General features: G+C 42.5%; 2 protein-coding genes and 2 long non-coding RNA genes across 13 annotated transcripts; 1 reads left to right on the forward strand and 3 right to left on the reverse strand.

Moving 5' to 3' along the window:
* Positions 1-20,965: 20,965 nt before the first annotated feature.
* Positions 20,966-69,541, reverse strand: LOC113895227. Of its 2 annotated transcripts, XR_003511794.1 has the most exons (5): positions 69,412-69,541; positions 68,838-68,996; positions 58,024-58,167; positions 26,916-27,073; positions 20,966-22,459 (listed from the first exon to the last, which is right to left on the reverse strand). It is a non-coding gene; the product is annotated as an uncharacterized LOC113895227 (long non-coding RNA). The 2 variants fall into 2 exon arrangements; XR_003511795.1 differs by lacking the exons at positions 20,966-22,459; positions 26,916-27,073 and adding an exon at positions 53,569-53,965 and having other exon boundaries at positions 69,412-69,535.
* On the forward strand, positions 69,537-80,886 carry GNPDA1 (glucosamine-6-phosphate deaminase 1). The gene is made up of 7 exons (XM_027546145.1): positions 69,537-69,621; positions 70,493-70,622; positions 73,957-74,058; positions 75,558-75,740; positions 76,724-76,908; positions 78,584-78,758; positions 79,430-80,886. Exons 2-7 carry the CDS (start codon positions 70,499-70,501, stop codon positions 79,528-79,530), a joined length of 870 nt encoding a protein of 289 aa, XP_027401946.1. The 5' UTR covers positions 69,537-69,621; positions 70,493-70,498; the 3' UTR covers positions 79,531-80,886.
* Positions 77,010-87,544, reverse strand: LOC113895228. Its single transcript, XR_003511796.1, has 3 exons — positions 87,450-87,544; positions 80,986-81,087; positions 77,010-78,721 (listed from the first exon to the last, which is right to left on the reverse strand). It is a non-coding gene; the product is annotated as an uncharacterized LOC113895228 (long non-coding RNA).
* Positions 87,545-93,175: 5,631 nt separating this feature from the next.
* On the reverse strand, positions 93,176-111,705 carry RNF14 (ring finger protein 14). Of its 9 annotated transcripts, none has more exons than XM_027546137.1 (9): positions 111,598-111,705; positions 109,214-109,389; positions 106,794-106,963; positions 105,616-105,767; positions 102,409-102,936; positions 100,848-101,076; positions 97,320-97,492; positions 96,249-96,379; positions 93,176-94,621 (listed from the first exon to the last, which is right to left on the reverse strand). In XM_027546137.1, exons 3-9 carry the CDS (start codon positions 106,945-106,947, stop codon positions 94,564-94,566), a joined length of 1,425 nt encoding a protein of 474 aa, XP_027401938.1. In that variant the 5' UTR covers positions 106,948-106,963; positions 109,214-109,389; positions 111,598-111,705; the 3' UTR covers positions 93,176-94,563. The 9 variants fall into 9 exon arrangements, with proteins under 9 accessions (XP_027401938.1, XP_027401936.1, XP_027401937.1 ...); XM_027546135.1 differs by having other exon boundaries at positions 111,531-111,705; XM_027546136.1 differs by lacking the exon at positions 111,598-111,705 and adding an exon at positions 111,291-111,532.
* Between the last annotated feature and the right edge of the window lie 13,485 nt (positions 111,706-125,190).

The following is a 125,190-nucleotide window of genomic DNA, read 5'->3' on the forward strand; positions in this document are numbered from 1 at the left end:
ATCGATGTTTTTCTGGAACTCTCTTGCTTTTTCCATGATCCAGCGGATGTTGGCAATTTGATCTCTGCTTCCTCTGCCTTTTCTAAAACCAACTTGAACATCAGGAAGTTCACGGTTCACGTATTGCTGAAGCCTGGCTTGGAGAATTTTGAGCATTACTTTACTAGCATGTGAGATGAGTGCAATTGTGCGGTAGTTTGAGCGCTCTTTGGCATTGCCTTTCTTTGGGATTGGAATGAAAACGGACTTTTCCAGTCCTGTGGCCACTGCTGAGTTTTCCAAATTTGCTGGCATATTGAGTGCAGCACTTTCACAGCATCATCTTCCGGGATTTGAAATAGCTCACCTGGAATTCCATCACCTCCACTAGCTTTGTTCGTAGTGACGCTTTCTAAGGCCCACTTGACTTCACATTCCAGGATGTCTGGCTCTAGGTCAGTGATCACACCATGGCGATTATCAGGGTCGTGAAGATCTTTTTTGTACAGTTCTTCTGTGTATTCTTGCCACCTCTTCTTAATATCTTCTGCTTCTGTTAGGTCCATAACCCTCAGCAAATGAAGAGATTTAAGAAATGTACATCACTTGCTCAGCTAAGGTGTTGTGGAACCAAAATGCAAACTGAGGTCTGTCTGACAACTAAACTTGAGCACTGCTCTGTGTGTGGAGGGAAATACAGGACCCAGAAGAACCTTGGAGTCTTCACAATGAGATAGAGAGGGTAGGAAACACATATTCAAGACATATTTTTAAATATAAAAATCTCAAGTTGTGTTGGCCTATATTAAACAATGCCAAGAGTTGGGGAAGAGAAGTGTGTAACCAGGTGTGATAATAAGGTAAGGATTGAGGAGAAAGGTTTTGGAATGAGAATAAGGAATGAGAATAAGGATTAGTCATGATGGGAAGAGGGAAAGGCATAGCAAGTCATGAATATGCTAATACAAAAGCTTAGGAACAGGAGTACACAAAATAATAGTAATATGGGCTAATAAATATTTGGGGCTTTGTGACAAGTTTTCTGTCACAGCTACTCCACTTTGCCATTGTATCATGAACACAGTCATAGACAATACTGGACAAATTGGTGTGGCTACATTCCAATAAAGCTTTGTTGACGGACATCGAAATTTGAATTTCTTATTATTTTCACATGAAATACAAGATATTCTTCTTTTGCTTTTTTTTCAACTATTTAAAAATGTAAAACCTATTCTTAATGCAAGTCATATAAAAGCAGGTGGTGGACTGGATTTAACAATCAGGCAGTTGTCCAATCCCTAGCTTACAGTAGAACAAAAAAAAGTTTCTGTGCTAAGAACTTGAGTAGGAAGTTTAAAATCACAGAGTAATGCAGAAGACCTAATGGGGAAGAAAGGGAAAGAGTGAAGAGGATGGGAATTCATAAAAAGCTTTTAAAAAGTAAATGTCTTATGCAAAAAAGTAAGTCAGAAGAAAAGGGTTAGTCAAGTAGGAATCTAACATGAGATATACTCCTGATTCCTTAGTTTACCTTCCGGCCACTAGAATGCAACTGGTTGATTCATTCAACAAATATTAATTTAGCACTAATATGGGCAACTACTGAGGCTTTCTGCCTAGAACTTGAAACTATAAAAGAATAGTTTTTAATTTATTCTCTAAAATGATATTAAGAAATGCTGCTGCTGCTGCTTCTAAGTCGTTTCAATCGTGTCCTACTCTGCGCGACCCCACAGACAGCAGCCCACTAGACTCCTCTGTCCCTGGGATTCTCCAGACAAGAATACCTAAGTGGGTTGCCATTTCCTTCTCCAATACCTGAAAGTGAAAAGTGAAAGTGAAGGTGCTCAGTCGTGTCCAACTCTTAGCAACCCCATGGACCCGTAGCCTACCAGGCTTCTCCATCCCTGGGATTCTCCAGGCAAGAATACTGGCATGGGTTGCCATTTCCTTTTCCATAAGAAATGCTAAGAGTGGTTATTTACTTATTTTAGTTAACAGCTAATAAGTTTTGGTATGTTCTGGCTTTATTTTCGTTCATCTCTAAGGATTTTCTAATTTCTCTTGTGATTTCTTGGACTCATTGGTTACTTAGAAATGTGTGGTTTAATTCCTTATAATTGTTCATTTCCCAAATTTCTTTCTGTTATTGATTGCTGATTTCACTCCACTGTAGTTGAAGAATATACTTTACCTTATTTCTGTCCTTTTAAATGTATTGAGATTTGCTTAATGCTGTGGCACATGGTCTATCCTGGAGAATGTTCCATGTTTATTTGAATGTATATTCTGCTGGTGGTGGGGGGAGTGTTCTACAGGTGTCAGGTCTAGTTGGCTTACAGTTAATTCAGACCCTCTATTTCCATGTTAATCTTCTGCCTAGTTGTTCTAGCTATTATTAGAAGTGGATTACTGAAGTTTTCAAATATTATTGCTGAATTGTCTCTCTTTTCAGTTGTGTCAGTTTTGCTTCGTATATTTTAGTGCCTTATTGTTAGGTACATAAATATTTACAGTATTCACTTATTTTTTACAGTCTTGATCTAAAAAGGATTTAAGTGGTTATGGTATAGCAAGAACTCATAGATTAGAGTAGATGAGAAAGAAAAAGCAAGACAAGAGTAGCAACATGAAATAGAATTTGCCTTCTTGTTCTCTGATGTCTCTGTGTGAACAGAGCCTGATGCATAGTAGGCCCTTGTAGGATTGAAATAACATCAAGAACGAGGATGTCCCAAAAATGAAGTAATACACATTTTATAGGTGAACCATTAATTTGGCATCCAATTATAGTGAAGATTTCATTGGTTATACAATTGATAGTAAACCTGAGATAAACAAACAAAAGATATTGAAACCAATGGAAAAATTCTCCCAAGAGCCTTCACTAATATTTAATTACAAAGATGCTAAACTGGTCTACCCCTCTGTCCTGAACAGAATATATGCTTTAAGTTTGGGGAATCCTCCCTGCTATGAATGATGCTACAGCTGGTCCATGTATTTACTGTCATACTCGACTGTGCAAATTGTGCACTGCCCCACTTCAGGAATGGCCATCCCATTGTATTCTATGCAATTGACACCCTCACCCTGCATTTGGGCAATATACAGTCTGTGCAACCATAGGAGGTGACCCCACAAAATCTTTGAGTGATCCCTCCCCTGGCAAATGGCTCACAATTTATTTAGGGGCATTGTGGGTGGCAAAGGAATGAGGAACAGCAAAGCGTCCACAAGGAAATCAAGTGACTGATCCTCATCTTACAATGTACCAATGAATTGCATGAACTAGTTCCTTGAAGAAGAGAATAAGGTGATTAGGGAAATGCTTAAATCTCTAACCCTCAGGCTGATTGGGAGGGTAAGAAAAGGGCTTCTCACATTTCCCAGGCTAGTTGTTTCCTTACTGTGTTTAGGGAGTATCATAAGAAACACCATTACACAAGGGGAATACTAAAGCTCATATTTATGCCTGTGGTGTGTCAGGGGAGAAACAGTGTGTGCTAATTATGACAAAAAAGAGAAGCGACCTGCGGCGGCGGGGGAGAGGGGGTGGCCCTCTGGAAGACACTGATGTTGGTTTAAACTCAGCAGCAGCTTGTGGGCGTGCATGCTGGTTCCTATAGGTCTTGAGGAAACTTCCCAGGCAATTTAGAGCAGGCCTCAGGCAAAGTACAAGAGGGAATCTCTAGTTCTAAATTAGATTACGTACAGACCTGGGAATAATACCTTGGTTTTTAAGCAGTGTTGACATCCTGGCCAAATTATTCAGGAACTCCTCTCTAACATTATTCCTGTGTGGCTCTCGCCCACACCACCACATCTTCAGTAACAAAAGCCTGTAGATAGAACAAAGACAAGCCACCTTGTATGCCAAATTCCTTGCCTTGTGTCAGCAGTGCTCCAATAGGATGGTGGTACTAGGTGGGAAGATACGCTGGGAATACAGCCTTTCCGGAATTGATGATGACAAAATAGGTCACAAAACCTCAGATTTTGATTTTAAATGGTCTAACTGGCTGTCTACAGGTGGTGGAACAGAAGCTGTGCTGTTGACTCTCGAAACACCAAATATTCTCTTACCTAGTCTTTGCTTTACTTGTTAAGCCAGTGTCATTCCACTGGCAAATATGTTCAGTATACTCATCTGTAGGCCATCCAAAATACTAGCTTAAGTTCCCACTGCTGTTTGTCACCATAAAAAGTCTTCAGGCACACTTTTTATTGTCCACTGGGCTAACAAAACTCCCTGTGACGTCACTGTTCACATGAACATTGCTTTAATAACATTTATTGAGTATTGATTTTATGCTAGGGAGTATGTCAAGCATTTACATTTATTATCTTTTTTTTCCCTTCCTGACCTTCAACGTGGGATAGCTCCTCTAGGCCCTCTTGTGCCCGCGCAGCCACCGCTCCTTGGACATGGGGTTGGTCCTCCCGGCCTCCGCCCCTGGCCTTGGGTGTGGGGTTAGTTCTCCCAGCCGCTGCCCCTGGCCTCGGGCGTGGGGGCGTTGAGGGTCAGGAAGGGCAGCAGTGAGGAGATACCCCTCGTCCAAGGTAAGAGAAACCCAAGTAAGATGGTAGGTGTTGCAAGAGAGCATCAGAGGGCAGACACATTGAAACCATACTCACAGAAAACTAGTCAATCTAATCACACTAAGACCACAGCCTTGTCTAACTCAATGAAACTAAGCCATGCCCATGGGGCAACCCAGGACAGGCGGGTCATGGTGGAGAGATCTGACAGAATGTGGTCCACTGGAGAAGGGAATGGCAAACCACTTCAGTATTCTTGCCTTGAGAACCCCATGAACAGTATGAAAAGGCAAAATGATAGGATACTGAAAGAGGAACTCCCCAGGTCAGTAGGTGCCCAATATGCTACCGGAAATCAGTGGAGAAATAACTCCAGAAAGAAAGAAGGGATGGAGCCAAAGCAAAAACAATACCCAGCTGTGGATGTGACTGGTGATAGAAGCAAGGTCTGATGCTGTAAAGAGCAATATTGCATAGGAACCTGGAATGTCAGGTCCATGAATCAAGGCAAATTGGAAGTGGTCAAACAAGAGATGGCAAGAGTGAATGTCGACATTCTAGGAATCAGCGAACTCAAATGGCCTGGAATGGGTGGACTTAACTCAGATGACCATTATATCTACTACTGCGGGCAGGAATCCCTCAGAAGAAATGGAGTAGTCATCATGGTCAACAAAAGAGTCCGAAATGCAGTACTTGGATGCAATCTCAAAAACGACAGAATGATCTCTGTTCGTCTCCAAGGCAAACCATTCAATATTACAGTAATCCAAGTCTATGCCCCAACCAGTAATGCTGAAGAAGCTGAAGTTGAGCGGTTCTATGAAGACCTACAAGATCTTTTAGAACTAACACCCAAAAAAGATGTCCTTTTCATTTTAGGGAACTGGAATGCAAAAGTAGGAAGTCAAGAAACACCTGGAGTAACAGGCAAATTTGGCCTTGGAATACGGAATGAAGCAGGGCAAAGACTAATAGAGTTTTGCCAAGACAATGTACTGGTCATAGCAAACACCCTCTTCCAATAACACAAGAGAAGACTCTACACATGGACATCACCAGATGGTCAACACTGAAATCAGATTGATTATATTCTTTGCAGCCAAAGATGGAAAAGCTCTATACAGTCAACAAAAACAAGACTGGGAGCTGACTGTGGCTCAGATCATGAACTCCTTATTGCCAAATTCAGACTGAAATTGAAAAAAGTAGGGAAAACCACTAGACCATTCAGGTATGACCTAAATCAAATCCCTTATGATTATACAGTGGAAGTGAAAAATAGATTTAAGGGCCTAGATCTGATAGATAGAGTGCCTGATGAACTATGGACTGAGGTTCGTGACATTGTATAGGAGACAGGGATCAAGACCATCCCCATGGAAAAGAAATGCAAAAAAGCAAAATGGCTGTCTGGGGAGGCCTTACAAATAGCTGTGAAAAGAAGAGAAGCGAAAAGCAAAGGAGAAAAGGAAAGATATAAGCATCTGAATGCAGAGTTCCAAAGAATAGCAAGAAGAGATAAGAAAGCCTTCCTCAGCGATCAAGGCAAAGAAACAAAGGAAAACAACAGAATGGGAAAGACGAGAGATCTGTTCAAGAAAATTAGAGATACCAAGGGAACATTTCAGGCAAAGATGGGCTCGATAAAGGACAGAAATGGTATGGACCTAACAGAAGCAGAAGATATTAAGAAGAGGTGGCAAGAATACACAGAAGAACTGTACAAAAAAGATCTTCATGACCCAGATAATCACGATAGTGTGATCACTGACCTAGAGCCAGACATCCTGGAATGTGAAGTTAATGCCTTAGATGCCTTAGAAAGCATCACTACGAACAAAGCTAGTGGAGGTGATGGAATTCCAGGTGAGCTATTTCAAATCCTGAAAGATGATGCTGTGAAAGTGCTGCACTCAATATGCCAACAAATTTGGAAAACTCAGCAGTGGCCACAGGACTGGAAAAGGTCAGTTCATTCCAATCCCAAAGAAAGGCAATGCCAAAGAATGCTCAAACTGCCACACAATTGCATTCATCTCACATGCTAGTAAAGTAATGCTCAAAATTCTCCAAGCCAGGCTTCAGCAATATGTGAACCGTGAACTTCCTGATGTTCAAGCTGGTTTTAGAAAAGGCAGAGGAACCAGAGATCAAATTGCCAACATCCGCTGGATCATGGAAAAAGCAAGAGAGTTCCAGAAAAACATCTATTTCTACTTTATTGACTATGCCAAAGCCTTTGACTGTGTGGATCACAATAAACTGTGGAAAATTCTGAAAGAGATGAGAATAGCAGACCACCTGACCTGCCTCTTGAGAAATCTGTATGCAGGTCAGGAAGCAACAGTTAGAACTGGACATGGAACAACAGACTGGTTCCAAATAGGAAAAGGAGTACGTCAAGGCTATATATTGTCACCCTGTTTATTTAACTTATATGCAGAGTACATCATGAGAAACGCTGGACTGGAAGAAACACAAGCTGGAATCAAGATTGCTGGGAGAAATATCAATAACCTCAGATATGCAGATGACAGCACCCTTATGGCAGAAAGTGAAGAGGAACTCAAAAGCCTCTTGATGAAAGTGAAAGTGGAGAGTGAAAAAGTTGGCTTAAAGCTCAACATTCAGAAAACTAAGATCATGGCATCTGGTCCCATCACTTCATGGGAAATAGATGGGGAAACAGTGGAAACAGGGTCAGACTTTATTTTTTTGGGCTCCAAAATCACTGCAGATGGTGATTGCAGCCATGAAATTAAAAGATGCTTACTCCTTGGAAGGAAAGTTATGACCAACCTAGATAGCATATTCAAAAGCAGAGACATTACTTTGCCAACAAAGGTCCGTCTAGTCAAGGCTATGGTTTTTCCTGTGGTCATGTATGGATGTGAGAGTTGGACTGTGAAGAAGGCTGAACACCGAAGAATTGATGCTTTTGAACTGTGGTGTTGGAGAAGACTCTTGAGAGTCCCTTGGACTGCAAGGAGATCCAACCAGTCCATTCTGAAGATCAGCCCTGGGATTTCTTTGGAAGGAATGATGCTAAAGCTGAAACTCCAGTACTTTGGCCACCTCATGTGAAGAGCTGACTCATTGGAAAAGACTCTGATGCTGGGAGGGATTGTGGGCAGGAGGAGAAGGGGTCGACAGAGGATGAGATGGCTGGATGGCATCACCGACTGGATGGATGTGAGTCTGGGTGAATTCCGGGAGTTGGTGATGGACAGGGAGGCCTGGTGTGCTGCGATTCATGGGGTCGCTAAGGGTCAGACACGACTGAGCGACTGAACTGAACTGAACTGAACTGATTTTTTTTTCCACCTACAGTAAATACATGAGGTAGAGTCTATATCCATCTTTTCTATGGATGAGGGAACAAGTTGCCTGAAAATTATCTTGCCTGTGTGTGTGTCATAGAAGACTGGGGCTAAAAGGACTTTAGAAATCATTTGACTTGATGCTTCACTTTACAGATGAGGAAAGTGAGTTCAGAGAGGTTAAGTCCTATGCCCATAATCACATAGCCTGGAAGTGGCAGAGCTGATACCCGATACAAGATTCCTTCCATGTTGGAACTATACTATCTACCATTTGGGGTTAATACACATCACCTTGGCCTCTCTGTGAGTCTGAAGCCCAGTCTTTTGTGATTTGAGAATTTGTGCCATCTCCAAGTGTGCTGTCATCATGCAACCAAATATGATTCAAAACAAGGCTGGGGGCGGGTGGGGGTGGGGGGCGTTTTGTTCTCTCTGTGCATCAGATTGATGATGAAGTCAAACTTCATGACTCAGAATACGCAGAAGCTCTCCAGCCCTTAACAACTTTCCCCACAGGAAAACTGCCAGGTGCTTGGTTACCTTTTGAGTTCTTTGTGGGTGGCAGAGAACGCCTCTAAAAAATAGATTCGTCCTCAACTCTCCCAGAAGAGGCTTGCAGCCTAAAAATGTCACTCCCTTTTCCCTTCCAAACACAGACATCACTACCCCAGGTATAGCCCTTCCTTACTAACCCAGCAGCTGCCTAAACAGAAGCCTGCCTCCCACCTGGAGTCTAGATTTCCCTTATTGGGGAAGGGACAAAAATGTCTTGAAAGCAGGAGGAAACAATCTTTCACATGAATTTTGGCAAAAACTGCTCTTCTAAAACAGACAGATTTCAAGGAAAAAGGTGTGGGTCTCTGGCTTAGTCTTTTACCTCCTGAAGATCAACTAAAAGGGAAAATGTATGTAAAAGTGCTTTGTGAAGGCAATGGCACCCCACTCCAGTACTCTTGCCTGGAAAATGCCATGGATGGGGGAGCCTGGTGGGCTGTAGTCCATGGGGTCGCTAAGATTTCAGGCACGACTGAGTGACTTCACTTTCACTTTTCACTTTCATGCATTGGAGAAGGAAATGGCAACCCACTCCAGTGTTCTTGCCTGGAGAATCCCAGGGACAGAGGAGCCTAGTGGGCTGCCGTCTATGGGGTTGCACAGAGTCAGACACGACTGAAGCGACTTAGCAGCAGCAGCAGTAGCAGCAACCTGCAAATACCAGGGACTATCATGGGCCCCTGCCTGTGTTCCCCGCAACTTCAGATCTGCAGTGAGTGGAAGAAATGACTTCTCTAGCGATACCTCTGGTGAGACAGATTTTCCAGCCACAGAGACCCAGGGAGTTTCCCTGGCCTGTGCTTTCGATGGCTAACTCCTTGTGTGCTGAGATGAGATTAAGACCAATCATTGCAAAAAAGCAGTCCTGAGGCTGGCTGATGCCAGCTAAAACAGGGTGCAGGCGGCCGGAAGGAGTAAGAATGAATTTCAACCAACCAGCAGAACTGAGGAGACAGGGAGAGAGCCTTGCTCAGCTGTGGGCAGACCTCCCAACTGAGTCTCTGCTGCTGCGTTAACCTGGAACTGGTCTTAATACAAAGACGTGTTTGCTAGCTTCTTGCCAGAAGCATGTGATGCTTGAGCTCCATGGAACACCTTGTCATGTTAGAGCTGTTTTTGGTTCTTTTATTTTATTCATGTATTCATTTATTCAGTAAATAGGTTGTTAATTCTTACTTCATGGGCAGCTTTCTCTGTTTCAACAAACCCTTTCATTTCCTGCCCACATACAAAGCCCACATGCAGTGGGTATAGTTGAAGGTAAACAGGTTTTGTTTAAATAAAAAAGTAAAGATGTGCTCTGACCAGCACACCCAGTCCATGCCACCTTCCTGGCCCCCACACCATACACTAGAGGTCACTTGGGGGTATTTTCTGTGTTTGGGAACCACTCAGCTCCTGGAAAGCACAGGTTTCAGAATGCCATCATACTCTATTTTTTTTTTTACAGCATCATTACAGTATTTGTTGGGCACTCTTGTACATAGCTCCGTGGGAGATTCTGCAGGAATATAAAAGCAATAACAACAGCAGCAACACAAAGATATATCACCAAGAACAAGAAGTGTAGGGATTTCCCTGGCAGTCTAGTGGTTAAGACTTCGTCTTCCAATGCAAGGGGCATGGATTTGATCCCTGGTCAGGGAGCTAAGATCCCACATGCCTTGCGACCAAAAACCGAAACATAAAACAGAAGCAGTATGGTAGCAAAAGTCAAAACTTAAAAAAAACAAGAAGTTTAAGATATGGCTCCCTGAGCTTTAGGTACTTAGAATGGGATACTCAAAGGTAGACGAAATGCAGTGACTCATGCCACCATCTGCAGGCCCAGACAGTTAGTGACAATCAATTCCATCACTCCCACCAAGGTCAACACAACTCAGAATCCTCAACACAGTGCTCTGAAGATACAACCCATCCACCTCCTTTTTCCACCCCTGTGTTTCTGATCAAGTTCAACAAGAGTTCAGGAGAGGAAGAAATGATGGTATGTGCTAGAATGGTTGGGAAAGATACCACAGGGGAGGGAAATTTTAGCTGTACCCTGAAGGACTGATCCAATTTGAACAGACTGAGTAAAAGAAAAGAGAGAGGAAGGCTATATGCTGTATTGAAGTTCTTTGCATTTTTTAAAAATGTAGTCAAATCTGTGTCTCCTTAAAAAAAAAAAAACTTCTTGCTTTAATTTAGGAAGATCTTTCTCACCCCCAAGATCATGAATACACTCACCTATATTTTCTTCCAGTACCTTCATGGTTTTCTTTTTAACATAGACCTATCTGATCTAGTTTAATTTACCTGGGAACAAGGAATACGGTAGAAATTCAGTTATTGTTGTTGGTGGTGATTTTTAAATGGCAAGCTAAATCTCATACCATTTTTTTGAATAATCATTTAAAAATTCTCCTTGAGACTTCCCTGGCAGTTCAATGGTTAAGACTTCCAACTCAGGGGGCACAGGTACCATCCCTGGTCAGGGAACTAGATCCCAGGTGTTCTATGGTGTGGCCAAAAAATAAATAAAATTTGGAAAAAAAATGTTTTAAAACATCTCCTTTATACAAAATCCCATTATATACATACACTTATTTCTGAACCCCTGGTTCTTTTTTCAGTCATCTATTCAAATGCTTATTGTTAATCCTGCATTTCAGAAAACTCAGTTCACAAACTCAGCACACAAATTAGATAAACTAAGGAGATAGGATTCTTCAAGCTATAGATAGCAAGCTACCGTAATTATCCCTGAAATGATTCAATTTTTCAAAAGCTTAAATGTATACATCCCTTTTAAATGTAACAGCTTTATTAACATCCAACGCGCATACCATACACTTCATCCATTTAATATGTACAATTCAATGATTCTAAGGATATTTGCAGCATGAAACAATTTTACAACATTCTCAGATCTCTAGTCCTGTGCAACCATTATCTATTTGCTGTCTCTACGGATTTGCCTATTCTGGATATTTCATTACAAATGTAACCATACAAATGGAATCATACAGTAAAAGGCCCTTTATGTCTGGCATCTTTCACTTAGCATGTTTTCAAAGTTTATCCATATTTTAGCATATATTTCTACTTAGGTTTTTTAAATTGATATATTTATATAACATGAAGTTAACTTTTTAAAATGTACATTTCGTACCCTCACTATGTTCTGCAACCATCACAACTATCTAGTTCCAGAACATTTTCACCACCCCAAAAGGAAACCCTGTACTTAGTAAGCAGTCACTCCTCACTTCTCCCCCACCCCTCACAGCCTCCAGCAAACACTGATCAACTTTCCATCTCTATGGATCTGCCTAGTCTGGACATTTCATATAAATAGATCATAAATGTGACCTTTTGTGACTGGCTTCTTTCACTTAGCATGTTTTCAAAGTTCACTCATATCATAGCATGTGTATCCTTACTTCATCTCTTACTGTTAGTGAATATTCCATGGCATGGACATAACACAGTTGGTTTATCCATTCATCTGTTGATAGACATTTTGATCATCTTCACTTTTTGGCTATTAGGAATAATGTTGCTAAGGGATTCCCTGGTAGCTCAAAGGGTAAAGAGTCTGCCTGCAAGGCGGAAGGCCCAGATTCGATCCCTGGGTTAGGAAGATGACCTGGAGAAGGAAATGGCAACCCACTCCAATATTCTTGACTGGAAAATCCCATGGATGGAGGAGCCTGGCAGGTTACATACAGTCCATGGGGTCACAAAGAGTCGGACACGACTAAGTGACTTCACTTTCATTTTTTGTGTGTGAACTCTGCACTTCTTTTAAAAGGGGCATTATCTTCTGTATAAAGTCCTATTAAAGTGAAAGTGAAAGTCGCTCAGTCATGTTTGACTCCTTGTGACCCCATGGACTACACAATCCATGGAATTCTCCAGGCCAGAATCCTGGAGTGGGTAACCTTTCCCTTCTCAGGGAGATCTTCCCAACCCAGGGATCAAACCCAGGTCTCCTGCATTGCAGGCAAATTCTTTACCAGCTGAGCCACCGGGGAAGCCCAAGAATACTGGAGTGGGGAGCCTATCCTTTCTCCAGCAGATCTTCCCCACCCAGGAATCAAACTAGGATCTCCTGCATTGCAGGCAGACTCTTTACCAACTGAGCTATCAGGGAAGCCATATAAAGCCCTATACTTTCTTGTCATACTAATCCCATGCACCATCTTTTCAGGATATCAAAAAATTTATTTCCCCTGAGCCTTGTTTCTTTCCTTTGGCTTTCAGGTTCCCTGACTAGGGATCAAACCCAGGCACACTGCATGGAGGTGCAGAGGCCTAACCACTAAACCACCAGGGAATTCCCTAGCCTCATTTCTTTAAAGCCAAATATAATTTCATTAGCAGAGGCCTTGATCTTGTCAGTCTATGCTAATCTGAACCACCACTAAGCAAAGGAGATTTAAGAAAGTAATTAAGAAAACTGCAGTCTGGTGAAGGACATGGCTAGGTGGATTCAAAAGGATATGGTGATAAAGATGGGGATGATGCTGAAGTACAGTGTACAGACTTACTAACACTACTGCTTTTAAGTTCTTTTCTTTGCAGGAACAGGACCCAGGTACCTTCATTCACTTATTTATGTACTAGAGATTCAAATTTTAAACTAGCTTAAACATTCAATAGGTTTTGCCCATTAAACCTGCTACGAGCAGGATTGCCATAGAAAGTTTCGGGGAAAGAAATCAAACAAGCAAAACAAAGGTAGACACAGTTTATTAACAGAACCACTCTTCCGTTAGACTCTTAAGTGCGTAAAAACAAGGGCTGCATCTTTGTGGTGGGAGCACTATAAATGTACTATATTTGTTAAGAGATAAATGTACTATATTTGTTAAGAGATAAATGTACATTTATGAGCACCATAAATGTACTATATTTATTAAGAGAAAGAATGAGAGAAGGTGCATCTAGAAATAAGATTTCTAGCCTTTGTCCCATTCACTTACTCCCATCATGCTGTTTATGCTCCCCTGGAGACCCTGGCTTCACCCAACTCTAAGGGACAAATCATGGTCTCTCCAAGGCAGGCGAGATGCAGGATTATCTCTAGCATTTTCGGGAAGGGATGGGGCACCCATAGTAGAAAATCAAGCAACCCTGCTGACTCATATCTTTCAACTGCCAATTTTGAAAGGAGAGGGATTTTGTTGTTGTTGTTATCCTTTGCTGTTAGTACTGAGAAACAAAAATAAAAGCAAACAAGAGTTTAAATACTAAATCAAATCGACTTGACAAAATCCCAAAGGTGCCTCTGGAGGTGAACAGACCTAGCCTTGTAAGCTCCCAAACCTCCTCCCAGGGCTGCCTGACCCCTCGGTGCTGGCTAATTGTAGCTCTGGGAGAAGCAGGATAAACAGACCACTCAGTGCTGCTATATTAAGCAGCACTAAGTCCAGTTAGTCAGTGCTGGCAGCAGGCAGCGCAAGAAGCACCTTCATGGTCCAGACAGCCATGTACTCCACCAGACACACTGAAGAAAAGCTGCAGCAAAGTCCAAAAAGTCCCTTTCAGGAAATGCCTCTTTGCCCTTAGTGAAACCTTGGCAGTCTTGCCAGGCCAGAGGTGACATGTTGACCTGGAAGTGCCTGAAAAATCCCACAGTACCTCAAGTTGAAGCAGCAGTCACGCTGCATCAGTGGCTGGCTCCCTTGCATTACTGGCAATCAGTTCAGATGTCACCTCTTCAGAGGGGGCTACTCTGGTGCCTCACACATACCTGGAGACCCTAGAGATGAAATCGCTGGCTCAGCTCACACAGCACTCTAGTTGGATCTCCTTCCTGATCAAAGAAGCTCACTAAAGATGAGGGGTATGGCAGGGCCACTATCTGAAAGGGGGGTGTTGGCCCTTTTGATTAGTTGGTATTCAGGTTTTCTCTGGCTTTAGCTCCTATTGGCGTGAAACAATGGTGATTTTCACCCTGTCCTAAAACAAACAGAGCTGTGACTTATGTTTCCCAGTGTTCACTACTAATTTTATGCACCATCGGGTTTCGTGTTCTCTCATGTTTCCATTAAATCTAGATTCTCCCCCTGGGATGTTGGCACATTGTGCGGGGCACATTGTGGTGAGCACATCGTGATGGGCTGGCATGCTGGGTGTTGGGAAGAGGCTAGAACTAACTTCAGGAGAACTTGTCCCTCAGCGACATCCACCCATGAAATCTGCCCTCCTGACTCCCACCCTCACCCCCAGGGCAGCCATGGCTCACCAATCACAGCCAAGCCGGACACAGCCTCTAAGTTCTCCCCCATAAGATTAGGGCAGCCACCACCACTGAACTTAACTGGCACTTTTTGGCTGTCCTGCCTGATTTATTACAATAATTGGAAAAGAAATAAATAAATCTGTTCCCCAAACTGCATTCAGTTACACTGCTTCTCAGATTGTGTTCATTTGGATTGTTTTATGAATTTTCCCATTCTTTTAATCAAAGTGTTAGTCCCTCAGTCATGTCCGACTCTTTGTGACCCCATGGATTGTAGCCCATCAGGCTCCTCTGTCCATGAGATTCTCCAGGCAAGAATACTGGAGTGGGTTGCCATGCCCTCCTCCAGGGGCTTTTTCCAACCCAGGGATCAAACCCAGGTCTCCCAAATTGCAGGCAGATTCTTTACCGTCTGAGCGACCAGGGAAGGAGGAAGGACATCTGTCTGGAGAGATTTTTTAAAAATAAGTTTGAATATTTTTTAAGCATGGACAAGTGCAGAGGAGAAAACATTTAATGACCCCTATTCTCACTGTCTAGATCACTCCTGTTGATATTAGCTAATTATTATAATATTAGACTAGTAATACATGTATAAGGTTCAAGATTATAAATATTAAAGTATAAAATAATACAAAAGTATGAAAATATAAAATATAGAATAACAAGTGATAACTTCTGTTCAGCTTTTCTAATGGTAACAACTATTCAGTTCAGTTCAGTCGCTCAGTCATGTCCAACTCTTTGCAACCCCATGAATCCCAACACGCCAGGCCTCCCTGTCCATCACCAACTCCCAGAGTTCACTCAGACTCACGTCCATCGAGTCAGTGATGCCATCCAGCCATCTCATCCTCTGTCGTCCCCTTCTCCTCCTGCCCTCAATCCCTCCCAGCATCAGAGTCTTTTCCATTGAGTCAACTCTTCGCATGAGGTGGCCAAAGTATTGGAGTTTCAGCTTAGTATCATTCCTTCCAAAGAAATCCCAGGGCTGATCTCCTTCAGAATGGACTGGTTGGATCTCCTTGCAGTCCAAGGGACTCTCAAGAGTCTTCTCCAACACCACAGTTCAAAAGCATCAATTCTTCGGCGCTCAGCCTTCTTCACAGTCCAAAGCATCATTACAAACAAAGCTAGTGGTAACAACTATTAGCTATTAATAATTTTTATGAGTCCTTTCAGAAAAAGTATCTGTATGTATACACACATTTTTTTTAATTTACCAAAAAAAGGGAGAGAAATAATGCTCTATGTTATGTTCTGCACCTTTTTTTTTTTCCCTTCTTACTAAATAATACATCTTGGCATTCTTTCCTGATTCACCTCATTCGTTTTGCATATGGTTTTCCAACATATGGACATGTCATAATTTAATCAGTACCCTATTAATGGCAAAACATCTTTTAATGACTTCAGTGGGCCTCTTGGCAGTTGATAAAGCTATTCAGCAAAAAGAAAGGAGGGACGCTTATTTCATTCATTCACTCAAACTATAGATCCAAAGATTATTTCAGCCTGGTCCAAAACATCTGGCAGATACAACTACAAAGCAAAGCATCAGCAGAACTGGGGGTGGGGGAATGGTATGAAAAAAACCATCTGTAATGCACCAGAGTGAAGATGACTTGCAAAGATCACAAGCAGGAAACGGTGACAATCCTAGAAGACTCAGCCACCTGACGGGGCCAGGTGGGGTCACTCTGGGTGACATCAATGCAGCACTGCTTCACACAGACTTCTGACTAACATGTCTCAGAAGTCTCTGGCACTGAAAATGCTTTATTTTATTCATAATGAGTTATTCATGACAACTGCTGAGTCTACCGAGCCAGCTGTGCTTTCCTATCACCAAGGTGCCTTGATAGTATGGCAATCTATCTATTATCTATCTATCTACAGTTTTTAAATTCTCCAGGCAAAGAGACTTTTGCTTTGTCCAATTCTAATTCTGCCAGGGAGGTATTTGGGATTCTGCCAGTGATTTGGGGTGGTTGGTTCAGGTAAAACTGAAACTAACCTTATTTTACCACTTGCTAACTGTGTGTCCTGGGGCATGTCACCTAACTATCCTAAGCCTATGAAATGGAGATAATAATACCCAACCCATCAGTTCAGTTCAGTTCAGTTACTCAGTCGTGTCCGACTCTTTGCAACCCCGTGGACTGCAGCACACCAGGCTTCCCTGTCCATCACCAACTCCCGGAGCTTTCTCAAACTTATATCCATCGAATCAGTGATGCCATCCAACCATCCCATCCTCTGTTGTCCTCTTCTCCTCCTGCCTTCAGTCTTTCCCAGCATCAGGGTCTTTTCCAATGAGCTAGTTCTTCACATCAGGTGGCCAAAGTATTGGAGCTTCAGCTTCAGTCCTTCCAATGAATATTCAGGACTGATTTCCTTTAGGATGGACTGGTTTGATCTCCTTGCAGTCCAAGGGACTCTCAAGAGTCTTCTCCAACACCACAGTTCAAAAGAATCAATTCTTCGGCACTCAGCATTCTTTATGGTCCAACTCTCACATCCTCACATGACTACTAGAAAAACCATAGCTTTGACTAGAGGTTGTTGGAATGATCAACTGGGATGATTTATATCTATAGGAAAACACATGGTCTGCTCCCACTCATGTATTTAAACACACATCTAATATGTGAATCTGCAAAGAGAGATGTCTGGGAAGATGTTTACCAAAATGCTAATCTTGGTTTCTTCTGGGGTTGAGATTTCTTTTTCTTTCTTTTTAACATTTATTTATTTGGTTGCACCAGATTTTAGCTGCGGCATGTGGGATCTTTAGTAGCAGCATGTGAGATCTAGTTCCCTGACCAGAGATCAAACCCCAGCACCCTACATTGGGAGTGTGGAGTCTTAGCCACTTGACCAACAGGGAAGTCCTGGGATGGGATTTCTTAAGATTTTTTTCCCCTTATTTTTCTCCATACTGCTTGGGCCGCTTTGTTTTGGGGATTTAAGGGGCTTTTTTGGTGTGTGTTACTTTGTTTTTTACAACGATTAAGAATATTTATTAAAAAACATATCTCATAAAATGAGATAATGCATTTAAAAATCACATACAGTAAGTGCTTCTGCTGCTCCTGCTAAGTCACTTTAGTCGTGTCTGACTCTGTGTGACCCCATAGACGGCAACGCACCAGGCTCCCCTGTCTCTGGGATTCTCCAGGCAAGAACACTGGAGTGGGTTGCCATTTCCTTCTCCAATGCGTGAAAGTGAAGTCACTCAGTCATGTCCGACTCTTCGAGACCCCATGGACTGCAGCCTACCAGGCTCCTCCGTCCATGGGATTCTCCAGGCGAGAGTACTGGAGTGGGGTGCCGTCGCCTTCTCTGACAGTAAGTGCTTAATCAATGATAAATGTTTTACTGTGAAAATCTATCTTGAAAAGATAGCTTTTTCAATTCCAGAAAAATCACAATTTAACTATATTTAAATCTCAGAAAGCCTAATTTTTAGGAAATTAGGAATTAGTCAGTGCTGGGTTTAAATCTTAGTTCTATGTCTGTTTTTCCTCCTTTCAATCTTTTTAGATGATATATCTTAAGCAAAACACTTTGCCACTTATAACCTTGGTTTCTCCATCTGTGAAATAAAATGCTTTTCCCCTAATCCAATCACCCAAAATTCTACACAAACTTCAGAACATTTTGTGTTTCCATTTACCTTGAACACACAGAATACCTAGAGTAAGTGTGACTGTCACTCTTCAGAGCCTATAATAATAGAACCTTGCCATGCCAACACAGCTAATTCACTACATAATATCTACTTCCCTTTCTGTTTACCAACAGAACTTGGATTTTATCCAGGGCAGCAATGCGCCCAGTTAAAAATGCTCACCTCAGACTTCACTGGTGGTCTAGTGGTTGAGATTCCATCTGCCAATGCAAGGGACATGGGTTCAATCCCTGGTCCAGGAATATTCCACATGCTGTGGGAACTACGGCAAAGCACCACTACTACTGAAACCCGTGTGCCCTAGAGCCCGTGCTCTGCAACAAGAGAAGCGACCTCAATGAGAAGCCCATGCATGGCAACTAGAGAGTAGCCCCCACTCATTGAAACCAGAGAAAGCCTGTGCACAGCAATGAAGACCCAGCACAGCCAAAAAAACTCACTTCTCAGATTTCCTTGCAGTTAGGGGTAGCCATGTGACCCAGTTTGACCGAAGAGATATAAGCAGTACTCTTATGTTTCTTGTATATTACAAGGAACTTCTAAGAAAATTTGCATATACCTGATCAAAAGGGAGATACTCATCTGATATACATTCTCTGCCCTTGAATATTCCCTCTGTTCCCACCTAAAGCATGGAAATGACATTTAGAGGAGCAGTAGCCATCTTTCCAGCTACAAGAGCCACACATTAAGAATGACAGAGCCAGAAAGCAGAAAAAACCAGATCCTTGCTGACTTCATAGAGATGCTGTCCTAACCCTGGACCTCATACTCTAAATTTCATGTTGCATTAGAAAAACAAATCTTTAGTGGGTTAGGCCACCATTGTTGGGATTTAGGTATATGCAACCAAATGTAGTCTCAAGTAAATATACTATCTTATGGGGTTACTATGAGAAGTCAGACAAGATACTGTTTGTCAAGTACTCAGCCCAGTGCCTGAAACATGGGCATAACTTAATATTATTTGACAAGTTCCAATCTTCTTCCTAAAGAGAGGGAACTGGAAATCTTTCAGAGAGCATGAATTCATAACAGAAAGCTAAGAACTTTATTTGTTCATCTGTAAAGTTCTTAGTGGGCTTCCCTGGTGGCTCAGTGGTAAAGAATCCACCTGCCAAGCAGGAGATGAAAGTTCAGTCTCTGGGTTGGGAATATCCCCTGGAGAAGGAAATGGCAACCGACTCCCATCTTCTTGTCTGAGAAATCCCATGGAGAGAGGAGCCTGGCGTCGCAAAAGAGACAGACATGTTAGCGACTAAAACAAAGCTCTTAGAATGATGCCTGGCACGTAAGAAGCACTTTATAAATATTTGATCAAAAAATACAATCCTAAAAAATGAATACTGAACGCCTGCAATGTACCAGGCACTGTTCTAGACACTTGGAAATACAGACATGAAGACAACGTTCCTGCTGTTAAGGTATCTTCATTTTAGAAGGAGCAGCAGGAGAGGAACAATATAGAAGAAATGGTCATGAAAATAAAGAGGATGATGCGCTAGAGTTACCAGATCTCCTCAGGTGGCGTATACAGGGAAGGCCTCTTGCAGGTGGTGACCTTGGAAGTAAAATCTGATGTGTAAGGAGCCAACTCTTTGGAGATCTGGGAGGGGTGGGATGGGAAACATTGCTGATAGAGGGAGGTTTATCAAAAGAAAGCTCTGAGGTAGTTAGTTATGAGTCTGGCACTATGGAGAAAAAGTCAAATGAACTTATCTATGAAACAGATTCAGGCTCACATAGAGAACAGACAAGTGGCTGCGAAGGAGAGAGGGAGGGATGGAGCTGAAGACTGGTTATTAGCAGATACAAACGATTATACATAGAATGGGTAGACAACAAGATCTTACTGTATGGTACAGGGAATTATATTCAATATCCTGGGATAAACCATAACAGAAAAATAACATTAAGAAAAAAATGTACATATGTATAACTGACCCACTCTGCTGTAGAGCAGTAATTAACATAACACTGTAAATCAACTACATTGCAATAAAAAACAATAAAATTAAATTTTAAGAAAAAGTAGATTGAAGTATAACTTATTCAGATTCTTTTGGTAGTCAGAAGCCTACTGAGTTAGAAGGAGTGAAAAAAGTTGACATTTATGCTAAGAATCCAGGATGACAGGACCCAAGGATGAACATCCAGCTGGACCAAATCTGTACTGCATCCAGAGACTTAAACACTAGTAGGACTCCCCATGCTTCATCTACCTCTCTAACATGGACATGTGTTTCATTCTTATCTTCCTCCTGGAAGATCAGCTCCATCTGCTCTTCTGAACCATAGGGCAGAAAACCATGACCACTCATGTTAGATGGTATAGCTCCAATCACGAGCTCCTAGTCCAGCTTCCCAGGGAAGCTCACTGATTGACAGACTTGAGTCAGGTCCAGAAACAGCACCAGGGCTTCTAGGAGGCCACTGAACTGAGGTCAAGACAAAGGTAGTCACTTGGAAAAAGGGGAATCACTGTGAGCCAGGGACAAACCCAAGAGGCGTCTGCCTAACCTGTAGAGCAGCAGTGCCCAAGACAAATACAGTATCAGACACAAAGGTAAACCACACAGGCTATGTAACATTTTCTAGCAGACACATTAAAGAAGTACAAAGAAGCGGATGAGATTAATTTAAATAATATAATGACTTAATCCAACACACCCCAAATATGATTACTTTAACATACATAATACAAAGATATTTACATTCTTTTTAACATACTAAGTCTTTGAATCCAGGGCCTATTTTACAATTGAGGCACGTCTCAATTCACATCAGCCACAAGTGCTAAACAGCCACACCTGGCTGGTGGCTAGCACAGTGGACATGCAGGTCCAGATTTCTTGGCTGAGATCTGGTGGATGCTGCTACCCATGTCCATCCGGCAGGCCCAAGGCTATAATGATCAAGCACAATCTTCTCTTGCCTTCTGCGGTTGTCATGATTGCGTGTCTGCTCTTGAACTCAGATAAATGTGCAGGATTAATCATCACTGGCTTTTAGAGTGCACACAGCACAAGCACATTTTGCTGCCAAGTTGCAATTACAGAGTTCTTTCTCTGATGGATTCAGAGTTAATGTCTTTGCACTTCCTTTATTCCAGAAATGAAATTAAAGCCACTCAAACACACACACACAAAAGGCCCACAGCAACCTGCAGCTCCATCAGCAAATTGTTCAGCCTTGGTAGGAAGGTCATTAGATGGGTTTTAGATAGAACCCATAAAGCATTAGGAAAACAGATAAATGTCAAAATACTGGTTGCTCAGCTATACTTCAGCTCAGCCTACCCAAAGATAATAAATGTATCTCTCCAAAGGGGGTCTGCTTTCTCTTCGCTTTGCTGTATCTAGGTACTATAATAACCCTTTTTCATTACATACATGTCTCCCCCAAGTGTTAGGCAACACATATGTAAATAGGTCAGGTCTGTTTCATGTCACTTTGATAGGTTGGTTTCTCTTCTATCTGTAGATTTTTCAGGTGCATTTTGTTGAAAAGACCGGATGTGACTGATTTAGAAGTCTTTTATTTCTCTGTCTGGAGGCAATTTGTAATGGTGGCCTCATAATTTGGTAGCTACTACACATCAAGCTGACATGAACTTGGGCAAACTTCGGGAGATGGTGAGGGACAGGAAGGCCTGGTATGGTGCAGTCCACGGTGTTGCAAAGAGCTGGACATGACTGAGCAACTGAGAAACAACAATACATCGAGCACTTATCATACACCAGGCAACATGCTAAATGCTTACACGCACGATGTCGTTTAATTTTTGCAATGTCACCATACCTATGTAATATTATTAACACACCCCCACTTTCCAGCGAAGGAAAGTGAGGTTTGTGAAAGGCTAAGCATGTTATTTGAAGTGATATGGGTACAAAGTAACACAGCCAAGATTTGAACCCAAGTTACCTGACTCCAAGGCTGTAGCTGTTGATGTCTGAGCGTGAATTTGGCATGGTTTTTGAGATAAAAGTCCATCAGGTCTTGCTTTCAATGGCAAGCACTTTTTACCAAAAGGCATCTTTGAAGCAGGGTATTCAAGAAGAGAGGACAATTGGAATGGGGTCACCAGTGGACAGGGCTTGAAGGTAGTAAAAGGAAACTCCTCTCCTGTGGGAAAAATAAAGACAGATGTGCCAATGCCTTTGAGTGCATTGGGAGAGTGCAGTTCACCAATTCTGGCAAAGAAGAATTGAACTCCAAGCCTCCTCCAGGTTAAACCAGCTCTGACCTTACTCCCTACAGCCTCAAGCAAAGCCACGTGGCTCCCAGAGATGTAAAGATAATGGCTCTGCCAGGCCTCCCAGAAGACCAATTTGGATTAACTAGTTAATGGTTATACACTAGTTTGAATAGGTGAAGGGCCCAATAAAATCTCTACTCAGGCCTTTTTAGCACAGTACTGAGCCCCTGTTGATGACAAATATTAAAGTCAGATTAAGCTCTCTTTAGTTTATGGCTTAAATTGAACCATTTGGAAGTACTAGGCCAGACAAGCAAAACACAGTTGGCTGTTTAATGCCCACATTAAACAGCCAACTCAACTCTGAGAGACAACACCAGTAATGTTCTCAGATTCTGAATTTTTTTTAATTTATTTATTTATGGCTGTGCTGGGTCTTGTTGCTGCTCAGAATTCTCAAGTTGCAGCAAGTTGGCGGCTGCTCTTTGTTGTGGTACACAGGCGTCTCGTTGAGGTGGTTTCTCTTGTTGCAGATCATGGGCTTTAAGGCGTGTGGGCTTCAGTAGTTGCAGTTCCCAGGCTCTAGAGCACAGGCTCAATAATTGTGGTGAGTGGGCTTAGTTGTTCTTTGGCATGAGGGATCTTCCAGGTTCAACGATCTCTTGCATTGGCAGGCATATTCTTCACCACTGAGCCACCAGGGAAGCTCAGATCCTGAATTTAATGTTGGTAATTTTCAGTGGAGGGCAGGCAGCAGATCAACATCTGTCTGATAACTAAATACAAAGATTTGATGTTTATTCAAGCACCGACAATGTACCACACAATGGATTACATCTCTCTGATCAATATTTTGCCTGGACACTGGGAATGCTGCCACATCAGTCTGAACATGGATTTCTCCAACAGTATGTGCAAAACGAGCAGTAAAGCAAACCAGCAAACTATCAATCTTGCTTGAGAGCGAACTATCAATTTCATAGAGCAAAAGAGAAACCGAAAATCCAACAATTGCTCTCTTGAAAGGATGACCCTGGAAGATGGAAATCTTCATTTGCCAAACATAGGGTAAGTAACAGAATTTTTAAGAGCTATTTTGATAACAAATATAAATTGAAAAAATACAGAATATTTTCATTCTTTAAAAGGACCACATCTACTCAGATTTCCACAAGGCAAGAATAATAACTTCCAGTTAGAGATGGAAGTCACATGTCAATAACCTCTCCCTCCCACAAGTTTTTTTTTTTTAAGTGAAGGCAAGTTTATCTAGAGAGAGAAACATTTCATAGGCCAAATGTGGTCCATCTCAGAAGACAGGCGTGGCCCTCCAACTCTTACCTACAAAAATGTGAAATGTGCAAGTTTCTGTACAAATAACCAGGCAATTGTCCAGCTGGTCTCAAAAGCGGCTAGACCTTGTTAATCATCTAACACCTTACCTCATGTGAGATAAACACAAGAGAAGTCAATGTCAGGCTACAGTATTGTCTCAAACCATGTTTTATTCATTCATTTATTCTTTTACTCATTTAACTAAAATATATTGAGGGTCTACTGTATGCCAGTACTGTTCTAGACATCAGTGAAGAATGAACAAAACAAAGATCACTTGTCTTCCTGGAATTTACATTTTAGCAACTTCTTTCAGTTCACCAACAGAACCCAAGGACACTTCAGTTTGTAGTTTAACAAAATGAAATAGCCCTTTAGGTAGTATTCAGATTTTTTTACATTGATATGTCCTTTCAGCAAATATTTACTAGGTTACTGGGCTACTCTGGAGCAATACAAATGTGAATGAAGGTAGCACTCTCTGTCTAGATGGGAATGTCAGCATTTATAGAAAAAAAATTAAGGAATGAAACACCATGAACTAAGCAGAAAGAATGCTGTGGTAAAATCAGAGAAGAATATTCAGCTTCATGGAGGCGGTAACTAGGTGGCATTTGAATTAGGATTTAAAGGATGAGTATGATTTGCACATGTAAAATGAGAGGAGAGGTCAGCATATTAGGATGAAGGGCAGTCTGTAATTGACCAAAAGTAACTGACCTTATTTCCTAATATACATTGTGGTAAAACAAAGTCCAAAAGCTGCTACAAACTGAATGTTTCTGTCCCCCAAATTCATATGTTGAAGCTCTAATCCCCAATGAGATGGGGGCTCTGGGAAGTAATGAGGTCCCGTGAGTGGAGACCTCATGATGGGATCAGTGCCCTTATAGGAAGAATCCTGAAAGGTATTATTCTCTGCTGTATGAGAAGACAGCAAGAAGGCACCATCTATAAGCCAAGACGAGAGCCCTCACCAGAACCAAATCATGCTGGAACTCTGGTCTCAGACTTACAGCCTCCAGAACTGAGAAATCTTTGTTGTTTAAGCCACCCAGCCTATGGCCTCTTGTTCAGTTTGACTAAGCAGCTATATAGCAGTCTAAACTGACTAAGACAAAACCAAAGATTTCAAAGAAGTTTTAAACTTCTTTATCCAAATGAAGTTTTAGAGCATCTGGTACCCTCAATTCAACTAAACACTCAAGGTCTACCTACAATGAAGTCAAAGAGTGGAAAATTGATTTCGTCTCATATGCCCACTGTGAAACTGGCTGCTAGAAGTGTTATGTTATAAATAATCCTAAGGCTTTATTAAGGTTCAGCAGGAAAGGTCCTGTGATTGATTAGTGATGTCTGCCTCAGGCACAGGATTCAGACATGGCTGTTGACTTGCTTGCCATCCCCGGGTTCAGGTCACACACCTGAATTACCCAGTGAGGAAAGCTCTTGATAGAGGTTTTGAAGCTGTTTTAGCATCAGAACTCTTTGTGAAGATGAAATCTTACTCAATGTTCCAATTTTTTTAATCGTTTTTTTTTTTTTGACTGCACCTCACAGCATGTGAAATCTTAGTTCCCCAGCCAGGGGTCAAACCTGTGCCCCGTGAAAACAAGAAGTCTTAACCACTTAACCAGCCTTAACTACCACCAGCCAGCGAAGTCTCGACATTCCAATATTTTGGAGTGGGGCTGCCCTCCCTGAAACAGGGAAGGGAGTAGTCTAGAGCCCCACCCACTTGCCCTCCTCGTCACTCATCAGAGAGGTACTAGGAGCACAGCCTGAACCATCACCACTTTATGAGACTGTGGCTTTCTGTGTTACCAGAGAGCATTTAGCAATTTGTTCATATTAAATTCCACAAGAGGGATGATCATCACCATTTTATAGATGCTGAGATTCAAAGAGGTGAAGGGCTAAGCCCCAGGATCCTCCCTCTTATTTAGGCTGGGGTCTCAAATGTCTCTCACTCTGCGGCTCCATTAGAGCTTGTCTTCTGAAGAAGAGAGCTGAGTTGAACCGAAATAAATGTAAGGAAAAGGGGGGATGATCCTGCCCCTCTGTGTCAAATTCTGTCTCACTCTACCTTCACCTGTGTATCAATTCCACAAGCCCCTTCATCAGTGACACATTAGAGGTTTGCAATCCGGAGCCACTCGGGCTCTAGCATGACTCACATTTCCTCCTCACTGCAAGAGCTGAGGCAACTCGCACAACCTTCCTCCCCTCTCCTTGGCTATTCAAGAGAACCTGTCATCTCTACCCAGAGGAGAGCGTGGGGTGGAGCTGCAAAGGGCTGACACGGTGGTCAAGGTGAGTCCCCGAGTAAGGCGTTGACAAATGACAGCTCGTTTGTTATCTCACCATGCTCACGCATCATCCCCACAACACTTCCAGCCTGGGCCTCAGCGGGACCTTCCCTCCCACCTCTTCTCCCCTCCTACCTCTTCTCCCCTCACCCACGCTGGCCTCTCTGTAACCCCTTCCATTTTCTGCACTGCAAGCTGAGATCTTTTAATAACATATGTCTGACTGGGTCACTCCTTTGCTCAAAACCCTTTAACAGCTTCCTGTTGTCCTTGGTACCTGATGGAAAGAGTACTTACTTGTGAGAGTGTGTGGAAGTGTGCGTGTGTGAGTGTATACACACACACTCCTGCAAGGGAAGATGGTTTATGGTACTTAAACTGAGACATTACAACAGTATAGGCTCCATTTGATGCACAGCAGGGTATACGTCTTGTTCATGTATATTAATGTAGGTCCTGACTCACTCCACCAAGGGACTGGAATGGCTGGGTGTTCAGTGTGCTTCCTGGGCAGGCAACAATGGGAAGCATTCTCAGCTATGCTTTGAAAACATCAATCCTGTTATAGAAACCAACTACAATGCAAAATAATAATAAATGAGTATTTTATTATCCCAAAAACTTGGACAGTAAACTAAGAAATGACCTGCCTGAAGAGGTGCTCTGTCACAACCTCCAGAAGATTTCTGGATCAATGAAAGAGTATTCTGAGGAGCACTGGGAGAAATTGAGTCATTACCTAAAGCAGTCACGTTCCTGCTCCAGCCCTCCTCTTCACGTTACTCAGGGACACTTGTTTATTTTTAGAGATCTTCATCATTTTCAATTACACAGGAACTATACCACTGGGGAGCGGGAAATTTCTCCTTCTACCCCTCTTGAATTCTTGTGGCTGGACTAAAAATAAAATTCACAAGAGAGATTATGGGAGAAGAAGAAACAAATTTCAATTCATGCACATGGAGGTCCCATAGAATTGGGACCTAAGAAGTGGCCAAAGCAGGCAGCTTTTATAGGTTTTAGACAAACAATAATGTGCAAGGAACTGACAGGACAAAGAAAGTAGGTTTGGGGTGATCAATTAGTGAAGAATCTAAAAAGCCAGTTTGGACTTGGGGCAGTAAAGGAGTCACAGGTTTGTATATACAGGCTTCTTAGCCTGACCTTCTATCTTTGGTGATAAGGGTGTCCTTCTACCTCCAGATGCAGGGAGGGCACCTTTCACGTGAGATGGATTTCCTGCTTCCAGGGAGACAAAACAGGAAAGTTAGGGTGTCCCTCTTGCATTGAAAATGAAAGTCGCTCAGTTGTGTCTGACTCTTGGTGACCCCATGAACTATACAGTCCATGGAATTCTCCAGGCCAGAATACTGGAGTGGGTAGCCTTTTCCTTCTCCAGGGGATCTTCCCAACCCAGGGATCAAACCCAGGTCTCCTGCATTGCAGGCAAATTCTTTACCAGCTGAGCCACAAGGGAAGCCCAAGAATACTAGAGTGGGTAGCCTATCCGTTCTCTAGTAGATCTTCCTGACCCAGGAATTGAACCAGGGTCTCCTGCATTGCGGGTGGATTCTTTACCAACTAAGCTATCATGGAAGCCCCTCTTGCACAGACTGCTTCTAAAGTAATTTTAATTCAAAAGAATCAATATGCCATAGAGGTACATTTGGGGGTGACCTTCTCTGGATTGCAACAACATGAATATATTTTTTGCTAAAAAAAATGTTAAACAATATCCACTCTCTACTCAGAAGTACCCACAGTAGCCAGTTTGGTATTTTGTGTCTTTTGTTTTATGGGGAAGTTGTTTTTGCTGTTTTCCTACAGGGGATGTATTCTCGGTACTCTACAACCTGCTTTTCTCATTTGACATTTTTGTTTTGGCCTATTTCCCTTTCCAGGTATGCAGATCTACATTGTTCTCTGTAATCACCACATTCTGATTCCACTGAATGGGTGTACTGTACTTTATGAATGGGTTTTCCTCTGAATGAACATTTAGGCTGTTTCTGATTTTTTGTTATTACACCCAATGCTGTATGTGAAAACTATGCACAGGTAAAGACAAATTCTCTAAAACAGAGAAGAGGAATTTTTGAGGTAAAGCATATATATACACATTTAAAATTTTAGGAGATACTCCCAAATTACCCTCCAAAAAGAAAGTTCAGGGATCTCCACTAGGCAGTGACATGGTTATACAGGACTGCTGTGTTCATACTCTTGGAGATTGTGTGGCCTAAAACTGATATAATGTTCACAAGCAAAAAGAGGCAAGCAAATTCATAGACTAATACAAACTCTAAAAAATAAAGCACCATTTTCACTGTCATTAGGGATTGGGGGCAGAGAATGGGGAGCATAAAGGATTTGTCAGAAGAACAATCCCTTCCTCACCTTTTCCTCCACCAGGCTCTGCTCCTCTTCCTTCCCATTACCTGGTTGAATAAACCAATATGAAGGGAGAGGGAGAGGGGGGCTTCAGACAGGGCAATTGAGAGCAAAAATTGGTATGTGCTGTAACACTGACTTTGGGGCTTCCCTGGTGGCTCAGTGGTAAAGATTCTGCTTGCCAATGCAGGAGAAGCAGGTTTGACCCCTGGGTCAGGAAGATTTCCTGGAGAAGGAAAAGACAATCTACTCCCATATTCTTGCTTGGAGAGTTCCATGGACAGAGGAGCCTGGCATGTTGCAGTCCATAGCGTCACAAAGAGTTGGACATGACTGAACAACTATACAACTAACACTGCTTTCAAGAGGCTGCCATCACCAGACTCTGTGAGCAAACTGCCAGTGGCTGATTGTACTGACCCAGATGGAAGTTTGCATGCCTTGAGCATCTCTCTGGAGACGCTCTGCTCCTCAGCTTGTGATGTAATAAAATCATGAGTATCCTGATTTCCCCAAGTCTTCTAGCCTTCAGACATTATCTCTTCCTTCAATAACCAATAAAAATGGCTGCTTTCCCCATTTCACATCCTGTGGCAAAGACACCTCCCTTCTCAGGATCTCTATGAGTTCCAGGGTTGCTTATGTGTCCCTGGTTACTTCCTGTCCCTGTCCTGTTCCTGAATCTGCTCCTGGCCTCTCAGCTCTCATACCTCTCTCCATGCTCATCACTGCTGCTATTCCTTCTTTAGTTTTCCCAAATACCAAGTTCTTCTGCAGTTTGTGGGTAAAGGAGAAGGGTCACAACACAATGTCAAACAGAAAACATTACAACAAAGACCACCAGGCACCACTCTTCTGAACAACTCCTTGACCACTGTTCCCTGGGGGAGCTGCTGACTGAACTTCTCAGGCCCTGGCCTCATGCCAACTTGCCAGGTCACCTCCTCTCTCCGAAGGCCCTCTGCCATGTCCCCAGATTTCTTTCAATTTCACCATCCAGCTGTTGAGAACAGCTTCTCAACTCCTACTGCTTTCTTATTCAGCCGCATAGTTGACCTCTCCTGGTCTTGTGGAGTGCTTGACAGGCCCTATCTGCTCACATCCAGGCTCTGCTACCTCTGCCTATTTGGCCCTCGGCACGGTACTCAGCCTCTCTCAGCTCCAGTATGTGACAGGGATTGCACCAAAATGTATTTGAAACGCTTAGCACAGTCCCTGGATGTGCATCTGGGCATCCATCATGACACCATCTCTCATGCTGGGAAATGATGCATTGAGGCCTTTACCTCTCAGAAGAGCTGTTACTGCCCTGAGTTCTGTCACCACCCTGGGACATGTGCTGTGCTGTGCTTAGTCACTCAGTTGTGTCTGACTCTTTGTGACCCCATGGACTGTAGCCTGCCGAGCTCCTCTGTCCATGGGGACTCTCCAGGCAAGAATACTGGAGTGGGTTGCCATGCCCTCCTCCAGGGGAACTTCCCAACCCAGGGATCAACTAGCAGCTGGCTTTTTAAATATTACTTTCTTTCCTATTAGTTGTAGAAAAGCTTCCTTCAGTTTAACTTCTTAAAGATCTTACTTGCGAAATGTACTAGTTCTCAGGGGTTTCATGAAGAATGGTAAAAGAGGTACTTGAGCAACTTAAATGCTCTTCTTTCAGGCCACAAGGCAGAGATTCAGTACAACCTTCCCCCTCTTTGCCCTCTGCTATCCACCCCTTCACAGATGGCACCTGCACCCAGCCAGGAGTTCAAGGCAGATACCTGGGAAGTCCATCCGTGAGTTCACCTTTCCCTTATCTCCTCTCCCCACCCCCACCAAATCCCCAGCAAGCCCTGTTGGGGCTTCTCTATACATACCCCTCCCCCAGGCCAGCCCCATGCACTGAGGCCACTGCAGCCAATCCTTGCTGGACCCCTGGCTTCTGCTCTTGCCTTCCTGCATTCCATTGTCTAGCAGGCTAGCAAAGCCATTTGAAAATCTAAGTCAGATCACTTCCCTCTCTTACTTAAAACCCATCAGAGCTTCCTGTTGCCTTCAGAGTACAATCCAGGCTCTGGGGAAAGGCTGTGATCCCGCAGCTGCCTCTCAAGCTCCATCCCCCGCTGCTCTCACAACTCACTTCCTTTCTCCTCCTCTAAAACCCTGGAACATTCCTCATACCCTGTGACAACTCCACGTATCTTTCTCAGCTTGACAATTTCTGCTTAGAAAGACCTTCCCTGACCACCCACTCTAGCTCAGCTGACCCCCTCCAACTGCTCTGTATCATCTTGCCCGTTTACCACCTTCCAAGCCTCTCTGTACTCATTTGTTACTGTCTTCCCCCTAGAAAACTGTGAGCTCCCTGAGGGCAGGTGCTATGTCTTGTTCACTGTTTTGCCCCCTTCCCCTGGCACAGTAGGTACAAAATATATATTTATTGAATGAATGAACAAACATGGATGGATGGATCAACCAGGAAAATGAGGAGGAAATTTCCAGGAGAATGTGTGGTCTATGGACACACTCCAAGGGTGGGGTCCCCAGGGAGCTCTCTCTCCACACGGGAGCCTGGTTCCTCCCTGTGAGACAGGTGTAGATGGGAGCCAGGAGTGACAGCCCTGAAGTCTTGGGGGCCTCCGGCGGCTTCCGGAGAAGGCAGAGGGAACGGCTCCCCATCACTCAGAAACGCCTCGACTGCCTCAGGGAAAGGGCAGAGCTGCTGTCTCCAGTGCTGATTACCACACATCGGCTGCCTTCCTCCACCCACCAGAGAGCCCACTGAGTTGCCATAGCAACAGAGGACTGTGCCAGAGTCCAAACAGGGATGTCTGCGTCTCCCAGCATGTCTTCTAAGGAGGGCGAGAAGGCGGGGCCGGGGGTGGCGGTGGGGTTGGACCACAGTCGTGCCCTGGTTCTGCCTCTGGTCTGTCCTGGTCTCTAAGCAAATCACCTCCTCTGCCCCTTACCCCCACCTCCCCTCAGAGCCTCCTCCTCTGTGTGTTCTCTCTTCTGCAGGGGAAGGAGAAGGGAGGGATGGCCTCATCTTTGTATCCCATCCAGGCCCACATATTGGCCAGAAGAACAAAGGACAAAGGCTCTGTGAGGGCTCACGGCTCTCAAGACTGCTTTAAAAACGTTTTCTTTTTAAACACCACTTTGTTGGTCTAACTGGTCACCTCCTGGAGTTTTTGAGGCTTTGTTGGCGCCTTTTTGGTATCCCTAAAGGAGCAAAACCTCGCTTTTACTCCCCAGAAGCTAAATGGCCTTTGGAGAAGCTGCTGAGCAGCAGTTTGTGTCACGTGTCAAAAGGATGACAATAGTATCTACCACTCGTTGAATGTGTGAATACATCTCTTCTCTCAATCCTCACAACTGCCCTGGAGAAAAGGTGCTATAGTCTCTCTTTACATGTAAGGAAACTGAGGCTCCCTTGTTCCTGGAGTCACACTGCTGCTAAAAGGCCAAATGGTCATCTGACCACTGCCCTTTCGGATGCTGAAACCCAAGTCGTGGCCACTACTCTATACTGGGAGGTACCAACAGCTCCAGGAAATGACCACAGTGAGTTCCACCGGCCCCAGCCAACCCCCTTGGGTCCTCACGTGGCCCCATCCTGGCCCCAGCACTCAGCACTTGTTGGCTCAGGCCCCAAGTCACATCACCCCCACAGGGATCTTGACGGCAACTCGCTCAGAGTGGGAACAAAGGCAGCTTTTTTAGCCCCTTCTTTAGAAACCTTGACTCCAAGCCACAGAAGCAGCCCCTCAGATTGGCTGCTACCATGGCAACTGGCTGCTGATCTCTGTCCAATTATGTCAGCCCAGAACTGCAGTGCCTCCGTGTCCATTTCCTGTCCAGCTCCCCAGCCTGCTAGCCCAGCCCCTCTGACCTCCAGGCAGCTTTGAATGCCTACGCTTTCTAATTACAGCTGCCTTTCAGTTCCCTTGTCCCGGTGGAAACCTTTGTAATCTGCATTAAAGGACTCCTCCTCCCAAGAGCCCATTTTTCATATTTGGCCTCTGGCTCTTTATCTGTGGTCTATGAAGCACTGATTGTATTACCCAGCCTGGCCCCCAGCATATGCACTCAGTCGATGCTCAGAGAGCTTGGACACAAATTTCAACTGAATTGTCTGGCACCAAGATCTTTCTGCTGCAATCGTGATCTTGTATGGGTTTACAGTGGCTTGATTTCAAGTCTGATTTCTTCATTCATTCATTCAATGAGCCATGAACACCTACTACATTCTAAGCAATAGGGTTACCATATTAAACAAGACAGAATTGAACTTTACATTTTTCCCAGGGGAGAGGGATGATAAAGCAAACAAATAAACAAATAAAATTTGTGGAAGCAGGAGCTGTGATGCAGGAGCTAAGGGGCTCCAATCCTAGGCTGGACGTTTCCCTTTGTCCTCATCTAAGCTCCCAACTTGTGGAGGGAGGGGCCCTCCAGAGGAGGGGGTGGGCAGATGGTATTTGGTGTCCAGTGGGCACTTCTGGATGGAAGTGGCAAAGACCAACCTCAGGGAGAGGGGTTCTTTAGGTAGTGACACAGCTGCAGATCTGAGGCCTGGCAGTTACCAGGACTCCATTCTCACTCTGTGTCCTCTCAGGACATCAGCATCTTTCCTTCTCATTGCTGTGGCTTTTCCCACAAGTCAGGAAGTGTGGCTGCTGACATACCTATGAGTTTTACTTTTCACAGTCTCAGTCATGGAAGACAGCCTGACCTCAAGCACTCTTCCATTTCAAGACCAAAACACCAAGAGCAGAGACTCATTGCCCCAGGTGAGAGGTTCCCAGGCCTGGTCTAACCAGAGAAAGCCAAGGATGGGATCAGAGTATGACAAGGGGACTCCTAAGTTCCAGTTTAGTGCTCTGTGGTTGGGGGAAGGCAGACCATTCCAGGGTCTTCTAAACCACTCTTACAAAGTGAGACCCACCACAGTGTGTGCCCCGCTCCACTCCCTCACCCTCACCTCACCCCACCCCATTTCATATTCTAATGGCCTCATCTCTGTTTCAGAGAGGAAGCTTTGTGGGTTGTGCCCCAGTTCAGTCCCAGCTCTTAAGGCAACCCTCTGATCTGGGGGCTTCTCTGCCCGCCTCACCTGCGTCGCCCTCATGTGGAGTCCCACACACTTCATGCATGAGAGTAAGTCACCATCAACACTGGCAGGGACAGCAAGTATTACTGAAGGTCAGAGGGTAACAGAGACCAAACACCCCACTGCTCAGAATAAGAGCAACCTGTGGTTTGATTCTCATCATCTTCTATCCTTAGAGCTCAGTCTGAGGGTCTTATCTGGTTCCCCTCCCTCCTGACCTCACATCGCACACTGAGCTCACAGTAGGCACCTGCAATTTCCTTATTACTTTCTACTGCAGAGGCGTTCAGCTATCTGCTTCCACTCAAATCAGGTTCCCAAGCCAACCCTGGATATCCTAAGAACACACTAAGGTAATTTGTTCAACTAAAAAATCTCCATGCTGAGCCTACCTAGGACAGGAGAAGCTTTGGAACTGCAGTTACTGGTTTAACTTATCCACTCTCAAATGCTTAGGGCTCTCATCCCCAAGGACCAGAGCAAGGACAGGAGGTGGGGGCAGAGGAGTTCACCTGCAGACTCTGATTTGACCTTAGGATAAGGCCTGTCCTCCTCAGTGCTGAGCTCTTGTAAGGCTGACTGGGAAAACTTACATACGGTATATTCCACTAGGCCTTCTTTGAGGTGACATCTTAAAAAAGATGCACACCATGAGAGTTGTGAGTTAAATTTTATTTGGGGACAAAATGAGGACTGCAGCTGTGGAGCAGTTTCTCAGAGCTATCTGAGGTGCATCTCCCAGGCTGCAATCCTCATTTTGTCCCAGATAAAACTTAACTCACAACTCTCATGGTGTGCGTCTTTTTAAGGTGACAGAGGTTAGATGGGGTCATGTGCTTGGATGCCTGAGACTTCAGGGATGGGCTAGCAGGTCACACGCTACTCAACACCCAGAGGGGGACACAGAGGAAGGACCAGTGGCTCCCAGACTGCAGAAGTTGGGGTCGCCTTAGCAAGGGACACAAGATTGCATTCAGGGAAGAGAAACAGTAACATGGCTCTGTTACCAGGGTTATTGCCCCAGAATCATACCCCCCTTCCTCTTATCTAAGGTTCAGGAGGAAGCTACAAAGAGGAAAAAAACAACTGGTTAGAACCAACTAAGCCCAAGATGGCAGAAGACTTGACTTTCAGTAGTCCTTGAGCCTCTATATTCTCATTTTAATACATTAGCATGCTAAATGACATATCTGTCAGTACCACAACAGTCGACAATTGCCATGACAACAACTGAAAAGCCCGTAGAGGGCTGAAAAGGAGAGCTGCCTTCTGGATCCAAACCACACTCCTGTTCTCAGATAACTCATGAATATTCCCCACTCTTTTTAATTCCCTCCCTTTTACCTCGACCCTCCCATATTTGGTGGCTCCACCAGAAATGGGGTGGAAGTTGATTTGTGAGCTACGTTCCTGCTTTTCCATTCTTTGGCTGCTGAATAAAGCTAGAGCTGCTCCAGTCTCAGCATCAGTTTCATTATCAGCTACATGTATCTGATCAGAAAAAGAACCTCCTGGACAGGACAAAGGGTCTTGGTCTGGGCTAGGACCCCAGCACGAGTCCAGTCGACCAACGCAGTAACAGATCCTCTCTCCCACTATCAGTAAGACTGCCAGCTGAAAAAGTTCAAATCCATGCCTGAGTTTCCAGGGCCTGCACTTTTCACCCTCAGTGCCATGGGGCTCAGTAAATGCTGGCCGACTTGCCTCCTCTGCAGCTCTCTTTTGGATTTGTGAAGATTCAAAGATGACAGTCATCTGGGAAGATGTGCCTTACATGTTTCCAGCTGCCTGAAGCTGTTTCTGTGAATAATCAAAGACTTCCCTGTGACCTCAAAAAATCTGTGCAGAGGTAGACTGCCCACAAAGGGCCCTCGTGCTCAAGTGCCTTGACTTAGAGGCTATTTTTAATCTTCTGGAAGGATGAGGGGCAGGGATGGGGAAACCAGTTGCCCATGCCACTTTTCTCCTGTACTCCCCCCTGGAGAGTTCATATGAGGAGTTACCAAGATCCTGGTGCTCATTCTGTAGAAGGCTGCTTCCTTCTCATCAGCTCAGTTTCCTAGAGTCTAGTTTTATTATGGACCCCTCCAGACTTTGTGGCCTGAGCAGACTGAAGGAGGTTTCTGGAAATGCATCTGACTTTGAATCCAGGGGCTAGAGACATGGCCTTGAGATCACTTTCCCTCCTTACAAGAGGGAAGAGCAGGTTAGTGGAAGGGGCAGAAAGCAGGCAACTTGGGTGATCTGTCCTAGCTCTGAGGAAGTCTGATGGTGAGCAGGTCATCGGCATCTCAGGATCTTGCTTTGTTCATCTGTCATAAGCATGGCTTGAGAGTTTTCTAAATCATAGACACTCATCTCCACCTTCATACTTTTTGTCACACCTGTGTATCTCCCGTCCTATTATATACTTAATCTCTTTATTTCTGAATAATAACTTGGCTCCACGCTAAGCAATACATCCATGAAACCACATGTTTATGGTGCCAGTTTTATTTTTTTGACTATGTGCTAAAACAAATATTTATTTTTAATCACACTCACCTGTAAAATCCCTGAAACCATCCTGAGTACCAAACACATGGAACACCCTTCAGAAACACTGGATTAGAGCATCACTTTGGTTCCTGATATCTTCATCCCTATCGTGAAATTCTAATAATCCCACAAAGGAAAAGCAATTTCAGAAAGAGAAAATATATTATTCCTGAGCCAACAGTCAGCATGATGCTTGAAACAAAATTGCTGTTGTTTTGACAGCTTCTCTTCTCCTATCATGGTTTATAGCACCCAACTCTTAACTCTAACTTCCTGAGTCTGAGAGTATACTGGGCCCTGGCCTCTACACTTCTCTTGGAGTTCCACGTGGTTTACTGAAGGCCTCAGTGCCAAACAGCCCCAGGCCTGCCCCTGTGTCAGGCGGTGGGATTGCTGTGGCCCAGAGGGAAGGGGCTAACTCTCCCACTCCCAAGGGGCTTAAGGGTTGGCCTTTCATCCTGATCAAGCGATCCCAAGGTTAGAGCAAGTGTTTGGTGGGTTGGCAGCCTCATCTGACTTCCTTCACACCCTCAGTGCTTCCTGGAACACTGGATGACATAGTCAAGGGGATCCTTGGCTGGGAACTCTCTTCTCTGGTAAGAAATTGGCAAGTGTGGGAGAGGAGAGCTAGGCAGCCAAGATGCGGAATACAAGATGCTTCCCTGGTGAGAGGAGTTGTCTCTGACACCTGCACAGAGAAACAAAAGCTGAGCAGATCATCAGCCAAATCACCCAGGATGATCTTTTTGCCACCTTGCTGCTGCTGCTTCTGCTAAGTCGCTTCAGTCGTGTCCAACTCGGTGCGACTCCATGGACTGCAGCCCACCAGGCTCCTCCGTCCATGGGATTTGCCAGGCAAGAGTACTGGAGTGGGATGCCATTGCCTTTGCCACCTTAGGGGTTCTCAAATGTGGCTGATCATCAGAATTACTTGAAGGATTTTTTAAAAATAAAGTAAAAATGAAGTTCAATGCTGTTACATAACAATTATCCTCCTAGGTGTTTACTCATGACAAAAACATATTTATAGCAGCTTTATACATAATAGACAAAAACAACCCTAAAAGTCGCCTCAGTAGGTGAAGAGAGACACAAATCAAGGCACTGCCTGCCATATGGTGGATACTCATGCATGCACACCTGCTCGGTCGTGTCCAACACTTTGCTACCCTGTGGACTGTAGCCCGCCAGGCTCCCCTGTCCATGGGATTTCCCAGGCAAGAATACTAGAGTGGGTTGCCATTTCCTCCTCCAGGGGATCTTCCTGACCCAGAGATTGAACCAACATCTCCTGTGTCTCCTGCATTGAGGTGGATTCTGTACTGCTGAACCATGGGGGAAGCCCCATGGTAGATACTACTCAGCAACAAAAAGTAATCAACTGTTGATGTGATCCATGCAATAGCATGAATGGATCTGAAAAATACTGAAAAGTAAAAGAAACTGGATACAAAAAAGTGAATACTGTATGATTCTGTTGATATTCAAGAACAGGCAAAACTCACCTTTGGTAATAGAAATCAGAACACCGGAATCTATGCAGGGTGGGGATTGATTTAACTTTCTAGGATCATGGAAGGACTTCCCTGTAGCTCAAGTGATAAAAGAATCTGCCTGCAATGCAGAAGACCAGGGTTCAATCCCTGGGTTGGGAAGATCCTCTGGGAAAGGGAATGACAATCCACTCCAGTATTCTTGCCTGGAGAATTCCATGGACAGAGAAGCCCGGCGGGCTACAGTTCGTGGGGTCTCAAAGAGTCGGACACAACTGAGTGACTAACACACACACAGGACCATGGAAATGTTCAATATCTACACATTTGCCAAAACCCATCCAATTATACTCTGAAGATCTGTGTATTTCACTGTAGATAAATTTTAGCTTAATTTCAAAACAAAACTAAAAAATATATCCCCCGACCCCATCCCATTATCACTGAATCAGAATCTCCAGAAGTAGAATTTGGAAATTTATATTTTTAAAAACATCCCTAGGTGATTCTGCTACACAGCCAGACTTGGGAATCTTTGGCTTCACAAGCTTTGGTTGACTCTCTCGTTGTTTACCAGATTTAAGGAAGTTCTACTGCTGCTACTATAAAGACTAGCTACAGTAACAGCTATTGCTTATTGAGCACATATTATGCTCTCAAATTCTTCCAAAAATCTAGTAAAGCAGGCATCATTTTACAGATTAAAAAAAAAAAAAAAACTGAGAGCAAGAAACTTGTTCAAATCATACAGCTGATAAGTAGTAAAACCACTTAGCCCAAGTCTTCTTTACTACAAATACCTCATTCTTTCCACCATTCATTCATTCATTCAAACAATCACAAACAAATTAGTATGGTGTGCCTTCCCAGAGCCAGCCCATCTGCTAGGCATGATGTGGTACCCAACCTCCCTGAGAAGTCTCTAAGAAGGAGTGATGGGTGAGTGAGACGAAATCTGTAAGGCAGCATTTCCCTTTGCTCTGAAGACTTAAGGAGGAAAAGCGATCCCAGGCCTCTTTTGATTTTAATTATTTAGGTGGTTTGGGGAAAGGTAGGAGGTTTATGGCTATATAAGCGGAGCTAAAGGAAGCCTCTGTTGCTTACTTTGGGAACTTTCCAGAAGCTAACACCAATCGCCAGTCACGTTAAAAATGGGTTAAAATCATTATCGGATTATGAATAATTCACAAGGCACCCCCTGTTACCCATTACATTTTGTTCTACATAATTGCCTTCTGGAAATCTGCTCCCAGTGAAGGGAATTGGGAGTATGCATGAAATTGAATATTTCTTCCTTTGACAAGTAAATTTAAGCCAAATCGTGAATCAGTTTCAGTCCACTGCTGCCTACCTCCTCTGAGTTGATAAGACTGGTCTTGTACTCCTGCAAAATAACTGAGCAAGGAGAAGAGTCCAGCTTCCCTGAAAGGAGAGTCAGCTTCAGCTCCTGTTCACATCAGGCAGTGTCCCAAGGGTTCTAAATATTGCATAGGATTCAGGGTGGGATGGGGAGCTGGAGGAGGGATGTCTGGGGAGAATCAGAGCTAAACCACAAAATGAACTCTGGATGGTATGATTCAAGGATGAGAATAACTGAGGTAATAATCTTTTTTTTTAAATTGATGTAATTCATCCTTTTAGAGTATACAAGACATTGTACTCTGGCCTCTGGCAACCATTAATCCACTTTCTGTCTCTATAGATTTGCCCGTTTCAGGCATTTCATATAAATGGAATCACGTAACATGTGGCCTTTAGTGACAAGCTCCTTTAACTTAGCATAATACTTTCAGAGTTCAGCCATGTTGTAGCATGTATCAGTACTTCATTCCTTTTTATTGCTGAATAGTATTTCATTGTATGGATATACTATTTTTTTTTTATCCATTCATCACAATAGAAATTGGTTTGTTTCTCCTTTTTGGCTATTATGAATAATGCTACTATGAACAGTCATGCACGCGTTTTTGTGCAAGACTTATGTTTTCAGTTCTCTTCAGTAGATATATAGGAGTAGAACTGCTGGCTCATGAGGTAACATATGTTCAGTTTTTTGAGGACGTGTCAAATTTTTCCACTGTGGCTGCACCATTTTACATTATCTGCCCCCTCCTCCCCCCCAGCAATGTACAAGGGTTCTGCCCTTTTCTAGCACTACCTTTCTTTTTCTAGCAATACCCTTACATTATCTTTCTGGTCAAAAGTTATCTGTTCCAAGTACTAGTCACAGCTCATCTAAAAACCTAACCTACATTACTGGTTTAATGTGTCATCTCTCTGGATAACATTCACAATTTAAGAAAAGTTTCCCAGAGATACAATAATACATTATTCAGGACACATCCAAATTCAAAACATCTGAAGCAGAAAGATGATTTATTTACTTGTATAGCTGGGAAGATAGTGAGGCAGCTTACAGACTCTAAGGGAGCGTTACAGGAACCAAAGCTTCAGCTTCAAGGTGAATCAGTCAATCTCTCTCTCTCTAATAACCTAACAGAAAGGTTATTCCCACCCCCAGCTTTCTAAGTCTCCCTCTTACTTCTTTGGTTCCCTCCTTCCATGATTCTCTCTCCATATCTCGACTCTGTAGCCTCAGCCTGGTCTCGTTCCACACCAGGTTCTTTCCGTGTGCAAGAATGATGGCTGCCAGCAACTCAGACTTCCATCCTCCCAGCTTAGCAGCCCCAGGGACAGTTTAGATCTAGGGACAGGGACTCTCTCCTAGCATCATGTGTATTATTTCCATCTGGATCAGTCATGTGTCCAGGAAAATGAAATCTAATATTTGGCCTACACTTGCTTCACACCTACATCTGTGGCCAGTTCAGAAGGGGAATAGGGAAATAGATGAATAGGGTAGGAGGTGAGAGGGACATGCTGGGCAACCAAAAATAATCACTGCCAAAGACCTTCATTCAAAGGGGAGGTGCTAGTGTTAGACATTTCTGGCATCATGGAAATTCCAAGATCATAGGCAAATAGGTCATCGTTGGGGAGGAAGGACCTGACAACAACCCCAAAGCTTATTCTGTGTCAAGAGCCAGCCCTAGTCTGGACAGTCTCCTGGGGTAACAGAGGACACTGCGTTCCTGGAAAGCCAACAGGCACTTTTCAAATTACAGGGCAATACATATCACTGCAGCCCACGCGGAGACTGGGGCAGACCCACCACTTAACCTGATTACTGCCTCCTTGGTTATTTCATTCTGTTGTAATTTTACTTTTTCCAAATGAGTGGAATGGAATCTTTTTTAGAAAATGGAGGAACAACTTCAGTAATTGAAAACATTTTCTATTTTACCCTCGGTGGGTTCCAAAATCTGAAAAAAACTCTCAAGGGACTTCCAAAACCTCTCAAATAAAGTTAAATGGCTATTAGGGCCTACACGTTCAAAAGAGAAAATGAGCTGAATCCTTAGATGTGAAAATTGGAAGACCCTGTGGGGACCACCTAGTCCCCCTACTCATTTTACTCGGGGCCCAATTGAGGCCCAGAGCTTGTAAGAGGCCTGTCTGGTCATACAGATAAGAAGCAGCAGAGCTACTAAAACCAGCGCTCCCCCCGCCCATGCCCCTTCTTTATCAGGCCTCCTCTTGTCTGCAACTCTCCCTTATGAGCACAAACTTTAAAAAAAAAAAAAAAAAAATTAGCATTTCCCCAGTCAGATCAGATCAGTTGCTCAGTCGTGTTCAACTATTTTCGACCCCATGAATTGCAGCACACCAGGCATCCCTGTCCATCACCAACTCCTGGAGTTCTCTGAGACTCATGTCCATCGAGTCAGTGATGCCATCCAGCCATCTCATCCTCTGTCGTCCCCTTCTCCTCTTGCCCCCAATCCCTCCCAGCATCAGAGTCTTTTCCAATGAGTCAACTCTTCGCATGAGGTGGCCAAAGTACATAAGAATCTGCCGGCTAATGCAGGGGACAAGGGTCTGATCGCTGGTCCAGGAAGATTCAACATGCCTTGGAGCAACTAAGCCCCTGCCACAACTACTGAGCCCCTGCACACTAGGGCCTGTGCCCCCCAACAAGAGAAGCCACTGCAAGGAGAAGCCCATGCACCACATCTAAGGAAAGCCCTTGTTGCAATGAAAGACCCAGCAAAACTACCAAAAAAATGGCTCCAGATACATAATAAAGGCATAAGAAGGAGGTGCTGAATGGTTGCAAAGAATTTCCAGTTTTAATTCTTTCTTTGGGCATTGCAGGAATCCAATCTATGCCTGGAGGAGGCTTCTTGCTGAAATAAGCACTGCGGGTGCCATTTTCCAGCTGTGAGTCACAAACAGCACAGGAAGCATCTTAATGAGGTTTTTCTGAGTGAGAAGAGAGTTCTTAAGGGCGAGGAGAGGAAAGAGGTGCAGACATTTTTGAAACTGCAATAAACAGCTGAAATGAACAGAATCCACTTGAGTACTAACCACGTGTAATGTCCTATGGGCAGAACAGAGACATTTCAGACACAATTCTCTCCTTGCACATTTAGAATCCAGTCCCCCAGGAGAGGAGACATGCTTCTGGGACACGTTTTGCAGTGTGTGTGTGTGGGTGTGTGTGTGTACATGTGGGCACACATGTGAATTTGTAAGAGCCCTTTATGCTAAGAGCTCTTAGTTCCTGTCTATCTCATAAGCTGCAAATATTTCTCTCCTGCTTTCATTTGTCTTTTGATTTGTTTTTCTCTTCTGAACTATTTCATTTTCATATGTGATCATATCCATCAATCATTTCTTTTGTGTGGTCTAAGTTTTTGTGTGATGACTCAATATCCTTCTCTACTTCAGTATTCATCAGAATTTTTTCCTAATACTTTTGTACAGTTAAATATTTAAACTATGTGGAATTTCTTTGGGTGTAAAATGTGAGGTAGGGATCTAATCTTTTACTGGGTTTTTTCCCCCTCAAAATAATTAATCAGTTATCACAATAACACTTGTTGACTAATTCCCTTCATACCCAGTAATGTTTTAGAGAGTTACAGGCTGGGAGGATATATACTTCCTTGCTGTTGCTATTGAAAAATACATGCGCAAATTTATGACCCTCTTCCCTTCAAAAGATAGAATTCTCCTCCTCTTGAGTGTCAACTGCATTTGTTAACTTTTAATTGAATAAAGTGTTTTTTAAATTTTCAGTCCCACTTATTTAAGACTCTGACCCCTGAAGCCCTTGGAGAAGCACTGTCTCTATGCAAACCATCACAGGAGGCCAAGAGTTCTTCTCAGCCCCAGAGTAGAGTGCTTCCCAGGGTTTGGGGGTATAATTGGCTGCCCCTGACTACTACTGGATCTTCATATAGATTTGCTTTTCCCTGAATCTTGCAAAGTGCCTCTTGAATTGTTTCATCAGTGTCTTGCTATAAGCCCCCTCTCTTAGGGTGCTCAGGTCCAGGTCAAAGGAGTGGACAGGAGGCACAAGCCCTTCTATTTACTTACAGACACTTATTCTCCCTTCACAGAGCTAATGTCCCACATAAATGGATGGAGACCTATAGGGACTACTGGGGGTGTGGATTATCAGCATGAATAGAAGCTAAGCACAGTGCTCTGCCAGCCCCATTCCTAACCTAACCTGAGAGCCATCTGGTCTCTCTCTTTGAGTTAGCATTTGTCTTGTCCTTGTTCCAAGTATCCTTGGAGTATCCAAGTATCCAAGTATCCCAAGAGTCCTTGGGAACCCAACAGCTCTCTCTCCCTGCCCCAAAGGAACATGACCTGGCTGTGCTTTTGCATTATAGATGATCCAGCATTCTTAGGGAAGCAGTGCCTTCTGCACTTTAGATCTAGGAAGGAGTAAGTTGTAGAGAGGATTCTCTTTCCTCTAACCTTCAACTTGGCATTCATTGATAGCAAGTTTTTGTTGTCAAGGGTGGAGAGGGAGCTGCTTAGGGTGACAATCTGACAGCCTAAAAATCATGCATATCAGTCTTTTAACAAGCAATTCCATAGTTAAAGAGACGGAGCCAAAACAACAAAAGAATTTAAGTTTTCAGTCCCACTTATTCAAGACTCTGACCCCCAAAGCCCTTGGAGAAGCATCATCTCTCTGTAAACCATCACTGGAGGCCAAGAGTTCTTCTCAGCCCCAGGGCAGTGTTTCCTGAATTGAACAAAGAATGTTCAAACTACCGTACAATTGCACTCATCTCACACACTAGCAAAGTAATGCTCAAAATTCTCCAAGCCAGGCTACAACAGTACGTGAACCGTGAACTTCCAGATGTTCAAGCTGGATTTAGAAAAGGCAGAGGAACCAGACATCAAACTGCCAACATCCACTGGATCAAAGAAAAAGCAAGAGAGTTCCAGAAAAAAATCTACTTCTGCTTTATTGACTACACCAAAGCCTTTGACTGTGTTCAGTTCAGTTCAATTCAGTCACTCAGTCATGTCCGACTCTTTGCGACCCCATGAATCGCAGCACGCCAGGCCTCCCTGTCCATCACCAACTCCCGGAGTTCACCCAGACTCACGTCCATCGAGTCAGTGATGCCATCCAGCCATCTCATCCTCTGTCGTCCCCTTCTCCTCCTGCCCTCAATCTTTCCCAGCATCAGGGTCTTTTCCAATGAGTCAGCTCTTCGCGTCAGGTGGCCAAAGTATTGGAGTTTCAGCTTCAACATCAATCCCTCCAAGGAACACCCAGTACTGATCTCCTTTAGGATGGACTGGTTGGATCTCCTCGCAGTCCAAGGGACTCTCAAGAGTCTTCTCCAACACCACAGTTCAAGAGCATCAATTCTTCGGCGCTCAGCTTTCTTTATAGTCAAACTCTCATATGCATACATGATCACTGGAAAAACCATAGCCTTGACTAGATGGACCTTTGTTGGCAAAGTAATGTCTCTGCTTTTGAATATGCTATCTAGGTTGGTCATAACTTTCCTTCCAAGGAGTAAGTGTCTTTTAATTTCATGGCTGCAATCACCATCTGCAGTGATTTTGGAGCCCAGAAAAATAAAGTCAGCCACTGTTTCCCCATCTGTTTGCCATGAAGTGATGGGACCAGATGCCATGATCTTAGTTTTCTGAATGTTGAGCTTTAAGCCAACTTTTTCACTCTCCTCTTTTACTTTCATCAAGAGGCTCTTCAGTTCTTCTTCACTTTCTGCCATAAGGGTGGTGTCATCTGCATATCTGAGGTTATTGATATTTCTCCTGGCAACAGATTTCTCTCAACCTGCGTACAGATTTCTCTTTGACTGTGTGGATCACAACAAACTGTGGAAAATTCTAGAAGAGATGGGAATACCAGACCACCTGACTTGCCTCCTGAGAAATCTGTACGCAGATTGTCAAGAAGCAACAATTAGAACCAGACATGGAACAACAGACTGGTTCCAAAATGGGAAAGGAGTACATCAAGGCTGTATATTGTCACACTGCTTATTTAACTTATATGCAGAGTACATCATGAGAAATGCTGGGCTGGATAAAGCACTAGCTGGAATCAAGATTGCCAGGAGAAATATCAATAACCTCAGATACATGGATGACAACCACCCTTATGGTAGAAAGCGAAGAAAAACTAAAGAGCTTCTTGATGAAAGTGAAAGAGGAGAGTAAAAAAGTTGTCTTAAAACAACATTCAAAAACAAAGATCATGGCATCCAGTCCCATCACTTCATGACAAATAGATGGCGAAACAATGGAAACAATGAGAGACTTTATTTTGGGGGGCTCCAAAATCACTGCAGATGGTGACCACAGCCATGAAATTAAAAGACGCTTGCTCCTTGGAAGAAAAGCTATCACCAACCTAGCTGCTGCTGCTGCTGCTGCTGCTGCTAAGTCGCTTCAGTCCTGTCCGACCCCATAAACGTGAGACCCCATAAACGGCAGCCCACCAGGCTCCCCCAACCCTGGGATTCTCCAGGCAAGTACACTGGAGTGGGTTGCCATTTCCTTCTCCAATGTATGAAAGCGAAAAGTGAAAGTGAAGTCGCTCAGTTGTGTCCAACTCTTAGTGACCCCACGGACTACAGCCCACCAGACTCTTCTGTCCATGGGATTTTCCAGGCAAGAGTACTGGAGTGGGGTGCCACTGCCTTCTCCAACCTAGACAGCATATTAAAAAAGTAGAGACAGTACTTTGCTGACAAAGGTCCGTCTAGTCAAAGCTATGGTTTTTCCAGTAGTCATATACAGATGTGAAAGTTGGACCATAAAGAAAGCTGGGCGCCAAAGAATTGATGCTTTCGAATTGTGGTGTTGGAGAAGACTCTTAAGAGTCCCTTGGACTGCAAGGAGATCCAACCAGTCCATCCTAAAGGAAATCAGTCCTGAATATTCACTGGAAGGACTGATGCTGAAGTATACTTTGGCCACCTGATGCGAAGAACTGACTCATCAGAAAAGACCCTGATGCTGGGTAAGACTGAAGACAGGAGAAGAAGGGGACGACAGAGGATGAGATGGTTGGATGGCATCACTGACTTGATGGACATGAGTTTGAACAAGCTCTGGAAGTTGGTGATGGACAGGGAAGCTTGGTGTGCTGCAGTCCATTGGGTCACAAAGAGTCGGACACGACTGAGTGACTGAACTGAACTGAACTGATAGGTTATTAGAAGATACTGGGTGTAATTCACTGTGCTATGGGGCTTCTCTTGTGGCTTAGTGGTAAAGAATCTGCCTGAGCAGGAGACGGAGGTTTGATTCCTGGGTCAGGAAGATACCCTGGTGAAGGAAACGGCAATCCACTCCAGCATTCTTGCCTGGGAAATCCCATGGACAGAGGAACCTGGCAGGCTATAGTTCATGGGATCACAAAAGAGTCAGACATGATTTGGCAAATAAAGCAAACCAAAATGAAAAGCCCTGTGCTATACAGTAAATCCTTATTGCTTATCTATTTTATGTACAGTAGTTTTCATCTGTTAAGAACCAGACATCCTGGAATGTGAAGTCAAGTGGGCCTTATAAAGTATCACTATGAACAAAGCTAGTGGAGGTGATGGAATTCCAGTTGAGCTATTTCAAATCCTGAAAGATGATGCTGTGAAAGTGCTGCACTCAATATGCCAGCAAATTTGGAAAACTCAGCAGTGGCCACAGGACTGGAAAAGGTCAGTTTTCATTCCAATACCAAAGAAAGGCAATGCCAAAGAATGCTCAAACTACCGCACAATTGCACTCATCTCACATGCTAGTAAAGTAATGCTCAAAATTCTCCAAGCCAGGCTTCAGCAATACGTGAACCGTGAACTTCCTGATGTGCAAGCTGGTTTTAGAAAAGGCAGAGGAACCAGAGATCAAATTGCCAACATCCGCTGGATCATAGAAAAAGCAAGAGAGTTCCAGAAAAACATCTATTTCTGCTTTATTGACTATGCCAAAGCCTTTGACTGTGTGGATCACAATAAACTGTGGAATATTCTGAAAGAGATGGGAATAGCAGACCACCTGACCTGCCTCTTGAGAAATCTGTATGCAGGTCAGGAAGCAACAGTTAGAACTGGACATGGAACAACAGACTGGTTCCAAATAGGAAAAGGAGTACGTCAAGGCTATATATTGTCATCCTGCTTATTTAACTTACATGCAGAGTACATCATGAGAAACGCTAGGCTGGAAGAAGCACAAGCTGGAATCAAGATTGCTGGGAGAAATATCAGTAACCTCAGATATGCAGATGACACCCCCTTGTGACAGAAAGTGAAGAGGAACTCAAAAGCCTCTTGATGAAAGTGAAAGTGGAGAGTGAAAAAGTTGGCTTAAAGCTCAACATTCAGAAAACGAAGATCATGGCATCCGGTCCCATCACTTCATGGGAAATAGATGGAGAAACAGTGGAAACAGTGTCAGACTTTATTTTTATGGGCTCCAAAATCACTGCAGATGGTGACTGCAGCAATGAAATTAAAAGACGCTTACTCCTTGGAAGGAAAGTTATGACTAACCTAGATAGCATATTCAAAAACAGAGACATTACTTGCCAACAAAGGTCCGTCTAGTCAAGGCTATGGTTTTTCCAGTCGTTATGTATGGATGTGACAGTTGGACTGTGAAGAAGGCTGAGCGCTGAAGAATTGATGCTTTTGAACTGTGGTGTTGGAGAAGACTCTTGAGAGTCCTTGGACTGCAAGGAGATCCAACCAGTCCATTCTGAAGGAGATCAGCCCTGGGATTTCTTTAGAAGAAATGATGCTAAAGCTGAAACTCCAGTACTTTGGCCACCTCATGAGAAGAGTTGACTCATTGGAAAAGACTCTGATGCTGGGAGGGATTGGGGGCAGGAGGAGAAGGGGACGACAGAGGATGAGATGGCTGGATGGCATCACTGACTCGATGGATGTGAGTCTGAGTGAACTCCGGGAGTTGGTGATGGACAGGGAGGCCTGGCGTGCTGCGATTCATAGGGTCGCAAAGGGTCAGACACGACTGAGCGACTGAACTGAACTGAACTGAATCCCATACTCCTAATCTGTCCCTTCCCCACCTGCATTTCCCCTTTGGTGACCATAAGTTTGCTTTCAATGTCTGTGAGTCTGTTTCCATTTTGTATACAGACTCATCTGTATTGTTTTTTTAGGTTCCACATATAGGTGATATCATATAGTATTTGTCTTTGTCTGACTTATTTCACTAAGCAAGTATTCTCTAGGTTGAAGATGCCCTTTATAACATAGTTTACAACAGTGAAAAATTGCCAAGAGCCTAAATGCTCAAAAGTAAGGGGATTTCCACACCTATGGTCAATTTATCTTAAACCAAGGAGGCAAGAATATACAACGGGGAAAAGACAGTCTCTTCAGCAAGTAGTGTTAGGAAAGCTGGGCAGCCACATGCAAGTCAACTGAGAACATACTCTTACACCATACACAAAAATAAACTCAAAATGGCTTAAGGACTTAAATAAGAGACACAACATCATAAAACTTGTAGAAAAGAACATAAGCAAAACATTCTCTGAGGTAAATCATACCAATGTTTTCTTAGGTCAGTCTCCCAAGGCAATAGAAATAAAAGCAAAAATAATGTGGGACCTAATCAAACTTTGAAACTTTTGCACAGCAAAGGAAACCATAAATGAAATGAAAAGACAACCCACAGAACAGAGGAAAATATTTGCAAATGATGGGACTGACAAGGGGCTTCACTTCCAAAATATAAGGACAGTTCACACCAAATATAAAAAAAAACAAAAAACCCAAACAAAAAAATGAGCAAAAGACCTAAACAGACCTTTCTTCAAAGAAGACATACAGATGGCCAATAGATCTATGAGAAGATGCTCATCATGTCTTATTATTGCTGCTGCTGCTAAGTCGCTTCAGTTGTGTCCGACTCTGTGAGACCCCATAGACGGCAGCACACCAGGCTCCACCGTCCCTGGGATTCTCCGGGCAAGAACACTGGAGTGGGTTGCCATTTCCTTCTCCAATGCATGAAAGTGAAAAGTGAAAGTGAAGTCGCTCAGTCGTGTCCGACTCTTAGCGACCCCATGGACTGCAGCCTACCAGGCTCCTCTGTCCATGGGATTCTCCAGGCAAGAGTACTGGAGTGGGGTGCCATACCACCTTGCACCGTCACTGGAGAAACAGCAGTGCCATGTCCACGACCCTACTCTAAGAAGTTACTCATGCCAGAGGCTTCCCTTGGGCCAGATTTGGGTTTTAAACCTACTTTTCATTAGATCACCGACCAGTAGTCCCTGTGGGCCTTAGTCTCTCCGGCTAAGAAATTTACAAAGAATTTACCTTAAAGGTTTGTGTGAGGATTAAATGAAACAAAATGTGTAAAGTTCTTAGTGCACAGGACCCAGTAAAGGCTCAATAAATACTGGCTGTTATTTATTATGCTTTACGTAGGTATCCTTACTTATTGTCCCTGTTCTTTTCTTTCTTTGCTGTGGTGGTAAAATATACATAAAATCTATCATTTTAATCATTTTAGAGTAATTAGTTCAGTGGCAATAAGTACAGTCACACTGGTGGGCAAGTATCACCAGAATCCTTATGCAGAACTTTTTCCACCTTTCCAAACTGAAATTTCATACCCACTAAAAATAACTTTCTAATTCTCCCTTCCTCTGGTCCCTGGCAACCACCATACTACTTTCTATCTATGGATACTACTTTCTATCTATGGATTTACAAGTCTAAGTACCTAATAGAAATGGAATTATATATTTATCTTTTTGTCACTGGCTTATTTCACTTAGCATAATATCTTCAAGGTTCATCCATGTTGTAGCATGTGTCAGAATTTCCTTCCTTTTCAAGACTGAATAATATTCCATTATATGTATATACCACATTTTGTTTATCCATGGACAGCTGGGTAGTTTCTACCTTTTGACCATGGTGAATAATGCTGCTACAAACATGGGTGTCTAACCATCATTTCAAATCCTTGCATTTAACTCTTTGGGACATACACCAAAGGGTGGAATTGCTAGTCCATACAGTGATACCATTTTTAATTTTTCTGAGGAACTGCCATACTGCATTCCCATAGCAATGCACCATTTTACACTCCCACCACAAGAGTTCTAATTTCTTCCCATTCTCACCGAAACTTACTACAGTTTTTTTTGTTAAAGTAACCATCCTAACGGGTGTGAGCTGGTATTTCACTGTGAGTTTGATTTGCATTTCCCTACTGGTTAGTGATGTTGATCATCTTTCATGTGCTTATTGGCTATTTGTGTATCTTCCATGGAGAAATGTGCATCTAAGTCCTTTGCTCACTTTTTAATTTGAGCTGTTTGTATTGATGTTGAGTATAGCAAGGTGTCTTACATGAGTTTATTCCTTTCTTCCCAAAATGCTGCCAGAGCCTCCTCTTAATGCCCCAAGGCACCTCAGACTGATAAATGAAATCTGCAACAGCAGCTAGAAACATGAAATAAACAAATGCAGAAAGGAGGGAAGGGAAGGCCAGCTAAGAAGATAAACAAACCAGCTCTAATTCTCTCCAGCCAGTCCTTACTAAATTAGCCACAAAATGTCAGCACCTCAGATTCAAATGTGAAGTGATTTATATAAATTTCACCTTTGAACTTGACAAGAGGAATGAGTCTTTGCACATTAGGAGCACCCTCCCTCCTCTCCCCACAATGGAACAGCAGCAGCAAGCACCAGAAAACACGAGAAAAAGAGTGAGGAGCCTGGAAAGATGTTAGGTCCTGTAAAGCAGCTTTCAGGGTGCAGAAACACATCTGGGGGATGAAACAGAAAGAGTGATTGCTCCCCCATCATGTTCTCCAGAGACGGAATCTTAGAACACAGCGTAGAAAGGTAATGTTAATAAGGCAAGTGAAGCCATGATGAAAAGTTGTATAGGGAAGACAAGTGAGAATAAAATCAGGAGATCCCCTAAAATGACAGCCATCCACGAGACACTTTTTAAGCATACTTGCTCTTCTGATAGTAACCCCAGCCCTGCCCAGGTTCCTTCCTCTAGAATTTGAATAAGACTATAACTCTACACTAAGAATCACTAAATGCAGGCTCCCAGGCACCGTATTCAGAGATGCATCCTTTGTGGGTCCAAGTGGGGCCTGGGGATCTGTATTTTAGCTCCGCTGTCCACGATGAAAGCTGTGTCGATGGCTAGAGACCATATCTTGAACCCTTCTGGATACTCTCAGTGGCAGAGATTCCCCTGGGCTATACCCAGTCTGTGGGACAGCCATCATAGTCTCTATTCCCCTTTTCCTCCCCAAATACTGGGAATGATTCCTGAGATGATGAACAGAAAAATTAGGGGACAATGACTTATTATCCCATGACCCAGGATTCTTCCTTCCACAAAAGAATTTTCTAAGACATGTTTTCACTTTTCAGGTACTTGTAAGTGTTTGTTTGCCAGATTAAGAGTGTAAGTGAGAGAGTTATTTCCTAGGCAGGTTGATACGGAGTCTAGGGGTCCCCAAGGAGAGAAGGGTCTGGAATTCTCAAGGAGGAAGAAAGGACAAACTTTATTCTTTCTCCACATTCTTTAGGATTATATAACAATAATGTATCCTGCCTAAGGACAGTCTTTGGATTCAACCTTCTGTTATCTTAAAATGTTAATTATGGGAGTAGACCTGGTCTTTACAAGGATGTATCTTGCCTGAGGACAGTGTTATCTTAAAATGTAAATTATGGGAGTGGGTCTGATGAGGTCTTTACAACCTCCAGACATTCTTTGGATTATATAACCTCATTGTTAACACTAGCAAGGGGGTACTCCTTCTACCCCCTTCTGATGCCTATGTCAGAAGCTTTCTCTATCTCCTTTATACTTTAATAAAACTTTATTTCACAAAAGCTCTGAGCCATCAAGCCTTGTCTCTGGCCCCGGATTGAATTCTTCTCCTCCGGGGGCCAAGAATCCCGGTGTATTCGCGTGATTCAACAACAACCTTTCCTAAGAACTTTGGCAGATGGCATTCAGGGGAGAGATGGAGAGCATTTAAGATCCATGGCAAACTGAACCTCAATGAATAATGAAGATAATATGAGAATCACAAGCCAAAGGTACAGAGACAGAGAATAGGATTTTGTTTGCACGCTTGTCAAGAACACATCCGTTTGTAATTGTAATAATAATGACTCTTGAGCCAGGCCCTATGCTAAGTACTTTACTTGATTTAAACATATATTTATATAAGTAAATATGAACAAAAGAAAAACTGAGGCTGTATTTACAGATGAGTACAAGTCAGTTAAGCAACGTAGTCTTGTGTTTTAGCACGAGTTCTAGACAGCCTCAGGTTCAAGTCCTGGCTCTGTCATTCATTAACTGTATGACCTTAGCAAGGAAGGTCTCCAGGTCTGAGTGGGTACATCTGAGAAATAAGGCCGCATGTACATCACAGGACTTTTCATCCAATTAAAGAAAATGATATGTGCAGAGCTCTTAGCATAGTGGTAAAACCAGCTTATGAGTATTTTTAACGGTTGCTATTATCATTGTTGCTGCCTGAGTAGAGTTTGAGTCCCCTATACTAAAGGAGGGCAAGAGTTGAGTCTATAGCCAGTTCTGACTTCACACATTCCCACCAAGATGCAAAGGAATACAGGGGACACTACCAGGCCAGTGTTGTCACCAAGGTGTACCCAGAGCTGGAAACAACCTATCACCAGTTATTCATGCCGGATAACTCCCCCTGCACAGAGAGTGCATCCTAGAAACTGCAGAGATCCATAAGGTAGACGTGAGGTCACTTCAAGAATGAAAGGAAGTATAAGAGAACCCAGTACTGAGCAAATATTCAACCATTATTAGACATTGTTATATCTCTAATAACATTGTTATTAACCTGGGCAAGGCTGGAGTTACTATCAGAAGAGTAAGTATGCTTAATTTATAAGATATCTGCTATGGTGTCTCTAAAAACACGACCTCATTAATAGTAATTCGCATTGAGCACCTACCCCAAGAGCCATCTCCTGGGTCTGCATGCCAAATACCTTCCCCTTTTCCTGATGAGAGCGTCTTTTCTCTGGGGAGCTTCCTCCCTCCATCCTAGTAGGTAGACCATCCTGTGGCTCTAGTAGGGCTGCCCATCACAGTGCTCTATTCCAGCTTCTGACAGTCATTACTAAATCACTCCAGGGCTTCCCTGGTGGCTCAGTGGTAAAGAATCTGTCTTTCAATGCAGGAGACACAGGTTCAATCGCTGATCCAGGAAGATCCCACATGCCAAGGAGCAACTAAGCCTGTGCACCACAATTACCGAGCGGGTGCTCTAGAGCCTGGGAGCCACAACTACTGAGCCCATGTGCTGCAACTGCCGAAGCCTGTGCACCTAGAGCCTGTGCTCCCCAACATGAGAACCCACCACAAGGAGAAGCCCGTGCACAACTAGAGAGCAGCCCCTGCTCGCTCCAAGTAAAGTCCACGCAGCAATGAAGATCCAGCACAGCCAAAAGTAAACAAATAAAATTATTTTTAAAAAATCAAAACATAATAGTTCCTGGCTAACCAGCCAGAGGTCACCAAGCAGCGAGGTAGGGCATCCAGAGGACCTCAGGAAGGACTGCAGCTCTTCTGTGTGAGTTTTGGGTTCCAGCTGAAGGATTCCAAGCAGAGTCGAGGAGAAGCGAGAATCAGTTCTGGACTGGTTGCTGTTTTGGTCTCAGGATTAAGAAAAGCAGGGGTTAACTAGGGATGGAGTGCTGTCATGAGGTGAGGGCTCAGAGCAGTTAGTTATTCTCAGTAAGAGATGAGAATAACAAAGCAGGCCTTTGCTTTTGCCTTTTGTCAGAAGTCAGAAAGCAGCAGTCATCCCAAGAGAGGTCCTTGCGGCATGTCACAGCTGCTGCCCGACTGTGGGAGAAACAAAAAGCTGTGGCTCTGCAGCTGACTTCATCTTCCCCGTCCTCCCAGCCGACTTTTTTACTTCACAGTCCAAGCTGATCTTCACCATCAGCCCCAACTGTGACTTTGTACAAAGACACCCATCCTCAAAACATTTGACTGTCATTTGCTAGAAAATTGCCCTAATGAGAATTCAATCCTCTGATGACTATGATGTGAAGGAAACCCCTGGTTGCAAAGCTCAAGCTGCTGTGATAAGGTAGAACTCTGCCACACCAACAAGGGTTGCAGCTGGATCGTCCGAGGCAGAGCCTCAGGGGAGGCCCCGCTACAAGCTGCTGGGGCCGAGCTGCCCATCACCGCCTGGCCTCTCCCAGCCTCCCAGAGGACTGACTGTTTAAGCTATTATTTCCATTCCAGGAACTATCCCAGTCTTTTTCCAGTAATCTTTATTATACCAAGCCACTGAGTTACTGTTTCTTGCCACCCTAGAACCCTAAGTGGCCTATCTCTGTAAGCCCTGTGTTGGCTGCTGGGGATAGAGAGGAATAAGATGCAGGCCTACCTGGATGTGCTCACTGACTTCTTGTGACTAAAGGGAGTGATTATTCTCATGACAAAAAAAGATTCTTCCCTTTGCAAAATAATTCACTTCTGGGTCTTCCCATCCCTTATTTTGTAAACTTCATGATGGCTTACTCTATCCCCAGTGCCTGGCCCACAAGAAGCCCTCAGTGGATTCACTGAAAGAATGATGGATGATGTGATCATCTCCATTTCTAAAGATAAGGAAAAAGAAGCTTATAACTCATTTGGTGGTGGTTTAGTCACTAAGTCATGTCCTACTCTTGGGACCCCATGGACTGTAGCCCGCCAGGCTCCTCTGTCCATGGGATTTTCCAGGCAAGAATATTGGAGTGGATTGCCATTTCCTTCTCCAGGGGATCTTCCTGATCCAGGAATCGAACCTGGGTCTCCTGCATTGTGGGCAGATCCTTTACCAACTGAGCTATGAGGGAAGTAGATGCTATCAATAAGTGGCAGAGCAGAAATTCAAAACCAGATCAGCTTGTGTCTTCCCTCCACTACACCACACTATGTTTCCCTTATCCACCCAAAAATGGAGCTCTCCCCTTCTTAGATAGGAGACATTCCAAGATCCCAAGGAAATATTCTAATTTCAAAACATCATGCCATGACTTAGCAGGTCCTCTAAGAGCTAAGCAGGATTACCATATGACCCAGCAATCCACTCCTAGGTATATACCCAAAGACCTGACAACACCTACCCAAATGAGCACATGTACACACATGTTCACGGCTGCACTATAGCCACAAGAAGGAAACAGCCCAAATATCCACCAATGGATGGATGGGTAAACAAACTGGCAGATGCATGCAATGGAATCTGTTATTCAGCCATAAAGAGAAATGAAGCACTGACATGTTACAACGTGAATAAAGCTTGAACATATACGGTACAGGAAAGACACCACACAGCAAAGGTCACATACTGTATGATTTCATTTATATGAAATAGCCAGAGTACATAAATTCACAGAGATAGAACACAAGAGTTGGGGGTTTTCAGCGTTGAGGGGAGGAGGAAATGGAGAAAAACTGCTTCATGGGTAGGGAGTTTCCTTTCGAGGGGATGAAAATGTTTTGGAACTAAATAGAGGTGATGATTACATAACAAGATGAGTGTTCTGAATGCCACTGAATTGTTCACTTTAACACGGTTAATTTTGTTATGTGAATTTTACCTCAATTTTTAAAAAAATCATATTCCAGGAGCTCTGAGGGCACTCAGGAACACCAAATGTTTCCCATGGCACTTAAGCTTGCTGCTGTTCATGTGCTGGAGAAGTCCTCTTTTGGAGGAAGTTTGGTCAAACAGCTGGAGTACAGACAGCCTCAATTCAAACCCCAGATCAACTACTTATGTCATGAACTTGGGTGAATTTCTAAACCTCTGGATGCTGGTTTTTTCATCAGTAAAACTGCTACCTCGTAGGGTTGTTTTAAGGACTAAGTGAGATAATAATGCATGCAAAGCACTTGAACAATTCCTAGGACATGATAAATGCCCAGTAAATATCAGCTGCTATAATGATGATGATGGTCTGCTAAAGTGAGTTCACTGCTTCCAACCCCTCCATTTTCCAAAGTTTTCATCATATTTGCTCTCTAATACATTTTATGCTACAGAGATGTTTCTGCCAGGAAAGGAACTATTCTCCTCAGAGCAGACTGACTCCCAGCGAAGAGATCTCCAGCAATGAAATTCCAAAAATGTTCTGGAGGACCCTTCCCTCCTGGAAGTGAGCCCGACACAGAATCATTAGAGTGGTCCCTGTGCCCTCTGGCTGCCTGGGTAATTTAGTGCATTTATTGCTAGCTCTATTTCTCGGTGATTTGCTACGTGGGATGACAATGCTCCCCTCCTAGCACCAGGCTATTTCCTGTGCTCTGTGATGTGGCGATTTGGAGCTGTGGGAGACATCCCACGTAGCTGGTTGGCCAACTTCAGATATCCACCCTGGTCCAGATGGGTCACTAGGCTCAAAAAACATCCTGTCCACACCCTAATTATATCAAACCTGTGCCTCTCATCAATGCCTTAGGGCATACATTTGATTTTTTAAAAATAATCATTTGAAAAATGAAGCTACTTAGCAGCAGCAGCAACAATATATAAAAGAATATGCCATGAAAAGGAAGCCTCTTCTGCTCCCTGCCCTTCAGCCTCTCAGCCTTTCAGTTTTTCTCCTCCAAAATCATCATGACTGTTTCCTGTATACCCTTCCAGAGACAGGTTGCTCATACAAGAACATATATTTATTCCTCCTTCTATGACGCCCACGCATACTCTAGCACAAATGATACCATACAAGGAGTTGCCATCTTGTTTTCTTTTTTGAATACCATAACATTTATTAAGGAAATTAAATTCTTTTTTCAAAAGGCAAAAAAAAAAATCTTCCCAGAAATACAACTACAGGTCTGAATGGCCTCTCTGAGGAATCCTTGCAAATATTTAAGTGATACACTAATCATCACATCTTGTTTTCTTTTTAAAAATTAGCTATCACGGTAGTATTCATATTAGTTCATGGAACTCCATCTCTTTTTAATGGCTGCAATGTATTCCATCTAACAGGTATCCAAAGATTTATCCAGCCAGTTCACGACTGATTGATATTTAGGCTGTTTCCAGTATTTTCCTTTAACAAGCAGGCTACAATGAATGCCTTCCTAGAAGGAAATGAGAATTCAACTTCCTTCTGTTGAGGTGTGGCTTCCTCCTCTTCCCTTAGAACTTTGCTTATACAGTTGCCTATGGAGAAGGCAGTGGCAACCCACTCCAGTGTTCTTGCCTGGAGAATCCCAGCGGCGGGGGAGCCTGGTGGGCTGCCCTCTATGGGGTCACACAGAGTCGGACACGACTGAAGCGACTTAGCAGCAGCAGCATACAGACAGGACACGTTCATTACTTTGTCCTGTGTCCTGTACTGACTGTTAGGACACCCTGAATGTCTTGTATACAGCTTTTTTCAATAAATTACCAAAATACGTCACAGCTATTTTTCCTCCACAGTAATTGGTGCTTGAATCACTTAAATGGCAACACCAGCTGAAAAACGTATCTCCACAAATAAAGATTCAGGCAACCTCTTATGATCTCCTGCAGGTTTAGCGGAAGGAAATAAAACGGGTCACTGAGAATTAAATGTATTTATTTGCACATTCAGGAAAGGAAAACACTGTTCTTTGGCCATAGTCCCATGCCGTGAACAGTAACCACCGTTAATAAGAAACAACTGATTTTTTTCCCCTGAAAACCAGCCAATCAGCGACACCCTCACTTCAGTAACTATGCTTCTGCACGTGAGCAAATCCAGGCCGGCCCAAGCCTCCAAAAGCCAGCCAATCAGTGACAGTGTCCATGCTCCTAGACGACAGCCAATCAGCAAGCGTCTCACTCCCAGGACCTTTCTGGAAAACCAGCCAGCCAAAGGCAGCCTTGCTCCACGGATACATTAACACAGCTGAAAAGTCCTTACCTCCTGAAATCCTTTCTCTTCTGAAAATCCACTAGACCCCGCTCCCGGGCTTCCCAGACGCTTTCATAAAATCAGCTCCGGCTTTGCTGGGGGGACTTTGCCTTAAAAGTGCAGTTCCCACTTTTAGGCAAACAGGAAGTTCACCTTAAAAAAACAAACCAGACGTTAAATCCAATGTATGTTAGTTTGCAGTTTTGCAGCCCTTTTAACGGTTGGACCCAGCTGTTTATAGTGAGAGTTTGAACCTGTGAATGACGGATGTACTCTCTCACAGCTGTGAGATTATCAATCTCTGATTCTTGCAGTGGTTTTTATTACTTTTTTCAACCTTCCAGAAATATTTTTTTTTTTCTTGAGGTGTAAGAGACATATAACAACAGTTTCTGGTGAGCAACATAATATTTTCTATTTATAAATATTGCAAAATGATCACAAGTCTAGTCAACAACTGTCAACATATAGTTAGAAAATTTTCTTTGAGATGAGGACTTTTCAGATTTACTCTTAGCAACTTTCAAATATGCGATAAAGTTTAAAGGCATCAGGCTTTACATTACATCTCCATGACTTACTTACTTTATTGTTAGAAACTTGTACTTTTTGGCCCTTTTCACCCATTTCTCTTAATCCTTACTCCTTCACCTGTGGCAACCACCAATCTGTGCTCTGTGTCTGTGAGCCTGGTTTTTTGTTGTTTTAAATATGTGTCGTGGGCTATTTTGTCTTTGTTTTATTTCAGTTAGCATAATGCCCTCAAGGCCCATCCATTTTGTTGCCAATGGCAAGATTTCATTCTTTTTATGACTGAATAGTGTTCCATTGTGTAATCTATGCTGCATCATCTTTATTCATCCATTGATGGACACACAGGTTGTTTCTGTATCTTGCCTATTGTAAGTAATGCTGCAGTGAACACAGGGTTGCATACATCTGTTCAAATTAGTGTTTTCATTTTCTTCAAATAAATACCTTGGAGTAGAATTGTGGGATCATATGGCAGTTCTGTTTTTTATTTTTTGAGGAATTTCCATACTGATTTCCATAATCGTTGCACCAATTTACATTACCACAAACAGTGCATGAGGATTCCCTTTTCTCCACATTCTCGGTAACATTTGTTGTTTCCCACAATAATAGTCATTCTGACAGGTGTGAGATGATACCTCATTGTGGTTTTGATTTGCATTTCCTGATGATTTAGTGGTATTGAGTATCTTTTCATGTACCTATTGGCGATCTGTATATCTTATTTATAAAAAATCTATTCAGATCCTCTACCCATTTTTAAAAGGGGATTGTTTCAGGCTTTTTTGCTATTTAGTTGTATGAGTTCCTTATATATTTTGAATATTAACACATCATCAGATATCTATTTTGTGTATATGGTGGTGGTGGTGATGGTTTAGTTCCTAAGTCATGTCTGACCATTTGCAACCCCTTGGACTGTAACCTACCAAGCTCCTCTGTCCATGGGATTTCCCAGGAAAGAATACTGGAGTAGTTGCCAGTTTCCTTCTCCAGGGGGCCTTCCCAGCCCGGGGATCAAACTGGCATCTCGATATCTCCTGCACTGGCAGGAAGGTTCTTTACCACTAGCACCACCTGGGAAGCCCTCTTTTATGGCAGAGCCAAAAGCAAAGAATCACAGTGCAGAAATTATTTTTGTTTTGTGCAATATTTTTCTCATGAGAAAAGCTTGTATATAAGGCAATTGCAAGTAGAATTGCCTTCCAGATGAGACTTCAAAAACAGTAGCAATTTTTTGCAGACAGTCTTACTGAGTTGAGTTGGTCACACACACAGACACACACACTAAAACCAAAGGGACACAGGAAATTTTTGGAGGTGATGGATAAATGTATTAATTGTGATGACTGTTCCCCAGGGAATACATATGCCTATACATACTCATCAAATATATACATTAAATATGTAGTTTTTGCATATATATTAAAAAGTTAATAATACAAACCAAAACCACAATGATCTAGAAGTAATCTAAGTGCCTACTGATAGATGAATGGATAAAGAAGTGGTATATATGTATATATAATGGATATTATTCAAACATAAGAAAAGAATGAAATCTTGCCATTGGTGACCATATGGATGGACCTGGAGGGCATTATGCTACTTCAGACTGAGAAAAACAAATACTATATGATTTCAATTATATGTAGAATTGGAATCTAAAAGCAAAAGAAATGAACACACTTAGCAAAACAAACAGAGTCATAGACACAAAGAACAAAAGGTGGTTGCCAGAGGGGAGAGAGGTGAAAGAATGAGAGATATAGGTGAGGAAGATTAAGAGGTATAACTTCCAGTTACAAAATAAGAATCATGGATATGAAATGTACAGTGTGAGAAATATAATCAATAATAATGTAATGTCTTTATATGGTGACAGATGGTAACTAGAGTTATTGTGGTGATCATTTTGTAACATACAGAAGTATCAAATCACATTGTTGTGTACCAGGAGCTAACACCGTGTTGTAGATCAATTGTACTTCAAACAAACATGTGCACACTACTATATATAAAACAGAATCAACAGGGACCTACTGTATAGCACATGGAACTCTACTCAATACTCTATAATTACCTATATGGGAAAATAATCTGAAAAAGAATGAATATATGTATATGTATAACTGAACCACTATTCTCTACAACTGAAACTAACACAACATTGTAAATCATACACCTGAAACTAACAGCATTGTAAACCAACTACACTCCAGTATAAAAGAAAGGGAAGGACTTCCCTGGTGGTCCAGTGGTTAAGACCCCATGCTTCTACTGCAGGGGGCATGAGTCCTATCGCAGGTCAGGGAACTGAGATACCCATAAGCTGCACAGCCAAAACATGAATTAATTTAATTTTAAAAACTTTTAAAAATTCAAACTATCTTCCCTCTAACAAAAAATAAATTACATGTGAGTGACAAGCAATTCCAAGATCATTGCTAATTTAGTAAACACATCATTTTTATCATGAAGCTGTGATTCACCAAAATACATATTTCTATTGACACAACAACAATTTTATCTTCAATGCTGGATATTTTAACTAAATTTATAATTGTGTTTACATTACACTGAGCATGATTTCTCCTTAGCGAAAGTCCAATGGCCAAGGACAAGTTAACTTGGTTGTGACCACTACGGAAATCACATTAGAATGTAAATAGGACTTCCCTGGTGGTCCAGTGGTTAAGAATCTGCCTGCCAATCCCACATGCTGCAGGGCAACCAAGCCTGCTTTCTGCAGCAACTGAAGCCAGACCACCTAGAGCCCATGCTCCACAAGAGAAGCTGATGCACCACTATGAAAGAGTAGCCCCTGGTTGCTGCAACTAGAGAAAGCCAGAGCGCAGCAATGAAGACCCAGGACAGCCAAAAATAATATGTAAAATTTTATAAATGTAAATGAAACATGCCTAGACCATCACTTTTGGGAATTTTATAAGAAAATCCTGCAAAGCAATGACATATTAAGATCCAAATCACTGGGGAAATATAAAGAAAGAAAGAGGACTCTAATTTAGACGCAATTTATTTCAGATAAACAAAAAATATGCTTTTAGAGACACTTATCTGGTGGTACAGGAGGTAAGAATCCGCCTACCAATGCAGGGGACATGAGTTCGATCTCTGGTCCAGGATTCCACATACCAAGAAAACACTAAAGCCACAACTACAGAGCTCACATGCTGTACCTGCCAAAGCCCATCAGTTAGAGTCTGTGCTCTGCAATAAGAGAACCCACTACAAGGAGAAGCCCGTGCATCACAACTAGAAAGCAGCCCCACTCCCTGCTCCTACGGAAAGCCCCACGCAGCAACAAAGACAGCGCAGCCGGTAAAAAAAAGCTTTTAGAGTAAGTATATCTCATGGAGGATTTTCTTTTATCTCAAAGTATATATGCATAAGAAAGTAGAAATGATTCAAATTTAATTGGGTATCCTGTTTATATTTCTTAAATCTGGAAACACTATTCCTTCAGCCTCTGTGGCTTCCTGTTTCTGGTCATCTCTGTCTATAATGCCACCCTCCTCCTCTTCAGTGACCAAATCCTAACTGTTTTTCAATGCCCATCTCAAAACTCTAGTAATAATAACAACGATCCCTTAGTGACAGCTAACTCAGTGCGAGGCACTGTTCTAAGTGCCTTACATGTATTAAATCATTTATTCCTCCCTGAGGTAACTACTCTTGGCAATCATAGTACATACCATAAGGTAGGTGTTATTTTTCCTATTTTATGGATGAAGCAATTAAGCAGAAAGAAATTAAGTGACTTCCCAGAAGTTACAATCAGTAAGTGGTAGAGCTGGGAATCAAAGTCAAACAGTGGCTCTGGCCTGCATTCCTGGACATGCCCCAGGTCTCTCCAGCTTTGATCTATGCGGCTCTCTTGGGACTCTGAGCTGCTTTCTCATCTAATATCTGAACCACATGATCATGCAGCTTATTATACTGTCATCCCCTTGTGAAGGAGCCTGAAATTACTAAACTTGTCCACATTTCTCCACTTAAAAGGAATTCTGCAATAGCCAAGAGGTAGGAGCAACCTAGTGTACCTGGAGAGATTAAAAGATATGTATGTATATATGTGTATATACACAACACACACACACAATGGAATAATTTTCAACCTTTAAACAGAAGGACATTCTGACACATGCTACAATGTGGATGGAACTTGAGAACATATGCTAAGTGAAATAAGTCAGTTGCAAAAAGTCAAATGCCATATAATTCTTTGTATGTGAGGGAACAAGAGTAAATGAATTGGTAGAGACAGAAAGTAGTGGCTGCATGGGCTCAGGGCAGGAGGAAATGGGGAGCTGTTGTCTAATGGGTATGCAGTTTCAGTTTTGCAAGATGAAAGAGCTGTAGAGACGAGTTGTAAAACATGAGTGTACTAACCATACCGAGCTGAACACTTAAAAATGATTAAGATGGTAAATGTTATGCTGCTTTTACCATAAATAATTTTTTTAAAAACAGAGAAAAAAGAATTTTGCATTTGCCTTCTTAGTCACTCCCTTCTCACCTGCTCTCGAGGAAGCCAGTTTTTGGCAGTATCATATCTGGGTTTTTGGAATGAGAGAGAGAGGAAAAGAGAACAACTGGGAAGCCAAACTCTGGTATCTGCATCAAAAAAGACAGAGAAATTTACTGTAAGGTAAAGGAGAATGGACATTAAGTTGAAGGAAGGGTGAGGCAGTCACCTGCTTTGGCTGGTTATGTGTGATGGGGTGTTGGGGCAGATTTTTTCAGTTAAGAATTTAGAACAAGCAGTGGAAAAAGGTTTTCTGGTTAGCAGTAAAAGGAATGAGGCAAGGAGAATTTTAAAAGGTGCTCTGAGTTCTGATTTGGATTGTCTTTGATATTCCTCTAGAGACCTTAACAACAATTCTAATTGCTTTTGGTCACCAGACTGTTTCTCTGTATATAACTCTGGTGCAAGAACAACAACAATAATAATATGGGATTAAACTATGTAAAATGGACAGTATTTGGTTTCTAACCCATAAAAATGACAATTTTTGTATGATTCAACCTAATAAGTGATATTTATGGAGCAGCTGCCATGTTCAGGCATAGTTCCAAATGCTTTACATGTGACAATCTATTTTAAACCTCATGACAACCCTATGAAGAAGTTTCCCTACTTCACAGTTGAGGAAACTGAGGCACAGAGATTAAGAAAACATCCCAGCTAATAAGTGGTTGATCTAGTATCTGAACCCACTGGGCTCCACAGCCAATGTTCTGAAACATGTGGGGCTTTGATTTATATGCAAGGTACTGAGCTAGGTGGTATGGGAAATGCAAAGATCAGTGAGAAAGTAGTGAGATCAGAAAGAAAGTGAGAAAGAGCTATAGGAAATGGAGATTAAGACATGGCCTCAGATAATGAGAAGACAGCAAGTAACAGCAGAAGCCTGTGAAGCAGGGGATTCACAAACACAGCAGAAGGCAGCACAATGTGGGAAAGTATGGCCTGAGGAATGGAGAGTCATTGGTGGGTCAGACGATGCACCTCCAGGCACGGGGGAGAGAAAACAGGGGTTGGTTGATCTCTTGCTCAACATTTATCCCACCTATGGAATTTTCCTGAGTGTGTTAGATATCTACTGCAGCATAACAAATTACTTTATAATGCAGCAGTTTTAAACAACAAATGTTTATTTCCGTACAGCTTGGGTCAGGAATTCAGGATTGACTTAGCTGAGTGATTCTGGTTCAGGATCTCTCATGAGACTTCATTCAATATACTACTGATCAAAGTGGTGCACTTGTTACAAGTGATGAACCTACACATTATAATCACCCAAAGTCCAGTTTACATCAGAGTTCACTCTTGTACATTACAAGGGTTTAGACAAAAGTACAATGAAGGACATGTATCCATCACTACAGTGTCATATAGAATAGTTTCACTACCCTATAATCTCTGTACTCCACCCATTCATCCCAGCCTCCCTGTTGTTTCCATTGTTTCCTGTTAATTCATGGAAAACATCTTTTTTACTGTCTCTGTACTTCTGCCTTTTCCAGAAAGTCATATGGTTGGAATATTAAAATGTGCAAAAATCCTCAACAAAATTTTAGCAAACAGAATCCAACAGCATATTAAAAAGATCATACATCATGACCAAATGGGCTTTATCCCAGGGATGCAAGCAAGGATTCTTCAATATTTGCAAATCAAGCAATGTGATACACCACATTAACAAACTGAAAGATAAAAACCATATGATTATCTCAATAGATGCTGAGAAAGCCTTTGACAAAATTCAACACCATTCATGATAAAAGCTTTCCAGAAAGCAGGTACAGAAGGAACATACCTCAACATAATAAAAGCCATATATGATAAACCCACAGCAAACATTATCCTTAATGGTGAAAAATTGAAAGCATTTCCCCTAAAGTCAGGAACAAGACAAGGGTGCCCACTCTCACCACTACTATTCAACACAGTTTTGGAAGTTTTAGCCACAGCAATCAGAAAAGAAAAAGAAATAAAAGGAATATTATAATACATAGTCTTTTCAATAACACACATTTTAAGTTTCCTCCAGGTCTCATGACTTGATAGCACATTTCTTTTTAGCCCTTATTGTAATTATTGTTTTCAGCCACTAAGTTTTGGGGTAATCTGTTATGCAGCAATAGATACCTCAATATTCTTCCAGAGTATCCCATAACTAACCTCAGGGGAAAAAAGATGTTTATTTTTGTATTCAGTTATTCACCCAACTTAAACCCAACAGAGTGTATTTGGCTTCGGATATGGTTAGATCTAGACAGCTCAACTGATGTCAACAGGGCTTTGTGTCTGTTTTCTATTGTTTCCACATCCCTCACTGACAGCTCTAAACTTTCCTGGATTTTATTAGAAGAAAGATTCATACAGAAGAAAAGTATCTTCTTTCTTCTGACCTGAGTCATCTGCTATAACAGTGAGTCATGTTTTTGATCTTAAGTCACAGAAAACTCTACCAGCAGTGGCTTAAATAAATATCCCACAGGGATATTTATTATTTCCTTAGAAGAAGTCAGGAGTAGGAGGTCTGCTGCTGCTGCTGCTAAGTCGCTTCAGTCGTGTCCGACTCTGTGCAACCCCACAAACGGCAGCCCACCAGGCTCCTCCGTCCCTGGGATTCTCCAGGCAAGAACACTGGAGTGGGTTACCATTTCCTTCTCCAATGCAGGAAAGTGAAAAGTGAAAGTGAAGTCCTCAGTCATGTCCGACGCTTAGCGACCCCATGGACTGCAGCCCACCAGGCTCCTCCATCCATGGGAGTTTCCAGTCAAGAGCACTGGAGTGGGGTGCCATTGCCTTCTCCGGTAGGAGGTCTGCTGCTGCTGCTAAGTTACTTCAGTCGTGTCCAACTTTGTGCGACCCCACAGACGGCAGCCTACCAGGTTCCCCCATCCCTGTGATTCTCCAGGCAAGAATACTGGAGTGGGTTGCCATTTCCTTCTTAATGCATGAAAGTGAAAAGTGAAAGTGAAAGTGAAGTCGCTCAGTCGTGTCCAACTCTTAGCGACCCCATGGACTGCAGCCCACCAGGCTCCTCCATCCATGGGATTTTCCAGGCAAGAGTATTGGAGTGGGGTGCCACTGCCTTCTCCTAGCACTTGTCAAATATCAAAGACTTAAGTTCTTTCTATCCTCCAGTCTAGTTTCATGCTCGTTGCCTCACAGTTATAATATAGCTTCCCCTGCTCCAGGCATCACAACTGCCTTCATGACAGGAAGGAATGACAAGGAACAAAGATTATATAGATGAACTCACAAACAAAAAAATTGGGGTAAGGGGCGTACTCACAATTCTTTTAATTAGACAACTTTAGTTCTAAAACAAGAGGATGGGAGGATGAGTATAGGTAACAGTATAAACCCAGGCATGGAGTGGGAGGAGTCCGAGGAGGGCAGAAGGTTAGATTAGAGAGTATTTAATTGCACTCATCTCACACGCTAGTAAAGTAATGCTCAAAATTCTCCAAGCCAGGCTTCAGCAATATGTGAACTGTGAACTTCCAGATGTTCAAGCTGATTTTAGAAAAGCCAGAGGAACCAGAGATCAAATTACCAACATCCACTGGATCATAGAAAAAGGAAGAGAGTTCCAGAAAAACATCTATTTCTGCTTTATTGACTATACCAAAGACTTTGACTGTGTGGATCACAATAAACTGTGGAATATTCTGAAAGAGATGGGAATACCAGACCACCTGACCTGCCTCTTGAGAAATCTGTATGCAGGTCAGGAAGCAACAGTTAGAACTGGACGTGGAACAACAGACTGGTTCCAAATAGGAAAAGGAGTACATCAAGGCTATATATTGTCACCCTGTTTATTTAACTTATATGCAGAGTACATCATGAGAAACGCTAGGCTGGAAGAAGCACAAGCTGGAATCAAGATTGCCAGGAGTAATATCAGTAACCTCAGATATGCAGATGACATCACCCTTATGGCAGAAAGTGAAGAGGAACTAAAAAGTCTCTTGATGAAAGTGAAGGAGATTAAAAAAGTTGGTTTAGAGCTCAACGTTCATAAAATGAAGATCATGGCATCCGGTCCCATCACTTCATGGGAAATAGATGGGGAACCAGTGGAAACAGTGGCTGACTTTATTTTTGGGGGCTCTGAAATCACTGCAGATGGTGATTGTAGCCATGAAATTAAAAGACGCTTACTCCTTGGAAGGAAAGTTATGACCAACCTAGATGGCACATTGAAAAGCAGAGACATTACTTTGCCAACAAAGGTCCGTCTAGTCAAGGCTATGGTTTTTCCAGTAGTCATGTATGGATGTGAGAGTTGGACGGTGATGAAAGCTGAGCGCTGAAGGATTGATGCTTTTGAACTATGGTGTTGGAGAAGACTCTTGAGAGTCCCTTGGACTGCAAGGAGATCCAACCAGTCCATCCTAAAGGAGATCAGACCTGGGTGTTTATTGGAAGGACTGATGTTGAAGCTGAAACTCCAATACTTTGGCCACCTCATGAGAAGAGTTGACTCACTGGAAAAGACCCTAATGCTGGGAAAGATTGGGGCAGGAGGAGAAGGGGACGACAGAGGATGAGATGGCTGGATGGCATCACCAACTCGATGGACATGGGTTTGGGTAGACTCCGGGAGTTGGTGATGGACAGGGAGGCCTGGCATGCTGCGATTCATGGGGTTGCACAGAGTCGGACACGACTGATGTGACTTAGCAGCAGCAGCAAAGAGTCGGACACGACTGAGCGACTGAACTGAACTGAAGGAGGGGAGGAGGAAATAAAAGGGTATCATGGATCTATGATAACATAGTCAGCCATCGGTTTCCCAGGGGATTGCTTCAAGGACCCCCACAAATACCAAAATCCACACCAGCTCAAGTCTCTTACATAAAATGACACAGTATTTGCATATAACCTATATACAACCTCCTGTATATTTTAATCACCTCTAGATTATTTATAATCCCTAAGACAACCTAAATATTATGTAAACAGTTGCCGGGCACACAGCAAAACAAGTTTTGCTTTTTAAGGAACTTTAAAAATTGTTTTTCAAATATTTTCTATCCAAGTTTGGTTGAATTTGTGCATGTGGAACAATGGACATGGAGGGCTCACTGTATTTCATTTAATGCTCACAATAGCCACATGAGGTCAGTATCACTTAATTTCCACTCAATCCCCAAGTTCCAGAGAAGAAAATTAAGAACTGGGGAAGGGGAGTCATTGGCTTGAGTCACTCACTCAAGAAGTGGATATTGGCAAGAACAGAATTCAAACCCAGGCGTTTCTGATTAGTTCCCATGCGGACTCCAGAGTCTCCAGAGTTAACAGATACCAGCACTGGTTCCCTACAGAAAGCTTAGTCACTAAGCTGTGTCTGACTCTTATGATCCCATGGGCTATAGCCCGCCAGGCTCCTCTATTCACGGGATTCTCCAGGCAAGAATACTAGAGTGGGTTGCCATTTCCTTCTCCAGGGGATCTTCCTGATCCAGGGATCAAACCTAGGTCTTCTGCATTGCAAGTCCTTAAAGATAAGGACTGATTAAGGCCCAATTAAGGTCACTTCCTAGACCTTTCTGAAGGCAACTGACCAGCTGCTGACTAGCAGCCTATTATCTGAAGTATTTGGAATAGGGTGGGAACCTCACTGAGAAACATCTGCAATCCTCAGTCTGAGATGAGATTTCTAACTAAATTAAAAAAATAAATAAAGCAAAACAAACAAACAAAAAACCCTACACCAACAGTGAAGCCAAAGAACAAGTACCCAGAACTTGTGTTCGCTGCACAGTCCCAGCTCATCAGGGTCTCACCAGAAGATGGAGCCGCAGTGGGGCCCAAAAGGAAAGGGCGAGCCGAGTCAGGGGAACTGCAAGACATGGGCGCCCAGCTGCCTTGGGATGGCCCGTTTGGTATGTTCTCATTTCTGTAAAATATAAGGATCTTAACGAAAATTCACTGAGGATGTAGTCTAAACTGTTAACATGATCTCAGGGTGGAGGAATAGAGGAGACCAAGAGTTTACGTTTTTCTCTAGTTTATACTGCTGCAAAGATTGATTTTTTTTTTCCCCCTAGAGGTAGAAAAAAATCCAATTATATTGAAAACAAAAAAAGCAGTACTATCTAGGTAAAGAAATGACATCTAAAAAAATAAAGGTCAGAGACAAGCTCAGCCCTAGAGAAAGAGATTCTACTCTTCCTTCCCGGCCTCACCCCCAAAACTGAAAACCTGGTCCCAGAACCCCCGCCCGGGGGACTGCATCCCTGGGAGCAACCTGGGACCCCCCTCCCGTCTCTCTCTCCCACCAAACCAGTCTCCGGGTCCCGTTTCCCACCCACCCTCTCCGCTGCCACCCAGGCCTACTCAGCCCCGGAACTCAAATGAGAGTGGGCGGCCCCTGGCCGGCGGGTCAGACGCTTCCGCGGAGCCGCGGCCCCTCAGAATCAGCCCCGACGACCGAGCGCGCCACCGCGTGACCTGCAGCCACATGACCCGCGCGGGGCGGGGCTGCCGGCGCAGTCGCTGCAGCCGCCGCGGGAGGCATCTGTGTAAGTGGGGAGCGGGGTCCGCAGGGACCCTCTTCGCGGGCGAGGTCCGGGTCCTGCCCAGCCTCCGGCACCCCGGGGCCGGGATTCCCAGCAATCTGCTTGGACCTCCTCCCTGGGAGGGCGATGGGATTGCCATTGGGGTGGGGGGGAAACCCCATGAATCGCAGACCCAGCCACCTCAGCCTCGGGCCTTTCCACTCTGATTTGACCGCAGCTGGGGGAGGAGTAGACGCCCTAATTCCTGAGCGATTGCCTTTACCCGGTGTTCTTTGGTGGAAACAGGATTCACAAAGCAAGGCCGGCCCGTAGGAACACTCCTCTCTGGTACTGAAAGAGAACACACCTCTCCAGCCCGTCACCTACTCTAGTGATCCAAGATGATCCCATGACCTGTTTAGTGAGGAGTTGTTCAAGGGTAGAGCATAGCATCTAGCCAGGTGAGGGTCGTCAAGAAAGGGAACACGGGCCTGGGTCGAGCTACAAGATACTAGCCAACATATTATGTTGAATACTATGTGCTTTACAGGCATTTTCTCATTTAATATTCACCATCATGAAATCTCTCAGGTAGGTGCTGTTGTCCCCATATTCAAGTTGAGAGAAAACAGGCTCAAAGAACTCGGATCCTTAACCAAGGTCCTGCAGTGATAAATAGAGGAACCGAGATTGGACCCCAGGTCTGTCCCGCAGCAGCGCCTCCTGCTGGGTGGTGGAGGCACTTGGCCCAGCTTTTTGATATTCCTGTGAACTGAAAAAGCCTTCCTCTTCCTGGCTCAGCCTAGAGAAAGGGGCTTACCCCTCCATCACAACCACCTCCACCCCTTTCTCCTTATGTCTTACTAATAATTGTTTCTGTCACCTGCCTCTGCAGGACACGATGAAGCTCATCATCCTGGACCACTATTCTCAGGCCAGTGAGTGGGCGGCCAAATACATCAGGAACCGCATCATCCAGTTTAACCCAGGGCCAGACAAGTACTTCACCCTGGGGCTCCCTACTGGTGCGTTGTGGGATGGGGAGAGTGGGCAAAGGCATTAGGGGCTCTCAAGGGTCCAGGTAGGTAGGCTCATTCAGACAAGGAACTGCAAGGAGGGCTCTAAGGTACTGCCCCTATGAATGAACAACTCCCCTGCGCCCTGGGCATACAAAACAGAGGACCTAGCTTCCTCTGGCGGAGAAGGCAATGGCACCCCACTCCAGTACTCTTGTCTGGAAAATCCCATGGATGGAGGAGCCTGGTGGGCTGCCGTCTATGGGGTCGCACAGAGTCGGACACGACTGAAGCAACTTAGCAGCAGCTAAGCTTCCTCTGGGGATTGTTTTGTTGCTGCCTGCTCCTGAAGAATCCTGGAGTAGAAGGGATCTTGGTTAGGCACGAAAAACTTTGATTTTTAGGCTATATTCTAAGTCAGCCCTGGGAGCCAAGTGTCCTTAACAGAATTAAGTCCAAATACCTTAAGACATACATTTTATGTAATGAAGTAATTTCTCTTCTCTGCACCTATAGTGCTAATAACTAAGCACCGTCTTTGGGAGAATTGAGTCACTCAAAGCAATTTCTGTAAGACTTAATTAAACATAGAACCTAAGTGAAAAACAGTCCCAATTTCTTTGGGGAAAAAATCAGAATGCTGCCTTTATTGGAGGATATTTTGATTCTAGCTCGTCAAGGCAAATGTTCTGATTTCAGAGATGGGGTGGATTTGCCTCAGTGGCCCATATACTATTGGTTGAGTCTTCAAGCTTTTTCTATATACAGCCAAATAATAAATATTTTACACTTCACTGGCCATATAACCAGTGATTGCAATCACTTAACTCTGTCCTTGTAGCTCAAAAACAGTCCTAGACAATACATAAATGAGCATGCTGTCTGCCAGTGAAACTTTACCAACACTGAAGTTTGAGCTTATATAATTTTCATATGTCACAATATTCTTTTGTTTTTTAAACTGTCCTTTAATTTATGAATGCTACAAAAACAGGCAGTATGCTAGATCTGGCCTGTGGGCTGAAGTTTCCCCATCTCTGCTCAAGAGGTTTGTGGGAAGAGTATATGCAGGTGCCTGTGAAACCACTAACATCTCAGACTAGGACGGTGCTGCACTAACATCCTGTTTTCTAACTGTACAGCCAGACTAGGCTGGAGTCTGGGCTTCTACTGAAACCCCTCCCCATTGCTGCGTCATTTGCAAAATAGATCCAGCGCCCTCAGAGTGGTATTAGGGCTGTCGAAGACCTGGCCCCTTCCTTACTATCACACTTGAACCAGCACAGCATTTCCATGTGGGTTCCTTGGAATACTCCTGTTAGATGAAGCACCAGTCCGGGTTTTGGGTGGAAGCTACCAAAACCTACTCTGGCTAATTTAAGAAGAAAAGGAATTTATTGACTAGATATTGGGGAGCTCAACAGGATCAAACCAGTCAATCCTAAAGGAAATCAACCCTGAATAGTCACTGAAGGACTGATGCTGAAGCTGAAGCTCCAGTACTTTGGCCATCTGATTCGAAGAGCTGACTCATTGGAAAAGACCCTGATGCTGGGAAAGATTGAAGGCAAAAGGAGAAGAGGGTGTCAGAGGATGAGATGGTTAGATAGCATCACTGACTCGATGGACATGAATTTGAGCAAACTTCAATAGATAGTGGAGGACAGAGGCGGCTGGTGTGCTACAGTCCATGGGGTCGTGAAGAGTCAGACACAACTTAGTGCCTGATCAACAACAACACACAGGATTGATGGGAAGGCTAGAAGTTTGGAAAATGTACATGACAAAATTCAGGGGGAGGACAGGGAAGCTGTGTAGCTCAGGCATAGCTAAGACCATGTCACAGAGACAAGCTGGTTATTTTGTGTGAATGGGGCTGCTGCCATTCATTCAGCAGATATTTTTCAAATACCTGCTATATGCCAAACTGTTTTCAATGCTAGAGATACAGCAATGAATAAAAAGAACACAAATTCCTGCCTTCCTAAAGCTTATAGTGGGAGAAACAGATCATAAACAAGTGAATTAGCAAAATACAGAGTAGACTGGATGGTGATAAGAGGGAAGGAGAAAATGAAGCAGGGCAAGTGATAGGGAATGTGGGAAGTTCCCTAAGGAAGGGGTGGGAGTTAGTGTTGGATATGGGGACAGGGAAAGTCTCTGAGTAAAGGCCCTAAAGAGGTGAGTTGGCTGTGCAGATACTGGTAGGGTAGCAATGTTGGCAAAGGGAACAAACCCCATGTGCAAAGGCCCTGAGGTGAAACTGCTTGAAGCAGGATTCCTGAGGCGGGCGGGAGGCAGCCAGGGGCCAGGTTATACAGAGCCTGTGTTAGGACTGGATATTATTCAGAAGCCATTAGTGGGTTATGAAAAGAATGACTTGGTTTGGGTGGGGCTTTTTTCTTTCCATCTTTTTATTTTTAGCAGTTTCACATATTCAAAAAAGCTGAAAGAATAGGTACCGTTTATCTGGATTCACCAGTTAACATTTTGCATATTTACTTTCATATCTTGTGGCTCATGTTCTGTCTATACACACACTCCTTATAAGCCACTTGAAAGGTCCAGAGATCCTCTAAGTCTTTTACCTCTAAGCCCTTTAGCACATAACTCCTCAGAATAAAGACATTCTCTTATATAACCACAATACTACTATCATACCTAGGGGAATTAAAAATCATTTCACAATATCATCTAATACAAACTATATTAATTTTCCCTCTAATTGTTCATTTATTATTTGTAGTTTTTAAAAAATTAATCCAATGTCCAGTCAGACTTCATGCATATCTAGTTTCTTAATCTACAGTAGTCCTCTTGCCTCTTTATGGGTTTATGACTTTTTAATGAGACTGCACTCAAGAGTTTGCTGCTCCAAGGGGAAGTCTCCCCAAACCCACAGGCTAGCCTGTACCACAGCTGACATTACGTGGTGTAATGTGTCCCCTCTTCTAGACAGTGAGCTCCTCCAGGGTGGCTGCTGAGTCTGTCACTTCTCCGCATGCCCATAATGTACCTCTCACATACTGGTTGCTCAGGGAATATCGTGTTGGCAATTAAGTCTGACATTCACTCAGGTGCTAATCACAGTCATTTCAATCGTCAGTGCTTTAAGTGCTAGGGATTCAGCAGTGAACAAGACAAACATAGCCCTGCCCTCCTGGAGCTTGCAGTCTAGGGGGAAAATAGGTTATTAAACCAGCAACTTAATGGATGGCAGTTGGGATTGAGCATTGGGTAGGACTTCAGATCTGACAGGTATTCCTAATGAAGCATCCCTGATTCATTCCTGGTTGCCCTCTGGGGCAATGAAGGGAATTCATTGCTGTGGCCTCTCTTGCAGGGAGCACCCCACTTGGCTGCTACAAGAAACTGATTGAATACTATAAGAATGGAGACCTGTCCTTCAAATATGTGAAGACTTTCAACATGGATGAGTATGTGGGTGAGTCTGTCTTTCATGGTCTTACCTGATTCCAGAAAAGTCATACTCCTCGCCTCACAGTATCAGCCAGGAGAGGATTGGGGACATCTCGGAACCAGTGACATTTGGTGGTAGGCTCAATTGGTGATACCACATCCTCCAGGCCTTGGTTTCTTCAGCTATGACACGAAGCTAATGAAGCTGACGTTTTGGGCTGTAAGCATTAAGTGATATAACAGATGTGGAAGCTTCTGTTCTATAGAAGCAGACACTTGATAAACTTTAGCATATTGCCCCCTCTGTCTCCTCCCCAACTCCATGCAATTTCTTTCTGGAACAAATGACTGCAAATGGGATCTGGGGTCCCATGGCTGGGGCATGTCCCCCCACTGTTTGTGTCTGGACTTTCTTCTGTTCATCTTCCAGTCCCCTTCCTGCCAAGTATACTGGGAGGGTAGCTGAGACTGGTGTCTTTAAAAGTGGCACCTTGGACTCCTGTCACCCTCTGTACCGCCTACCATCATCTTGTAATGGTTTCACTTGAAAGGTTTTTTTTTTTTAAATTGTGGTAAACTACACATAACATAAAACTTACCATCTTAACTGTCTTTCTGTGTACAGTTTGGCATTAAGTACTTTCACACTGTTGTGCAACCAATTTCCAGAACTCTCTTTATCTTGCAAAACTAAAACTCTAGCTATTAAACATCAACTACTCATTTCCCCACTCCCCCAATCCCTGCTGCTGCTGCTGCTGCTGCTAAGTTGCTTCAGTCATGTCCGACTCTGTGTGACCCCATAGATGGCAGCCCACCAGGCTCCCCCGTCCCTGGGAGTCTCCAGGCAAGAACACTGGAGTGGGTTGCCATCTCCTTCTCCAATGCATGAAAGTGAAAGGTGAAAGTGAAGTCGCTCAGTCATGTCCGACTCTTAGCAACCCCATGGACTGCAGTCTACCAGGCTCCTCCATCCATGGGATTCTCCAGGCAAGAATACTGGAGTAGATTGCCATTTCCTTCTCCATACCCAGCCCCTGAAACGCATTTTAAACATTCTTCTTGACTGAAAAACATGCTTTTTGGGAAGCCCTGAAATTAATTCTCGCCAGCCCCCTGGTGTTCAGGTTGGGGTTCAGGCTGAGCAGGGTGTAACTGGGAATGAATGGTGGGGTAGGAGGCATAGGGTAAGGGGTATGCTTGCTTCCTTCCCTAGATGGACCCAGTCGTTACCCCCCAGGAGGCTAGCCCACCTCTAGAGGCCCAGAATGACCCTAGCCTGCAGCCTCTGGCCATTCCCCTGTGAAAGGAGATCAGAATGAGGGCCTAGTCCCATGGTCATGAGCAGACAAGGATACCAGCTCAGCCTATCCTGAGTGGCTGGGGGTGGGAGGGCTGGGGCCCCAGCCTCCCTGATAGGCTCTTCCCTGAAAGTGTCTCTGGGGGTCAGGAGGTATCCTGGCATCTTTGGGAGGCGGACTCTGGCTCAGCCTGGTATGACTGAGTGCAGCCATGGCCCCACAGGCCTTCCTCGAGACCACCCAGAGAGCTACCACTCCTTCATGTGGAACAACTTCTTCAAGCACATTGACATCCACCCAGAAAACACTCACATCCTGGATGGGAATGCAGCTGACCTGCAGGCTGAGTGTGATGCCTTTGAAGAGAAGATCAAGGCTGCGGGCGGGATTGAGCTGTTTGTTGGAGGTGAGCTCGACACTGCAGCAGGTGTCCAGGGTGGCTGGAACACATGAGAAGGAGGACAAGACCCATGCCTGTCTCCCAAACAGCTTCCTGTCTATGCCAGTGGCAGGGGTCATTTGTTCGCCTGAGGTGGCAGGGAAGGCACAGAGCGGGAGCCCCTGCTGCTCAGAAACTGATCTGGGGCATCTCCTCTTCTTCAGTGTCTTATCTAAAGTGAGGTATTTGGATTTGGACTCAGATTCTCTCCGTTTCCTAGACAGAGTTTTATGGATCAGTCACGGGAACTGGCTGATCAGTTAAACATTAAAAATCAGACTCATGTAGTTCTAAAAGATTCTACCATCAACCCCTGCACACTATAAATAGCGACTGAACCCCAGAGAAGTTTTGTGACTTGCCCTGGGTCAGCCAGCCAGAGCAGCAGAGAGAGGGTGGGGACCTAGGGTCTCCCTACCCTGAGTTGCCCTCTTACACTTCCGTCTGTCATGGCCTCTGGAGTCACCTACAGATGGTGGAGGTGGGAGGCTGAAGTTGAAGTTTTTTACTGCTCCAGATTTAACCCTTCTTTACTTCCAAGTGGGGAGGAAGAGGCTAGGAATGCTCATGTTTTGAGATATTATAAACCTGGCGGCCCCTTTCCAGGCCTTGTATGTGTTTTATTCAGTGTGACTGTCCGAGCAGTGGGACCCATGACTAGTGGCAGACAAGAGAAAAGTTACACTTGGATGATCTGGGGGGCAGAAGCTTTTTGAATTGCTCTCTCCTTGGCTTTCTGAGGTGGTTAGCAAGTTAACAATGTGTGTGTATGCCTCAGCTAGAAACAAGCGGGGAAGATCAGATGCTTAAAGTGTTATCTTAACTGAATGAGGTAAGAGACACGGTTTTCAAGGATTTTTTTCAGACCCTAAGTGGGGAAGGAGGAATTGTCCATTCTTGAAGTCTTGGATCCCTGGTATCAACAGGGCTGCCCCATCTCTCTTGGGCAGGCATCGGCCCTGATGGACACATTGCCTTCAACGAGCCGGGCTCCAGTCTGGTATCTAGGACCCGTGTGAAGACGCTGGCCATGGACACCATCCTAGCCAATGCTAGGTTCTTCGATGGAGATCTTGCCAAGGTGCCCACTATGGCCCTGACGGTGGGCGTGGGCACTGTCATGGATGCTAGAGAGGTAAGGGTGCAAGGGATTCATAGGCCTTTCATTGGCCTGGGGTGGGGGGAGGGGGGGCGGAGCTAGACATGTCTTTTTGCTGCTAATTTTAACTATACAAGTACCACCTGAATTCACTTTTATTAAAAATGAAGACATTATAAATAAGGCTAAAGTCTCAACTGAGACCCTTCACTGTTCTCCTTCTCTGGAAGTAACCATTCTTCCCAGTGTGAGGTGAAACCTTTTGACAGTGACTGCCCAGAAAGCTGCAGGCTCCTAGTCTCTGCTTACCCAGCATCACTAATGTCAGAATATGAATTTGTACCTGCCCAGGTACTGAGGGGGCCCTCTGGTTCCCTGCAGTTGGTGGCGGTCAGTCACTGCTTGAAGGGAGCTCCCCCTGCAACTGCAAGATGCTTGTGCTTATAGCCCTGTGTGTAGAGATTCATAAATGTGGAGAAGTGTGATAGAAATAGTATCTTGACCTGAATTTAGTAAGTCTTCCCATAGAAATCTGGGTATCATTAGAATTTTTTGGTGGCTCCAGTTTCCTTACTTTCATTAGAAGCTTTTTCTCTTCATTTCTGATATATTCAGTGAGAAGCAGCTACAGAAATTTTAGCTTCAACTTTTCCTTGCCCAAGTCTGTAAACAAACATGTAAATCAGTGAAAAAGATTTCCTGTCTAAAATGAACTTTTGTGAAACGGCTGCAGATTTCTGTTGGGTAACCTTGAATCAGTACCTAGGGAGATCATTTTGCTGGTTTTGGTAAATAACTGTGGTTTGAGGGCTGTTCCTGTAGTGTGCAGAAAGGACCTGGGGCTGGAAATCTGGAAATTCTCTTTTTGAAAATGAATTCTGGCGTCCAAGTCACATTTCTCTTTGTGCCTCTGTTTTTTCATCTTTCAAGCAAGGAACAGTAGATCCTGCTCACAACTCCATGATACAAGTGAATTACAATGAAAGGGTATATGGAGAGCTATTTATAATCACTTTCCAACACTTGACATCTTGATATTTTAAGCGTTGAGGGGAGTCTGTGCCTGTTTTACTTAGACAAAAAGCATTACTCCAAGTCACACGAGCAGGTCTAATACTCTGAATTGAAAAGTGACCAGATTAAGGGGCAGCCTTATTTGGATTCAACCTTAGCAGCCACACAGATAACTCTCACCATTGCTTCCAAGGCCTCCGTGTAGACAGTGCCAATTGTGACCCCTCTTTTTCAGTTTGTCACTGAAAACTCACCCACCCTAGAAGCCCTGGGACCTAGCGTCAGAACAGTTGGGATAAGGTGTGGGCCTCGGTGTGCATGTGTGAACACGGCACATGTGTTCACAGGGCACTTTCACAGACATCATCAGAGGTGCCAGAAGGCACAATTACGTGGTGGTCAAGAGCACGGACTCTAGGTTAGAAACGACCTGGGGCAGGCTACTTAAACCCACATCACAGAACCTACTTCCTTATCCTAGAAGGTAGGGATAATGATGCTCCCCACTTCAGGCTACTTGTGTGATAAAGCGCATAGAGCATGGAGCACAGTGTGCCCCATGCTAACGACTTACAATGACATATAAAAACAGTGGTCCTTACGATCACTTTGGGTGGCCAGACTAGAATTCAGGTGTCTGGACTTCCAGTTTTGCTGCTCCTTCTCCTCCATCACAGGCTTGTCTTCTGATCCCCAGGTGATGATCCTCATCACAGGTGCTCACAAGGCGTTTGCTCTGTACAAGGCCATCGAGGAGGGAGTGAACCACATGTGGACCGTGTCTGCCTTCCAGCAGCATCCCCGCACAGTGTTTGTGTGCGACGAGGACGCTACCCTGGAGTTGAAAGTGAAGACTGTCAAGTATTTCAAAGGTGAGGGTGAGGTGGGTCAGAGAGTAGGTAGCCAACTTCAGACATGCCAGGAGTGAAGAGTGGATCTAGCTTGCATGCTCTGACCACTGTAATTCACAACTGTGATTTAAAAAAAAAAATCAAACCCTCCTCCCAGAATACAGTGTTTTCTTCCCATCCATGACTGTAAGGGTCCATTTTTGGAGACCTACTTGCTCTGAGGAGGGGAAAAGAATGAAATCAAAGTTGGAGTTCTAGGGCAATTTGGTAAACTCCTTGCAGTGATACTGAGCCTCAGGTTTTTTCTCTTTTCAGATCTCATACAGGCCTTTTCCTTCTAGTCAAGGCACTGAACTGTCATAAAGATATTTTTTCTTCTACTTAAAGAGGACACTCACTGCTTCAAACATGAAAATCCTCATTTACTGAGCAGGCGAATAGGAATTGGTTCTTTGGTGAACAAATGGCCAACTGTCCTAGAGACTGAATTTATAAAAGTCCCATGGATTCTAGCATTCAATAGGAATAACAAATTCTTTTCCTATTCTTAAGATGTTTATCATTTGGGCCCACAGAAAAATGATGATGAGTACCAGTTCTAGGACAAAATTTGAGAGCTCCTGGATGTTACTGTTGATAATGGAACTCTGCCTCTACCTGCATTAACAACTTTTGTTTTTAATTTTTTGTAGGTTTAATGCTTGTTCATAACAAATTGGTGGACCCCTTGTACAGTATCAAAGAGAAAGAAATAGAGAAAAGCCAGTCTTCTAAGAAACCATACAGTGATTAGCCTGTGCTAATCCTGGTATCAAGTACCTCATTGGGACAGGCGGATCGTTCTGGAAATTGTCTTTAGGATGACAGAATTGTATTTCTTTAATCTAGTATGGTTACTCCAGATAAGTGGACAAACTGTTCTTGGCTGTGCAGCATGGAGTTTGGTCATGGAGTTTAGCTACTTGTTTGTAACTTAATCAGAAAAAAAAAAAAAGGAATCACTCCATAATTCTGATGTCTGCCCCACTGACTAGGGGTTTTTAGCTTTTTGTTCTGTCTGACACTGTTCGTATGTATACTACATTCCCATCAGTAAGTTCTACCCTGTGCACTGATTCTCAACTGGGGACGAAGTTAAGGGCTTATATATATTGGATAGAACCTCTCTGGAGAGTCTTGAAAGTCCCTCTTGAACAGAGCTGCCCCTTATTTGAGAATCACTGTTTTAGATTAAGGAATAAACACTCTGTGTCTAAAATCAGTATGAGGAAGCAGTCCTTTTGGTCAATAACAGAGGCCATGCGAAGGAAACTATCCCTTACTTTCTTTTCCCCATTTTTTTTTTTCCTGCTCTTTCAGTTGGCCCTTCCTTGAACTCAGAGGACTCTGAGAGAGGATTTGGGTGGGTGGGGCTAGAGAGAAGGCTTTCTCTGATAAACTCAGAGCTTCAAGGGACCCAGCCACGTCAAACTCCCCTCCCACAGGGACCTTCCAGCACTGGGAGGCGGAAACATTTTTCCCACGGGAGTCCTGTGTTTTGTTCCAAAGTCTCACTGTGGAACCTCTCATACACATGAAGGAGGTCCACAGGGGCAACAGACACTGTCAAGTTCAAAGCTGTATTCAGCCAAGGTTATGGGGCCAGGGCAAGCAGCTCAGTTTAGAAACACACAAGTGACATGTTCTACACCCCTAAGAGCTGAGCACCAAAAATATACCAACTTTGGAAGTTGCCTAATATCCTTTCCCCACATAAAATACCCTATCCTTCTAACCCTCCTGGGCTCCTGTGGCATGGCCTCATGTTCCCAGAACATCAGGAAACATAATGCTTTTGCCCCTTCTCCTTCATTCCTTGTTCACAAAAAAAGTCTATTGCTCTGCTTTCCTCTAACTTCTACGCCTTGACGGTTTGAATGCTGCCTCCTCCTCCCTGTTTTTGTGCCAGTTGGAAGCTGCTGCCACCTCTTTCCTGGGAAAGATCTTTCAGAGCCTGGCTCAGGCCTCTCTTTAAGCACTGTGTTTGGTACCAGTGTTTTACCTTTAGCTTTTATACGTGATTGTACTGCCATTCTGTTTTAAGCTAATGGATCAATGAACTTGTTTACAATGTGATATTTTCTATTAAATCCAGTATTTTCAAGTAAAATGTGTCATTTGTGGATTTCCTCCCCCAGAGGTCAGAAGCTGGCCTGGGTTGATATTTCTATGTTTTGAGAACAGCTAGTGAGTAAAGCACCACACTCACTCCTCATAGCAGCTCAGCAGGAAGTCAGTCACAGCAACTGTTGGTCTCTTCTTCAAACACCAGAGAGGAAAATAACCAAAATAGTTCACAAAAATGAAGTGCCTGTGTGAAAAAATGGTAGGAATGAACAGATGAGCGATGAGCAATAAATGGTCAGCTTCTGGCTCTGCTTGACACCCAAATATATGGCTGTTAAATAGAATAAGGCAGACTTGTGACCAGGAGGGATGTATCAACTGCAAGGTACAGAAAACAGGTTTTAAGGTTTTTTTAGTTAAAAGTCAATACAATGGAACATCTTGGGTCAACATAACCAACTGAGGTATGAGTAAAAGTTGAAAGAAGGGTTTACTTTTTTAACAACTGTTATTAATATATGTGCCCATAGAAGTCACTTGTTTTAAATATAAACTCAATGATTTTTTATTAAGTCTGTGGAGTTGTACAGTTCCTCACCACAGCCCCTTCCATCACCCCCCACAGCTCCCTAATCCCACCCCAGCCCAGGTGACCACTCATCTGCTTTGTCTCTCTAGATTGACCTTTGTTGGACATTTCGTATATAAATGGAATCATACAGCGTGACATCTTTTGGGTCTGGCTTCTTTCACTAAGCATAGTATTTTGATGTTTATCCATATAACATGTAGCAAACTGTCCATTCCTTTTTATTGCTGAAGAGTATTGCATTGTATGGATATACCACATTTTGTTTATTTCGTAAAGAAGGGATTACATTATAAGTAGGCATGTTAATAGGAAAAAAATCTGAATGAAATGAGAAAGGATTTAGTGATGAATGCTAAACGGAGATGTCTGTATGAACTCAGGATCTTAAAAACATCTGTCATGGGAAAAAAGTCTAAAAGAGTGGGTCGATGTATATGTCCCCTTCATGGATCACAGCCTTGTCGTGGTGAAGGGGCTTGCATAATTCAGTGAAGCTATGAGCCATGCTGTGCAGGGCCACTCAAGACAGATGCGTCATAGTGAAGAGCTCAGACAAAACATGGTCCAGTGGAGTAGGAAACGGCAACCCACGCCATGGAGAAACCCAGGGACAGTATGAAAAGGCAAGAAGATATGACACCAGACGATGACCCTCCCACCCCAGGTCAGGAGGTGTCCAATATGCTACTGGGGAAGAGCAAAGAGCAATTATGAATAGCACCAAAAAGAATGAAATGGCTGGGCCAAAGCAGAAATGACACTATGTTGTGGATGTGTCTGGTGGTGAAAGTCAAGTCTTATGCTGTAAAGAACAATATTGCACGGGAACCTGGAATGTTAAGTCCATGAATCAAGGCAAACTGCATGTGATAAAGCAGGAGATGGCAAGACTGAATACTGACATCTTAGGAATCAGTGAACTGAAATGGATGGGAATGGGTGAATTTAATTCAGATGACCATTATATCTACTACTGTGGGCAAGAATCCCTTAGAAAAAATGGAATAGCCCTCATAGTCAACAGAAGAATCCAAAATGCAGTATTTGGGTGCAATCTCAAAAATGACAAAATGATACCAGTTAGTTTCCAAGGCAAACCATTCAAAATCCTAGTAATCTAAGTCTATGCCCCAACCACTGATGCAGAAGTTGAAGTTGACTGGTTCTCTGAAGACCTACAACACTTTCTAGAACTAACACCAAAAAAGATATTCTTTTCATCATGGGATTGGGATGCAAAAGTACGAAGTCAAGAGATACCCGGAATAACGATCAAGTTTAGCCTTAGAGTACAAATGAACCAGGGCAAAAGCTAACAGAGTTTTGTCAAGAGAACCCGATGGTCATAGCAAACACCCTTTTCCAACAACCCAAGAGACAGCTCTATACATGGACATCACCAGATGGTCAATACCAAAATCCGATTGATTATGTTCTTTGCAGCCAAAGATGGAGAAGTTCTATACAGTCAGCAAAAACAAAACCTGGAGCTGACTGTTGCTCAGATCATGAGACTTTATTGCAAAATGCAGGCTTAAACTGAAGAAAGTATGGAAAACCACTAGGGCATTCATGTATGACCTAAATAAAATCCCTTATGATTATACAGTGGAGGTGATGAATAGATTCAAGGGGTTAGATCTGGTAGAGTGCAAAGAACTATGGATGGAGGTTCATAACATTGTACAGGACGCAGGACCAAAACCACCCCAAAGAAAAAGAAATACAAGAAGGCAAAGTGGCTGATTAAGGAGGCTTTACAAATAGCTGAGGAAAGAAAAGTGAAAGGCAAGGGAGAAAGGGAAAGATATACCCAACTGAATGCAGAGTTCCAGGGAACAGCAAGAAGAGGTAAGAAGGTCTTTTTAAATGAGCAATGCAAAAAAAAAAAAAAGAGGAAAGTATCAGAATGGGAAGGACTGAAGATCTCTGTAAGAAAATTTGGAGATACCAAGGGAACATTTCATCAAGGATGGGCACGATAAAGGACATAAACAGAAGGACCTAACAGAAGCAGAAGAGATTAACAAGAGGTGACAAGAATACACAGAAAAACTGTACAAGAAAGGTTTTAATGACCCAAATTACCATGATGATGTGGTCACTAACCCAGAGCTGGACATCTTGGAGTGTGAAGTCAGGTGGGCCTTAGGAACCATTACTGTGAACAAAGCTAGTGGATGTGATGGAATTCCATCTGAGCTATTTAAAATCCTAAAAGATGATGCTATTAAGGTGCTGCAAATTTGGAAAGCTCAGCATTGGCCACAGGACTGGTAAAGGTCAGTTTTCATTTCAATCCCAAAGAAGGACAATGCCAAAGAATGTTCAAACTACCATACAGTTGCAGTCATTTGACATGCTAGCACTATGCTCCAAATCCTTCAAGCTAGGCTTCAACAGTATAACAGAACTTCCAGCTGTACAAGCTGGGTTTTGAAGAGGCAGTGGAACCAGAGGTCAAATTGCCAACGTTTGTTGGCTCATGGAGAAAGCAAGGGAATTCCAGAAAAATACCTACTTCTGCTTCATTACACTAAAGCTTTTGACTGTGTGGATCAGAACAAACTGTCGGAATCTCTTAAAGAGATGGGAATACCAGACCACCTGATCTGTCTCCTGAGAAACCTGTACACAGGTCAAGAAGCAACAGTTAGAAGCAGACATGAAACTGGTTCAAAATTGAAGAAGGAGTACATCAAGACTGTATATTCTCACCCTGCTTATTTAACTTATGAATCACAAACTGGAATCAAGACTGCTGGCAGAAATATCAACAACCTCAAATATGCAGATGATACTACTCTACTGACAGAAAGTGAAGAGGAATTAAAGAGCCTCTTGATGAAGGTCAAAGAGAAGATTGACAAAGTTGGCTTGAAACTCAACATTAAAAAAACTAAGGTCATGGCATCTTGATCCTATCACTTCATGGCAAATAGAAGGGGGAAAATTGGAAGCAATGATGGAATCTATTTTCTTGGGCTTCAAAATCACTGTGGACAATGACTGCAGCCATGAAATTAAAAGATGCTTGCTCCTTGGAAGGAAAGTTATGACAAACCTAGACAGCATACTAAAAAGCAAAAACATTACTTTGCTGACAAAGGTCCATATAGTCAAAGCTATGGTTTTTCCAGTAGTCATGTATGGATGTGAGAGCTGGACCACAAAGAAGGCTGAGTGCCAAAGAACCGATGCTTTGGAACTGTGGTGCTGGAAAAGATTCTTGAGTCCCCTGGACTGCAAGGATATCAAACCAATCAATCCTAAAGGAAATCAACCCTGACTATTCAATGGAAGGTCTGCTGCTGAAGCTGAAGCTCCAATGCTTTGGCCACCTGATGCGAAGAGCTGACTCACTGGAATAGACCCTGATGCTGAGAAAGAATCAAGACAAAAGAAGGGGCAGCAAAGGATGAGATGATTAAATAAAATCACTGACTCAATGGACATGAATTTGAGCAAACTCTGAGAAACAGCAGAAGACAGAGGAGCCTGGTGTGCTACAGTCCATGAGGTCACAAAAAGTCATGACTTAGTGACTGAACAACAACAAATATGTATATATAAAGCTGATTCACTTGCTGTACAGCAGATATTATACAGCTGTACAGCGCATTATAAATCAACTATAAACACCAGTAAAAATTTTAAAAATAGTAAGAATAAATTTTTTTTTAAAAAATCTGTCTTTCCAAGGCCTGTGTTTCCCAGCAGCAGTGTCATCATGCTTGAACCAGCTCTCATGCAGATCAGGTGGGATGTATACTCCTGGGCCAGACTGGGCCTCTGATGCTACTCAGGGCTTCTTGGAGAGAAGCAATCATTAATGTACGTTTTGGGCAGCGATCACAGTAGGCCTGGAATATTTTGTTGCCAGAAAACAAGGATGCTTTAAGAATGGCCATCACCAAAAAGTCTACAAACAATAAATGCTGGAGAGGTTATGGAGAAAAGGGAACCCTCCTGCATTGTTGGTGGGAATGTCGATTGGTACCATTATGGAGAACAGTGTAGAACTTCCTTAAAAAATTAAAACAGAATTACCATAAATTCCAGCAATCCCACTCCTGGGCATATATCCAGAGAAAACCGTAATTCAAAAAGATACATGCATCCCAATGTTCACTGCAGCACTATTTAACAACAGCCAAGACATGGGAGCAACCTAAATGTCCACTGACAGAGGAATGGATAAAGAAGGTGTGGTACATATATATAATGGAATATTACTCAGCCATAAGAAGAACAAAATAATGCCATTTGCAGCAACATGGATGGGCCTAGAGATTTTCATACTAGTGAAGGAAGTAAAAGAGAAAGACAAATATCATGATATCACTTATATGTGGAATCTAATTTTTTAAAATGACAAATAACTTATTTATAAAACAGAAACAAACTCAGAGATTTCAAAAACAAACTTATATTTACCCAAAGGGAAATGTTGGGGTTCTTGTTCAGTTACTAAGTTGCGTCCAACTCTTTGCAACCCCATGAACTGCAGCATGCCAGGCTTCCCCGTCCTTCACTATTTCCCAGTTTGCTCACTCACGTCCAGTGAGTCAGTGATGCCATCCAACCATCTCATCTTGTCACCCCCTTCTCCTCTTGCCCTCAATCTTTCCCAGCATCAAAGTCATGGTAGGGAGTTCTGACAAAATGTGGTCTACTGGACAATGAAACAGCAAACCACTTCAGTATTCTTGCCTCAAGAACCCCATGAACACAGTGAAAAGGGTCAGGGGATAAATTAGGAGCCTTGAATTAATATACACACACTACTATATACAACATAGATAACCAACAAGGACATACTATATAGCACAGGGAAATCTACTGACTATTCTGTAATAACTTATATGGGAAAAGAATCTGAAAAAGAATGAATACATGTACAACTGAATTACTTTGCTGCACATCTGAAACTAGCATAACATTGTAAGTAAACTGTACTCCAATAAAGTTTTTTTAAAAATAAATAATACAGCTAAGTAGAAAAAGGTGAATCTATAAAACCCTTAGTGTGATACACAAAAAGGAAAAGATAGTATATATATAATTTGTATTTCAGGGGTTGGATGGAATGTGCTTAAAATTTCATTTAGTAAAAAGCAGCAGCATGCCAACAAATGGGTGTCATGCCTCCTATTAAATACATGTTTAGAAACTGCAGATGGATACAAGAGACTAGCCCACTATCTACACCCAACCCTGGTCGATATATCCATGGCTTACTCCCTTACTTCTTCAGGCCTTTTGCTCAAATGTCATTTATCAGAGATATCTTCCCTGACCCTCCAGTGTAAAGTAGCAATCCTGATTCCCTATGCCTCTCTGGGATACTTTCTGATGCCTCTTTCCTGGGAACTAACATCCTTACTGTGATGAGATGCTAGTGAAAGGTGCAGAAGTTTCCAATAAATAGACTGACAGAATCTTCGATTATGAAATAATGGAAAAATAAAACAACTCAGTAATTTGGACCTCAAGAGTACCCTTAACAACTATTTTCCACTAGTCCTTTCAGTCTCCTTAAAGAGACCTAATTCATAATGTCTCAGGCCTCTAATCCCTCTTCCTCCAGCTTTTCTCTGACCTTGAAAATAGAAGCAAGTGGTAAAGAACTTCCACAGGTTCCCACCACCACATACACCCACCTGCTAGCCTTGCCCTCAGTTTGCCCTCTTCCTGTGGTTTGTCCCTTGTCCAATCCCTCTATTTGTACACTAGATCCCGTTTCTTGCCTCCTTGAGGGCATTGCTCCTGCAAGATTCTCCTTTCACACCGACAGCATCAAACTGTCCTTTTTTTTTCCCCCTGAATCACCCCTACAAGAATACAAAACAAGCTTTAAAAACAAAACTCTTTACCCTGTTTGTCTCCTCCTATAATAGCTTCATTGTGATTCCCTTTGCAATAAGAAAGTTCCTGGAATTATCTATACTCTGGCTTCAATCTCTCTCCAATTCTTTCTTTATTCTCATATTCCCATTATGCACATTACACACCTTTTGCAACTGCCTCACAGCTAAGAGTCGGACCTGACTGAGCGACTTCACTTTCACGCACTGGAGAAGGAAATGGCAACCCACTCCAGTGTTCTTGCCTGGAGAATCCCAGGGACAGGGGAGCCTGGTGGGCTGCCGTCTATGGGGTCCCACAGAGTCGGACTCGACTGAAGTGACTCAGCAGCAGCAGCAGCACAGTTCTTAGATACTCTGTACCTTTTCTGTATCTTTTGTCTTTCATTCCTTTTCCTCTTTAAATTTCAGTTTTTCTATTGACATATCTTCAAGTGCAAGGTTCCTTTTTCAGCAGTGTTAAGTCCACCCATGAACCCATCAAAAGCATTCATTTCTGATAGTTTTTATATCTAGCATTTCTTTTCCATTCTTTTTTGGAGTTTTCCATTTTTTGCTTTTATTCCTCATCTGTTCCTGCACGTTGTCCACTTTTTCTATCAGAGACTTTAGCATATTAATCTTAGTTGTTTTAAATTCCCATTCTGATAATTCTAAAATTTCTGCCACATCTGAGTTTGGTCCTGGTGCTTGCTTCATCTCTTCGGACACCAGCAATTTTCCTTGAGGGCAGTCTTCTGTCCTGGAAACAAAGCTCTGGGGTTATTTCAAAAGTTACTCCCTGCAGCCCACCCCCCACCCCCAGCCCCCCACCAGCCAACACCTGACAGAAGCAGATTCTTCTGCCATCCTCAGAGTGACAAGAGAATTGAGCTCCTGGCGGTAAAACCCACATATGGGTGGGTCCCCTTCAAGTGAGCTCCCAGGAGGTTTCTTTTTTTAAGTTGCAATAATTTATATGGTATGTGTTACAAATTGCTCCCCATAGTTTTAAACTCTCACTAATCCACACTCAGCCCCCTAGCAACTCATTTAAAGCCTAATTATTGCCTTTAGCAACTTCTACTTTGGGAAAGCAGACCTGTATTTTCTGCATTTTCCTGTCTTTCTAGTTTTTGTGGAAGTTTACCCTGTGACCTCAATTCTCTGGTGGAGCTAAGAAAAGTTGATTTTCAGTTTGTTCATTTTCTTTATTACTGTGAAGATACTCCATTCTTTCTCAAACACATTCCAGATTTTCATCCCCTCCATTAAAACAGCACTTGCCAAGGTCACCAATGGACCTCTAAATGGATTTCCAAGTCAATTCTCAGAGCTCATATTACTTGATTTATTTGCAGTATCTGACACAGCTGACCACTCTGTCCTTCACATCTGACGTAGCTTCCAGGACATCACACTCTGCTGATTTTCTTACTTCACTGGTCACTCTCAGGCTCCTTTGCTGGTTCCTCCTCATCACCCTGAATTCTTAGCATTTGGAGTGTCATAAGATGCAGTCTTTGGACCTCTTCTCTCTTAAAACTCACTCTCTCGGTAATTTCATCCAATCTTACAGCTCTAAATACCATCTATACATTGACTCCCATATTTACATCTCCAGCCTCCCATATTTATATCTCTCCCTTGAACAGCAGAATATCGAACTGCCCACCTAACATCTCCACTGAGATAACCATCAGACATAGCAAATTCATCTGCCCACAACTCAAGTCCTCTGGCAAACCTCAGCTACCTATAGGTTTCTCCATATCACCTATTTACAAAGACCTAGAAATCGACTCTGTTGTCTCATCTTCTCACATTCTATGTCCAATCTATCAGCAAATCCTGTTAGTTTTACCTTCAAGGAAGTACAGAATCCGAACATCTGTCAAGATTCCAAGTGCTGGTACACTGGTCCAAGGCACCTGCACTTCTCACCTGAGTTACTGCAGTCATTTCATAATTAATCTGTTTCTGCCCTTGCTCACCCTGTTCCTCAACACTAGACACTATCACACTTCAAAGTCCTCCAAGGGCTTCCATCTCAGAGTAGAAGCCAAAGTTCACCAGAGGCCCAAGCAGTCTGCAGCACCACCTAGTCCCATCTCACCTCTTAATACTCTCCCCTTCTCAGTCTGCCTAAGTCCTTGTTGGCTACCATGCCATTCTCGGAGTCCTCTAACATGCTCCTATCCCAAGGGCCTTTGCTTCTGCTGTTCTCTTTGCCTGGACTCTCTTCTCACATTGCCCACAAGGTTCACTTCCATCCTGCCAAGGCTTTGTTCAAGGGCAATGCTGATGAACTCCTCTCTACTCTTTAAAATTCCAACATCACTCAGCCTCCCCTAATAGCCACCCCTATTCCTTCTTCCAACTTTTCTCCATGGTGCTTATCTTCTGATAAATCATGTAATTTGCTTAGTGTCTGTTTCCTTCCACCAGAATTTAAGTTTTACAAGGGCAGGGAGATTTATATCTGCTTTAATCACGACTACATTCTCAGCCTCTAGAAAAAAGAGTAAGGCCTATTTTGAGGTGTTAATATATTCATTAAATGAGTGAACAAATACTAGGAAACACAACAAGTTTGTATTGGAATAGGATTGACATTAAGACAATCATCTCTTAAATTTATATGCATTTAGGTTATATTACGGAGAAGGCAATGGCACCCCACTCCAGTACTCTTGCCTGGAAAATCCCATGGATGGAGGAGCCTGGTGGGCTGCAGTCCATGGGGTCGCTAAGAGTCGGACATGACTGAGCGACTTCACTTTCACTTTTCACTTTCATGCATTGGAGAAGGAAATGGCAACCCACTCCAGTGTTCTTGCCTGGAGTATCCCAGGGACGGGGGAGCCTGGTGGGCTGCCGTCTATGGGGTCGCACAAGAGTCGGACACGACTGAAACGACTTAGCAGCAGCAGCGGGTTATATTAATATTAGTTTAGTTTGTTGATTCAATGAAGAAAATAAAAGAGTCAAGGAAAAGAAATAACCACGCTGACTTTGTACTTAACTTTGGCATCAGAATCTCACTAAGTTTTCAATGAGCGCGATACTCTTCAAAGCATCCTCTGGCTCAGAGAAATACAGTACTATTTGGAGTGGTAAATCTTCAGGCTACTTGAGTAATTATGCAGACACTAGACTATAGGTGCTCAAAGTTGATATTATAAACAGCTTTCTGACCACAACCTCTCAACCTGGCCTGCAGGCCAATGTTTACTTTTAATAAGCCAAAGTTCAGGGAACACACTACTTAGCTACTCTCACGATATGAGATGGCACCACAGTTTAAAATTCCTTGGTCTTACTTACTCATATATAATTTAATTTCTTCACTTCAGTGGTTTCAGGCAAGCACTACTATCAGGGGTGACACTTTAAGGTCACATCACAATTGGAGGTCAACTATGGTTCAAGTACAGTTTTAAATGGCCTTATAGTCTTTGGTAATACTGCTGTTCCTGCCTTGCTGGTATCATCAGATGTTATTCTACCTAACAAGGTGTATAACAAAGTGTAATGAAACACAATGAGAAAAATTAAAATCCCAGAAATACATCTGCTTCTACAACAAAATACTACCCCTGTCATAACCAGTTATTGCATTTATACCATGGGAACTACTGCCACCTGCTGGTGATGCTTATGACTTACTTTAGAAATTAATATGTGGTAGGCTTCCAAAATTCCAGTCCAAATTTTGAAATTCCCTTCTAAATCAGGCAACCACATGAAGGACTTTATGATTATCAGATTTGATTTTCTCTTAAAAATAAAAAGTAGGTATATTAATGAGTATCTAATGGAAATGAGAACCAAAAAGAAATAAAAGATAAAAATTAAAAAAAAATGAGAACCCTCTTCTACTAAAAAATGACCTTGCTGACAATACTATAGGTCTGGGAATATGGCTGCCAACTGTTTTCTCTCTCACCCATCTCCTCAACAGGAAGGTGGGCAGCCACTAGATGCTCACTCATTGAATTCAGTATTTAGCTGAGGTGGCAGGGTTCATCTTCTCACAGTAGTGCAGAGGCTCTGTGAGTCCAGATGACCCACAAGTCTGATCAACTTGTCCAATGTTTAATGATTTCCTCATGAAGCTGAGCATAAAAATGACCATAACAGGCACACAGAGTAAAACTCCAGAGATGGCCAGTGTCCTCAGAAAAAAATAGAAAAAGACCTCAATCAAAAAAGAATTTTACTGATTTTCTGAGCCTACCTGGAACAGGTAATTAGTCTTCGGGAAAAAATTTTTGGCTTCTGACCAATACAGGTGCATCAAGATACAATGTTTATGTAATAGTACTAATAAAAATGTGATAGCCAAGAGGAGTCTAAGGAGACATGATGACTAAAAGTAATATGTGGTATCCTGAATGGGATCCTGGAACAGAGAAAAGTCTCTAGGAAAAAAAAAACTAAGGAAATTAGAAGTAGAGAGACTAGTTACTAACACTGTTCATTAACTGTGACAAATGTATCATAGTGATATAAGATGTTAAGAATAAGGAAATGTTTCACCTTCCAGTGCAGGGTTTGCAAGCTCAACCCCTGGTTGGGAAGCTAAAATTCCACATGCCCTGAGGCCAAAAAACCAAAACATAAAACAGAAGGAATACTGTAACAAATTCAATAAAGACTTTAAAAATGGTCCACATTAAAAAAAAAAAAAAAGAGTAGGGAAATGGGTGTAGAGTAGATGGGAACTCTGTACTACCTCTGCAATTTTTCTGGAAATCAAAAACTATTGTAAAACAAAACGTTTACTTTAGAAAAAATGAATAAGACAAGATTTACCTTAAGTGACAAAAGCAGGCCCTTAAGGTGATTCAATCCCAAACTTTAAAAGTCACAAAAGCTTTATATTCACTTAAAAAGTTATTTAGCAGGTTGTTTTACCAGTTCTAGATCCAAATCTTTTCTACAAAATCAAGGGATGCACCCTCTTCAAACTTGCTTTAGCAATCTTCAAAGGGATCCTCCTCTGCTCTCTCATTCCCATCAAAAGGACTCATAAGGTCCATGTCAATTTATGGCAAATCTCAGCCCAATTGTAAAAAAGGCCTTCATCCTGAAACTAACACAACATTGTAAATCAACTATATCCCAATAAAAATTTTTTAAAAATTCAAAGGAACTTAACAACTCATAGAATGAAAATTTCCAAAAATTATATTCATTAGTAATCAATGTGTATGCAAAAAATTTTTAATTGTGTGCCATTTTGCCCTATCAGATTGGCAAATTATAAGTAAATTAAATACATAAATAAAAATAAGACTTTATAAGTCCTACTGTCTTTGTGAAAATTAAAGGGTGAAGATCTTGTACCTAAAGAAAAAACACTCAGTTGAACAAACAAGTCTTTGAGGCTAAGGACCTGTTGTGTTTTTTTTTTAAACCATAGAGAAAAATCCTGTCATTTCTTTCACGAAACTAAGACGTCTTTCCTACTTTCAATACATCATTAACATAATGTACAACAGCCCCAAATAACCCCTAGCAACATCAATTAGCCCATGAACCTAAGAGCTTCTGAGAGGCTACCAGTGAAAGGTATGAAATGAACTCCTACCCAATCATTGAGAAGAGCCACTATTCTCAAGTATGTACTATATATAATTAGTTGTTTTAATTTTCATTTCTTATCTTCAACTTATTTTTTAAGTTAACTTTTGTTCTTATATAAAATGTGCTGAACTGAAGTCCATGTAGATTAAACAAAATATGGGGCCCAAATTCTAAGTTTAGTCACAAGCTTAGGTAAAAGAGGAGACGCTGTTCCATGACTTTCTTCTGCTCACTTTAAGAATATGTGTTATACGCCATATAGTTTTTAAATGTGATAATTGCCTTGGTGACAGCAACTCTGCTCTGATTATAAGACAATTTTTAAATAATTTTTATTTTTTTAAGATTTAGCATCCTCATTGACAATCCAGAAACAGTCCGTGCTCTTTGGATACACACACATAAAATGGTTAAAAGTGATTCCCCAGTTTTCTATGACAAGGTAGAAAAAAGAACATGTTCACAGCTATAGCTGAATTCTTCTGTCCTTTTTACCCAAAATCTTATTTTGCTACCAACCCACTCACCAAACCATAAAGGAAGGCAATTTTTCAAAAAGCCAACAAAACCCAAGAACAGGGATCTAGGTATCAAGCCAAAATCATCCCCTGAAACAGTGCTGATGCCAAAAAAAAAAAAAAAAAACAAGAGAGGATAGGGAAACAAATTTCCATAGTGCATTAGAGAAGCCCTTTCAAAAAGAATTCAGAAACTTAGCACTGGAACTATGGTGGTGCAGTGTTCAAAATGCAGATAATTAAAGTTCAGCTTGGGAATATATTAGGTTTTCTCCTATCCCAGCAGGGGAAATAAAAATATGAGCTGTTGCAGCTAAAATTAAAATTGTCCTTACCAATGAAAGGTAGGGCAAGGGTCAACCGGAGAGAATGTAGAACAAAAGGTAGCAAAGACAAGTTGTTCTGAATCTAGGCTCTACTGCCTAGAAGAAACAGGGAAATTTAAAAGGTCTGAAATTCTTCTAAGCCACTGTCAATAAATTCTAGACTTGGCTCAAAACCAGTGGACTATAGACCACTGATAAATATATCAGGTGACCTACAGTGTTTACATACTAAAAAATATTTTTTAAATTATCTGTAAATTTCTATTCTGAAAAGCAGCAGATCAAAATGACACTGGGCCATCCATCAGTTAGAGAGTAAGGGGCTTCCTCCAAACAAAATGAGCAGAAATTCAGGTTGGAAAGAATGTAATATGGAGTAAGTAAGATCAGGCTCTCGGCACAATTTTAGTAAGGCTTCTACCCACCCCAGGTGTTAAGGAGTACTACTGACAGAGCTCCCACAGAATGTCTTAGAGGGATGCTTCTCAGAGATAAAAAGGTCTTTAACTCTTGACCCCTCTCTCTTTCCCTAAAGCTTGGAGAAGAAAATAAATATTTAACTTTTAACTATTCAAAGCTTCGGGCACATTGTAATATTTAATATTTTCTAGTTTTCATTTTCTGAACCTTTGGCTTAATACTTCCTCAATTATGCTGCAATGAAAAAATGTATACATGTGCCTTAATCAGTAGTAACACGTGAAAATAAAACCTTGTTCTTCCATATCTTCTACACAGGAAGACTGAATCAACGGCACCCTAAATATCCTGCAAAGTTACTCTGTATACTTGACAAAAGATTAGGGCAAACCATTCCACTTCCATATCTTGAGCAGTAGAAGTTAACTAGTCTTCAATCTCATCTTCCCAAATATCTCCATTAACATCCACAGCATGGAACAACCTGGACGCATAAAACAAGGTACATTTTAATATACCTGATAGAAACTGAATATAATTTCTTTCCTTTTTTTAAATATATTTTCTGCACTATTCTGATAGTATCTTTTCCTTTCCTTTAATTATTCTACTGGGAAGGCTGAAATGTGAATCCCTCCAAACAAGCTGCCTTAAAGTTTATAGGAACAACCCTTTCTTAAGGATCCAGACAACTCTCAAGGGCCAAGGAGAAACAAGAGTGGGAGACAGGTATCATAAAAACTAACACTCAATGTGTATAATATGTGGAATAAGTCAAGACTGAAAAATTCATGCAGTCAAGAAGCTGCATTCCTTCAAAACACTGTAACTTTACTACATACTAATCACCCCATCCTTTCCATCTTCACCTTGTACTCTCCAGCAGAATCCTCTCCAGAATTCTACTCTCTAGTAGAATGTTTTACAGTTGCCAATTTCTTTTCCTCCTCTTATGTTACTTAAAATTTGTATTTTCAATACTTTTATTTCCAGTGGTTCATAGGCACAGCTGGTTTCTTCAACTCATAGTTTCATAACGTCAAGAACTGATTGTAGGTACCCCACAGATGTCTATTAACAAGGATTATCAACTGATGTTGAAACTGAAGCTGGTGGAGAATAGGATATTCACACTGTGCCAAGGAATCCTCCCACAGATCACTCACTAACAACAAAAGAAAAACCTTACCTTTATACGGAACAAATGATAGAACTGATCATGCTAATAGTGAGAGCCTGACGTTATGGATCTGACGTGATACAACATGAAGTACACCACCTCTTGTTAAGTATTCCTGTCAAAAATGTTACTCTAAATCTAGCCAAACTCCATTCTACAGCTAACTTCCACTTTACAGAAAATAGAGAGCAAAGAGAAACAAACTAAAAGGCACCATGGAGAAACAAAACTTCAGGAGGTAAGGTTACATAGGACAACAGCCTGGACTCTTCAGAAGGTCGACATTCCGCTCAATACAGACAAACAAAAAGTGGGTAATACTTTGCTTTATTATGAAACAGAATCAAATAAAATAATTAAACTTGATTAGATCCTGGTATAATAAAACAGCTTTAAAAGATATTTTGGGGAATAGCTGATAAGTCTTAAATATTTTATTAGATGACAGTATGCCACTGTTAAATTTTTTGAGGTATTACTGTTATGTACAAAACTTTTCTTATCTTAGGAAAGATGTGTGGAAGTATATAGAGATGACTCATCATGTCTCCAACTTATGGTCAAGTAGTTAAGCAATAAATTTATAAAACAAATATGGTAAATATTATCAATTTTTCATTTTGGTGAAAGATACTATAGTCCTATCCTTTCAACTCTTCTGTACGTTTGAAATTTTTCACTAAAAAAGTTGAGGATGATAATAAATTAAAGAAAATCTTCAGATAGTATATTTTCATCATAAAACTCATTTTCAAGAAAATGCATATATGAGGAACATATATGAAAAAATATATGAAAGAAAAATATGAAAAATATATGAAAGAAAATATAAAAAATTTTCTAAATAAACAGAGCTAAAATTTACTGGGCTTGTGGTCTGCAAATCAAGTACCAAAAAACTGCTGAGAGTAGGAGTTCTGTGCATACGTACCGGTTAAAACATGGGGAAGCAGGATCAGTGAAATGTTTATAAGGGTTTGCTCTGGAAAGAGAACCCATGCAAATCCAGCAGAAATATTGCATACAGCCAGTACATGTCATCTTGTTACATCCATCTAATTTCTGGTGGGAAAGAGAGAAAAATATCAAGGCTGTAAAAGCAAAAGAGAAATGCACTTGACAAAATGATTTGGTGCAACCCTCTCCTTATCGTCTCCCTTTTCTGATGCAGGGTTGAGAAACACAGGTTAACACACACTGATAAACATTAATGCCTAAACTCTTTGGCATTACAAGTGAAATACAGGAAATACTTAGATACTAAGCAAAATCTCTTCTGATAAACAGTAAATACAAACCAAACATGTATATGTGAATTATGTAGTTAGATTGATTATGAAGATGTTTGGCTTTAATATGTGGGATTTAAACTTTTTACATAAATCTTAGTAAACATTTGGTACCCAAGTCTCCCATTTTATCAGAGCTGAGGCATGTCAAAGTGGTTAAATAGAAGGCCAGTTTCCTTAATGGAGTAATTGGGGCATCATCATCCAGGTTAGCTCAGATATAATGGATTGGAACAACAGAATCAAATGCAAAGACATGTATTTTGATTTTAAAACATATTAAGGTTTTGTCAAGAAGCAATAGATTTATCTATTTTGACTTATATCTGTATTTCATAAGCAGGAACTTGTTAAAAAGATGTGTTAAATTCCAGGATAAATAGTTTTGAGAAGTCAGCCTTTTTTAAAAAAAAAAATAATATAGATGAGTTGAGTTGACTATAGTTCTAACATGGCCTCCTCATAACTCATTCAATTTTGAGGTAGATACAAGCTGAGAAAAACCATCACTGTATGGAAGCACTGTATGAAAAGGGACATCTACATATATTTAATACCAATAACAATAATTAGTAGTAAATTTGAATCTTCCAAGAAGGTTTAATAAATACCAATATATGTTTTCTTAATTAGTTCAAAATTAAAAGGCTTCTTGAGGAAATCATAACATGCTTGCAAGTAGGGAGACCTCCAAGTCTGTCCCCAAACTTTACCTCAATGGGAGTTCCACAACATGGGCAGCTCTTTGAGTTCTTTTCTAGCCACTCCTTACTTTCCATCTCTTCCAGTGCCTTCTGAATCACCCTCTTACCATACCTCTGTTCCAAAAATCTTTTATTGGCCTCATCTGCTTGCAGGTACTCATTTCGTAAGTCCATTAATTTCTCTAGAAGGTGAAATGGAAAATTAACTTTTATACAACTTGTTAAGCTCATTAAAAACCATTAAAAATGATCGTAACCTTTGACCATTCAATAATGTTATTCCTTGGATTTTATCATAAGGAATTAATCCAAAGTAAAATTATATGCAAAGAGAAGCATATAACAATGGCAAACAAATTAAATGTCCAAGGGAATAATTATGTGTGGAACCACTTAATGACATAATATTTAGTTATTAAAACTTATAATTAGGATGGCTACAACTCAATTAAAATACTCATTACAGAAGCCAGCAAAAAATATATTTAGGTTGTAACTAGGTAAAAATTACACATGCATGAAAGACAAAGAACAGACAGGAATTCTCCAAGTAGAAAAGCTGGACTTCTTAAATGTGACAGAATAATAGCTTACCTTTTTCCTTTGATTTTAACTTATTAATGTTGATATTTTTGTGCAACTAGTACAACTAGTAGTACAGTTTAAAGGCTGACTTATCAAATGACACAGAGGTTGAAACAGACACTGATTTTCTACTAAGTCAGCATCATTCACCATTTAATAACAAGACCTGCCAAACTAAACAAAAGCACCTTTGATTTAAGGGCAAAGACCAATGGTTCAATTCTGCATATATAAGAAAAAAGCCAGTGAATAAAATTTACCACCAACAGATAAAGGAAAAGTCCTTTCTACCAACTTTTCTGCTTAATACTCATCAATCTGGTTTCTACTGCTTTATCACTTAACTCAAATGGAATGGGCAGCTATTTCCGAAGGCTTTATTTGTCAACAAAGGCTTTATTTGTCAACAAAGGCTTTTGCTCACAATTCTATTACCTTAACTTTTCAACACAATTAATTAAAGACCTCTCTCAACAATGTTCTGGCTCTTTTGTTATTTTACCTTCCTCATATTATTTAGAAGTAGACAACTTCTGGAGCAGAATTATAACTGGACTTTTCCTTCACCTATGAATTCTTTCCCTGTGTTGTTCATTCCCATGACTTTAACACTTCTACTGAGATGCAGCAGACATGTATTTTTAAATCCTGTCATTTGAATTTCCTCTACTAGTTCAAAGCATTTTTATATTCCGAGACATCCTAAGGACAGAGGTTCCTGCTCTAATGTTCTCAAAATAATAAAATTATTAGTGTATTATATATTTTGTATGGTAATATTTAACATATAGAGACTAAGAAAGAGATTCCCAATTTTGCTGAAATCCACAAGTCTATCTTTGATTTACTCCCCAAACATTGTGAAATACCTGGAAGGTATTTCAGCCTCTCAATGATAAGGATACCAAAGTCTCAAGTAAAGGCTTACATTATACTCTGGTGAGTTCTCCATCACATCTGCCCATAACCTCTACAAGACTCTGCAATAGGTGACTGGAAATACTCCATTTACTCATTCTCCTGTCAGGGTCCTTTCTTGGAGATGACACTCTGCTAACAATCAGTAACTATAGCAATATTGGCATTAATAGTTAACATTTTGTGGTTCGAAGACTTAAATCTAATGCATAACACCATAAAACTTTCAGAAGAGAACAGAGGCAAAACATTTTCTGACCAAGGTAATAGAAATAAACAAAAATACACAAATGGGACCTAATCAAACTTATAAGCTTTTGTTCAGCAGAGGAAACCATCACTAAAAAGAGATGGTTTGGGAGAAAGTATTTGCAAATGATGTAACTGACATGGGCTTAATTTCCAAAATATATCAACAGTTCATACAACAAAACAGTTCAACAACAAAAACAAACAACTCAATGGAAAAATGGAAAAATAACTATTAATAAATAGACATTTCTCCAAAGAAGACAAACAGATGGCCCAACAGGTACAGAAAAGATGTTCAATGCAATAAAGCCATCTGCAGTAACATCGATGCAGCTAGAGATTATCCTACTAGTAAAGTCATAAAGAAAAAGACAAATACCATGTGATACCACTTATACGTGGAATCCAAAATATGACACAAAGGAACCTATCTACAAAATAAGAACAGACTGGTAGTTGCCAAGGAAACCAGGAGTGGAATGGATTGGGGAGGTTGGGGTTACACAAACTGTTATATATGAATGGGGTCCTACTGTATAGCACAGGGAACTATGTTCAACATCCTGTGATAAATCATAATGGAAAAAATATAAATATAAAAAAGAATGTACATATATGTATAACTGAATCACACTGCTGTACAGAAAAAATTAGCACAAATTATACATCAATTATACTTTAATAATAAATAATATACAAATTTTTTAAAGTTACCATTTTGCATTTCACATGCAAAATGCCCATTCTCAAACTTCAGTGGAGAACCAGATTTTTCCTCCCACTCTGTCAAGGACCAATACTTTTGCAAAATATAATCAAATGAATTATTATAAAAATGCATAAAAAGACAAAAAATAATCCTAAATTTTTATTGTATTTGACTGACATAAAATTTAGTCAGTGGCCAGCAATAATGAAATTGCTGTAAAAGTTTTAAACCCTGACTCTCAATTTCTGTATTTACCCTGTCACTGACCAGTATAACAACTATAACAACTCTCAGCAGCACTACAATAGGTCATTTCAAACTTACGACAACCTTATGAAGTAGTTATTATCATCAGCCCTGTTAATTTGAGAAACACTAAGTCACCAAAGCCTAGTAAAATTGATGTCAAGGGCCTGATTTCTCAATCCTTATCTAAATCAGAAATGGCTAACAGGTTTCACTTCCTGAGCCTACCTCAATAGAGGGTAGCTTTCTAAAGTACTGTGTTGAGGAAGATTCTGAGACCTCCTGGGCTCACTGAGAAAGCACTTGATCAAACGTGTGCACCATGGAAACAACAGTGATAGCTCAGATGCTCTGCATTTGCCAGGATCTACATTATTCCATACTCATAGATAGAAATTACCCTGTCATTCCTTCCATGGAATGCTCCCCCTCCATATCTGCATGGTTTGTTTCCTTACTTCCTTCAAGTCTACTCAAACCACTTTGCCTCCACTGGGTTTTTCTAAATAAAGTCCCAAACGTCTTCCCCTTCAGAACACTTTATAGCTTGTCTCTGCTTTACCTTTTTTTTTTTCCTCTTCAGCATTTACCACTATCTAATATTCTTATTTATTTGGTTTGCCTATCTCTCCCATTAGAATGTAAGTTCCATGAGGGCATTTGGTCACTGCTATATTCCCAGAATGTAGGTAGTAACTGACATAAAAATATCTGTTGAACCAACAAAGAAGAATACAATTCTTCCAAATTAAGAATTGAAGTGATAAGTCTCTTTTCTAGGGGGTGGGGGAGGGCTGGGAGACTGAGTTCACACGGTTACAACCTACCTGCTGTCACCTTACATGGAGAGACCCCGTGGTAGGTCAGTCTGCACAGGGTACAGAAGGCGAAATTGCAGCTGGAGCAGATGCCCATGGTACAGCCAGGCTCCTGCATCACAGGCAGCTGGCAGGATGGGCGGGGGCAGTATACCACATCGGCCATCAGGTCCAAGGTGGACTGGAGGAGAAGGCGGTCATAACGGGCAAACAACTCTGCTTCCACTAGCTCTTTGACCTGGAGGGAAATATAAAACATCGTTAAGTTTGATGATTTCCCAACCAGTTCTGATCCTAAAGGAGATCTTTAGGAAGCAAGCATAAAAACCAGATGAATAGAAAATAATGATAACCCTGTATGCAAGACAGCAAAAGAGACACAGATGTATAGAACAGTCTTTTGGACTCTGTGGAAGAGGGTGAGGGTGAGATGATTTGGGAGAATGGCACTGAAACATGTATATTATCATATGTGAAACAAATAGCCAGTCCAGGTTCAATGCATGATACACAGTGCTCAGGGCTGGTGCACTGGGATGACCCACAGTGATGGGATGGGGAGGGAAGTGGGTGGGGGGTTCAGGATGGGGAACACATGTACACTTGTGGTAGATTCATGTCATGTGTGGCAAAACCAATACAATATTGTAAGGTAACTAGCCTCCAATTAAAATAAAGTTATATATATAAGAAACAAAACAAAACAAAATAAAACCCTCGATCTCACTTCAAAATCAAACCAAGTATGAGTGAGTGAATGAGTGAAAGTGGCTCAGTCATGTCTGACTCTTTGCGACCCCAAGGACTGTACAATCCATGGAATTCTCCAGGCCAGAACACTGGAGTGGGCAGCCTTTCCCTCCTCCAGGGGATCTTCCCAACCCAGGGATCAAACCCAGGTCTCTCGCATTGCAGGTGAATTCTTTACCAGGTGAGCCACAAGGGAAGCCCAAGAATACTGGAGTGGGTAGCCTATCCCTTTTCCAGAAGATCTTCATGACCCAGGAATCAAACCAGGGTCTCCTGCTTTGCAGGCAGATTCTTTACCAACTAAGCTAGTATGGGAAGTTTATATCTTGACTGAGATGGTGGTTACCTGGGTCTACCCATTTGTCAAAACTAAGCAAAATGTACACTTTAAATGAGTACATTTATGCCTCAAAGGAGCTGATTTTAAAAAAAAAAAAAAAGAAGAAGAAGAAGAAACAACCAAGCAGGCTATCTTTAAAGTCTGTAAACATTTGGTTAATCATCGCAAGGGATAAGCCCTCCAGATCCCAACCTCACACAGACTGGGTAGTAGTTCCCCCTCCTAGCAGATAATACAGAGTAAATCACCAGAATTATTTTTTTAATGCTCATCCTTGCCAAGGACCACCCATTCCAAAGCCAGCAAAGGGAGCATTTACATTTGTTTAAATAAAGATCATGGACACAATAAAACTGGTGGGCTGGCTCCAAGGTCTCAGACTGTCCTAATGAGCCCTATCAAGAAGTTCCTGAGAGAATGCCTCCCTTTGGAGAATTATGAGAGAATTAGGGAGCAGCTGTCGGAGGAGTGAAGAGTTACCTGACCAGGAGTGGCCACTGAAGGGCACTTGGGTTCTGGGCAGTTGAGGCATTGAACTTGGCCATCTCTGATCTGGATTTCAAAGTAGTCCTTGAGACAGGCTTTGCAGTACACATGCCTGCACTCCAAGAAGTACATGCACTCACTACCCAGTTTCTCACAGAAACAGATATTGCACAGGAACAATTTACTATTAAAGCATTTTATCTGCTGAGCTTGATCAAAGTCCAAGATTTCCTGGATCAGACTCGACAATGATTCCACATCCTGCACGGCTCTCTCGTCCACAACTTCCTCTTGGTCTATGTCAGATCCAGTGGCTCCTCCAAAATCTAGCTCTGTGTTGGAAGAAGCTTGAGCCATCCTTCTCTGAACCTTTTTCTGAGAACCCATCGTGAGTTCAAAAGGAGAGACAATATTCAGGTATGCTAAGGTCTCTTCCTTAAGAAACTGCATCCAGGCAAAGAGGACCACGCTGCCACGGTGTTCTTCCCACAGGTTGTCTAAGTGCTTGCAGAGAGCAGATAGCTAGGGGAAAAACACATGAGGATGCTGGTGAGTTTGGAAAGATGATGCTGTCAACTCCTAATTTCCCTTGAAATCTTTTTAATTTAGACCTTTATACTTCCTGTTAGGAAGCAGAAAGTATTCTTTTCACTTCTGTGATAAACTGTGCTGCACAATAGCATCAGTGTTCTTATCAAAGTACTTCTTAAACTATTCAGCAACACGAGCCACAGACACAAGGTCAGAAGCTAAAAGAAGTCCCATAAAACCAGAGAGACAATTAAGAGTCTACCAGACAGAGAACAAGGTTTACACATGGGCTACCGAAATGGAGGGCCTTTTCTGTTCTTTATTTTTCTTTACTTTAGTACTGCTATCTATCTCACGTAGGAGAAGAGATCTAGTTTTAAAATGAACTATTTCTATTCCTTTGGAGTACTAGCCCTGTTGGTACCCTACAATAAAGATTAGCAAAAAACAATTTAAAAATACCATCCAAGCTTTAAAATTAATTATTTCAACTGTATCAAGAAGCCAACTTAAGTGAAAAAAATCACTAACAGAATCTAATCTCAGAGTCCTTGTTATTCCAATTTATAAGCTGATTTTAACTAGGCAATCTGAGCTTACACCAGATCCAGGTTAATAGAGGAAAGCAGACTGATACTGAACCTGGACACGATTACAAGCCCTTAACATGATTTGACTGCCATAGGCAAAGCTCACATTTCCTAAGTTAGGCAACCAAAATTTAAACTATTTTGACTTTTCCTCCTTAAAACTGGTCTGTTCAATTTGAAAGGCAAATATAAGAAGATTTTTAAGTAGAGCTCAGGTTCATAAGCAGCTTTTCTTTTTAGGTAAACATCAAAGAATAAGCCTTCCAGATGCAAATAAATTTTGTAAATTTGACATTTGAAGTAAAAAAGAACCACATTCTCCTCCTTACACTGCATAGTGCTATTCACTAAACTCTATATGGGCACAAAATTAAACACTGACTGTTCAAGACTGGACAACAAATGCTTTTACACATTTGCATAAATGTGCTTTCATGATCAATAAGAAACTGGATGAAATCTTTAAAATGTAATAAATACTAAAAGGGAAGCTCTGAATGTTTGAGTCACCAAATCCAAGGAAGAAGTCATCCTCCTCCATCCTCTTTTCTTCTCGTCCCTTCTCTAAAGAGGTATCTGAGATGTACATACATGTGAGGAACGAGGGAAGCAGAAAGAGAAGAGCATGAAAGACACTGTGTGTATGTATATATTGGAAGAGAAATAGGGAAAATACTAGAAAACTAAACCCACTTCTATCTATCAATCAAATTCAGTGAGGAACAGGTCCATGAGTCAACTTCATTATCAACAGGAGCAATTCATAAAGCCAAGGAATCAGGGCCCAGTAACAAATAAGAATTGAAGGAAGAAGGAGCCTAAGAGACAGATTAAAATGCCAATTATATGGACAAAAATTTACTTGACAGAGAGTCCTACTGTAATTTTAGCTATGTAACATAAAATAATGAGCAACTCTCTTCTCTCTATACCCTAAAAGCCAGCATTAAGTAGATGCTATTTGGTTGGAATCTGCAACTGTACATGTGTACACATGCATAAACATAAAGTATCAAGAGCTCTGTGGAGAAATGGACTATAAATGTCTAGATAATTTAATCAACTCTCAGTGATCTAAATGTAAATAATCCACTGTCTTGCATGTGTTACCTCTGACAAAGATACTAAATGCAAGGTGAATCTCCTTTTTATTCTACATGTATTATTCTTTTTTTAAAATTTTAACTTTGTCTTTAAACTCTAAGTTCAATTTTACAAATGCACTCTCATCTAAGGATCAGCCTGGTGATGAATGAACAGTGGTGGGAATGAGAATTACATAGCCAAAAAAGAAAAACTGACAAGCTGTTCCTTGAGGTCAAGTAACTCTGACAGCTTTTGTCTTAATACATCAGCCTATCAATCTTCATCATGACTTCTAGAAAAGTAACTGCTATTGATCCATTATCTATTCCAGAATACATTATCTTAGCTTCAAGCCATATTTATGTCTCAATCAAGAGCTGACATTGTTACTAGAAAAGGATATACGACCCAGAGGATGAAAGCTCGTAATATAAGATCTCAAGCCTTAATGAGATATCTACAGGAATCATATGCATTTCTATTTGTGTGCATTCACATTATGTGAGCTCAGTCAACAACTGTTGCTAATATACAGACTTTTACAAAGGCGCTCTTATGTGTTCTTAAGGAATGTTTATTATAACTACATTAGCTCAATTTTAGTCCTAATTACAATTAAATCTTTCATTTAAGGAATGTATAAAAGTAATAAAAAGCAATACCAACATCTGAGGAAAATGAGGAGGACCTATAGTCTCCATTATAATACAGATTCAATAGGAAAATAGCAAGCAAAGGAGAGAAACAATATACTTGATTAAAAATTACTCCTACTTCAATTCAAAATGATTAATCATTCTAATTATTGCCATTCCTTTCTAAAACACCAAACATTTTCAACTTATTAGCATTACAATTCATGAAGGGGAAAAAATTACAACATCAAACCCATTTGTTCTTCATGCACTGAATTCAAGATCATCAAGGTAGTCTTCAATTAAAGATGATTTTTTAAGTTTCTAAAAATGGATAGAAATTAAGTTTCGGGTCTAACCTGAGTTGGTGACAGCCATTTGCCACTAAGTGTGAATGAAGGTGGGGAGGAGGATGGATAATCTGGTGGCAGTTCAAAGTTCAGCACAAGTGGAGGCAGAAAGCAAATGGTGTATTCAAAGCCACTATTCTGGAGACACTCATTTGAATTGCCTGAACCAAAAACAAAGATTAGAAAGGATCAGCTGGTCAACACTTGAGTGTCCATTACTGCTGAGCAGTGCTCAAGAAAAACGTAATGCTTTGGTTGAGGGGATAAAAACCCTCCCCCAAAGCACTTTCTGTTCCTAATTTTACTTTGGAGCCACCACCTTAAAAAAATCTTATAAGCCCTTAAAAAAATCTACTAAGCATCATGAAATTTAAAATGAAGATACACAACTTATTCTTGCTACACTTCTGAGTATAATTCCTAACACTAGTGAGCAAGTAATACACAATGTTTTCTTTTGTTGTTTTTTACAGTAGATAATTAAAGACACAATCTAGAGAAAAAGACATTATTTCTATCAAAAAGCCATGACCTACTTAGATAAGCATGTGCCAACTCCAATGAATCAGAGTTGGGAGAATTTATGCCAGTGCAATGATCTCAGGCTGAGGGCAAGCTACAACACATAACACCCTCACAATCAAAGTTTCATTTTCAGTTATCACACTTACTTTCTTTACTTAAAGCTGTTACACTAGAAACATATTGAGAAAGTATTCATAATGTCTTCTGTGAATACAGTATCAAAAGTACTAGTTTTTAAGTTTTTTCTGAAGCAAAAGATCACAGAGTAGTAGTGTCATGTGTTTATGGTGGTTGAAAAGATTCTAGAAACCAAATAGTATTAACAACAACCAAACCTTTCCAAGTGTTTTCACATTTATTATTTCATTTTCTATTTTATTACCCCTATTTAACAGCCAATGACTCATGGCTGATGAACTGCTAGTTAGATGATTAGGAAGCATGAAATATGCAGGATAATATTTGTGATCAAAAAGGCAGAATTAAATTGAAAATTGTTCACCCTTTATTTTCAATTAAAACAGAAACAGGCATTAAATCTGTAATACTACCATGTATCACTAATGCCTATAAACACAAGATGATAAATAACTTAGGGTACACTAAGAAATTGAGAAGAACCTTTATCGAGAAAAAATCTGTTTAAGAGAATATTAACTAACCGCTCACAAATATCTTGAAATTTTGTGGTAAGTCCAAATGGATCCTGGTTTCTCCACCTTGGACAGACTCTGCTTTTCTAAATTCATCTCCATCATAAATACTTGCCAGGGCCAGCAATTCATCCTCCTGAGCTTCTCGGTCTTCTGACGACATTTAATTTTCTGAGGAGCTGAAGATAATCATTCAAGTCAGTTAAGAACAGAAAAGGCACAGAGTCTTGAAAAGTCTAATGGCCCTCCCCGCAACAACCCCATTCCCCCCAGAAGAAAGTTCCTCAAAAACAACTGCAAAGAATTAATCAATATTCTCACTTTTCTATCTAACTAAAAGTGACAGGCATATCTAATATTCCAGTAGATCAACACAGTAACAGCCTTTTTCAAAAAGGACAGCTGTGGTTCTTATAATTGCTGACTTTTTCAGTTAGGTATGATATGTGTGGATCACAATAAACTGTGGAAAATTCTGAAAGAGATGGGAATACCAGATCACCTGACCTGACTCTTGAGAAACCTATATGCAGGTCAGGAAGCAACAGTTAGAACTGGACATGGAACAACAGACTGGTTCCAAATAGGAAAAGGCTGTATATTGTCAAGGCTGTATATTGTCATCCTGCTTACCTAACTTATATGCAGAGTACATCATGAGAAACGCTGGGCTGGAAGAAGCACAAGCTGGAATCAAGATTGCCAGGAGAAATATCAATAACCTCAGATATGCAGATGACACCACCCTTATGGCAGAAAGTAAAGAAGAACTAAAAGGCCTCTTGATGAAAGTGAAAGTGGAGAGTGAAAAAGTTGGCTTAAAGCTCAACATTCAGAAAACTATGATCATGGCATCCGGTCCCATCACTTCATGGCAAACAGATGGGGAAACAGTGGAAACAGTGTCAGACTTTATTTTTGGGGCTCCAAAATCACTGCAGATGGTGACTGCAGCCACGAAATTAAGACGCTTACTCCTTGGAAGGAAAGTTAGACAGCATATTAAAAAGCAGAGACTTTGCCAACAAAGGTCCGTCTAGTCAAGGCTATGGTTTTTCCAGTGGTCATGTATGGATGTGAGAGTTGGACTGTGAAGAAAGCTGAGCGCTGAAGAATTGATGCTTTTGAACTGTGGTGTTGGAGAAGACTCTTGAGAGTCCCTTGGACTGCGAGGAGATCCAATCAGTCCATTCTAAAGGAGATTAGTCCTCGGTGTTCATTGGAAGGACTGCTGCTAAAGCTGAAACTCCAATACTTTGGCCACCTCATGCAAAGAGTTGACTCATTGGAAAAGACCCTGATGCTGGGAGGGATTGGGGGCAGGAGGAGAAGGTGACGACAGAGGATGAGATGGCTGGATGGCATCACCAACTCAATGGACATGAGTTTGAGTGAACTCTGGGAGTTGGTGATGGACAGGGAGGCCTGGTGTGCTGCGATTCATGGGGTCACAAAGAGTCGGACACAAATGAGCAACTGAACTGAACTGAACTGAGAAAAGAAAGCACAATAAAAATTTTTTCAAGGACAATTCACAAACTACTTTGACTTGCTCTCTAAACTTAGAAAAGTGCCTTGCTCACAAAAGCAGTCAAAGTATATTTGATATACTTCTTAAAAATAAATGAATTTTTTAAATCCACAGGAATCTCTATGGCAGGTTTTCTCAGCCTCAGTGCTACTGACATTTTGGAACAGACAACTGTCGTGGGAGGCTGTCCTGTGCATTAGAGGACATGAATCTGCATGTCTGGCTTCAACTTACTAGATGCCAGCAGCATCCCTTTTCCTCAAGAGTTGTGACAATCACAAACATCTCCAAACATAACCAAATATCCACCACACCCCTGCCACTGGGGAGGGGGAAGAAAATTGCTCCTACTTGAGAACACCCTACTCTAGAGACTGTTACAAGGATGATAACATGTAAGACAGATAACTGAGGAAGCAGCAAAATAACATTAAAATTTTGAAATAATACCAAATCAATTTTAAGATTTATCATTATTCTAGGTAACACCAACAGTGAAAATATGCTATAATTAAACTGTACAAATGCTTTTTAATTACAGCAACTGAAAGATACACCACACTGTCAGATAATTCAAACATGCAAAAAATATGTAGTGAGAATCTGTGAAAATTAGTAAAACCACCACCAAAAATTACCATTCTATTGATTAAAATACTAGACTATAACTGTGCAAATATGCTCCCTCTTGGCTGAAATATTTTCTAAATTGGAATGCACCAAGAAAAGTTAGGACATGGTTTTTCATGTTATTAAAAAGTGACACTGCAAAACTCAAATTCATTTAAAATAATTCCATTTTCAAAAAGTACATTTTCTAGCAGATGATAATGGTTCTGCTTAAGCTGTGTCCCTACCTAAGACACAGTGATATATTCTATTTAAGGTCAGTTAGTACCTGTTAATAACAACTAGAAGAAAAGGATATCAGCACTGGAGTTTGTATTTCAGCCCCAAGTTTGGAACTCATGCAAATCTCATTTATTCTTAAGATGATGGAGATGAGACTGCTGAAGGTGGATAAAAGGCCAAGATGTAGAACACATACTAGATATACTAGAGAAACCCTGCCATCTGCAGAAAAAAAATACAAAAGATGGTGTTAGCACCCTCTCCAAATTTAAATTCTGAATTTCCATAACGATCACTTAAAATCAAGCACATCCTAACACACAGTCAATCCTAGTCTACAGCTGCATACTAATCACCTACGTCAGTCTAACTGAGCCATGTGGTTCAAAGGATATTTGCATGTTCCCAATAATCAGAGTGCCCTTCTTATCTGACTGCCTTCAGCCCTGGGAGGAGCTAAGAACACCAAGGTCATATGAGATGACAGCACAACATGCCCCCATAACAAACCGCTTCCTGCGGTTTTCTTGTTTTTGTTTTTCCTTTCCTCTTCCACTTCTTCTATTCCTTCATTTCCTACCCCTCCAGTTGGTCCTTTTGTCCACTAACGAATTAATCCTGCCAGGGACACTCAACATTAGGTTAATTTAAGGAAGGTAGCAGGGTATTTAAAAACAAAATAATAAAAGTGCTCACACACAAACATTTAAGTCCTATTCTAAATGCTTTACCAGGCTTCTTCAACAGGGAATAAAGGAGAAAGGGAGACTGGTCCATAGATGGGTTCTGGAGAATGCTATGAATACCTTAAAATATGCAAAAAATATAAAACAGTAATTTTAAAGCCATGTTTTCAGATGTGTGACTCCCAAATAAGCTAACAATGAAATTTAGATCAATTTACATGTATCGAGTAGGACTACTATGGACTACATATTAAGTCTTTTCACATCACCTTACAGAACTGTAAATGCTGTAATACACGGTGATAATGTAATTAAGCTTTTTGTTTCTTCCTGTTCAAACATTATAAATGAGGTGAAATCAATTTATACCCAGGCTGCACCCCAGAGCAATTCAGACATGGGTCATCCAAGTTCACCATGTTATTCTAATGTGCAGCCAAGATTAAGAAACTCTACTCCAAGCTGTTTCCCATTGGCAGCTCCTCATGACCCAACTAACCAGACCCCAGCTTCTGAAGCTGCCATAGGTCCCAGTCCCTTAATTAAAATTGCTGACATGAATTTCTTTTTCTATTCAGTCTTCAAGACCCATCTCCAAAACCCCCATTCCATGTAAAACTTCCAATTAGCATGTCTTTCTTTAAAAATTCAGAAAACCATTTTTTTATTGTAACTTTCCTATGACATTGTCACACCCCACCTTGCATTACAGTTTTTCCTCTGAACTTGCGCTTCCTCTCCTACAAGACTAAATTAGTTCCTTAAGGGCGACGATCAAGTGTCTTGCCTCTCTCTATATTGCTCTCAGAATCTAGCAGTGCTTTAGGTTAGACACTGGAAAAAGTGAGAACTGAACTGGGGTGAGATGTGGTTGCTGCAATGGCGGACTAGAATCAAGGTTCAGGGACTGCACTGCCACATCCCACCAGGAGCACGTTGGGTTGGTCGTCACAATAACAGCAAAAAGAGTGAACTCTTACCATGTGTCAGGCATTGTTGTAAGCCCTTTAAATGCACTAACCCGTTAGATTCCCACAACCCCATGAAGAAAGTCCTACTCCTATTTCCACTATACACAGAAAAAGGACATTTTAAGTCCACGCTGGCTCAAGGTCACAGAGCTAATATAAAAATAAAACGGGGTTCAGATCACCTTGTTTCTTCAGCTGTTAACACAGGAACAAGAATAAACCCCGGTGTCAGGAAAAGAGAGAATTCAAGTTTAATATGACTTTTAGGCAAACCGGAAACCGCTACAAAAGTGAGGGAAGCCCCTCCTCCGCCGGGTTTCCCTCGGGCCTGGGAAAATCCTACTCATTCTCCCAGGCCACACCATGAAGGTTTCACCCATGGCCGGGAGGCAGGGGGTCAGCACGCCGCTGCCGTGTCTCCACGGCTCACTGCGCGGCGTATGGAGTCGTCGTTTGTGCGACTCACCTACAGCTGGGTGGCAGGCCCGAGCCCTGCTACCTGCCCCAGCGCTTGGAAACGAAGGACGCTGCGCGCGTGTGAGCCCGCCCAGGGGTCCCGAAGGGGCAGGGCCTTTCTCCTCTGGGCACCCCGCGGACCTTACCGGGCCGGGTCCCGGGTCCGGGGAGTTAAAGCCTGCTAAGCAAGCAGTCCCGGCCCGGCCGCCCTTCTCTGCCTCGCGCGCCTGGAGCGCAGTTCCCACCGTACCTTCCGGTTGCCCCACCGCGCCGGGCTCGAAAGTTCCGCCCTCCAACCTAGCTCCGGGTCCCCTCACCTCCACTCGCTGGCCCCGCCTGGAGACGCCCGGCTCAACCGGCAGACCGCCTCTTCCGTCTTCGGAGCTGTCAGCTGAGCCGGGCGGATCTGGCTGGGAGGCCTCGGCGAAAGAAGGGCTCTGCGCAGACGCCGTGACCGCCGCGGCCTCTCGGCCGCCCCCCGCAGGTCAAACCGGCGCTGCAGCCGCGACCACCGTCACCGTACCGCTGCCCACCACACTTAAGTATGCCTGTGGAGACGATGACACAAATGCAGATTCTGGGGCCCCTGCTGGGAATGTGCCTCGGAATTAGAATTTCTACCAATCACTAGAGGTAAATCACGAGGCAGAAAACTACCTGGGGTACACCTGCTCCCCCAAGTAGAGAAGGCAAGCCTCTTCCTCCCGGGACTCCGGTCTCAGAAATGCTACCTATCTTTCTGGCACCTCCACTATGAAGGCATTCGCTCATTGGTCATATTGTAACAGTAATAACTACTGTTTATTAAGTGTTTATTAAGCGTAGGGATGCTTCAAGTTCTGTACTCATGGTTTTATGTAAATTTTCACTTCATTATAATCTTAAAATTTAGATACTATTTGTTATTCCTGCTTTAAAAGTGAAGAAATTGAGAAAGGTTCAAGAATTTACCAAAGCGTATAGGCTGAGTGGGAATTAAAATTACATGTCCCCTACCTCATGCCATATGCAAAAATTAACTCAAAATGTATCAAAGACCTAAATATAAGCAGTAAAACTAAAAAATCTCTTAGAAGAAAATGTTGGAGTAAATCATGAACTTGGATTATGCAATAGGTTCTTAGGAACAAAAGCACAAGAAATAAAAGAAAAATAGATTCATCAAAATTAAAAACTTCTGTACTTCAAAGGACATTATCAAGAAAAGACAACCCACAGAATAGGGGAACAAATTTGAAAATCATATGTCTGATAAAGGTTTAAAAGCCAGAATATATAAAGAACTCCTACAACTCAACAACAGAAAGACAAATAACTCAATTTAAAAATGGGCAAAGGATTTGAATAGACATTTCTCCAAAGAAGATATACAAATGTTTAGTAAGCATGTGAAAAAAAGGCTCGTCTAAATTAGTCATCAGTTCAGTTCAGTTGCTAAGTCATGTCCAACTCTTTGGGGCCCCATGAATTGCAGCATGCCAGGCCTCCCTGTCCATCACAAATTCCCAGAGTTCACTCAGACTCAAGTCCATCGAGTCAGTGATGCCATCCAGCCATCTCATCCTCTGTTGTCCCCTTCTCCTCCTGCCCACAATCCCTCCCAGCATCAGAGTCTTTTCCAGTGAGTCAACTCTTTGCATGAGGTGGCCAAAGTACTGGAGTTTCAGCTTCAGCATCATTCCTTCCAAAGAAATCCCAGGGCTGATCTCCTTCAGAATGGACTGGTTGGATCTCCTTGCAGTCCAAGGGACTCTCAAGAGTCTTCTCCAACACCACAGTTCAAAAGCATCAATTCTTCGGCGTTCAGCCTTCTTCACAGTCCAACTCTCACATCCCTACATGACCACAGGAAAAACCATAGCCTTGACTAGACGGACCTTTGTTGGCAAAGTAATGTCTCTGCTTTTCAATATGCTATCTAGGTTGGTCATAACTTTCCTTCCAAGGAGTAAGCGTCTTTTAATTTCATGGCTGTAGTCACCATCTGCAGTGATTTTGGAGCCCCAAAAAATAAAGTCTGACACTGTTTCCACTGTTTCCTCCATGTATTTCCCATGAACTGGTGGGACCAGATGCCATGATCATAGTTTTCTGAATGTTGAGCTTTAAGCCAACTTTTTCACTCTCCACTTTCACTTTCATCAAGAGGCTTTTGAGTTCCTCTTCACTTTCTGCCATAAGGGTGGTGTCATCTGCATATCTGAGGTTATTGATATTTCTCCCGGCAATCTTGATTCCAGCTTGTGCTTCTTCCAGTCCAGCGTTTCTAATGATGTACTCTGCATATAAGTTAGATAAGCAGGGTGATAATATACAGTCTTGATGTACTCCTTTTCCTTTTTGGAACCAGTCTGTTGTTCCATGTCCAGTTCTGACTGTTGCTTCTTGACCTGCATACAGATTTCTCAAGAGGCAGGTCGGGTGGTCTGGTATTCCCATCTCTTTCAGAATTTTCCACAGTTTATTGTGATGCACACAGTCAAAGGTTTTGGCATAGTTAATAAAGCAGAAATAGATGCTTTTCTGGAACTCTCTTGCTTTTTCCATGATCCAGCACATGTTGGCAATTTGATCTCTGGTTCCTCTGCCTTTTCTAAAACCAGCTTGAACATCAGGAAGTTCACAGTTCACATATTGCTGAAGCCTGGCTTGGAGAATTTTGAGCATTACTTTACTAGCATGTGAGATGAGTGCAATTGTGTGGTAGTTTGAGCATTCTTTGGCATTGCCTAGTCATCAGGGAAATACAAATCAAAACCACAATTAGAAGCCACTTCACACTCACTGCTGCTGCTGCTAAGTCACTTCAGTCGTGTCCGACTCTGTGCAACCCTAGTCACACTTACTAGAACCACTGTAATAAAAAGAAAAAAAAATTTTTTTAATCTCATGATACAGAGAACTGTTTGATGGTTGTCAGAGGCAAGAGGTGGCAAGTGGGTGAAGACACAAACTTCTAATTATAAAATAAATAGGTCATTGGGATGTTATGGAAACCATGGTGAATATAGTACATAATATTCTATATATGAAAGTTGCTGAGAATAAATCTTAAATGTTTTCATTACAAGAAAAAAATCTGTATGTATGTACTACACTCACTGTAGAAATCATTTCTCAATACATACATATATTGGATTATTATGTTATACACCTGAAACTAATATAATGTTGTATGCCAATTACATCTCAATAAAGAATTTTTAAAAAGAAGACAGATTATAACAAGTGTTGGTGAAGTGGCAAAGAAATTGGAATCCTCATATATTGATTCTGAGGATGTAAAATGGAGTAGCCACTCTGGAAAAAAGAGGTCTGCATTTTCATTTTGCACTGAGCTTCACAAATTACATTGCTGGTCCTGAATGCAGGAGAAAGGAAAAGTCAGGTGGGAAAAAATTGGGTACTGGAGGGGCTTCCTGACTGCCACAGAAGGGAAATTTTTGAAATGCAAATAATCAGTCCTAATCCTCTGTACTATAAATCTTGACTGTTACAGAGCACAAACCTAACTATCCCTGTAATGGACATCAAAACCAGAAATGTACTCCTTAAAAAGACAAAGGAAGGAAGAAGAATCTCTGGAGTCATCCACTAATATTGTTCATATTCAGCCAAAAGAAATAAAACCAAGAGTGAAACCCCACTGCAGAGTGCTTGGAGATGAGCCCATGAATGCAGCCGGAGATCTCCCAGCTGCTAAAAAGGAGGGAGACAAAGAACCAGGTCAGGAAATTCTCACAAAGTCAAAGTAAAAGGTGATTGTGACATCATGTCATGGCTTCATGTCAGAGGTCACAGGACAGAGGGAATAGAAGAATTTCAAAGCAGTGTTAAAAGTTTGGATGAAAGTTTAAAGTGAACTAAGCAGAGTCCACTTTGGAGGTCAGGTTTGGATAAAGAAGAGTTTTTTACTTAATTTTCTTTCTAGACTCTGTAAGATTTTTGTAGCTTTGGTTTTAATGTGCCTGGTTTTGCATCATTTAGTTTAAATTGAGCTTTCCCTACATGCCTAATCCTCTGCTGTGCTAAGCATTTTACATGCATTGTTTCATTTTAACACCCAGGACCCCATGACCAAAGTAATTGTATCTCCCCATTTTACAAATGAGGAAATTGAAGTGCTAAGGGGTGAAATGATTTTACCAGTGTTATTCAGTGGTGACCTATAGTATTAGGACCAGTTCCTCATCAGTCTGACCCTCTCATATAGCTTGTAAAAGAATTAGGGTTTGTTGAAACAGAAATACAGACAGAATAAAGCCGTTCTGGCTTTAAGAATTAAAAGAGAAGGCCCCAGGGAAGTCAGGATTACAGTTTATGATGTCATGATAGGTAGAATGAAAACACAAAGAGAGAGAAAGAGATTTAACTCCATACCCTGTCCTCATGAACACTAGATGATGATGGAGTCCAGGGCTAGGAGAGAATGGGTTGTGTGACCTAGACCAGAGGTCAACAACCTGCCATTGGGTAGAGAAGCAAAAGTGAGTCACAAAATATGTCTGGTCTTGCAGGGACCTGCAGGCCTTCCATCAGGACCTGCACTGGTTCATCCATCACTGGCATCCAATGGTGTCCACAACCTTTGCTGAGCTCACCCCACCTGCCCGGGGGGGCCAGACTCCTTTTCAACGGCCATCCCTCTCAAGCATTCCTGAAACAAGCCTTGACATATAGAGGGGCAGTGGTGTGGAAGGGAAAGTCTTGCCCCAACTCTGGGACAGGACTGGATAGTGGCAGGCCTCATCCCAGTACAGAAGTTTCACAGCTGATCTCCTGTCATTATATACTTCCTCACTCTGTGGATCTCAAAAAATTTACTACTATCACCTGGAAATCTGAAAAATTGGTGTTTCTTTAAAACAGGGGCTTCATACTCAAAAATAAAAATTGAGAGCTAAAAGCATAATTATAAATAATTAACAAGTAGAGCGCTATTCATGTCCCATGCGCTATTCTAAATGTTCTGCATGGAGTAAGCTAAACATGACAGTAACCCTATAACATATTACCATCATCATCCCTGTTTTAAAGCCAGGGAGACTGATCACAGACAAGTTAAGTGGCTTGCCATGGTCACACAGATAGGAAATTACAAAGCCAGGCTTTGAACCCAGGCAATTGGAGTCCTGAGCCATGTTATTAACCCTAATGCTATGCTTAAATCAGGTTAACACTTTGCCCAAGGAAAGTGCTCAGATCTGTAAGGAAAAATAGCCAGACTAACCAATGTGGCCAGCTTCCCTGGTCAGTACAGCTCAAACAATACCTCAGGTCATCCCAGGGTTATATAAAAACAGACTCCTAAAAAGGCTTGCGGTGGCTGACAGTATAAAAATGTTTTCTGTGCTTCTGATCCAAGGCAAAATTTGATTTACAATAATAGGCACAGAATGATCATGTTTATACTTGCAACCTGGCACTTTATTATTATTCCCCTGAATAACAGTGAAAAGAGTTTTGTAACCCCAAGGTAACATGGCACTGTAAGAAGGAAAGAGGGGTGAGATTTAGCAGCAGCTGCCATCATAAATCAGCATATGGCTGTTTCTCTCGGAGCTCCAGGCTCAACTCTTGGCTGTCACAAACTTATAAAGGGGAGCCCCATGAGAATTTATGTAACGATGGGAAGACTCATTTTCCTTCCTGCAAGAATCTTTCTGAAGCAAGGTGAGAATTAAGCTGATTGGATTCTATGTGAAGAAAGAAAACCAAACCAGTGGTTTAGAGGAAAGGAAAATATGGGTCAACTTTAGCTATTTAGCTACTTCCCTTGCCAAAAAAGCCTGACCTTGTAAATGGAGAAGAACATGCTGAATTCCACCCAATAAATGAGTGACCAGATGACCAAATTAATTAATGAATGTGATCCAGGCCTCCAAAGGGGTGGTTCTTTTAGTGTGAGAACAGTTACATCCTACAATCACCCAGAAATGCTGAATACATAACAAGGCCAATCAACAGAGTCAGCCGCTGAATATTCATGCACAGATGATGCTCCCAGTCAGTATGTTTGATTTTTGTGTTTACTGATAGATTTTCAAATTCATTGTGTAAACCAAAATTCTAAAAATAAAAAGAAGAGGAAAAAGGAAAACAGAGAAGAACTTGTGGTGAGGTCATACTTAACGTCTGGATAGGATTGCCAGATAAAAATACTTAAAGTTTTTTCACTATCTGAAATTCAAATTTAACAGTCACTCTATATTTTTTTTTAATTTATTTATTGGTTGTTCTGGGTCCACGTTGCTGCACGGGCTTTTCTCCAGTTGCGTCAAGTGGGGGCTACTCTCTCGTTGCGATGCTTGGGATTCTCATTGCGGTGGCCACCTTGTTGCTGAGCACGGCCTCTAGGGTGCTCGGGCTTCAGTAGCTGTGGCTCCCAGGCTCTAAAGCACAGGCTCAGTAGTTGTGGCACAGGGACTTAGTTGCTCCACGGCATGTGGAATCGTCCCAGATCAGGGATCGAACCCATGTCTCCTGCATTGGCAGGCAGATTCTTTACCACTGAGCCCCCAGGGACGCCCCCACCCTATACTTTTATTTGTTAAACCTGGCAACCTACTTCTGGGCTAAGAACCCTAATTAGAAGAGAGGGCTGAAGAGAATATTTGGTGGACATGCCCACACCTGGGAGTCAGAAGGAAGGCAAACCAAAGGGAGAATCTAAGAAGCAGGCAGAAGAGCCTGCAGAAATATGGAAGAACCAGTGTGCACAGAGCTTCTGCTGAGCACTGATACAGACATAGGAGAGAGGTGGGGACCAGGAGGATGCTTGGTGAGAAAGGCCTGATGGCTATAGAGTTCGCCCTTACTAGGCTGTTAGTGCTTCTAAGAAGCTCTGTGAGCCCGTGAGCTACAACTACTGAAGTTGTAGTTGCACATCTGAGAGCCTGTGCTCCGCAGCAAGAGAAGCCACCATTATGAGTAGCCTGCACATAGCAACAGAGACCCAACACAGCCAAAAATTTAAAAAAATAAATAAAAAGTTTAAGACGCTCTATGTCAGTGGTTCTCAATGAGGTTGGGCTGGAGAAGGGGTGTGTGGTAGAATGACCTATCAGTTCAGTTCAGTCGCTCAGTCATGTCCGACTCTTTGCGACCCCATGAATCGCAGCACACCAGGCCTCCCTGTCCATCACCAACTCCCAGAGTTCACTCAGATTCACATCCATCGAGTCAGTGATGCCATCCAGCCATCTCATCCTCTGTTGTTCCCTTCTCCTCCTGCCCACAATCCCTCCCAGCATCAGAGTCTTTTCCAGTGAGTCAACTCTTCGCATGAGGTGGCCAAAGTACTGGAGTTTCAGCTTCAGCATCATTCCTTCCAAAGAAATCCCAGGGCTGATCTCCTTCAGAATGGACTGGTTGGATCTCCTTGCAGTCCAAGGGACAAGAGTCTTCTCCAACACTACAGTTCAAAAGCATCAGTTCTTTGGCGCTCAGCCTTCTTCACAGTCCAACTCTCACATCCATACATGACCACAGGAAAAACCATAGCCTTGACTAGACGGACCTTTGTTGGCAAAGTAATGTCTCTGCTTTTGGATATGCTATCTAGGTTGGTATAACTTTTCTTCCAAGGAGTAAGCGTCTTTTAATTTCATGGCTGCAGTCACCATCTGTAGTGATTTTGGAGCCCCAAAAAATAAAGTCTGACACTGTTTCCACTGTTTCCCCATCTATTTCCCATGAAGTGGTGGGACCGGATGCCATGATCTTCGTTTTCTGAATGTTGAGCTTTAAGCTAACTTTTTCACTCTCCACTTTCACTTTCATCAAGAGGCTTTTGAGTTCCTCTTCACTTTCTGCCATAAGGGTGGTGTCATCTGCATATCTGAGGTTATTGATATTTCTCCCGGCAATCTTGATTCCAGCTTGTGCTTCTTCCAGTCCAGCGTTTCTCATGATGTACTCTGCATATAAGTTAGATAAGCAGGGTGATAATATACAGCCTTGATGTACTCCTTTTCCTTTTTGGAACCAGTCTGTTGTTCCATGTCCAGTTCTGACTGTTGCTTCCTGACCTGCATACAGATTTCTCAAGAGGAAGGTCAGGTGGTCTGGTATTCCCATCTCTTTCAGAATTTTCCACAGTTTATTGTGATGCACACAGTCAAAGGCTTTGGCATAGTCAATAAAGCAGAAATAGATGTTTTTCTGGAACTGTCTTGCTTTTTCCATGATCCAGCACATGTTGTCAATTTGATCTCTGGTTCCTCTGCCTTTTCTAAAACCAGCTTGAACATCAGGAAGTTCACAGTTCACGTATTGCTGAAGCCTGGCTTGGAGAATTTTGAGCATTACTTTACTAGCATGTGAGATGAGTGCAATTGTGTGGTAGTTTGAGCATTCTTTGGCATTGCCTTTCTTTGGATTGGAATGAAAACTGACCTTTTCCAGTCCTGTGGCCACTGCTGAGTTTTCCAAATTTGCTGGCATATTGAGTGCAGCACTTTCATAGCATCATCTTTCAGGATTTGAAAGAGCTCAACTGGAATTCCATCACTTCCACTAACTTTGTTCGTAGTGATGCTTTCTAAGGCCCACTTGACTTCACATTCCAGGATGACCTATAGTATATCAGAATTGAAGCCTACATGCTAGAGGTAGCCCTCTTCTCTTCTGAAGATTAGGGAGAGAGACATAAGTGTAACCCTTATTAACTCAGAATTTATGTGGTCTAGTTTTGGGGCTGTGTTGTGGTAACTAAAGCACAAAATAAATTATAAATCCTTTCTTGCACTTTTCTTGAAAGCCATGAAGGAGAGTCACAGTTTACAACTATCCATCAGAAAGTCCTTATCATCAACCTACTTTCTTCACAGCCTCGGCTGTTCTCTAAAGTACCCCCTCCACAATATCCTCAACCTTCACCAATTTCCCTCCCCCTCATCTATTTTCCCTTTTATTACACAGATCAATTAGGCCTCTCTTCCCAGCAAAAAGGTCTAATCGACTTACCCAACTTGGTCCCAAATGATCTGAAAGATGAAGCATTTTCAAAGAGAGAGAAATAGAGCTGGCAATTATAAAATTCTCTTTGGCAGTCCAGAAAAAAGAAAAGTATGAGTTGCCCTGTTCCTGGTATTTTGAAAAGCTTTTCAAGTGACTATGATACGTGGACCCTTTTGAGAGATACCACTCTTGATCAAGACACAAAACCTTTCCACTTCCTGAAAAGTCCTCTCTTGGCAAATTTCTCCCTGCCAAGTATTATTCTCTCTACAGTGGGCCCAGAAATCCACCCAGATGGGTGGGATTGGACATCTGTGATCTGCCCCCAACAGAGACCACAAACTGTGGGGCAGGAACAGGTGAGCCAGAACAAGTCCTTGAGTCTCCCAGTCAATGGCCCAGGCTAGAATGCCTCCAACTTCAATAAGATTTTGCTGGAAAAAAAAAAAAAAAAAGAGGCAACTCTTAGGTGGTCCAGTCACCTCCCCAACAAGAAAGGTTTTGAGAATGAAGCCTCCCAGCTTCATCAGTGTTGCTTTGGTGGTGCATTGATTTGGTGGTGGTTACAGCAGTGGCTAGGCAGATTCACAGGGAGCCCTGGGGGTGGGCAGCCAGCCCAGCAGGACCTTCCTAATGTGGGGAAATGATCTTAGCCTTCATCCAACTGGTCTGCAAGTCGCTTAAATGTCAGAGTCTCACCCTGCTGGTCTGAGCCCTCAAGATTCTTCAGGACATCAGGTATTTAAAGAGATCCTCTGATCCCTGACCCTTCCCACTTCAGTCTCCAACCTCTCCCTATAGAGATGGACCCAAGTGTGAGCAACCCAAAGGGTGGTGGTGAACAAGGCCTCCAAGCACCAAGCCCAAGCCTGACCTCTTTTTAAAAATATTTCAGACTTAGGGATTTGAAACAACTATTTGAAACAACTTCTGCTTCTTTGAATCTATTTTTAAGATTCAGGATGATGTAGGCTTTCCAAACAAATTCCAGTTTTACCCCTTGACATGTGGCTGCTAAAGATCAACTGACCCTGCAGCCAAAAAAGAGGAGGAAATATTACTAAACAGGGACCTCATTCCTAGAGACAATAGCCTTTAAAAGGTCTGGTGCTTCCTTTGCTGCCTTTGGATTCTTAAAGTGTTGTCTTAGCTTCCTGCCCCCAACATGAGTAAAACAAACAGAGAACAATAATAAACCACCTACGAAATCCAAAGGTTTTCATGACCTGAGTCCATTTTTTGCATCCATGGGTCCCAGTCAAGGCCACACACACACATAAACATGCCCTTTGAAGAATACTCAAATAAGGGACTTCCCTGGTGGTTCAGTGGTTAAGACTCTACTTTCAATGCAGAGGGCACAGGTTCGCTCCCTGGTTGAGGAACTAAGCAGCATTCCCCTGCCAAAAAAAACCTCAGGTAAAATCTTGAATTCTATCACCCCCCTCTGTGGGTGTTCAGCCACAGTTGGCTTCTCACTAGGAGAAATGATTATCACCTGGGTATAGGTCCTTCCGCTGTGCTGCACACAGCACAGTAACAGGGGTCTGGAGCTGTGCTGCTGCTGCTGCTGCGTCGCTTCAGTCGTGTCCGCCTCTGTGCGACCCCATAGACAGCAGCCCACCAGGCTCCTCTGTCCCCGGGATTCTCCAGGGAGGAATACTGGAGTGGGTTGCCATTTCCTTCTCCAATGCATGAAAGTGAAAAAGTGAAAGTGAAGTCGCTCAGTCGTGTCCAACTCTTAGTGACCCCATGGACTGCAGCCTACCAGGCTCCTGCATCCGTGGGATTTTCCAGGCAAGAGTCCTGGAGTGGGGTGCCATTGCCTTCTCCCTGGAGCTGTGGACATTTGTTAACTCCAGCCACCCACCTCCCTGCCTCTCTGCCTTTGGCCACCAGATGGCGGTCTGGAAACGTTCTCCGCACCAGAGCTTCCTGCACCAACGCTCCCCTGCATTACTCCTAGCTCTTTCCTCCCTCTTCTCTGTTCCTTTGATCCATTTCCCAGAGTGCAGCCTGTGGGGCTTTCTGGAAGGCAAATGTACATGATCCTGGGCAAGTTCAGATCAGATCAGATCAGTTGCTCAGTCGTGTCCGACTCTTTGCGACCCCATGAATCGCAGCACACCAGGCCTCCCTGTTCATCACCAACTCCCGAAGTTCACCCAGACTCATGTCCATCGAGTCAGTGATGCCATCCAGCCATCTCATCCTCTGTCGTCCCCTTCTCCTCCTGCCCACAATCCCTCCCAGCATCAGGGTCTTTTCCAATGAGTCAACTCTTCGCATAAGGTGGCCAAAGTACTGGAGTTTCAGCTTTAGCATCATTCCTTCCAAAGAAATCCCAGGGCTGATCTCCTTCAGAATGGACTGGTTGGATCTCCTTGCAGTCCAAGGGACAAGAGTCTTCTCCAACACTACAGTTCAAAAACATCAGTTCTTCGGCGCTCAGCCTTCTTCACAGTCCAACTCTCACATCCCTACATGACCACAGGAAAAACCACAGCCTTGACTAGATGGACCTTTGTTGGCAAAGTAATGTCTCTGCTTTTCAATATGCTATCCAGGTTGGTCATAACTTTTCTTCCAAGAAGTAAGCGTCTTTTAATTTCATGGCTGCAGTCACCATCTGTAGTGATTTTGGAGCCCCAAAAAATAAAGTCTGACACTGTTTCCACTGTTTCCCCATCTATTTCCCATGAAGTGGTGGGACCGGATGTCATGATCTTCGTTTTCTGAATGTTGAGCTTTAAGCTAACTTTTTCACTCTCCACTTTCACTTTCATCAAGAGGCTTTTGAGTTCCTCTTCACTTTCTGCCATAAGGGTGGTGTCATCTGCATATCTGAGGTTATTGAGATTTCTCCCGGCAATCTTGATTCCAGTTTGTGCTTCTTCCAGTCCAGCGTTTCTCATGATGTACTCTGCATATAAGTTAAATAATCAGGGTGACAATATACAGCCTTGATGAACTCCTTTTCCTCTTTGGAACCAGTCTGTTGTTCCATGTCCAGTTCTAACTGTTGCTTCCTGACCTGCATACAAATTTCCCTGGGCAAGTTACCCAACCTCAATGCTTAGCTTCTTCACCCATGGCCTGTTGTGAGGGTGGCATGGGATGATGTATGTAAAGCACTCAGCACAAGGCTTGGCAGGTAGCTCCTGTTTTCATCATGCAGCTCAGAGCCCTTCCAAAGCTCTCCAGGGCCTACAGGACAAGGTCCAAGTCCTTAGCATAGGGCCCCAGGCCCGCCACCATCCGGAGGCCCCCGCTGATATCCCCAGCCCAACTTCCTCTTCCTCTGTCCACAGACCCTCCTGTAGGACCATAAGGAGCCAGCTCACCCACCTCAGGCTTCTTCCATCCTGCTCCCTCCCCCTGCCTTGCCTCCCTGCTGCCCCCCCACCTCCTTTGTCTCACTCCTCCACATCCTTCCGGGTGCATCTAAGGGGCTTCCGGGAGGACCTGATTCCAGAGCCACTCCACTGGACCCACTTCTTTCATTTTCCCACCCTGACCTGAAACTACGAGTCCCTTAGGGGACACTGTGTCCTGCTCACTGCCTTGCACACAGCAGGATGAGTGAGGGTCAGGCAGTGGAGCCACTGTACAGGCTACCACCAGAGGACCTGGGGCCCACACTGGCTCTCTTTGCAGGACAGGTAGCCCTGGCCTGCGCTCAAGCTGAGGACACCCTGGGAAGTGAGACTTCCTGGTGGAGAAGACAGAGAAAAAAGTGAAGGGACAAATGCGAGACCATCTTTACCATTTGCACTCAGGGTGTAAAGCCTGGCAAATAATACCAGGTAAACTAGACCCTTGCAATGAGTGCTTTCTCTGTACCAGGCGCTGCACTGAGCCTTCACTTGTATTAGCTCACTGAATCCTTACCAGAAACTCAGGAGATGCAGGATAGCCATGCTTTACTAGAGAAGGAAACTGGGGCCCAAAGAGGTTATGTGACTTGTGCTATGTCTCGAAGCTAGTGAGTGCTCTGTCTGTCTCCAGAGCCAGGGAATACCCCCATTGAATTCAGACCCTGTGCTGTTGGGAATCTCCAGGGAGTAGAATATGAGGGGGTAGGGTGTGGAAAAGAAAGTACAGAGGGGAGCACAGGTGATGCTTAGGCCAAGGAGGTCCTCATCACGCCATCCAAATGGCCACGAGCCTCCAGGCCAGTGGCCCGACTGGAGTCACTTTTGTCCCAACAGGCACCTCCAGCCCTAAGGACCTACCTAGGCAAAGTTGGCCCTTAACTCCCATCACATCAAATGCTTTACAAACCTCTGGACTCAACCTCAAGGTAAAGTGCAAGACTGGACAATGGTGGGGCAGCAGCGGCAGGAGGAAATGAGAAGGAGCAAGCCACCTCAAGGCCACCCAAGCCAGTTGCCCCCTTGGCCCCCTCCTGGGTCTCATCTCTGTGACAGGACTCTTGGACAAGAACTGCAGTGGGGAGTGAAGAATTGGAGAAAGGGAGGGAAAGGGAGAGGAAAGTGTGGGAGAGGGAAAGGTATAAAAACCTCCAAGACCAAGGAGTGGGAGGCTGGGGGATTCCCCGGGATAGGCGCTCAAGCTGGACCAGATGTGGAGAACAATGGGCCGGGAGGCTGGGGAGCCACAAGGGAAGGGGGAGGGAGGCTGCACCGTCAGATCAGAGAGGTCATTGTGCTTCAGGAGCCAAGGCCATGGGCACCTTTACGGTCTGGTCTGTGTGGGCAAGAGACTGCCACGGCCAATGCAGGAGCCAGAGGCAGTCCCAAGACAGGCCAAACCATGCAGATCACAACCCCCACCTCCAATAACAATGTCATTGCTCATGACTCTGGGCCAGGCTTTCCACGCACATTCCATTTCATCTCCAAGATTTCCGCCTGAGAGGTCTACTGTTCTTATTCCCATCTGCACTCTCAAGATGAGGCCCAGAGAGGTTGAGTGACTTGTCCCAC

This window comes from Bos indicus x Bos taurus, chromosome 7 (genome assembly GCF_003369695.1).
Source record: "Bos indicus x Bos taurus breed Angus x Brahman F1 hybrid chromosome 7, Bos_hybrid_MaternalHap_v2.0, whole genome shotgun sequence".
Classification (NCBI taxonomy): domain Eukaryota; kingdom Metazoa; phylum Chordata; class Mammalia; order Artiodactyla; family Bovidae; genus Bos; species Bos indicus x Bos taurus.

Coding starts and splice junctions, on each gene's coding strand:
- GNPDA1 (XM_027546145.1), top strand. CDS start 70,499: ATGAAGCTCATCATCCTGGACCACTATTCTCAGGCCAGTGAGTGGGCG. Junction 70,623..73,956: donor CACCCTGGGGCTCCCTACTG/GTGCGTTGTGGG, acceptor CCTCTCTTGCAG/GGAGCACCCCACTTGGCTGC. Junction 75,741..76,723: donor GATTGAGCTGTTTGTTGGAG/GTGAGCTCGACA, acceptor TCTCTTGGGCAG/GCATCGGCCCTGATGGACAC.
- RNF14 (XM_027546141.1), bottom strand. CDS start 106,947: ATGTCGTCAGAAGACCGAGAAGCTCAGGAGGATGAATTGCTGGCCCTG. Junction 105,768..106,793: donor TTTCAAGATATTTGTGAGCG/GTTAGTTAATAT, acceptor TTTTTGGTTCAG/GCAATTCAAATGAGTGTCTC. Junction 102,937..105,615: donor AATGGCTGTCACCAACTCAG/GTTAGACCCGAA, acceptor TTTTTCCCCTAG/CTATCTGCTCTCTGCAAGCA.